Source organism: Sinocyclocheilus rhinocerous, unplaced genomic scaffold (assembly GCF_001515625.1).
Source record: "Sinocyclocheilus rhinocerous isolate Xijiao unplaced genomic scaffold, SAMN03320098_v1.1 scaffold87, whole genome shotgun sequence".
NCBI classification, from domain to species: domain Eukaryota; kingdom Metazoa; phylum Chordata; class Actinopteri; order Cypriniformes; family Cyprinidae; genus Sinocyclocheilus; species Sinocyclocheilus rhinocerous.
In genome coordinates this window covers 801,990-903,787 of record NW_015650709.1, presented here as the reverse complement: position 1 = coordinate 903,787, position 101,798 = coordinate 801,990, and the positions used below count along the sequence as shown (strand labels likewise).

General features: G+C 36.7%; 5 protein-coding genes and 1 pseudogene across 7 annotated transcripts in view; 3 read left to right on the top strand and 3 right to left on the bottom strand.

The window, feature by feature from the left end:
• Window positions 1-5,771: 5,771 nt before the first annotated feature.
• Window positions 5,772-27,500, bottom strand: LOC107712487 (olfactomedin-like protein 2A; annotated as a pseudogene).
• A 5,753-nt stretch (window positions 27,501-33,253) lies between these two features.
• Window positions 33,254-37,555, top strand: pop5 (POP5 homolog, ribonuclease P/MRP subunit). The gene is made up of 5 exons (XM_016517726.1): window positions 33,254-33,326; window positions 33,407-33,549; window positions 33,739-33,888; window positions 33,987-34,070; window positions 37,078-37,555. The coding sequence occupies exons 1-5, from the start codon at window positions 33,307-33,309 to the stop codon at window positions 37,185-37,187; spliced, it is 507 nt and encodes a 168-aa protein (XP_016373212.1). The 5' UTR covers window positions 33,254-33,306; the 3' UTR covers window positions 37,188-37,555.
• A 597-nt stretch (window positions 37,556-38,152) lies between these two features.
• Window positions 38,153-52,898, top strand: rnf10 (ring finger protein 10). Its single transcript, XM_016517707.1, has 17 exons — window positions 38,153-38,159; window positions 39,481-39,671; window positions 39,871-40,076; window positions 40,224-40,314; window positions 40,412-40,596; window positions 40,764-40,900; window positions 40,997-41,154; window positions 42,020-42,154; window positions 42,566-42,764; window positions 42,900-43,033; window positions 43,321-43,438; window positions 49,167-49,268; window positions 49,421-49,558; window positions 49,631-49,722; window positions 49,908-49,965; window positions 51,335-51,502; window positions 51,767-52,898. The coding sequence occupies exons 1-17, from the start codon at window positions 38,153-38,155 to the stop codon at window positions 51,838-51,840; spliced, it is 2,193 nt and encodes a 730-aa protein (XP_016373193.1). The 3' UTR covers window positions 51,841-52,898.
• A 1,423-nt stretch (window positions 52,899-54,321) lies between these two features.
• LOC107712486 (putative aminopeptidase W07G4.4) lies at window positions 54,322-63,724 on the bottom strand. Its single transcript, XM_016517755.1, has 16 exons — window positions 63,678-63,724; window positions 63,558-63,599; window positions 62,220-62,310; window positions 61,983-62,131; window positions 61,691-61,799; window positions 59,691-59,812; window positions 59,479-59,578; window positions 59,332-59,407; window positions 59,129-59,214; window positions 58,945-59,049; window positions 58,787-58,862; window positions 58,581-58,699; window positions 57,037-57,120; window positions 55,409-55,466; window positions 55,150-55,331; window positions 54,322-54,902 (listed from the first exon to the last, which is right to left on the bottom strand). The coding sequence occupies exons 1-16, from the start codon at window positions 63,704-63,706 to the stop codon at window positions 54,774-54,776; spliced, it is 1,557 nt and encodes a 518-aa protein (XP_016373241.1). The 5' UTR covers window positions 63,707-63,724; the 3' UTR covers window positions 54,322-54,773.
• Window positions 63,725-65,096: 1,372 nt separating this feature from the next.
• Window positions 65,097-71,992, top strand: LOC107712485 (fumarylacetoacetate hydrolase domain-containing protein 2-like). Of its 3 annotated transcripts, none has more exons than XM_016517750.1 (8): window positions 65,097-65,223; window positions 66,654-66,855; window positions 67,027-67,243; window positions 67,475-67,534; window positions 69,234-69,396; window positions 69,477-69,585; window positions 70,393-70,480; window positions 71,815-71,992. In XM_016517750.1, exons 2-8 carry the CDS (start codon window positions 66,686-66,688, stop codon window positions 71,875-71,877), a joined length of 870 nt encoding a protein of 289 aa, XP_016373236.1. In that variant the 5' UTR covers window positions 65,097-65,223; window positions 66,654-66,685; the 3' UTR covers window positions 71,878-71,992. The 3 variants fall into 3 exon arrangements, with proteins under 3 accessions (XP_016373236.1, XP_016373240.1, XP_016373237.1); XM_016517754.1 differs by having other exon boundaries at window positions 65,097-65,263; XM_016517751.1 differs by having other exon boundaries at window positions 65,097-65,267.
• A 2,468-nt stretch (window positions 71,993-74,460) lies between these two features.
• The window catches only part of gpat2 (glycerol-3-phosphate acyltransferase 2, mitochondrial), a 50,911-nt gene continuing 23,573 nt past the window's right edge, over window positions 74,461-101,798 (bottom strand). Inside the window, exons 7-22 of the mRNA XM_016517706.1 lie at window positions 101,080-101,179; window positions 97,698-97,816; window positions 95,699-95,798; window positions 93,290-93,475; window positions 90,154-90,252; window positions 88,549-88,631; window positions 87,574-87,692; window positions 87,388-87,458; window positions 85,649-85,913; window positions 83,785-83,918; window positions 83,286-83,363; window positions 79,626-79,751; window positions 77,950-78,070; window positions 77,723-77,791; window positions 75,124-75,179; window positions 74,461-74,897 (exon numbers count right to left, since the gene is read on the bottom strand). Of these exons, the coding sequence (XP_016373192.1) occupies window positions 74,781-74,897; window positions 75,124-75,179; window positions 77,723-77,791; window positions 77,950-78,070; window positions 79,626-79,751; window positions 83,286-83,363; window positions 83,785-83,918; window positions 85,649-85,913; window positions 87,388-87,458; window positions 87,574-87,692; window positions 88,549-88,631; window positions 90,154-90,252; window positions 93,290-93,475; window positions 95,699-95,798; window positions 97,698-97,816; window positions 101,080-101,179 (1,843 nt within the window). The 3' untranslated portion in view covers window positions 74,461-74,780. The remainder of the gene's footprint in view (window positions 74,898-75,123; window positions 75,180-77,722; window positions 77,792-77,949; window positions 78,071-79,625; window positions 79,752-83,285; window positions 83,364-83,784; window positions 83,919-85,648; window positions 85,914-87,387; window positions 87,459-87,573; window positions 87,693-88,548; window positions 88,632-90,153; window positions 90,253-93,289; window positions 93,476-95,698; window positions 95,799-97,697; window positions 97,817-101,079; window positions 101,180-101,798) is intronic.

Here is a 101,798-nt window from a genome sequence, read left to right as displayed (position 1 = left end):
GTCTTCATCCCCACAGCCGATGCAATCCGACTGGACTCGGGCAGAAATCATGTTCATGGATGAGCTAATGTATTAAAGATTTATTAACGTCATAGTATGAAGCAGGGTGAGGCTGAAAGACGTCGAAGCGAAACGAGGCCGCTGAAGCAATTACTAATGAGAGAACACACGGTTCGAAAGCAGCGGAGCTTTTATTACGCCACAGTCGACCGCTTCCGCTCCTTCCGGTCGTGCGTATGTGGGGGAAAAAAAGCAGCGCTGTTTTATCATACTAGATACATTTGAAAGTTATGTTATAATGCTACTCTGTGCGGTCATCACCGGTCTATTAAAACGCACAAAATATTAAAGCGTCTAAAGCGACAAAACAAAAGCGGAAATCGAGGGGTTATGACGTCATTGGCAGGCAACATTCTTCGAAACATTTGAGATAATGTAAGTACACAAGTCAGCAAAATATATAACACTGTTCTAGTGGTTTTTGGATATTTTAATTAAAAAATCTTACATATTGTGCCTTTAAGACGTAATCAACTGTGTTTACATGAATACTCGTCAAAACGGACAATTCAACATAATTTTGTGTGTAATTCTCCGTTCATGAGACGCGAAAGAGTACTCGCGAGCTGTGAGACACACTTTCTGTGTGTGTATGCTTCAGTGTTTGACATCGGTTCCTTATGTTTTCGAAACGCTCTCGAGGTACTTTGAATCAAAGCAATATAGAAATCCTGGCCAGGACTCGTCCGGGAAAAATGGCACGTATGGTCACCCTACCTAAAAACAAATCAGATAAAATATTGCCTCTTAACAAAAGTTAATTTCTGACACGATCAATCTTGACTGATATTGTTTGAATTCCTCCATTGTTTATTCAGGAAACGAGCCAATCGCTGGCCGTGGCTACGTCATCTCGGCAGACACGAACAAAACCATGCCGTAAGCCTCAAACACACACACTTTCCCCGCAAAGTTGACCACGATAAGCGTATGTTTGCGTGTATTGGACGCTGGTTCTCTACCTGTTTTGGCTTTAGAGTCTGCAGGAGACGGGCCTGTAGAGCTGGAGCGGGGCGGGATCTTCGTGCTACTGCTGTTGTTGGCGTTTGGGTTTTTCTCCATATTGAGGCCGAAGTCCGGGGAAAGAGCCTCCGAGCTCTCTAGCATTAAACGGGGAGAACAACGGGTCGTTGCGAATGCGGGTCAGGCGACGAAGGCCTCATTCATTTCTGTCAAACGCGGAGACCCCATTACGGCGATATCTTGACCACAAACAAACCGAGAGAAAAACAGAGACACAATCCAAATGTCTCAGTAAAAACGCTGTGTGCTAACGCAAAAAAACAAGTGCCCAAAAAGCGGGGCCTTGCCCCTTGAAAAGCGCCGTTTTTCCTTGGCGTGGGAAGTGTTGCGCCCCACAAGGCGTTAACCGCTCTCCAAAAGAGGAAAACGGATGAATAAATGGGTTTTAACCCAAATTTTAGTTCAGCTAAATAATGTCAGACATATGGCGACGGGTCGCCAATCGGGAACCGTAAACACCCGGATGAGGGTTATAAGCCTCGCAGGTTTACGAGGTGCGCATGCGTGGATTCAGCCATTCTGATTGGTGCATTTGACTACAAGCTGTGGTGTAATGCATGTGTAATCTTGCACTCGCATACTTTTTATAGACAGATAGTCCTGTTTCTGCTATCGAAGCATTTATTGTTGTTCCCTTTACTATCCCCTTTACTATCAGTACATAAATTATCAGTATATCTCCCTGATTACTGCATGGTTAAACTACTCGTCCAAAGTATTTTCTATGAGGGGATTTATGTCTCTTCATCACCATCATCATCGCTTCCATCTTCATCAGCTTCCTCCTCTCTGACATTACTCAGGGAACAGCTCAGGATCACTCTCCTAACCTCTTGTTTCTCGGCTGTGTTGTGGACGGGAAGAGAAAGAGAAAGTGTGTATACAGTATGTGAAAACTTCTACATCAGTAGTTCTCAAACTTGGTGGATTAAAAGAATAGTTCAAAATGAACATTCTTTTATCATTTACTCAGCCTCAAATTATTCCAAACCTGAATCTTTTTCTGCTGAATCCTCTGTTGTGTTCAGCAGAAGAAAAAATTCAGGTTTGGAATAATTTGAGGCTGAGTAAATATTAACAGAATGTTCATTTTGAACTATTCTTTCAGAAGAAAGAAACCTGCACAGGTTTATAGTATTGCATTTCCAGATATGCATGGCTTGCCAACTGGGGGCGCTCTTTTTCAAAATAAATAAATATACTGTTATATATTGTGCTTAAAATTAAAAGAAATTAAATTAATTAAAAAAATTATTGTGCTTAAACTTCTTTCCTCCTTAAAAAGATGGAGGCAAATGATTCGCTGTGGCGACCCCTGAAGGGAACAGTCGAAAGGAAAAGAAGAATTGTGCTTAAAATTATGGAAGCCCTTAAAGGCCATGCATTATATTTTTTTCTTTATTTGTTATTTTCTTGTGATCTCAACAAAGTTTATTTTCTCTTCACCTCAACATAACAAATAGTTGTTTATTGTGATCTCGACTCGATTTTCTCATGATCTTGACATAACGAATGTTTGTTTTCTTCTGATCTCGACAAAAAAGAAATAGTTTGTCTTGTTATCTTGACATGGAAAGCTGTTTTCTTGTGATCTTAACATAAAATAGTTGTGTTCTCATTATCTCGAGATAAATAATGAACTTGTTTTCTCATGTTCTACAACAAAATAGTTGTATTCTTGTGATCTCAAGTTTTTTTGTGATCAACAACAACAAAAAAAGTTGTTTTCTTGTGATCTCGACCTTAATTTTCTTGCAATCTCGACATAAGTTGTTTTTCCATGATCGTGTCATGTACAAAGAACTTGTCGATCATCTTGACATTTAGTTCTTGTACCTCTGGGAGTGTTCGGTGGCTTCAGAATCTGTTTATTTAATGTTTTTGAAGGAATAGATGACTCGAAGTCCTAGCGTAGTCATTTGGATTAGGGTGTGTGTTGGAAAGGTTGACTAGACTCTCATACACACAAAGCAACTTGTAGGCAAGCCAAGAGGATCTTTAGGGGGTCTGGGACACTGGAGCTGAACAATACTAACCCGCCACGACTCGTTTGCCTTCTCAGTTTAATCATATTAATGACATCCTGCACCAAATATGACAACCTGCAGCTTTTATTAGGGTTACGAGTGAGGTCTTGATATCTTCATGCCCATATTAACAAAGAAGCTCAAGTATCCAAGTGTGGCTTGCACATAAAACAAATCCTTATCCCACTGTGCATTTGAGCATATAGATGTGGTTTATTTGTGCATCATTGATGGAGTACTGATGTTGGCTTGGAATTCTGCTGTGCAAGACTTTGGCTCATGATGAAGTGTGTTGTGGGTTAATTCAGATGCGAACCCTCCACGCATTAAAGCCGAACCTCCACCCTGTTCCTCCAACAATATACTATACCTCTCCTGAGTTCATCCACACACCCTGTCGTGTCAGTCAATCATCACCACACCCAGACCTCCCAAATGCAACAATGACCTCATGAAAACTTTTTATCTGGGTTTCCTCTTTCCTGCTTAGACGGAATGAATGTGACCTCAGACCTGGAAGAGCAGAAATCTGCATGCCATTTGCGCATAAACACCCACTGATTTGCTTACAGGAATAAGTGTTATTAATGTATTTGAGCATGTAACGTTACGGTTACTAGGGTTTTCTAAATGGTTTGTACGGTTTCAGCTGTTTTTGTCCATATACTGAAAGTTAATGGGGTTCATAAAAACTGGAACCCATAGATTTTCATTGTAGATTAAAGACATTTCTCTAAACATTTTCTTTTGTGTTCCACAGAAGAAAGGAAGTCATATTGGGCTGGAATTTGACGGTGAGAAAATAATGATAGAATTAGAACTATCAATTTAATTCTTGGTTTGATTAGTAGTACCCTTGTTAAAAAGAAGTGAGCTTAAATGTGCACATGTAGTGTACTTCAAATCTTAAAAGTATATTCTTAAAGATCCGTACTTGCACAGAATGTTATATTAAAGGGGTCATATGATGCGATTTCAATTTTTCCTTTCTCTTTGGAGTGTTACAAGCTCTTGGTGCATAAAGAAGAACTGTAAAGTTGCAAAGACTAAAGTCTCAAATCCAAAGAGGCGTTTTCATATTTAAAGGATTTGCCATTGACGATTCAAACGCGAGTTTTGAGCAGTGTAGAGTAGTGCTTGTTGTTTGTCGTTTCTCCAATCACAAATGCAGACATGGTTTTATGTTTACGCAGCGCGATACGCAACGCAACGTCATTTTTAGCAACATCATATGACCCCTTTAAATAAAAGGCCACTTAAGTGTACACTTTCACATGAATGTGTTTCAAAGTATTCTTAATGTCAAATTAATAGTTTTGCTTTAAAGTACATGTAAAATCAATAAGAAACAGAGAATAAGACAATAGAAGTAATTATGGAGTTACATATAACAATGTATTAAGTCCTACTTGAGTGGGCAAAAAAGCACATTTAATATAATTTTAAACTGTAATGTTTTTTTATTGCAATTAACATGCGGTTAAGTTCTGAAAATACTACATTTAGTTTGCACTTAAGCATATTCTTTTGAGGTATATTATTTAAGTATACACAAGGGTAAAAGTGCTAATAATAATATTAAATATAAATTTACTGTACATTCTGACCTAGAGTAATTTCCCACTATGTAAAACATGTTTTCAATCATATATTGCAACATAAAAAAAAAAAACATACGCCAGACATCTGGTGAAGGGGAGTTGTATATCAGGTGACAATGATTTATTGTATCTTAACCATTTATGGTTGCATACTGTATTGTATACCACACAGTGAAGTACAGAATGTAAAACATTGCATTGTGAATTAGCAAATCCATGCACAGCAAATTATTTTAGAGCAAGTTTATTTGAACTATTTAACACAAAATGTGAAATTTTACACATAAATGCAACATACAAAACACTGTAACTCATCCAGGAGTAATCATAAGTAAGTGTGACTATAATATTAAATATCTGGGGATGATAAATCTGAGGTTTTATAATAGGAATATTGTAACACAACTTATTCTTGGAAATATTTACAATGAGAATGAAATACTTTACAAAATGAATAGCTAAAATAATGAAATGTACATAACATAACACAAAATTCCATCCCCCTCAAATTGATATTTTGTTGCTGTTAAGAGATTATATTTAGCAAATTTTGTAACAATAAACATTACTACATAACGCTGTGCAAAACCATTCAGGATACACTTTATGTTTGTTGATCCTTAACTGTACCATTTTTTTTGTACTGCGGTAAACATTGGGGCCTGATTATGAGCTACATAAAAATGAGACATGCATCGCCTTAAAGTCCTCAAACTGTTGAGGGTAAAAATATATTCTCAAATCATGTGGACTCGTTTTTATGGAAGCTTATTATGGAAGCCATGCAATAAAAATATAAAAGATAGTTGCGACCTTTCATAATTTTTTTTTTTGCAGTACTGTAGTTTACATCTTGCGCTTTTGACTTTTTTCTTGGAATTCTAAGTTTCATTCTTGCAATTTTGACTTTTACTTGGAATTCTGAGTTTATATCTCACAATTCTGTCTTTTTTCCATAGAATTCGGAATTAACATCTCAACTTTTTTAAGACGCCTGACCGAACGCACATGCACAATTTTCAGAGAATAGTCACAATTTTGTTACATAAACTGTTATATAATCTGTTATATAATCTGTTTCCATAGTTTAACACTTCATGCTTAATCACCATACCAATAAAGAAAGCAATGTGCTCCTATAAATGGTGTATTTCCCTATACATTCAGATTTTAGACAGAACTTCACTGGCCCACAAAGTGAATATTGTAGGTAATCTGATGGCCATTGTCCCAGGCATACAGCAGCTTATCTTTGGGATTGTAGTCCACTTGGGTCACAAAAGCGTACTCATTAGTGAATGGCAAACGTGGAGCGGCCTCCGTGTTCGTGTGCGTATCGTAGGCGTACAAAATCTCACCCTCTTTCTGGTTGTAGACGTCAACGGCGTACAGCACACCACACACAATGAAGCAGTTTCCGTACGAGTTGCGCTTCAGCCCAGTCCTCCATGTCGTCTCCTTCTTCATGGACAGGTCGCTTGGGTCCAGCTTGCTGATGACGATGACTTCGTGTTGCGAGTAGTCATAATCCAGCGCTGGGTAGATCACCCAGAGGCCGCTCTCGTCTACGGCAAAATCGATGTCTGAATGTCCTCGCCATTTCCAGGGTGTGGTGTCCTCATAGACAGCGTCATGAAGCTGAGTCCAAGCTGCCACGAAGCGCATGCGCAAGTCATATTTGATGATGTTTTTGGTGAAGGCTCTGTTGTAATAGAAGGCACCGTTGTAGACCACATGACCGGTTCCTATCCAGTTGTAGGGAAGCTTGTAGAGGTTACTCCAGCGACCTATCATTGAGGAAGATATTCAAAAGATCTTGATTATGATTCAGTTTGTTACACTTTATTAGCTACACAGGCCATCATGGAGCAACATTCTCAACTCCATAGTGGGGGAAATTTACCAAGAATGAAGTGTGTTCACTGTTAGCGTTTTTTATTTGCTATCTGCATTGTTTTAACACCTGATTCACTAAAGACATAATTGTGCAAATTAATAATCAAATTTGCTCTGAATGCCATTTTCGCAGTGCAATTCTCCATATTGCAGGTTAATTTCCAATGCTGAGCTTGATTATAGCACTCGGATTATAGCAGTCTTCTCCATGATTTAATCTTCATTTGAATAAAATTCATAAAATAAATACAATTATTATAATAAATAAAAAATAAAATATAGATTTTAAGATGAAATTTAAATTGTATGTTATATAGGTATAATCTAATTTACATTAAAAACATTAAACATTATACATACTCATGGTACAGTGATTTTTCAGTGCCTTTTGAGCCTTGAACTGGTTTGTGCATGGTTAGTAAACAAGAACCATACAAATGGCAGAAATCTTTAGTAAATGTGCCCCTCTTTGTTTACCTTGTTTGAAATTCTCCAGGTTGCGGAACTCCACCAGGTTATTGCCGTAGTAGTAGTTTGTAACATAGATCTTGTTGTCTTTGGCCACTGGGTCCTTCATCCAGGCTCCTTCATTCCGTCCATAGCTGTGATGCTTCTCTGGCATCTCCACTGACGCCAATGTGCCCTCACAGTCTAAAGATTTACCTATTCAAAGAAATAAATATAGATCTCCATATATTTTCACACGTATACCATAAATAAAATATGGGGGGAAAAATAAAAAGTTTGAATAGATAAATACATACATAAAAATACCTTTTAAATGTTTGGGTCAGTAAGACTTTTTAATGTTTTTGAAAGAAGACTCTAATGTTCACCAATGCTGCATTTATCTGATCAAAAACACAGCAAAACAGTAATACTGTGAAATTTTTATTACAATTTAACATAACTGTTTTTTATTTTAATATATTGTAATTTATTTCTGTGATGCAAAGCTGCAAAGCCACGTAGAAATCATGCCAATATGCTGGTTTTGTGTTCAAGAAAGATTTATTACTATTTTCAATGTTGAAAGTAGTTTTGCTGCTTAATATTTTTGTGGAAACCAAGATACATTTTATTTCAGGATTCAGTGACAAATAGAAAGTTTGGTAGCACTTTACTTAAAGCCTTTATGTATAATGTATCATAAAGAGTTATTAAAGGTGATAATGTATTATAATTATTATATCTTGTGGTAAGTAATTATAAGCAAATGTAAAATGCATGGTGTAACAATAAATTAATAAGTGTTATAATGTATTAACTGTGGTTACAATTATTCATGTGATTGTACAGTGCATTATAAGGTGCATTACAAGGCATAATTAATGCATTTAAACTACATTTATAATGCATTATTCATAAAGGCTTTAAGTTAACTGTTACTGAAAGTTCAAAAGAACAGCATTTATTTAAAATAGTACTCTTTTGTAATATTATATGTTGTTGTTGCTTTTGTTCAATGTAATGCATCCTTGCTGAATAAAATAATATAATAAACTAATACTAAACTAATATAGATATAGATCTGGACACACACACACACACACACACAATATATATATACTTTCCGTACCCACTGTATATATATATATATATATATATATATTAGTGCTGTCAAACGATTAATCGCATCCAAAATTAAAGTTTCTGTTTACATAGTATATGTGTGTACTGTGATTATTTATTATGTATATATAAAAACACACACATGCATGCATGCATATATTTAAGAAAAATATGTTATGTTTATATTTTTAATATATTTATATATGATATAAATTATATGAATATAAATATATACATGTAAATATTTTCGAAATATATATTGTATGTGTGTGTATTTATATATACATAATAAATGTACACAGTTCACACACATATATGTGACCCTGGACCACAAAACCAGCCATAAGGGTCAATTTTTCGAAATTGAGATTTATACATAATCTGAAAGCTGAATAAATACGCTTTCCATTGATGTATAGTTTGTTATGATAGCACAATATTTGACTGAGATACGACTATTTGAAAATCTGGAATCTGAGGGTGCAAAAAAATCTAAATATTGAGAAAATCGCCTTTAAAAATGTCCAAATTAAGTTCTTAGCAGTGCATATTACTAATAAAAAATTAAGTTTTAATATATTTACAGTAGGACATTTACAAAATATCTTCACGGAACATGATCTTTACTTAATATCCTAATGAATCTATCATTTTGACCCATACAATATATTTTTGGCTATTACTACAAATATACCCGTGTGACTTAAGACTGGTTTTGTGGTCCAGGGTCACATATTATGTAAACGAAAACTTTTATTTTGGATGCGATTAATCACGATTAATCATTTGGCAGCATTAATATATATACTGTGTGTATATATATATATATATACAGTATATATATAATAAATCGTACCCGCTTTGTGCAAGTGTGTCTTTCCTCCACTGCCAATTGGTTTCTCTGGCGCTGGTGTGGACAGGGTTGAATTCATGATGGGCACTTCACTGGTGGTTGCTAGTGTGGTGCTTGTTGTTGTCACAGAAACAAGCGTAGTGGTTGTTATTGGCGGTACAGTCAACGTTATTTCAGACTCTTCCAAAACTAGCTCGGAGCCTCTTTTGTCCTCGGTTAGGTGGGTTTTGGCAGAGTTTTCTGAAAAGAGCATAAGGAGAAAGCCAGGGAGGGTTTGAAAGGCAGATTACAACCCTTGGCCTGAAGTTTCACCCCGAGCATTTTAGATTCCTCACATCAAAATAATTATTAATGAGATGTTGCACTCGAAGAAACTTCCTGCATTGTAACCCAGTCTCTGCCTGCAACGCTTGGATTCGACATTCCTTCACTGAGCCCATTTCATCTCATGCCATATACAACAGATCTCCGTAAGACAATGTCAGCGGAGAGACCCTAATCTGAGCATCCTCTTCCTGCACTGTGGGAGCGTCTGGAACATTAAACATGTGGACATGAGCACAGGACATAAGTACATCAGATATTCATACACACTCCATCACTGCTATCTGTCATTCAAGAACACAGGGCCAGTACTGTAATAGTTTTGGACACCTCAGCAAACTTATGATTATTTTCTCTTCCCTGCATGTCACTGCTTTATATTTGGTTCTGGAAAGCAATGGGAATGATTTCATCCCAGAGGAAAGTTCTTGCTGATACTGTTGATGAAATAAGACATACAGAGCAGCATTTCACTAAAATAACTCAAGTTATTGCCTCTCAGGAGATGCATTTATTACCCGAGAGGAACTTATGGATCCACTATACTGTAGATGAGAAGGGAAGGGAACCACCTTTTCCTAACCATGGGCTACTCTGGTGTTCACAATTAAGGATTTTAATGAGAAATAAAATATAAGAGGAAAGGGATTGTGGAGGAATTTTATAGAGGATATGTCGGAGATCCAGTCTCGCTTACGAGAGGCTCGTGAAATATAAACTATAAAATGCTTCTCTTGACTTTCTGCTCTTGTACCTCCTGTAAGGTTTTATAGTCATACGGCGCACTGGAACACTTTAAAGCCTGGGCTCACAAAAAACTACAGGTGCAAACAACCTGTCCTCAAAAACTTAATATAAATAGCAAAAAAAAAAAACAATACAAATTTTAAACTATTTTTTGAAGAAAATGTGAGTGGTGATTTAAAAAAACTGCTGCTACAATAATACATGTTGCTAAACACTGGAATACACTACATTAATTTTTGCCCAGATTTTTGCACTGATTTTCAGTCTAGACAAGTTGATGCTACTTGCTGAAAGTCAGAGCCAGTCTGCAGATTGGAGTTGACAGATTCCATAGAAAATCGTGTAGTTTATGATGGTCATAGGTTACGATTTTTTTTATCTTAAGATCCATTCCAGTCATTGGATTTCAAGCATATTATGATTTCAATGTGAGTTTGTTGTGATCGGAACAACTTTACAGTCTGGTAGTGTGTGATTCTCAGTTGTGTAGTGTATGATGGCCAGTTTTTCCTCTGTGACTGTTTACAAAGTCGACAAGTGTATGATGTCTAGCATTTTAAAATCTGGTCAGGTTGGCGTCAATAGCCTCGTGGTAAGTGCACCGGAATATTGCGCAACTGTGCTTGTGACGACCAAAGTTCGATTCCCGTCTTGAGGTCCTTTGCTGATCCCGCTCCCCTCTCTCCACCCAATGCTTTCCTGTCTGTTCTCTACTGGTCTGTCCATTAAAGGCATAAAAAAGCCCATAAATACAACTTAAAAAAAACCTGATCAGATTTTAAAAGTTGTGTAGTGTATTCCAGCCTTAAGGTATTTTGCTGTGTTCTTGGTGGTTGCTTGGGTGTTACTAGGTGGTAAAAAGGTGTTTTGGATTGTTAATAAGACAATGCAAGGAGGTTGCTAGGGTGTTCTGGGGCCGGTTGCATGAACTTTTTGTAACTTAATTTACTATGTTAAGACAGTGTATGAAGTACGAGTCTAACCAACTAGCAGCTAGCCAAGAGGTAATCAGTCTTATGCTTTGGATTCAACTTGGACTAATAATCATACCGTCATACACTACGTGATTTTCTATGTAATCTGTCAACTCAATCTATAGACTGGCTCTGATATTCAGCAACTAGTGTCAACTTCTCCAGAATGTCAGTTGGAACAAAAAACTGGGCAAAAGTCATCTTAATGTGTTCTGAGTAGTTGCCTCAAGTCTCTATGATGTTCAAGAATATAGAAGTGTTTCACCCATTTTATCACCCACAGTAAACCCAATTGCTTTTGGCTCTACACTGAGGTGGTTTTCAGAAAGCATTAATTGAACACAGATGTGATGTGCACGGTCTCCATACCTCTCTCTCCTCTCCCTGCTGAATGTGACTCAGAGTTGTCTGTCTTGGACGCTTTGTAGTATGTGATCCCCCTAATGACTCCCGCCTGGTGCACTAAGGGCTTGGTTTTGCTGGTGGGATCTGGCTTCGCAGGTTTTGATGCTTTGGCAGGAGCCTCTTTCTTGGGCTTGACGGGTTTCTCTTTAGGCTGTTTGGGTGGAGGTTTGACAGCTGGGGGTTTCTTGTTGGGTGGTTTTATGACCTCCTTGGACTTTTTACTCTCTGTGCCCTGGAATCATACAGTTTTAAATTACAAGACTGATTTTGTGCATTTGTGTGTGTGTGCCATTTTGCTGGAGAAAGTGTGTTTTACCTGTGCTTTACTGTCAGAGGCGGCGTCCTTCTGTAACAGCTGAAGTCCCAGGCTGGAGATCTCTTTCTTGATGCTCACCATGATGTCAGAGTAGTTCTCGTAGCGTTTCAGCTGATTGGACAGATTTACTACGCTGTCCCTCACAAACTCATTCTCCCTGGTAAGGTTTGTCTTGACGGAAATGTTACGCCCCTTACCATACTGATGCCGTGTCCCGCGCAACAAGACAAAAACAATAAACCCCATTACAAACGAGGCATTTGTTGCATCCAGTGGGGACATATTTACGGAATTTAATTACTTATATTGTCTTTTTACACGTTGCGTTGTGAATCGCGCCGCATAAACATAAAACCATGTCTGCATTTGTGATCGGAGAAACGACAAACAACAAGCGCTACTCTACACTGCTCAAAACTCGCGTTTGAATCATCGGTGGCAAATCCTTTAAATATGAAAACGTAATTACAGGTTGTGAGTCAGAACAGCCGGCATTGTAGGTTCAGGAAACAGTCCTTCGTTAAATGCGTTGCACACATATGAATATGTAAAAAGGCCTGAACCTCTTATAAAATGTGTTACACCACAACAGCTTGAGGCTGTGTATAGTAACATGTCAAAGTGAATGTTCCAAATCCACTTGTACTATAAAGTAGTTTTGTCAATAAAGTTAAACTTCATAAAATGGTGATGGCCAACCTCAAGAATTCAAACTAAATATGGGCTGCTTTATGTTAAATTTATTTAAATAATTTAGCAGTTTTTGTAATGGTGTTACTAATGTGTGTCTAAATACAATTGAAAGAAATACTTTTTGGTCTACTACAATAACTACAACGAGTTGTAGTTATACATTTTACAGATCTGTTGATGTGCCGCTATCCAAAATCCCTATTTTAGTGCTTTTATAAAAATTTCAGGACCTCGATTTATATTCCATCGGTGTCACTGGAGCATTCTTTTAAAGGAAAGTTTTCCTCTCAAAGTCCCAAGTTCCTGACCTGAGAAAAATGTCGATTTTTACCTTAAGTAGTTCAGGAGCTTGTTTCCTGAGTTTTTCCGTTCTCCATTCATTCTCACATGGGTTGAGTGAGGAGGGAGGAGCCGTGCAGGAACATTTACAGTCGGAGCCTGAGCTGACCGTCTCCACAGTGTAAAAATCATCCACTCGCAAGCTTCCGTCACGGAGCCTGGTGCAAGCCTCAATGCTCAACGGCCGCATCACACACTTACAGCGGCAGTCTGAACCCTCAGATATCATCCTGACTGGCTCCGGCTCACCGAAAATCTGACAGAGACAGAGAATGTGAGAAGGTCAAAAGAATATATATACTGTATATATGAAAAAATATAAAACATGCTTTTGAAACACATTTGTGGCATATTAGTGATGATATATACACTACCATTCAAAGGTTTGGAGTCGGTAAGTTTTTTAATGTTTTTGAAATAAGTTTCTTATGTTCACCAAGGCATTTATTTAATCAGAAACTAAAACAGTAAAAACAGTAGTATTGTCAAATATTCTTACAATTTAAAATAACTGGTTTCCTATTGTAACACTTTTAAAAATGCAATTTATTCCTGTGATGACAAAGTTGATTTTTTTCCCCCAGAATTTTCACATGAACCTTCGGAAATCAAGAACATTTCTTATTATTATCAATGTTAAAATGTGCTGCTTAATTCATTGTTTTTAGGATTCTTTGATGAATAGAAATATCATTTATTTGTTTAACATTTATTTGATATAGAAATCTTTTGTAACTATGTAAGAGACTTTACTGTCACCTTTGATCAATTTAATTTTTCATTGCTTAATAAAACAATTTATTAAAAAATAAAAAAAAGCAATCTTACTGACCCCACACTTTCAAATTTGAATTAATTCAAGTGCCAGTGGAATGACATGTGGTGCAATTGGGAACAAAACAAGAGTTTAACCCTTTCATGTCCCTCTTAAATCATCAGTTTAAAGCCTTTCTGCACTTTAGTATATGACCAAGCGAAGAGCTGCTAATTTACCTTGAAGAGCGTAACAGACTTTGCCTGTCGGCTTGAGCCCTGATGCTCTGGAAGTGATCAGCCGTTACACTGTGGCCCATGAGGAACCCACTGCAGTGAAACTTTACCAGGCCCTATAACATTTGTCCACAATTTGAACTCCCTACCTTCACACACACATACTTTTGCTTGATGGATCTATGCCATTTTACATCCATTTCAAATCATATCTCTATAGTTCCAAGTTACACAACACACACAAAAATCTATCTAGTTATCTGCATTTTATGAATCAAGACCACCTTTGGAGAAGACACAGAAAAATACTATTTTCTCTCTCTCTCTCACGCACGCATCTGTTGTCAGTTAGCACTAGCTTTTACCATGCCACTGGCTTTGAAGACAGCCTTGGGTTTGAGATTCCCATAAATTCATCCCAGCGATGGGACCTGAGTGGATTTGCACCTTCTCTCATAAACAACTTGTTTTAAACCACATCCTGCAGCACCTCACAGTTTGACAGAACATCTCTCATTTCTCAATAACAGCCTCGCATGACATCCAGTGGGTTACATGTGAATATCATTTACAGAGTATGTACTGTACTTGCGCCATAAAGCAATAATTGGACTGATTTGAGGCATCATAAAAGCCAGGTGTTGTTGAATATGGAGGTTGACCATATATGGTGCCTTACTCTCCAAGATGGCAGCCACATGTACTTCAAAAAGCTGCTTTCGTAATACCTACCTGACACTGACAGCACTAATAAATCCAGCTTCATGAACAGTAGCAGTAAAAGCGAAAAAGACTATGTGGAGCCACAGGGGCAGAACCCGCAGAACGGACAAATGCGCAATGATGGCATACGATTGAGAAACAAGTAGTAAATGATGCACAGATGTGCTGTTTTTTTCTCTGACTGCCAAAACAACTTGCTGCTGTTGAGTATGTAAGACAGGATCGTAGGAACAATCTGAAAAGTTACAAGACATTATTTGCTTGGCTCATGAATAGGAATTAGCTGGCATAAGGCTCTACTACTCTACCAATTGACAGAAGCTCTGTTTAGTTTTAAAGAAACAGTACACCCAAATATGAATAATTCTGTCATTATTTACTCACACTCATGTTGTTGTAAAACTGTATGACTTTATTTCGTCTGTGGAAGAAAATTAAATATTCAGATATGTTTCATCTGTTTTTGAAAGTCAATGGGGTCCAAAATTGGTTTGGAATGACATGAGGGTGAGTAAACCATGGGTGAACTATCCCTTTAAGACCATTACAATCTCAAGGATGGCTTTAGTGTATTTACATTCCTTTCTGGTGCATTAATACATAAAGACAGTATGACCCTGCATAAAAGTTGAAACACTACGACCTACTGTATTTGATTGACATGTGGCTCCGCCTTCATCTAACAGTGGCCCTTTTGCTCTCTGACTGTTTGCCCAAAGAGCTCAGAACTGTCATCTGTCTGTACTGAGATTTAGAGGTCTCTATAAATGCCCAGCCACGGCACACGTGGAACTGCTTACAGGCAGTGAAATATTTCAGCATTTCAGAAATGCTTCATTATAAGATCCGCTCCGTCTTTGAGACATCCATTTGTCTGATCTCGCAACTGCCACGTAGTCGGGTACAGTGAGGCTAAAGGCTCCCCAGGGTAAAAGGACCTTTTGGGTTTTTTCCACTCTCAAAACACTAAATAGCAAATAAAGCCACCACAGTGCTTTCCTAAACACCTGTTTGTTGTTACGTGCTGCAAGATTGTCCTGAACCATAAGGTCATCATGTGCAAAGATTGCTAATGAGGTGATTTTGTTTTTTAAATGTTGTGTTATAAGAATCTCTGGAAGAAATTATAACATTATTTCAAAACAAAACTTGTACATTACGTATGTACTTTATTAGTAATTGTCAAATTAATGAAAATATATCTGAGGTAAAATGGTAAATTATGCTTGTTAAAGGACCTCCCACTGTGGCTAAAAATGGCATCCAAAAAAAAAAGAACCAAAACATCACCAAGAACACTAAAAGGAGGAAGAATACAGAATACCTCTAAAAGGTAAGTAAATTAAAAGAAAAAAAGGTGGTAAATCATTTGCTGACATTGTTATTTTGTGTGTAATAAAATAAAATGAAATAAAATACAATTTAATACAATTGCATAAAATTGAATAAAATAATAAATGCTATATTAACTTATAATTAATTTTAGAATAATTTTAAATATTCACATGAAACCATGAGCTGCAATCACAAAAACAGTCTTCCTTTAACATTTTAAAGAAGGGATGTATATATATATATACATCTGTAAAAATACGGCACAATTTACTGTATTAGTATAACGGTTTTACTAATGTTTTACCTGTAATTTAGCATTGCACTGTGTTTAGAGTTAACAGAAATGTAATTAAGTAGCTGTATATGCTGAAACCATCTGCCAAATGAATAAATGTAGTTCTCAATCTCAACTCTATAGCCTACTCAATGTAGTTCAAATGCAAAGGCAAACCAGTTAATTAACTTAGTGTTTGGATCGAAAATCTTAATAACATGGCTTAAAGTCCAAGTCCTTCTGAAGACTTTAATCATGTAGTTCCATGACAACCACACAATAACGCACACAGGGTGCCACACAAAAACTGAGTGACTGTCAGCTTGAAGTGGAAGGATTTAATAAAGCTCTGCTGTTCTTTTGTGTAAGCTCAGACTGATAGGGGACATTAAAAAGATTTAGTCTGACAGTAATTTGCCCAACTTCTCAAAAACACATTTTATCCTCTGTTGAAATGACCCCAGAATGGCTTCCATTGTTCAAGCGAGTTAATTAGGTGAAAAGTCCTGTAACACTTGCAAACATATTCACACACACACTCAGCGTCTAGAGCATAGTGGCTTTGACAATAAGAGCCCTTGTTAACCATAATGAAAGAGTATGTTATGGTCATTTTGGTGTGTGTGTGCATCAGGCATCAAGGCATACTCAGTTCTTTGTATGCTCCATAAACTATATAATATAAGCTATAAAGTCCTAAATACTCTCTAATACATGCAATACATGTATTATATCTATATATTTGCACCATTCGGTGAGAGAGAGTCTTTAGTGAAGTTTTAGTAATCTCAATGCAAATGCAAAATGGACCACAAAATTAACTGGGCTGAATGAAGGTTGTCATATAGATTTAGATATAATTAACTAAATAAATGGCGTTCCAACAGTTGCAGGTCATACAAACAAACGTTTGTTATCTAAACCTGCCACTTGAACATTTGGTCTGACTGTAGCAGTGTACCTCACAACTGACCAAACAGGGAATGGGCTGCTATCCTGAGATAAGATAGTTGTTTTTCCAAAAATACTTGGCAGGAACAGTTGTCAACATTGGCCGCTTTCCTGAAAAGCCTCTTAACCCATTAACCTCATGCCTGGTGCAGCAGTTCAGGTTATGAGTCTGATCTCTCTTTCAATGAGGTGTTGTTGTCAATGGCTGGCTCATCTTCTTCCTTTAATCTAAGGCTTTGAAACAACACTAAAGCAAGTTTATGGCTAGAATTCAAGATGATCCCACACTAAAAGAAACATGTGAAACTGTCTAGCATTCTGAGATTACAAAGATACATCTCTTTGATGTGCACCAGGGTCACGGTTCATATCAAGTGTGCCTTCATTATTCCGCTAAACATAAAAATAAGAAAGAAAGAAAAATCCAGGGTCAATTTGGGGTCCATAGGTAGGCTACTCGAGGGGGTCTGTGGATTGATGTATAAAACATTGATCAATCAATCAATCTGTCTGTCTGTCTATCAGTAAAAGCAGCAATATTCTGAAATATTATACCAATTTAAAATAACTGCTTTCTGTTTGAATATATATAAAATGTAATTTATTCCTGATGCAAAGCTGAATTTTCAGCTTCATTACTCCAGTCTTCAGTGTCACATGATTCTTAAGAAATCATTCAAATATGCTGATTTGCTGTTTAAGAATTTTTATTATCAATGTTCAAAACCATTTCCCCTCGTCCCTAACGCCCTGGAAAATCTCCGAGGGGCGACCGTTTTCACCAAGTTGGACCTCCGCAGTGCCTACAACCTCATCCGGATACGTGAGGGGGATGAATGGAAGACTGCCTTTGTGACCCCTACTGGCCACTACGAGTATCTGGTCATGCCCTATGGACTCGCTAACGCCCCCTCCGTATTCCAGGATTTCATGCATGAGGTGCTCCGGGAGTATCTCCATCAATTCGTTATTGTCTACATAGATGACATCCTCATATACTCCCGGAGCCAGGCCGAACATCGCCAGCACGTTGCAGAGGTCCTCCAACGCCTGAGAGAGCACCACCTATTCCTCAAGGCTGAAAAGTGCACCTTCCACCAACCCACGGTGCAGTTCCTGGGGTACAACATTGATCGTACCGGTATATAAAATGTAATTTATTCCTGATGCAAAGCTGAATTTTCAGCTTCATTACTCCAGTCTTCAGTGTCACATGATTCTTAAGAAATCATTCAAATATGCTGATTTGCTGTTTAAGAATTTTTATTATCAATGTTCAAAACCATTTTACAGCTTAATATATTAGTTTTTGTAGAAACTGTGATACTTTTTTCCCCAAAATGTTTTTTTGCATTATAAATGACTTTACTACAATTCAATGCATCCTTTCTGATTTAAAGTATTAATTTTTCATTTATATATATATTTATATATATAATATAAGCCATAAAGTCCCAAATACTCTCTAATACATGCATATATGCATTATATCTATATATTTGCACCATTCAGTGAGGGAGAGAGTCTTTAGTAAAGTTCAATCTCAATGCAAAAAAAAAAAGGACAATATTGGCATCTTTTTGTCAACACAATGACGTGATGAATCAAGGATATGTTGATATAAGAACTCAACACAAGCATATTGTAACAGATAGGCCAGGCTCCGCCACCACCCAATCACAACGATCCCTCTCACCTGAGTACTGAGCACCTGCACCTGTCACTAATCAAGCACCTCATTAACCAGCCTGCATAAAAGCACACACCTCAGACACCCTCACTGTCCGGTCTCGTTTACACGTAGAGGACTCAATGACTTTGCTACTGAATTCCTTTGAATACTTCTTGCATTACTTACCTCCTGTGTTCCTCCTAGTGTCTCCTCGTCTCCAAGTGTCTCCTGTATCTCCTAGTTCCCGGATCGCTGAGGTGTGTGCTTCCCCCGTATCCCTTCCAGCCTCCATCAAGCCAAAGACTCGGATTACTCCACTCTCCATATCCTTTGCACTCTCTCACGGACCTTTCCCTCACCATCACTTCCTCCGGACCCGACACCAGAACTCACTGTGGCCTAATAAACACCTTGTATATAAACTAACCTGTTGTGTCAGACTCCCGGATGCCAGTACGTACCACGGACACAGCGCACCCCACTGATTCACTCTGCTCACTCCTTCCGAGGCACTGGCCATCCAGGGGCCAACAACACCCTCTCGCTGCTACGAGATCGCTTCTGGTGGCCCAATATGGCAAGGGACGTGAGAAGGTTCGTGCAAGGATGTCCAGACTGTGCCATGTCCAAGAGCCCGCGCCATTTACCATCTGGCAAACTTCTTCCTCTACCGGTGCCAAATCGCCCCTGGTCACACCTAGGAGTAGACTTTGTCACTGACCTGCCCCCCTCTGAAGGTAACACATGCATCCTGGTTATAGTTGACCGCTTCTCCAAATCATGTCGCCTTCTGCCCATCACTGCCCACTGCACTGGAAACAGCTGAGCTCCTCTTTAACCAGGTCTTCCGCTATTACGGAATTCCCGAAGACATCGTCTCTGACCGGGGCCCTCAGTTTATCTCCAAAGTATGGAATGCCTTCTTCAGACTCCTAGGTGTGACCGTAAGCCTCTCGTCCGGATACCATCCCGGCTATGCCCCCTTCAACGACGTGTTCTGCCCTAAACAAGCCTCCCGCTTACCACCACATCGGCCATGGGACTGCGCCATAGATCTCATTCCGGGTGAGCCAGTGCCTCGGGGAAAAATCTATTCACTATCACTTCCTGAACAGAAGGCCATGGAGAACTACATCCAGGAGGCGCTGGGTCAAGGGTACATCCGTCCATCTAACTCCCCTGCTGCATCCAGTTTCTTCTTTGTGGCCAAGAAGGACGGAGGCTTGCGGCCCTGTATAGATTACCGAGCATTAAACAACATCACCATCAAATTCCGCTATCCTCTTCCCCTCGTCCCTAACGCCCTGGAAAATCTCAGAGGGGAGAGAACTCCTTGCCATCAAGTTAGCCCTAGAGGAGTGGAGGCATTGGCTGGAGGGGGCAGCCCATCCATTCACCGTACTGACCGACCATAAAAACCTCCAATAACTCCGTGAGGCTAAACGTCTAAATCCCCGCCAAGCACGATGGGCATTATTCTTTACCAGGTTCAATTTTACCATTACTTATCGCCCTGGTCCCCGAAACGTCAAGGCCGATGCCTTGTCTCGTATTCACAGTCATGTGGAAGGCCCAGAAGAACCGGAAGGTATCATTCCACCTCAGATGATCGTCAGTCCCATTGAGTGGAATTCCCCTTCAGTGGCCTCCAACACGGCTCCCAACAACACGCTTTTAAGTTTTGATATATTTACGATAGGAAATTTACAAAATATCTTCATAAAACATGATCTTTACTTAATATCCTAATGATTTTTGGCATAAAAGAAAAATCGATAATTTTGTTTTTTTTGGCTATTGCTACAAATATACCCAAGCGATTTAAGACTGGTTTTGTGGTCCAGGGTAACATATATATAATCTATATTATATAATATTTAACAATTTATGTTAGTTGGGTCGCTGAGTTGGTTGAGAGTATGGGGGTTGTTCCCAGGGTCAAAAAAGACTGACAACCTAATTACAGTTGTAAAAAAAATAAATAAATAAAAATCAATGGTGTAATGTGTCCTAACAAAATATATCAGCATACAATTATTGTATTAATTGAACCAAACCAAGCAGTTTATCACAGCCTTGAAGACACTTTCTCATTTAGACTGAGACAAAATAACGGATCTTGATCTGAAGTCACAGCTAGACTCTCCAGCAGGACACACACAGACAGACACATGCCATTAGGACAGACGTGTCAATTAGGCCCAAACTAGCTTAGTGAGCACTTGTTGATTTTGGGGACACACAGCTACATTCCAGCTGAGCCTGTTTATGTGTCACAGCTCTCTCTGAAGCTCTAACTCTTCATTGCTCTCAGCCTCAGCCCAGCCAAGAGATGCGGGACGTTCTGGCTGAGGAAGTCAAACAGATGGTTCACGTTCAACAGAATCAGACTCTGAATCTCAGATAAATGCTACCTGATTCTAAAACAAGCTTTATTTACATCAAACTGATAATAATGATAAAAGTCTTTAAGCGTTTCAGAAGGCGGGGCATACAGGAGAAACAATAATGTACAGTATGTGGAAAATAATGTGTTTTTTTAACTTTAAACCGCATAAACACATTTCATTACACCAAATACACAAAATAATGTTCTTTTTAGCAGCATCATATGACCCCTTTAAGAACATGCAACTTTTGCATGTTTATTTTCTCTTGTGAAAAGGAAGTACACCTGAATGACTGTGTATTATGGAAATAATATACTTTAAAATAATTTACTTTAAAAGAACACATTTTCATACACTTAACTATGTAAATGAAAATGTATTCTAGTGTAAATGTATATTAAATGCAATTTAAGACTTGAGGTAAACTTGAGTGCTTTTTGATCAACTTAAGTAGGACTTAAGTACATTTCATATGCAATTTCATAATTCTGTAGCTTTGAAATATGGTTAAAGTGTACAGTTGAATAAGCATTTACGGTAAACTAAAATATACTTTAACGTAATTTCTAGGCAAACTTGTATGTCATATATATTTAATATATATTTGTAAATGCACATTTGTAATGATGAAGGTACAATGTAGTACATTTAAAATATATTAACTTTAAATGTAATATCAAATAACACACTACAGTTTAAATTATAATCAAGTACTTTACATGTGCTTTAATCTTTTAGTCAATACATCAAAATAAGTCTACTTATTTACAACTCGAGAAAAGATTATTAAAACACATTATTACATTTTTTAAAGCATACTTAAATGTGTTGAGAAACATGAAAGTGTAAACTTAAGTGACATTTTATTAATATGATGTTATTGCATGCATAGTTTTAAATATACTTTTAAGATTGGAAGTACACTACAAGTGCACAGTCAGTAAAACTGAATTCAATTCATCATTCAATAAAAAGAAGTGCACTTCTTTTACACAATGGATTATCTGCAGCTCTCCTCATTTTAAGATACCAAAACATAATCTAATGCATTTATTAATGCATTGTTACCACAGACAAGGGGTGTTTGTAGACATGATGCAAAGCTTTTTGCTTTTATAAGATGAGAGCAACAGCAATTTAATTCAAACCACCAATATTCAATAATGAGTTACATATTTATTACTAATAGTTCAGCATAGCCACCTCTTTTGCAGTAAAATAGTAAAATAGCTGTTTCTCCACTCAGTTCAGTGTGGTGCGGGCACCAGAAAGGGTTTTATACACTAGTCATTGGGACATCGATGACTCAGTTTCCAAAACGAATGTGTTTGTGATGATCATTAAGTTTTCGAAAGCATTATGGAGCGAATGTTTCAGCGAACTGGAACAATTGTGAAAATGGTACTGACCTAGAAATGGCTGACTCCCTGGACAGTGCACTGACTAACTAGGGAGCCGATTGAGACACACCCATAATTCATAAATCTAACTGGATGCTGTTTATGGTCGCCAGACAGCTTGTGACATTAATATAGATTGTATAATGGCTTTGAACATGGCTTACCCAATCAGAATTTAGCATCAAAACTCATTTTATAGCTAAAAAAAGGAATTCAAAATGTCAAAAAACGACGAGAAAGCTTAAGAAAGCACTTGAAAATGAATGCAGAGAAGCCCAATGTTTTACGCAAAGCTGCTGCAAATAGCTCAAGCAGGCAAATAAACATTAACCAAACATAATCTGCTGTGGCAGGCCATGAGTTATTATAGTGCTGGATGGACAGTAGCTGCCAACAGAAGGGCCACTAAAAGTCCAGATTCTGCTCACCACACAACCAGTGTATTTCCTGTTCATTCACTGAACATACTGAGGTCAAAGATCAGGTCTTATGTAAAGGTCTATATAAAAGAAGACTGGCATTGTTGCAGGATTCTGAGGTTCACTGTCTGGTCTGGATTAAAATATGACAGCCCTTCAGCTATGATGGCCTTCATTACTGTGCCGGCTCGGTAAAAGATGTGATGCATTAAATGGGACACAGATGTTCCCGGTTACTCCTAGTTTAAATCTTCTGGTATGAGTGTTACGACACTTTTATAAACAGGAACTGCCTCAGTCTTTGATTAGCATTGTGTGAGGTAATGTCCCATGAAACTACAACCAATAGAGTTTGAAATTAACAAAACACAGCGGCTGACCTTTCTATGCCTCTGTTCTCTTTTAGCATCAACCCTATCATTCCATCATATATATATGCATATCTTTTAATAAAATATCTATAATCTATCTATCTATCTATCTGTATATATATATATATATATATATATATAGGCATATATTTTAATATATTAATATATATTTAAATATATCATTAAATGATTCAGTTATTATTTATTTTTTATTAAAATAATGATTATGATTTGTATACTCCTCTGCTATTTTAGTATATTTTCATATAAAATTATAGTCTCTAAATATTATTTTATATTTTCAGTATTCATTTTAATTTGAGTTTGTTTTAGTAATTTCATTATCTGCTCTTATCACTTTTATTAGATTTTTAAAAAAATATTTTGATTTAGCTTGAATTTCAGTTTTAGTAATGTTTAGTACTTCAGTTAAACTTATTTTTTAGGTTTTAGATTTTCATCAAATTTATATTTTAATTTTAATTTAAAAAAGACAGTATAAGTCCTTATAATCCTTGATTATGTCCCCACTGGATGCAACAAATGCCTCGTTATAATGGGTTTTAATGTCTTTGTCTCAACGCGCCGGGACACGGCATCACAGTATGGTAAGGGGCGTAACATTTCCGTCACACGCTTGAGGAATTTGACCAATCACAACGCACTGGATAGCTGGCCAATCACAGCACATCTCGCTTTTCAGATCGATGAGCTTTGTGAAAATCGACGCGTTACAGTATGTGGAAAATAATGTGTTTTTTTTACCTTAAACCGCATAAACACATTGCATTGCACCAAATACACAAAATAATGTTCTTTTTAGCAACATCATATGACCCCTTTAAAGAGTTTTAAATATTAGTCCGTTTTATTCTAAGAGTATGTAAGATGGTTTTCAAAAAAATATTAATAGTAGGCCTAAACGGTTGGCTTTTTCTGTGGTGATTTGCGTGTGTTTACACTGTGTGCTCCTGAGTGTGACCTAAAACATGGCGGAATCCAACGCGGCGTGACGTAGATTCCCATTCTCAGGGATGCTACAGTTATGGAGGCCCCTCCTCAAAGCACAAGGCCCTAGGCAATCGCCTGCTCTGCCTATAGCTAGCGCCGGCCCTGGGCAGGATTCAGGCAGCAGATGGTAGTTGCTCAAATGTTTTATTTAAAAAAAAAAACGTTGAAAGTGACCGACTGAAAGGGAACTATATAAGAACACTTTGGAACAATCACATTCTGATTAACAGAAAAACCCAAAACAAGACACAGGAAATAGGAACCGCAAACAACAAACATAAAAGTCTAGAGATGACACCGGTGATCTGTAACACCCATTAGAAATTAGAGATTCTTAGTCCCTCTTTGATGTCTATTGCTTACGATGTTAGGGGTTGTATTAAGATGAATAATCGGAGACTTCAAGAAACGTAACACCATAATTCAGCCGTGATTGAATGTCATAAGAATTCACCTTTTGATTGTTAGACTTATTTTTTAGGTTTTAGATTTTCATCAAATTTATATTTTAATTTTAATTTATATTATTATATATTTCATATTTTATATTTAATTTTAGCTTTGAAGATGATTTAGTGTTAGTTAACAATAACACTGTACACACATGTATTCAAGTGTAAAAAAAATATGCGTTTTACTTGATTTTTACACCATATCAGGTATTATATCAAAAACATTTTTGAAATAAACCCTCTACTAGATGGCAAATTAATGCCTAAATAACAAATACATTTGTCACATTGGTTTGTGATTTTTTGGGTTTCACTCAATTTTCAGTTAATTATTCCACATTAGTAACAGGTTTTGTTATCACAGCCCTGTCTATGCTGTTTTAACCTCCTCACCTCTTCACACATTTAACCAAAAACAAAGACATTTAAAAAATTTCACAACAGTATACAATTAGTTAGGGTTACTGAGTTGGTGACTATCATTTACAGAGTCAAGACCTCTCTCTCTCTCTCTCTCTCTCTCTCTCTCTCTCTCACACACACACACACACACACACACACTCACACCCAGTCATAAGAGGGTAGGGCATGCTTCTGTGGGACTGACAGGGCTGTTCTTAAGTGCTACAGCTGTGTAAGCAGACATCTATTGTTTTTAACCCCAGCAGAACTCAACTCCAATTACCATACTAGGCATCGAGCCCAAAACACACTCACGCACCCAATCAGGGTCAGTTTTGAAACAAATGAGGTTTTCTGAGGAAATGACGGTGGTTCTGTCTATCCAAAAACTTTATTGAAGGACATCTGTCTCTGGTTGTATCAGCTGCCCTGTTAACACAGCTGAGGTTTGAAAAACTCACTCATCTGAGTCTAAAACAAGGTCAAACAGAACAAAATCAACAGCGTGTTCGGCTACTTCACAATTCAGTACGGTGTTTTATGGTGTATTGTGCATGTAAACTAAAACATGCTGCTTAGCATTGTGGCCAGTTCTCACAGTGTTAACCCAAAAAAGCTGGACTGGAATTACAGTAAGGTCAGGGGTCTAAAATGGCAATTAAATTTTATTGCCATGCCATCTCAAGGATTAAAGATTGGAATGTTCTGGCAGTGCCATGCAGGAGTCATTTAGCCAGCGCATATGTGCCAAAATATGTTGCCTGCAGCTCTGGGAGGGGAGGTTGTGTGAGAAAGCTGATTTGTTAAGTGTTGTTTGACTTATTCTGAGTGATCTGTCTGTGAAACTGAGTGTGAAAACCCCCATTCTCCCATATGGGCTTTTCTGTCCAGTTGCACCACTCACATACTCCGATCTGGACGCTATGAACATGTACAAGTCCAGTGATGCAAATCCCAGCGCTGTTGGACTAAATATCAGCACTCATGGAAAGGCATTTGGCCAATCAAATTCAAGGACCATAATAAACTGTTGTATTGTCACTATATAATATAATATAATATAATATAATATAATATAATAATATAATATAATATAATATAATAAATCCCTATCATTTTTTTTCTTCTGTTTTTATGTTTTGCTCACCAAGGCTGCATTTATTTGATCAAAATACAGTATTTATTTGATTAAAATAACAGTGGCATTGTTTATTTAACCAAACAACTTTTCTGTTTTCTAGGTTTACTATTTTATTATATTTTAAAAATGTAATTCCTGACATCGGCAGAGCTGTGTCAGATCAATCCTGAAAACAGTCTGCTGTTTTTTTCTTTCAGGATACTTTGATAGAGATCAGAGTAACTGCATTTCTTTAAAATAGATTTTTGCAACATTATAAATATATTTACTGTCATTTTTGCATCAGTTTAATGCGTACTTGCCTAAGAAATGTGTTAAAAAATACATTAATAAATAAAAACTTATTGACCTCAAACTTTTGAACGGAAGTGTACAATGATTTAATGCAGGTTTCGTGTTCCCGGATCCTTTAATAAGACAGATCAACATTATACATTTGACCTCGTAGAATTTCACGTTTCATTAACGCTGATTACAGGATATGTCATTTCACAATCCCCAGATGAACTTCATTTCAAAATCTCACGATTTTCTGCAAATACAGACACTCCCTTTCATTGCTATTACAAAATCAAGAAAATGCTGTCTGCTCTCAATAATTTGGCAGGAGATTTGAAGTCCAGTCTTCAACTCTTCCAGAAACACCATTCGCAACACACGAATGGAATGTCAAATGCTAAAGACAAATGAATCTAGTTATCAGATGATAAATGTACTTGTCAAATAGGTTATTGAAACGAGATCGAACCAAACCGAATGAAATCATACACCAATAATCATGCTAAGCTATTGCAAACCCGCATTTAGTATTCCGAGATGTGCGTAAAATGTAGTAGGCTAAGTGTGTTGTTCAAAATAAAAGAAAATACACATGAAACGCATCTTACCTTGCTCATAGCTCTTGCATCTCTTGCCAAAAGCAGCACATAAGTTAAAATACTTGCGTAGATCCACATTTTTCATGAACTAACCCAAGTCACTTTTTTGCACAGCTTCCACCTGATGATATGATTCGGCGTCTCTGAAAGCACCTGTATCCTCAGCCTGGAATTATGAGTCTAGATCCGCTAGAACACAGGTTTACGGCTCCATGATTACAGGTCGGTGCCATGCAGAGTTGTGTATGTTGTGACGCGCAGCTCCAGCTTTGCTCCGCTGATGAACACGCGCTCACACCCACCCAACCAGCACCATCTCCGACACTCTGTCTGCGCCAATGCGAGGCGGGGAGCCGCTGGCCTGGCTGCACTTCTGTGCCACAACGACACTTATGTTTTATGCGTCTGTGCAACGTTCCAAGAACATTTAAAAGTGACCGCTGACCAGTAATTATATTTCTATGTTAAAAAGTTATGCGTAAGCTATTTCGTGGTAAATAGCCTAGGCTACATAACATCAAAAGGAGATTTTTTTTTATTTTTTACTAATACTGATGTTTCTTATTTATTACTAATAATCGTATCGGTGTTATTAATGTTAGAAATATTAGTGTATAAAATATTAACTATATGCTTTATATTTTCAGTGACAAATAATGGGCAACCTCAAGCAACCTTCAGGTAAAGTTTTCGCTGTTGTATAGCGCCCTCTTTCAGTTAATAGGCTAATGATTATACAGTTTTTTACAGTCTATGGTTGCGACCGGAATGGTCCTATGTCTTATGGGAATACATTAATGGGATAGTTCAGCCAAAAATGAAAATTCCGTCATCATTTACTCACACTCAAATTGTTCCAAGTTTCTTTTTAAGCCAGAAACTCATACAGGTTTGGAACAATTTGAGGTAAAATATATATATATTTTTTTTTTGCATTTTTTAGTTAACTTCAATGAAGTTTTGGGGAAAAAGTGTGCTAAATTGCAATAATAATAATAATAATAATAATAATACATGTATTATTATTATTATTATTATTATACATGAACAGTGCTTAATTCTAAAGCATTATATTTTCAGGGCCTGCAATTTTTGCGGCTGAAATTTAACATGATTCTATAGCTTGTATTGTATTGTATTGTACATACATATTTCAACTGAGGAAAAAAAAGTACACACACATTTTTATTATTCAGAATCAGAAAGGGTTTTATTGCCAAGTGTGTTTATACACACAAGGAATGTGTCTTGGTGACAGGAGCTTCCAGCGCAAAGAAAAGGTACAGACATAGTGCAGACATGCATATAATAGACATGCATATATAATACAATGAAATATAACACTAATAATAAAAAGAATAGACAATAAATTAAAATAATAATAATAACTATGTGGCGTTATGACTGTGCAAATGTACTATTTATAGATTAACAGTTTTGAGAAGTAATGTATAGATGTCTAGTCCTGAGATGTGTTATGTAGGCAGAGGCAATAACATGAAGTTGATTACGTTGATTGAATTTAAATGCAAATTGAGTAGTACACAATACTAATAATAATCTGTTAACTTACTGCAGTAGCCTATATAAAACAAATTCAAACTGATAAGAACATCAAGCTGCCTGACAGGTTTATGTAGTATAGGCCAGTATTTATTAAAGGGGTCATATGATGCTGCTAAAAAGAACATTATTTTGTGTATTTGGTGTAATGAAATGTGTTTATGCGGTTTAAAGTTAAAAAAACACATTATTTTCCACATACTGTACATTATTGTTTCTCCTCTATGCCCCGCCTTTTTGAAACGCGTCGATTTTTACAAAACTCATCGGTCTGAAAAAGCGAGGTGTGCCGTTTTATTCTAAGAGTATGTAAGATGGTTTTCAAAAAAATATTAATAGTAGGCCTAAACGGTTGGCTTTTTCTGTGGTGATTTGTGTGTGTTTACACTGTGTGCTCCTGAGCGTGACCTAAAACATGGCGGAATCCAACGCGGCGAGACGTAGATTCCCATTCTCAGGGATGCTACAGTTATGGAGGCCCCTCCTCAAAGCACAAGGCCCTAGGCAATCGCCTGCTCTGCCTATAGCTAGCGCCGGCCCTGGGCAGGATTCAGGCAGCAGATGGTAGTTGCTCAAATGTTTTATTTAAAAAAAAAAACGTTGAAAGTGACCGACTGAAAGGGAACTATATAAGAACACTTTGGAACAATCACATTCTGATTAACAGAAAAACCCAAAACAAGACACAGGAAATAGGAACCGCAAACAACAAACATAAAAGTCTAGAGATGACACCGGTGATCTGTAACACCCAGATGTCATTCGCTTTAATGAGAAGTGATTGTGATTTGTTTAACAAGGCTAACCAGTTGTTGCTCTGCTGTAACCAGTTGTACACACTCTTACACAATCAATCCTGACAGTGACGATCTAATAGATCCACAGACATCGCTGGATTCAAAGCTAGACAGTAAGTATGAGTAAATGTGTTTTTTTGTCACATGTTTCTATTTAGTAATTAGAGATTCTTAGTCCCTCTTTGACGTCTATTGCTTACGATGTTAGGGGTTGTATTTAGATGAATAATCGGAGACTTCAAGGAACGTAACACCATAATTCAGCCGTGATTGAATGTCATAAGAATTCGCCTTTTGATTGTTAATGTATTTTTTATATACAAGTTTCATTATTAATATTCTAATGTGCAATACAAATGTACATTAAAGCACTGTTACAAATGAAATAAATAAGATTAGACATCAGGCTAGTGTATTCATTTTGCTAAAGCTTTTTTTCCAAGTGACTTACAAATGAGGAACAAAACATAAAATTCAGAAACTGTGCAATCAGAAGAATTTAGAACAGAAAATTTGTGGACGCTTTTCTTGATATATTGCCCAAATCAGCAAGTTTATCTTGGTATCAAACATGAAAACATGTGCTATCTAAGGAACAACATGACATGCCTTTTGAGCATTTTTTTTTCTGGTATATTTTTGTGTTCTGTCTTTCTAATATTTATCGATAACATTTATATAAAGATTAACAGTTAATGTCAACTGAAATGTAATTTAAACAAATTTGAATAATAATTTAATACACTATGTATCCATTACATCATGTTTGTTAGTTATGATGTATTTTAGGAATAGATTATAAAGTGATACCATTTAAAGGCATTTTTTCTAGTTTAAAATACATGTGCCAAATTAGTTTTGAAATGCTTTTTTTTTGCATTCATGTTTTTCATAAATTATTCAAGTTTTTTTTACACATCTTCATGGCTTATATAATTTCAGAAATGACTTTTAATTCAGTAATTGCAAATGTTTGTTCATCAGGTCATGCTTTAATTTGTATGCACTTAGTTCACTTTATTTTTAACATAGCGGTGCGGCCGTTTGCAACTTGAATGTGCTTGATATCCACTCTCTGTAACTTTCAGTTTTTAACCTGTACAAAAAAAAGCTCACTTCCACATTGCAAAGTAAGGTTAATAGCTGTGGATGGAAAACAATTCCTTGAAGCCACAGAAGAATGTTGAAATACAAATCTGGCAGAGCTGCACTTACTTTATTCCAATACATTTCATTAATTATTGCTCTTCATTGTCGTTTGTTGCTCAGGTTTGTGCATCTGATCTCACGCAGAAAGGTGCATGAGGAATCATCTCAAATCTCCTAAACCAGCTCACCATCAGAGAGCCGAAGCCCCTCAGTATTCAAACAGTATTCAAACTCTGGGAACCTTCTAGGATCTTTCTATGGTCCTCTTATAGACAGCCACGATTTTGTAATGAGGTAAACTTTTATTTTCAAAGTAATCAATAAGGTAATTATGATGGGGACTGTAATATTACAATTCTGATTTCCACAGTTGAAGGCAATGAGAAAGACGTGGGAAACAAGACGACCCACTGTATCATGTACCCAGAAACTGTCACCCATCTGGACAACAAAACACACCTGCTGCTCTTGCCCTTCAAATTACTGGATATCCGTGGATCACCAGTGCGCTAACTGATGGATCTATCAAACGGTGAGAGACCGGTTACATTTCATGGAAGGTCACATTGAAAGGTCACATTTCAGCATAAAATGAACATGGAAAAGAAAGGATTTTATTTTTCATATATCATATCATATCATATCATATTCATATCATATATATATATATATATATATACACTGTATTAGCCTATTTTTACAACAATTACATATTTGCACTGACATTTTTTTTTTATCATTGTTTAACATGTTTTCCACTAAATTCTTCACACAATTCATATCTATATATCTGCAAAAAAAAGTGTTTTCACATAATCAAACCATGATGCGTAAATAATTTAGTTTATTTAGTTAATTTAGTTTAGTTCCTTTTTTCTCTTAATGTATTACAGAACTCGGTTTATGGGTATAGACTTGCTACAAGCCAACAAGGACAAAGCAAGATCAGTATTTGGATTTTGTGTTTCAACAATAAACCTTTCAACAAAAAGAGTTAAAGACATTTGATCTGACATAATTGGGCGTAAGAAAGTATGCTTTGTCTCTACAAACTGCACCAAGGAGACATATCTATGGACACTAATACACAGACTGGGCTTGCGATAATTGTATAGGCCTATTACATGTCATGTTGTAGTCATATTATGTGCACCTCAAATTTGCACATAATATACAGTACCTGTACATACAACACTGTCTATTGTAATACACCTGCACATACAATTGTCAATTTATATATTTTTATTCCTTATTTACTTGTTCTATTTTTTTTTTTTTTGTTCTGTCACTGTCATTCTGTTACACTGTGGAAGCTTCTGTCACGAAAACAAATTCCTCGTATGTGTAAACATACCTGGCAATAAAGCTCATTCTGATTCTGATTCTGATGTGAACTATTTAGCATCACCACAATACGTAATAGTGCAAACACTCATGCAAAATGTTTTCTTTTTAATCAGGTTCTGAGTCCCAGATTTTCTCAGCCTCTTAGATTTCATTGTAGTTTCTGAAGTGGCTTATAACTGTCTTCTCGTTCATCCAGGTAATGGTTATGCACCCTGCGTTTATGCATTATGTGCGCTCTACATGGCTGCACATTAGGCGATCTTATCCGTCCACGGGTTTCCTTTTTCTAATGTTCGCCCTGCACATCTGCGATGAGGTAAAGCCTTTAAGAGTCACTGATTGTGTGGCTTCACTGTCTGGGGTTTGTGTGCTGTGCACTAATGTCAGCTACTTTTGCTGGTGTGTTTTCCTGTAGGTCAGCGTGTTTGGCTTTGGCGCGAACAGTAAAGGCACTTGGCACCACTATTTCGAAAACATGCCCAAGAATTTCAAACGCACTGGTCAACACCCTGGAGGGATCGAGTGTGTATCTATAAATTGAGTGTGTTTGTGTCTGCAAGTAAAATAATGTTTACATTAAGCAACATTTTAAAATGTTTAAAGCCGTCCACACTGTGATATACTCAAGGCAATGAGTTTAATGCACTTAAATGTATTTATTTTATTTTATCTTTTCTCAATATGGATATTTTGGTGTTTCACTTGAACATGATAATTCAGATAACTGCACTATTAAACCATATGTATTCACACATTCTTTATTTCTGTTAAATTCTTCAGCTAAATCTGCAACCCTTATCACTTCACAAGTGGCATTATTGTGAAATCTAAAATCGCAAATGTGAGTTAGCCTATGCATAAAGATGTTCTGCACATTAAATATCAAGTCTTGATATTTAAAATCTCTGTCTTCATTGTTCTGTTGTCACTTAACAGTGAAAATTGCAGTTGTTGTCATTCCAAACGTATATTACGTATATGCTCAGTATTCTTCTGTTTCTGTTGTAGTGGTGTTCGGAAGTACGATTTTGTCACTGTGAATATTGTGATACTCATTAAAATGGCGTATTAAAGTAATTAAACAAATCTGTTAGTGATTTTGATGTCAAGCCGTCCCCCCGCCCCCTTTGGCAACGAGGAATATTATTGGCCAAAAGAAACCCGGAAGTAAGCGCAGTGTTTTCAAAGCTAGTTATGCACGTGTTGGAAATATGGTCCGATTCAAATCGAGGTAATGAAGGAAAGGAGTTACTTTGCGCTTTTTAAACTTATAAACAGTTTTAACCTCTCGTTATTCTGTGACCTGTCCAGGTATTTGCTGTGTGAGGTTTGCGTCCCTGATCGGAGCAGTCTTCAGCTGTTGGAGGACAGAACCATCTACAACACACTCAGAGCAGCCGTGAACCGAGCGCACGGCGACTACGGATCAGCGCTCTTTAACATTGGGGTGATAGGTAAACACTGGGCTTGTTATTATTTTGTGCCTATTAAGATCTCAACCAGATAAGAAAGAATCAGACTGCTGCTCGTTTTACGTTACCGTTATTTTGATGCGGTGCAATTACGTAGCTTAAGATTACGTTTATTTAGCTCAGTTTAGTGTCTCATTACAAAAAGATTAAATCTTATCAAATCTCCTGTAGTGAAATACCTGAACGCCCACACTGGAGTGGTCCTGATACGCAGCAGGAAAAAACACTATCGACTCATCTGGTCTGCCCTTTCTTTCATCACCTGCCTTGAGAACAGAGGCCAGAAGGTGCAGTGCTTCCTTAACTGCTTACATGTTGGAGGTAAGAGAGGTTCTGTCTAGTTTAGCCTCCATCTGACACCAAACTCCACACCATGTGCTCTTACAGCCATCCATGCCCTTCCCTGATCTCTTCCACAGGAACGATTAGAACATGTCAGAAGTTCCTTGTTAAATATAACAGACAACAGCTCCACAGAATGCTGCCAGCCTGCAAGACAGACGGTAAGCGTTCTTTCTGTTATATTACAGTCTATCCTTAATTATATACAGAAACTCTTAAAGGCCGTGCTTTACTATTATTATTTTTATTTTCCTTCTGATCGTGACAAAAAAAAAAAATCTTATTATGATGACTTTTTTGTGTTCTCGACAAAATAGTTGTTTTCACTCTGCCAGCTTTTGCTGTAGACTAAAAACATGAAAATTAGAATACACAAATATTAAGTCACTTCTGTTTTGGAATAAATATAGCAGTAATGCTGAGTTCACACTGCACAATTTTTAAAGTCATTGGATCACTGTTGTTTTCACACTGCACGACTATCTGGGGTAGCACTCAGTTGCTGCTGTGTTCACATTGCACGATGGATCGGCGACAGGAGGTTGGCGACACACTGCATGACTTAACAATAGGAAGAATCGCTGACAACTCTGTTTGGTCTGCAAACTACATTTCGCAACCAAACGCATGCCAGAAGTGATAAGGAAATAACACAAGCTCACGCATGAGATTCTTGTATGACACTTGAAATTAGGGCTGTGCGATTAATCGAAATCGCGATTTGAGACGTTGCGATTTCCTAATCGCAAAGCCTGCGATGTGGACGCGATATTACTCTGTTCCAGAGCATATGCATGACTGCCAGCCTTGAGTTGCAATCTTACTTGCCCTGGGCAAGAGTGAGCGCACCTCCGTTCTCCCCAATCAGCACTGCTCTAGCCAACTGCGTAAACACCCACCATTAAAAAAATAAAAATAAAAAACGGACCGTGGGACGGGAGAGAGACAGAGTGGGATTATGGCGTCTACTGGGTCAGATCGATAGTTAGGCAAATTAAAACTAAAGAAAAACGTATGCAACTTAAGCTTCGAAATGACAGACAACGAACAAAAAAGGTACGTAATTTCCAAGAGCTGCGTCACAGCGCATATCAAAAGCTCCCTTATCAGTTCTGTTTTCAGTACTGGAGAATAAAAGATACATTCTTAGATGTTTTTGTTAGTACGTGAACGTTATCTTACACAGTTTCTATTGTTTTTTTCAGCAGGGTAATGATACCCATACTGTGCTGCACATTATTGACAATATTGAGCTGAAGCTTGACTTTGCAAATCAAATCGCAATCGCAATATCTGTCAAAAAAATCGCAATTTTATATTTTCCCCCAAATCGCACAGCCCTACTTGAAATGGTATTTAAAAGTTAGCCCCCAACAAGTTTGCGATACAACTAGTCTGTGTGTCGATTTGCAGTGAAAGGGCGAAAAAGAAAAAAAGATTATGGAGGAGAAAATGGTTGTGATATTGTGGTCTATAACTCCTCCCCAAACTTCCCGCTGTCTTGTATCTTGCGCTCTCATTGGCTGTAAGTCATCGGCGATGTATTTTTCAGTCAGAACTCATTTCACACAGCAGAATTTTGAATCGCCGACAGGTCCAGATATTTAGCATGCCAAATATTTCACAGGCATCAGCGATTCTATCAGATCATGTCTTTGATAATTCACACTGTGTGATTGACACTCGCATGAACGAGCACCGATATGAATAAGTTGTATAAACTAGATTTAGAACTCTGAAACAGAACAAAAATTACTGTTTTTGCTATCTATCTATCTATCTATCTATCTATCTATCTATCTGTCTGTCTGTCTGTCTGCAATTATTATTATTATTATTATGATTATTATTATTGTAAATTTGTTTGTTTTTTGTTTATTTATTATATTATTATTATTCATTTTAATTGTAGTCATGAGAAAACAATTATTTTGTTGACATCACAAGAAAAACTTTTTAAATTTAGAGATGAGAAAATTAAGTAGCGATCATGGAAAAACTTATGTCGAGATCACAAGAATACAACTATTTTGTTGTAGAACATGAGAAAACGAGTTCATTATTTATCTCGAGATAATGAGAACACAACTATTTTGTTATGTTAAGATCACGAGAAAACAGCTTTCCATGTCAAGATAACAAGACAAACTATTTATTTTTTGTCGAGATCACAAGAAAACAAACATTCGTTATGTCAAGATCATGAGAAAATCGAGTCGAGATCACAATAAACAACTATTTTGTTATGTTGAGGTGAAGAGAAAACAAACTTTGTTGAGATCACAAGAAAATAACAAATAAAGATAAAAATATAATGCATGGCCTTTAAGGGCTTCCATAATTTTAAGCACAATATATAACAGTATACAGGTGCATCTCAATAAATTAGAATGTAAATGCAGATGAGCTGAAGGCCACTGTCAAAGAAACCTGGGCTTCCATACCACCTCAGTAGTGCCACAAACTGATCACCTCCATGCCACGCCGAATTGGGGCAGTAATTAAAGCAAAAGGAGCCCCTGCCAAGTATTGAGTACATGTACAGTAAATTAACATACTTTCCAGAAGGCCAACAATTCATTAAAAATGTTTTTTTTTATTGGTCTTATGGAGTATTCTAATTTGTTGAGATAGTGAGTTGGTGGGTTTTTGTTAAATGTGAGCCAAAATCATCACAATTAAAAGAACCAAAGACTTAAACTACTTCAGTCTGTGTGCATTGAATTTATTTAATACACAAGTTTCACAATTTGAGTTGAATTACTGAAATAAATGAACTTTTCCACGACATTCTAATTTATTGAGATGCACCTGTATTTATTTATTTTGAAAAAGAGCGCCCCCAGTTGGCAAGCCATGCATATCTGGAAATGCAATACTATAAACCTGTACAGGTTTCTTTCTTCTGAAAGAATAGATCAAAATGAACATTCTGTTAATATTTACTCAGCCTCAAATTATTCCAAACCTGATTTGTTTTCTTCTGCTGAACACAACAGAGGATTCAGCAGAAAAAATTCAGGTTTGGAATAATTTGAGGCTGAGTAAATGATAACAGAATGTTCATTTTGAACTATTCTTTTAATCCACCAAGTTTGAGAACCACTGATGTAGAAGTTTCACATACTGTATGTACACTTTCTCTTTCTCTTCCTGTCCACAACACAGCCGAGAAACAAGAGGTTAGGAGAGCGATCCTGAGCTGTTCCCTGAGTAATGTCAGAGAGGAGGAAGCTGATGAAGATGGAAGCGATGATGATGGTGATGAAGAGACATAAATCCCCTCATAGAAAATACTTTAGACGAGTAGTTTAACCATGCAGTAATCAGGGAGATATACTGATAATTTATGTACTGATAGTAAAGGGTTCATGTGGAGCCCCAACATTTTTTATACCACAAGACACATTTGCATTTTTGTTTTCTGCAGCATTTTGGGATTTGTAAATGGAGTGTATCATTCAGATTACTGATATTACTGTATGAACTCTGGCCATGTGCTGTGTAGGTCACGTGTATATGTATTTTTTTCTGTACTGATTAAAATATATACTGCTGCTTCTGTTTGTTATGTCTGTAAACGTCTCTTTCGAATAAACCAAATATTAACAACAATAAATGCTTCGATAGCAGAAACAGGACTAGCTGTCTATAAAAAGTATGCGAGTGCAAGATTACACATGCATTACACCACATCTTGCAGTCAAATGCACCAATCAGAATGGCTGAATCCGCGCATGCGCACCTCGTAAACCTGCGAGGCTTATAACCCTCATCCGGGTGTTTACGGTACCCGATCGCCATATGTCTGACATTATTTAGCTGAACTAAAATTTGGGTTAAAACCCATTTATTCATCCGTTTTCCTCTTTTGGAGAGCGGTTAACGCCTTGTGGGGCGCAACACTTCCCACGCCAAGGAAAAACGGCGCTTTTCAAGGGGCGACGAGCCGTTTTAGGGGGGCGTGGCAGAGTCTTAACTTTGATAAAGAATATCTCTTTGGTTTTGAGACTTTAGCCTTTGCAACTTCAGGGATCTTATCTATGCACAATCAGCTTGTAACACTCCAAAGAGAAAGGAAAACTTGAAATCGCATCATATGACCCCTTTAAACAAATCAAACCAATAATAAACTAAATGACCTGTAAAATAATATATATAAATAAGTAGATTCATTATAAATAAATATATTGAATTACATGTATATAAATTCAGGAGATACAATTCAGTTTGTTTTAGGGAAATGTTAGGTTAGTACTTTAGGGAATTTAGTTTGATATTTATTTTTATATATTTAAGAGAGTGAGACACACACACGCACTGGCTGTGTTATCAGAAAATGAGTTTATATTAGGTGGATATGCGCTGACACAGATGAACAGCAGAATAATACACACAAACACACAGGCTGAAAACTGTAAATTCTTGGAAAAAAGGCAGAACTGGTTTCATTGACATTAAATCATGTAATGAGTATTATTAAATGTAATTTAATACCAGGATCACAGATGAAAAGGAACTGGAATCGAATGAAATGTGACATATTTCTGAATGTTAAAATGTGCAGGCAAAGTGAATTCTTCAGGTTAAAATTTTTTTTTTTAAACATTTTAAATTTAAACATTTAATATTCATTAAACTTGTAACCTTTCATGGGTTTTTGCACCTTGTAATTTTGTTTGTTTTATTAAATAGCATTCAAAAATACCAATTAATGCAATTTAATGTCTTTTAAACCAGTTCCTTTTTTCCAACTTGTTCAGACTTGGTTTATAGACATCAGCCTATATCATAATATGTTTATGTAATTTATTCTGGTGTCAGTCTAAGTGCATATGTCCTCCCAATATAAACTCATTTTCTGATAACACAGACATGGGTGGTGTGTGTGTGTCACCCTCCTATACACACAAACTGAATACTGAATATAAACAATACTGAACAATACTGAATTCCCATAAACTAACCTAACAAACTAATTAACTAGCTTCAGTGGTGTATTGCCCTCCAGCTTATAGATGGACCCAGGAAAGCCTCCAGCATATCAGAATGAAATCACTGTAGATAAGAACTAAAACTGTGTCGTATATGTTTTAGTTTTGATGTGGGCTTTTGAACCCATACGGGACGGCGGTCTCTGCTGATGGGTGATAAGCTGTGTGTGTTTACACCCCTCTGCTCTTATCATGTGGTCCTCTCTGAAACACTTTAAGAGCAGCACGTGACTGGATTGATTAGTTAAGACTGTGCGAATGTTGTCAAAAATAATTAATAATGAATTTAAAATGACCCGGGGTTTCGTTCTACAATAGCTCAGCTCGCTGAGGGAAAACGCACTTGAAGTTTACATTTACATGTAGTCATTTAGCAGATGCTTTTATCCAAAGCATCTTACAAATGAGGACAATGGAAGCAATCAAAAAAAAAAGTTGTCGATATTGCATTCAAGAAAATTAAATATTTTTCAGAAGTTGCAGGGACAGTCCCTTGTCTAATAAAATGTTATGCTTAAGAGTAATATATTGATGTTTTTTGACATTTCTCCTCCTACCCCCCCCCACCATTTTTTAGATGTTAAGAATAATGGTGGCTCAAAGCGCTATAATCGCAAGCGTGAGCCCACTTTTGCCAAGGCTGAGAGCTTTCCGGGCCCACGCCGCTCCCAGCCGCATAAAAGCAAGAATTTTGACAAGAGACCCCCTCAGAGAGGTGGCGGAGGGGGGCAACAGTATGGACTCGCTGGTGGTGGTAGAAGAGAAGAGGTGCGTTTAAATAAGCCTTTGGATTATGATTCATTTGAACTTCCATGAACGGCTGTTTTTATGCTTCCTTATTGCATGTTAATGTAAAGGTTGCAGTGATCATGCTGGTTAATTAAACACTAACCTGTAATGCAAAGTAAACAAACAGACCTGTACTTATATGGGTTAACCAGGTTTAACTGTTGGATTCTGTCATTAGGTAGCAGAGAACCGCCGGGCAGAGTTTAGCCCGGCTCAGTTTGCTGGACCCAAAAAGATAAGTCTGAACCACCTGCTCAACTTCACTTTCGAGCCACGAGGAGGCCATTTTGGCTCCGGAGCTGATGGCCACTACTGCTGGGGTCGCCGCAACAAGTGGGGTCACAAACACAAGCCCTTCAACAAGGAGCTTTTCTTGCAGGCTAAGTGAGTACAGCAGAGTATGTTGCAAACATTTATATGAATTGATATTAAATCACGTGCAACAATACTCTGTGTACTGCAGTGTTATCATAAGCTGATAAAATTAGAAAACTGCTTAGCTGATGAGTGTATTTTCTCTTTGTCCACCAGTTGCCAGTTTGTGGTAATTGATGATCAGGACTACCAAGCCCACTTCGCTGATCCGGACACTTTGGTGGACTGGGACTGTGTGCAGCAAGTGGTCAGTTGAGGCTTCACACTTCCTTGTACATCCTGTTAGTGCCTTTTCTACAAATCTCAGTGTGTTCATCATGGCGTTTTTTTCTCATTCCACACAGCGCATCTACAGTCACGAGGTGCCGTCTTGTCCGATCTGCCTGTATCCCCCTGTGGCGGCCCACATCACGCGCTGCGGCCACATCTACTGTTGGCCATGCATGCTGCACTACCTCTCTCTGAGCGAGAAGAGTTGGTCCAAGTGCCCCATTTGCTATGAGGCCGTGCTCAGCGCTGATCTTAAGAGGTTCGTACAGAAAACACCTGTTTATAATACTTGTTTGGTTTTTAAATTAATGTTAACATCATGATGTAGAAATCTGTTATTTTATTTAAATCAACCCCTGGCATATAGAAGTGCCATAATTCAGTCAAGACATTGTTGTCACTGAAGCCTGTCTTGTCATCTTTCAGTGTGGTTGCAATGGAGACGCGTCAGTACGTGTCTGGTAACGTCATCACTATGCGTCTGATGCGGAGAGAGAAAGGATCGCTGGTGGCTCTTCCCAGCTGTCAGTGGGTGAAGGTGGAAGAGCCCATTAATTTTGGAGGTGAGACATTTTGCTGTTTGCGTGAGCCTTTATAGTGTTAATTTGAGTGGGTCTTTTTTGACACTTTTCTTTTTTTGACACTACAATTTGTTGCAGATGTGCATTTGCGCGCATACTCTAAGCTGCTGTTGGCGTCTCAGGAGCAGGTTTTGGGTTTGCTGAGTGAAGAGAGGGTGGCTCTCCAAACCCAGCTCAGCCAAGAGAAAGGCGACCCGCAGGCCTGTTTCATACAGAGCGCGTTGCAGCAGCTGCAGGTACACATGCATTCATGCTGGCATATGAATGTTGGGTTGGACAAGTTACAAACCACTTAAACCTGAAACAAGCTAAACAAGTCACGCTACTGTTTTGAAAAAATGGTTTGTATAGGTTGCTTATAGTTTGGACATGACAATAAGGTGAAATAAACACTGAATTGTGTAACATATGTAATTTATTGTATAATTTATTACAGAAAACAATGAGAATTTGGGTTGACCGCACCAAACTTCATCATTTACATGCAATTATCTTCTGTTTCGTAAACTGTTTTTTGAAACTAAAAACAAACAATGACAGTGACATTTAAAAATAGCTGAAAAAAGAACCGGAAAACTTACGTGACTTTGGATTGTGTTGCATAACTTTCTGAGAATACTTTGGTTAACTTAAAACTGCACAAAAATAAATGAAAACGAAGTTGCGATAAGTTACTTAAATAGCTTAAACTACATTTAAAGCTATTTCAATAACTTGCATCTTGTACCTCAAGTTAATGAATAATCTATTACATATAAATGATGAGAATTTGGGTTGACCGCTTAAACAACTGACTTTAATGTTTTATAAACATTATCTGCTTCATAAACTATTTTATAAATCTGAAAATATATAATGTGACATTTAAAAAAGGCTGAATTTTTACTGGAAGTGCTACATGACATGGAAAAAGCATTGAGCTATGTTACACTATTAGTTTTTTTTTGTGCGCGTGTTATTTATTCCCTAACACTGCACACAAGCTGAATTTTTACTGGAAGTGCTACATGACATGGAAAAAGCATTGAGCTATGTTACACTATTAGTTTTTTTTAGTGAACACATAACCCTCACATTTTATCTCTGACTCTGAACGAACAGGAGCGTGAGGAGCGTCTTTTGAAGGGAGGCTGTAAAAATGGTGGTTCTGTTGATGGGGCGGACATGTGGAAACTGTCTCTGTCTGAGCACTCCTCTCCAGAGGTGACCGTGGTCAAGAACCTCACAAATTCAAAGGTTGGTAGAGGCAGTGCTCCTTTCTTTTAACATAAGGTTAAGTTTTAGTCCAGTGCTGTGTTGCAAGTTTATAGCTTTCAATTTTATGAGACACATATGGTGCGATCTTGTGTTTAGGTCACCTGATTGAGTGAACAATATTCAGTGAATTATTCCACTGCAGTTCACATGTAATTTTAAATATTTTAAATACATTTTAAAGCTTCTCTTTTCTTTACTTCTGATGCATATTATTTACTTTACTATGGGAATGTTTGTAATGTAGAGAAACGGCATGGACCAGATACCTTATTTATCTGCAAATCGAATTAAAGCATTTGAACTTTTCTGTAAATGTTTATAAAATTCAGTAAATCACTGTAAAATTCTGGTAACAAAAGCTCAGTGCATGACTTATGTATTCTAACACAGCCCATCCTGCAGTATGCTTCAGCATTTGATGATGAGCTTCAGAAGGTTCACGAGGAGCCTGTGGAAGAGATGGCTGCTCAGAGTATTCCTGAGGTGGCCGAAGAGATGCCTGAAAGAGCTGTGGAGGACAGACCTTTAGAAGAGACCCCTCAGACCAGTCAGGCCTCTCATCATGGCCCATATTACTACTTCTATCAAGGTGTGTGTGTTTGTTAGTCTATTTGTAATGAGGCTTAAGGTTAATTTTCTGACTTTTTTTTTACACAGTAACTCTGTATAAGCAGTTGAAATGGAGACTAAATATGACACTTATTTCTCTCTTTTGTATCTGTAGCTGAGGATGGTCAGCAGATGTTTCTGCACCCAGTGAACGTGCGCTGTCTGCTGAGAGAGTACGGGAGCCTGGAGAACAGCCCTCAGTCTATCACCGCTACCGTAGTGGAGATTGATGGACAGACTGTCACCGAGGTACACGCTCATCTCTTAATTCTCACATTCATGTCACAGAATAGCAGTAGCTATTGTCAGGACTCAGGATGGCATACTAGTTAACTGAATACTTTATACTGGAGTGAAAGAGCAGTGTGGTATGATGCTGTCATGCCTAGTGTCTGAAGCCACAGCACCACTGAAGCATGACAGATAAATGTACTTTTTGCTGGTGTGCATTTATAACAGTCACACAGGATCGGGTTTTGAACTGATTCTGTAATGCCTAGTGCCTACTATGAAACTAATTGACATTTAATTTGCAGGATATTCGCCGTCGACATCGTTACCTTTCTCACCTGCCGCTCACCTGTGAGTTCAGTCTGTGTGAGCTCAAACTTCAGCCACCAATTCTCTCAAAAGAGACCGTGGACAGCTTTGCAGGTACATAAACAATACACTATTCCACTCCATCATGAAACCCACAGAGATTAACAAAAGACGGGGGTTTAAGAGGCCATCCGCTGAAAGATTTTTCATATTTCAGTGTTTTTGAAAAGTTACTTATGTTTACAAAGGCTGCATTTATTTGATAAAAAATACAGTAAAAGCAGTAATATTGTGAAATATAATTTTTTTTAAAGGGGATATAACACCGTTTCTGCCAATCTCATGTTAATCTTGAGCACCTATAGAGCAGTATTGCATTCTTCATCTCTCCGAAGAGTGTTTAATTTGATCAGATTTGTAAAAGACAGAAACCGCTTTACGCTTCTCTCCGAAAACATCCGAGCTCCTGGAGGCATGCCGTGGGTGGAGCTAAAGAGTCATGAGCAAAGCTTTTGCGTAGCGATTGTCTGCAAGCTGTGACATCGACATAAATTAAAACTTTATTGACTTGAATGTTTAATAAACAAATTAAATAAAATTTGTTACCCAAGTGCTCTTGATCTCACTCTGGTTGACGAGTGTATGCGCACGCTCTTCCTGGAGAAGTGCCTATACAAGGAATTGACAGTTTGCAAAAGACCCGCCCTCCTTACTTACTGTTGCCATCTCCGACAAACAATGCTGCTCACACGACACCTCATGTTCTCCCGCAGTGAAAAATACATCGCAGAGCAAAGAGGAAACTGACAACATGCTGACGGACAAAACGAGCATGTTACTTCTGATATGAAACAAGGTCTTGGGACTCTCAGCTTTCAAATTTTTCAGGGCTCTACGCTTGCTTTTCTTTTTAGGAGCACTTGTGCTCATAACTTAAAAAAATTTAGGAGCACGTTCAAAATTTTAGGAGCACCTTCTAAACAATTATCCAAAATTTTATCAAAAAGTAGCCTTCCCATTACGAGGTGATATTTGACTCCTCTAACTTTATTAAAAGTATGTAATCTTTTGTCAAATTCTTAATTTTTTTTTATTTTATACGCTTTTTCAAAATTGTAATTAAAACGACAGAATAAGAACAAGTAGAGTATGATGATGATCGGGTCAGTCGCACTGGTGCTCCTAGAAAAATGTTCATAGTCGCACGCAGTAGTTTTCAGTCGCACTGTAGAGCCCTGTTTTGTCATTTTTTTTTGGTCAAGAAATTCAAACAAATACCGTTTTGTGACTCTTTAATGTGTTGTGACCAAGCGGCAACCTCCCGCTCTCTCTCGTGAAGCCAACACGGAAGTGACTTAAACTGTAATTCGTCAACTGGCCGCTAGAGGCTGGCTGCAAAAGGGAGTCAGTCCCATAGACTCCCCATGTTAAAATACCCAACTTTACAGCAGAAAAAAAACATGTTTACAGCCTGGTTCAAAAAATGATTTGTCTATATAGCTAATTTTGCCCTTCATGACAACTGTGAGGGGGGTGAATTTTTTTTATAACTAGTTTTTTATAAATAGTTTGATTTAAATACCCTAAAATAAGGTCCGTGGTTCACACAAGCTCGAGATACTTTCACGTTTTATTCTACGACATAAAACACCCCAGTTACCCCCCCCTTGTTAATTTTTTTTTTTAAACTGTTACGTTTCTTTAAAAAGACGGTTGCTAACAAGTTGCTAAATGGGACTACAGACGCTGTAGGAGACATTAAACGTCATCACGCCGAACAGTTTATCAATTTACAGTATTTTTCCAATTGTAGTATAATTTATAGTACAATTAATAGTAGAATAACCAGTTAAGGTTCCCGTGTTTTTTGTTCGACAATGTTTTTTTGTTTTGTCCCGAAATGAAACAAGCCTGCGGATGGAAGATGCTCGTTTTAATGCTGTCCTACTGATGCGGAGATTCTTTTTTCGTACCATAAGGTAAACTCATATGATTATCCAATGTAAACCCCACATTTACTGGCTTAGTCGCGGTGAAAGTGAAACTGATGATGATGCATAGTGCTTAAAGCCACGTTAAAATTAAATGTTTATGGCCACATGAAGCTGTTAGAAAGCATGTAGATTGAGGATTTTCTAGAAGCAAGAATAAAATAACATTTTGTGTACCTACCCTAACAAAATGATAGATGAAATGTGGTACTTTATTTACTAAAATAAGTTTAATCTTACCAAATCCAAAAACTCGCTCACTCTGTTATTTAATAGATTAAGTGCACTAGAATTGTATTGAATAGTACATGGAGACATGTTTTTAATTAAAATATTCATATTAATCAAGGATTTATTGACTTTTAATGCACCTTATTTCGAAATGTACAGAAATACATGCTTTCATTTGTCCTTTAGTTATGATTAGTTTATTTATTCACTATGCTATTTATTACAAATGTCTCATTTCAGCTTTAGTTTGGCTCTAGTTTTGTATTTATTCCAGTTTATATGAAAAGGTTCATACACAGAGTAAATCCTTTTCACTGAACATGTTAAAAATATGTTTGAAAAAGTTGTCGGAAACATGGTGGTGGTGACTTTGAAGATGAACGACCGTAGTGTTGTAGTTCGTTTATAGCCTAAGTTTAGCTTTTAAGTTCTGGCGCTTTTATTTAGGCTTAAATTCATAAAAGTTATATTATTTTGTGAAGATTATCTCAATGGACAAAACGTGTAAGTTTCATGAACTATGGTTGAACACCGAGCTTATTTTTTTAGATAATCCAAAAGCCTATGGAAAAATCCCATTGGCTTTTTGTCGAGGGAACCAGTGTTGATGCTAACAGTCGATCTGCCTACAAAGTGACGTCATAGTTCCCCCACTCTATTGAAAAAGTTTCAATTCAGTTTATCTTTTTTACCCCGGATTTCTATGGAGACTGGCCGTAACGTTAGCTGTCGGGCGAGATGGCAGATAGCAGCGGCGGCACATAATATCCGCGTTCTGATTGGTCAGATCGCCTGTCAATCAAGCTCCCTGCGAACAGTTAATTTATTCCTGTAATGCAAAGCTAAATTTTCAGCATCATTACTCCAGTCTTCAGTGTCACATGATCTATCAGAAATCATTCTAATATGCTGATTTGCTGTGCAAGCAACATTTCTTAGCAATGTTCAAAACTGTTGTGCTGCTTAATATTATAAATTAATATTAAAATTAATATTAACTGCTTAATATTAGACCTCAACATCCACCTAGATAAACCTCAGGCTGCAGACTTCCACACTCTGCTTGCCTCTTTGATCTCAAGAGAGTGTTAACTACGGCTACTTACAAATCAGGCAACTAACTGGACCTTATTTACATACGACACTGCTCCACTGATCATGTGCTGGTTACTCCACAGCACACCTCGGATCACTTCCTCCTCACTCTTAACCTCAACATGGTTCCTAAAACACATACCCCTCCACATTTCATCTTTTGACGTAACCTACGCTCACTCTCACCCTCCTGGCTATCTGCTATGGTTTCATCTTCGCTTCCTCCCCCTAAACAGTTATCATCTCCTGATGCTAACAGTGCTACTGATACTTTCTGCTCCACTCTTACATCTTGTTTAGACACTGTCTGACCCTTGTCTTCCAGGCCAGCCCTTACCATCCCTTCTGCCCCTTGGCTGTCTGATGTTCTCCGCGAACATCGTTCTAAGCTCAGGGTTGCTGAAAGGGTGTGGCGCAAATCAAAAAATCCTACTGACCTTAATGTGTATCAGTCACTCCTCTCTTCTGTCTATGCTAATGTCTCCACTGCTAAAAGGATATACTATCATAACAAAACTAACAATTCGTCTAACTCTCGTATACTCTTTAAAACCTCCATTTTTTGTCCTCCTCCTCCCCATCCTTCATCAACTCTTAACAGCTGACGACTTTGCCACGTTCTTCATTAATAAAACTAAAACCATCAGTGCACAATTTTCCACACCACAATCTGTCAAGCACATCTTACCAGCATACACTCGTTCACATCTCTCTCTTAACTCTCTGAGGCAGAAGTCTCCAAACTCATCCTTTCTAATCATCCTACTACTAGTCTGCTTGATCCTATTCCATCTCATCTCCTTCAAGCAATTTCTCCTTGTTGAACTAGATTTGTTGCGCCAAGTTCACACGTACTCCGTCTGCAGTGCGTATACAGTATGTGTGTATGTGGTGCAGAAGCAGCATGGACTCATTTTGCTTTCTATGGTGTAATTACTAAATTTCCATGTCAATCCATGTTAATTTTTTCCGCGAATAACGTGCCGTCACTTTAATTCAGCGCGTGCAGCACAGCAGAAATAGATTCCGTGCGGAAACGATCGCAGCATGACTGCTGCAGACGCACCGCTCCTGGAGGTCACTGCCGGACCGCAATCGCGTGCAGTGTGAATGCTCCGATCCGTTGACATGGGCGTGGAAAAAATACGCACCACAGACGGAGTGTGTGAACCTGGCGTTACGATTGTATGCCTGCCCGGGCTGTTCTGTTCTCGTGCTCCATTTAGGCGTGCTGCATTCTGATTGGTTCGGATAGCATACTGCGGGAGGTCGGGGGCGTGGAAAATCATGCTATAAAGACTATTTCGATTAATCGCACAACCCATTAGGAAGATCAGGCCCTTTCTTTCGGAACATGCTTCACAACTCCTTGTTCAAGTCCAGGCTGGACTATTGCAATGATCTCTTGGCAGGTCATCCAGCCAGTTCTATCAAACCTTTACAATTAATCAAGAACACTGCAGCAAGATTAATTTTTAATAAGCCGAAAAGAATGCACGTCACACCTCTGTTTATCCATTTGCACTGGCTACCGATAGCTGCTCATGTAAAATTCAAGGCATTGATGTTTGCCTACAAAACCACCACTGGCTCTGCAGCCATTTACCTAAATTCATTACTTTAGACTTATGTGCCCTCTAGAAGCTTGCATTCTGCAAGTGAACATAGCTTTACTGTGCCATCCCAAATAGGCAAAAAATCACTTTCACACTTTATAAATTAAATGTTCCCTCCTGGTGGAATGACCTAATCAACTCAATCCGAGCAGCTGAGTCCTTGGCAATCTTCAAGAATCGGCTAAAAACGCATCTCTTCCATCTTTATTTGACCCTCTAACTCTAGCACTCTTTATTCTAATTCTGTTCTTAAAAAAAAATAAAAAATACCTAACACTTGCTTCTCTAATCTTTTTGTATTCTATTTTTTCTTTTTATTTATTATACAATTAACAAAAGTAAAAAAGGCCTCTAACACTAGCTTGCTCTATTCTTTTTCTAATCTGTCTCTTTTCTTTTTATTTATTATATAATAAAAAAAAAAACCTTGCTACATGTACTGCGTTAAGCTAACTGAGACTTGTTATAGCACTTGTATATCATTGCTCTTTTGTTGATTTTGATTGCTTCCATTGTCCTCATTTGTAAGTCGCTTTGGATAAAACCGTCTGCTAAATGACTAAATGTAAATGTAATATTTTTGTGAAAACAGTGATATGTTTTTCCAGGATTATTTGATGAATAGAAAGTTCAATAGAACTGCATTTATTTGAAGAAATTTTATAAAAATAAATAAATAAATGAAATGTATATAATTTGAAATGATACTTTTTGTATAAATGTCTGCTCACTTGGGATAAATTTAAAGCATTCTTGCTGAAGTATGTATGAATCAATTATGTTTGATGTTTTGATAGCTCTTTTATTAATTGAACTTTGAGACAAAATAATTAAAAATGTATTGGTAAATGGTTATTAGTTCAGTCCTACAAAAGGTTTTTTTATTTTTTATTTGTCACTTTCTGACAGATGATTTGGAGAAACGGAAGCGCCTTAGACAGAAGAAAGCAAGAGATGAAAAGAGAAGGGAGAAGAGGATCGAAATTGAGGAAAACAGGAAACACGGGAAATGTGAGAATTTAATTCCTGCTTTTCTGGGAATATATGGCATATATTTTCCTGAAAATAGACTAAATGTCTGCTTGTAGAACATTTAGCTTAATTCAGGGTGGTGTTATTGATTTGCCAGGGTGTGATTATTGAATTTATCTTTGTGTCTTCAGATCCAGAGGTGCACATTGGGCTGGAGAACCTCCAGCATTTTCCTGCTTTTGGATCTCCACCTCAGAGCGGCTCACAGGTGCAGCTCCCAGAGTTCCTGCTGGGACCTCCGTCTCCTCTGAGCGGCAGCCCTTCATCAGGTAACACTCACCCTCTCTTGCCCTGGCCTCCAGTGGTTAGTCTCCTGTACTTATTGCCTGTTTTTATTTCAGATGGAGTGATGTTTCCTAATCTGAGTGAGCACAGTCCATCTCTGAGCGTAGCCAGTGTGGAAGAGGACTTTCACTGCATGTCCTTCGCTCAGGTTTACTCAGACTGCCTAAAGCACTTTGTTTCATGGTTATAACAAAAAAATTGTCAACTTTGTAGCTTTCATGTGGTGGGAAAATCATTACTAAAATGAAATTGAAACTAATTTTAAATAGAGTAAAAAAACAACGGCATCTTGAGAGTTGTGAGTATCTAAATGTACTATATTTATGTGTGCAGATGCTGAAAGATGGGAAAGCCCGTGTGGATGCCGGGCCTAAAACCACCCCAAAGAAAGGTGAGCATCCTGTCATCTAGGGATGCGCCGATATTTATCGGCCGATTTTTGATTATTTTAAAGCCATCAGCATATCAGAAATGGCATGAAAAGGGCCGATACCGATGGTTTATTAATTAACTGCATGGAGACGAGTTGCATGTCTGTTGCATAATCCAACGTTTTTCTCTGGGCAAAATAATTAAATACTTGCCAAAACAAAATAAAATCTGTCCAAAATATAGTTTGTCAGATGGCATAGTATGGCCATATGCAAAGTGACGCTGACGCATCCGACCAGTGAAATGCCCGCTCTCAGCTGTAAATTCATCATAGGTAAGTCGCAATGGCAATGCACCAGCGTTTCTGTGAACGGAGAAAACGGAATAAAACTATATAGGCTACATAAAAAGGAATATATAGGCCTATACACAAAATATATTTCACTTAAATCATTAACAGATTAACAAAACGAAAGAAAAAAATTGTGCTGAGTTTCGGATAATTGTAACGTGTTCTGAAGTTCACGGGGAAAAAAAACGAGACTGCAGAAAGTAGTTGCCTTTATTTTACAAAAGCTTTACAGTTTTGAATGATGTTTTGCTTCTATCTGTATGACAAACCAGCGTTGGTATGATCTTACCCGTAACAGTTGGGAAAACAATGCAGTGATCACGTCGGTGCCTCGCATGCACATACAACAAATTTTTGCTAATTTGACATCGCAGCCTGTTCATTATCAAAATAAAATACAGTTAAAGAAACGAAAACTTGCACTGCTCAATTTAAATAGTCTGTAGTACAGTCTGTGCCGTTCAGTGTGAGCTGCGCCTCACTGCTGATATAGCCTATATGTGAAGGATGATGTTTTACGTCGATAATGCGAGTGAAGAACAAAGCCTATAGTTTAAATAATAAATAATAGGTTAGCATCCAGATACTGCGCGAATATGGAAACATTTGGATTTGTGCAGAATGAGAGAGGTAGGCTTCAGTTTTGTTTTTAAATTAATTTGTTTTGGCTTGACGCTTATATTTAGCCTAAATACAACTTTAAAGGATTTGTTGTGGAGAGAAGAGAACTAAAATAGCGTAATTGGAACAGTGGAACGCAGGAACCGAAACGTTCATATACCGATTCTACTCGTAGTGAACCAATCCTTTTTTTCCCCTCTCTCTCGTTTTTAAGCCCTGCTTTATGCAATTGACCAATATCGTATCGGTATCGGCCTATAGTTGTTTGTTAAAATCGGTATCGGCCAAAAAAATTCCTATCGGTGCATCCCTACTGTCATCACTTGACTTAACTGTTGGCTCACTGGCTACACTGATTCCTAATAGTGTCATTTAGTAGTGATTTTTAGTGATTTGTATTTTTTTTCCTCTACAGCTGACATGTTCCTGGCCCCTCCTCAGGCAGACAGTGATGGAGAGAGTGACGGCTCTGATCGGGTCCCAGTACCCAGTTTCCAAAACTCCTTCAGTCAGGCCTTTGAGCAGGCTTTGTCACAGCTGGACCATGGAAGTCAAACTCCAGCACAGGCTTTGCCCATCCCTGGTGTGAAAAAGATTCATATTAAAGGAAAACTCCACTATTTTTGAGTTATGTTGGCAGAAGTTAGCCTATTTTCAGGCGCTGCGTAATATCGTTGCCCCCATTGACTTTTTTTCCCATATGGTGGGGTTCATCAGCTCTTTTTTTTTATTATATAAAATTAACACTCTGAAACGGAGCATAAAAGCTGATTTTTAAAAAAAATCACTTTTGTTGTTTGCCATAATGTTTGTTACCCATGTGACCTTTCTTCTCTCTATTTTATAGATGAGAAAGGGGGTAAGAAGAAGAAGAAAAAGCAGAAGCTTCTGTTCAGCACCTCTATGGTTCACACCAAGTAAACGCTGAAGTCCACCCTTCACTCCTGTTTCTACTTTCTGCCTTATTCCTCCCATATGCTTAGGTTTCATTAGGTCCCTCAACAGCAGTTTCCCCTTCTTTTTTTTTGCCCCTGTTGAATGAGACCCTCTCCAGACGTTCAGTGACCTGCAGGAAGTTCAGTAGCTCAGTGATTGTACAAACCATAGACTCAGTATTATAGATCAGACCCACAGTTGTCCAGTGTTTCTTACAGAAGGGACATGTGCTGAAATTAAAGAGCTCTACATCAGGTACATTTGACACGGCGCTGTAGTTTAGAGCTGATGCTCCATTATTATCCAAAATGTGGGTGGAAAAAAATGACATGGTTTTTGGTTATGGGTTGGTTATATATTTTGGGGGGTCCTGAGATAGCAGTCAGCCAGCTGCAGAAATGTCCCTCCATCATATCTAACACATTTGTACTTCAACCATGGTGTTTAAAAATAAATAAAATAAAATTTAGCATTGCTAACAGCAGAAAAAATTGGAAGAACTTGTGGTGAGGATTATATGCATTTGAGTTCTTCCTGTCAAGTACATACACACAGAACTATGCTGATTGTAACACGTTCTTGCTTGGTAATAAGCAGGAAGAAAAACGTGTGGTGGCATTTAAACAAACAAGTTCTGAGCTCTAGTCATGGACTTCAGTCTCTTACCAGCTGTTATCATCTGTCCAGCCTAAGAACTGCCTTTCACAATCAGACACAATAATACGTAAAAAGACATCATTGTTCTGCTGGAAGAGTTTAGTGGGTCTTTTAAGCACTTGACTTTGTTAGAACCTCCAACTCTTAGACAGGATTCAGAGCTGCTCATGTTCAAGTGTTCAGATGTTAGAGGCATCAGAGACCAGCTGACTCCACTGCTTGCTATGTTTTCAGTGAAGAAAATATGTAAAGACAGAGAAAGGCTATGTAAATTGTTGTAGAGGGTTTAATTTTTCTCTTCATTTTCTTTTTTCTGATGAAACCTGCCTGGACAGAACCTGCATATAGACTAAGTTGAATGAATAAAGGATTATTATGCACTGGCATTCTGTTTGTCTTATTTAGAACCGATTTCATTTAACAATTTTAAAGACCATTCACATTTTTGTGAACATTTACATAGAAATATATTATTTTCAGCTTTTTTGATTGTAACCTCATAGATGGCTTTGCAATAAAATGTTAAGTACAGGTTGATATTGATTTGGGTGTTTTCATAGTTTGTGTGATCCCTGTGTTTGCAATTGTTTTGTGGTTTGAGTAAAATCTTTTATAGTAAAATAATTTATAGTTGCTTAATGCTGATTTTGCACGCTCTGACATGTGCGTACAACACTTAAAAAAAAAAAAAAGAGATTAGGTTTTCCATGGCTCATCAGTCTAAATAATTATGGATATAATTAGCTGCCCATTTAACAGAAATTGCATTTAAAGACATAATGGTCATTCTCATTCATCTCAGTGGCTCACTCTTTAAAAATTCTCATCCCTGTGACTTAAGACTTATGTTCTCAATTAACAAAAAAAACAGTTCAAGAGAATTTGCTCATTTAAAATATCACTATTATTCAGTCCTGATTTTTTTGTACTCTTCAGTTCATCCTGCGTTTAAGTGCTATGCAAAACTTAACTCGAACAGTAAAAATGTACACAACTTTTTTTAAACGGACAAATGTACAGACATTTAAAACCGATTCATGTTTTAAAATTGAGTTAAAATAGTAAATCAATACATTTTATTGAAATATATTTAATTTTATAACTTTATTCATCTAAAATTAGTTAAAAACAAAAAGCATTTTAGATGCACATTTTGAATTGAATTTTCAATAATCAACTTTTTTGTTTTTCTTTGTCCTTTTGTCAATGACAAATTACTATGGCATTTCATAAACATTCACACGTATTCTATTCAGTATTCACAGAGACATTTATTCTTAAGGTCAATGATCAACTGGACTTCCAGTTGATAAAGAAAGCATCATGCTCCTTTTGTTTGCCAAAATGCTTTTATTGATTTTTCATTACACATTTCTACAAAATGGGCAGTACACAACTTTTTTTAAACGGACAAATGTACAGACATTTAAAACCGATTCATGGTTTAAAATTGAGTTAAAATAGTAAATCAATACATTTTATTGAAATATATTTAATTTTATAACTTTATTCATCTAAAATTAGTTAAAAACAAAATAAAGCATTTTAGATGCACATTTTGAATTGAATTTTCAATAAATCAACTTTCTTGTTTTTCTTTGTCCTTTTGTCAATGACAAATTACTATGGCATTTCATAAACATTCACACGTATTCTATTCAGTATTCACAGAGACATTTATTCTTAAGGTCAATGATCAACTGGACTTCCAGTTGATAAAGAAAGCATCATGCTCCTTTTGTTTGCCAAAATGCTTTTATTGATTTTTCATTACACATTTCTACAAAATGGGCAGTTATACAATATGCTGTGTTCTCACAGTATTACCAAAGTCACAGATGCAATTCAATATCAATCACTGGCTCGACTTCCCCACCTCCTCTTTCATGTCAGATCAACTGAGAAACTGTAAGGCTACTTTGGTTTGGATAATTCACTTTAAGCTCGTTAAATGCGTATTAGAAACGGGAAACCTGCACAGTACTAAAGAAAAATTGGATAAGATGGTTTTGCGTTGTGAATAAGAGGTGCGTAGCGGTTTTTAAGGACGTGAAGAGATGCATTTATGTAAATCTGGAGCAGCAACAAAAGGATAAAATGGACAGTTCATCATAAAAGGAGCAAAGGTCATGATTTGCCCCAGTTTTACATGAACACACAACGTGTCAGGCGGAGCAGATATGAAAGCCATTAATAGATATATGGCACTAGACGGAAATAATTGAAATAATGAAGGATCAGAAAAATCATTGGACGTGTATTTAAAGCTCCAGGTACTTTGTCGCCATGGCAAGAATTGGGGCGCCTGTTGGGACACCAGGGAAAGGGCCACTGGATCCAGCAATGTCGATGTGGGAGTAAGGCAGAGGTTTGTCCGAGTCCAGTCCATGCTGTGGGACAAACATGCAGATGGTAAATGTATGTATTTTTACAAAAAAAACTTAAGTTTTTAATAAATCCTAAACTAATAATACACCCGCAATGTCGATGTGGGAGTAAGGCAGAGGTTTGTCCGAGTCCAGTCCATGCTGTGGGACAAACATGCAGATGGTAAATGTATGTATTTTTACAAAAAAAAAAACGTACGTTTTTAATAAATCCTAAACTAATAATACACCCAAGTTTGTATTTGTCTACCTTATCCAGTCCAGAAGCCATGATGAGGAAGGCGGCGGGCGTCTGGTGTCCACGTGGTGTGGCGGATGAGGGCAGGTTATTGGACTGCAGGATCTCCTCATACTCAGACTTCCCTTTGTGGAACTCGTAATCCTCCCGACGAATGGTGGACACCTCGAAAAGATCTCCCAGCACCTCTCCCGCTGCCATACAAACCGATTTCACACAAATAAAGCTACATTTATGGAAGGAAAAACAAAGGCTTCTTAGCTCTTCTTACCTTTCTGCCACTGCAGAGCGTTTCCTGAGCGGTGAGCAGCACCGTTATCCATTATGATCTACAGGGACAGATAATAATTATATGTTTGATTTATATAGTGCCTTTCCCAAGCTCAAGGACACCTCACAATGACAATAGCAAATAAACAATCATTTCGTACATAATCACTTAGGTGGACAATTGGCCAAGTCATGCGCGATTGCAGTTGCGTATCGTAATAGTAGTGGAAACAATCACATACTAACAGAGAACCATAACAGTTTAAGAAGAAACACATTATGACCGGTAGTATTGGTTGTACAGATACTTGAGTTTAGACTTAAATTCATGCAGTGTGGTTATTGTCTTAAGAGACAGGGGCAATGAGTTCCAAAGTTTAGGAGCAGTAACAGAGAAAGATCTGCCTCCCATAGATGATAGGCAAAGTCTCGGTATACAAAGAAGGTCACCTCCAGATGATCGAAGTGGTCGAGAGGGAATATAAGGAGAAAGTAAGTCAGAGAGATAAGTAGGAGCAAGACCATAGATTCACTTAAAGATAAGCAGAAGAATTTTGTAAATAATATGAGAGGACACGGGTAGCCAGTGAAGGTTAAATAGAATAGGAGTGATATGAGCAGACCGTTTAGTGCAAGTTAACATTCTCGCAGCAGCATTTTGAATGTATTGCAAAAGGGAGATGGAGCGCACTGGTAGTCCAGAAAAAAAAAAAAAGAGCGTTGCAGTAATCGAGGCAAGATGTGATAAATGCATGTACTAATGATTCAGCATCTTTTGGGCTGACGAAGGAATGGAGTTTGGCAATACGGTAAAGTTGAAAAAAATGCAGCTTTAGAGAGTTTACTAATATAAGCACCTAGGTTTAATGAAGAGTCGAGAATGATACCTAAGTTTTTGACAGTGGCAGACAGAGTACTTGATGTAGCTTCAAAGTCAAGTCTGGGGGCATTAATTATTTTGTTAGAGCTGGGGGACCGAGAAGTACGATTTGAGAAACTGAGAAAATTGGAGTTTAGCCAGGTCTTTTACTCGTTGATGCATGACGATAGAGATGCAGTCTGGTGAATAGAGTCAGGTCGGCAAACTGTATATATCTGAATATCGTCGGCATAGCAATGGTACTGAAAACCATGGCAGGGAATAATTTGTCCGAGGGGCATAATGTACATAATAAATAATAATGGCTCGATAACTGAGCCCTGTTGAACACCCTGTTTGAGTAAGACAGTGGGAGATTTATAGTTCGGCATGGTGATGTAGTACTGTCTGTCTGTCAAATAGGAGGGAAACCAGAATAACGCAGCTCCTGAGATGCAAATCACTGAGAGGTGCAGGAGTAATAATTTATGACAGACAGTCTCAAAAGCTGAGCTGAGATCGAGTAATAAGAGAAAGGAAAGATTGCCAGAATCACCAGAAAGTAGGAGGCCATTAATAACTCTTACTAAAACAGTTTTAGTACTGTGATGCGAGTGAAAACCTGACTGTAATATATCAAACTGATCGTTGATATGAAGATGGAGATGGTCATAATGGAAATGGTTAAAGTACCACTGAAGTGTAATAAACACTGTTTTTTTTCTCAGCCCTCAGAAGAGATGTAGGAGTAAGTTGTTGGAAGTACTTACAGAGTAATGCGGTCCCATGGCTCTGACAGCATGTCCTGTCAGAGTGGCTATAGTGAAGAGATGAGGAGACACTTCCTGCAATGCCTGGAGAAACACACAAGAGCTCTAGATCACCAAAAAGGATAATGTCATATTTAAAATAACTTGTTTTTCATTCCTGTAGCAGATCTAGACAGGTGGAGCTGGGGGAGGTAGAGGGTTTTTGAGGAACTCTGATAGCACACTGCAGGGCCAGCTTACAGCGAACACACAACCAGACTATTTAAATGTTGAGCAAGCAATCTCACTAGTCTGATGTTAGCAGATTGCATGTAATGGACCTAATTGCCAGCATTATCTGGAATTTCATTACTGAAATGATTATTATAATATATAAAATCATTACTAAACTAAACAGACATTTTAAAATTGTTTTCATTAATTGAAACAAAGATAAAATTAAATATACATTTTTGATAAAGCAACACAAATTAATAACTGAAAAATAACAGATAAACAAATAAAAGCAAATTCAAAGTTGAAATTCAAATCAAAATTCCCAATTCTCACAATGAGCAAGTTGCTTATTATCATGCCGATCATTAAAGGGGTCATATGATGTTTCTAAAAAGAACATTATTTTGTGTATTTGGTGTAATGAAATGTGTTTATGCGGTTTAAAGGTTAAAAAAAACATTATTTTCCAGATACTGTACATTATTGTTTCTCCTTTATGCCCCGCCTTTCTGAAACGCGTCGATTTTTACAAAGCTCATCGGTCTGAAAAGCGAGGTGTGCTCTGATTGGCCAGCTATCCAGTGCGTTGTGATTGGCTGAATACCTCAAGCGTGTGACGGAAATGTTACACCCCTCATACTGTGATGCAGTGTCCCGGCCGGAGCGATAAGGAGGGCGTGGACGAGTTTTTATAAAGAATATCTCTTTGGGTTTGAGACTTTAGTCTTTGCAACTTTAGGGATCTTATCTATTCACAAACAGCTTGTAACACTCCAAAGAGAAAGGAAAACTTGAAATGGCATCATATGACCCCCTTTTAACATATCGGCTGTTTATTAGTACTTATAATGCATTTATTCTACATGACCATATTCTACAGCCCTAATCCTGCCCAATACCTAAACTTAACAACTACCTTACTAACTATTAATAAGCAGTAAATTAGGAGTTTACCAAGGCAAAAGTCGTAGTTAATGGTTTGTTAATAGCGAGAATTGGACTTTAAAATAAAGTGTGACCATGTATATGAAGATGTGCTGTTAGGTCCAACATAAGCATCTATGCAAAGCCAACATTATATTTTTACTTATTCATAAAAGTAATGAAATGTGCTGCTCAAACTCAGATGGTCTTTTAAAATGATATTCTGAGCAGGTGCTACACACAAGCAAATGAGATTTTCCTTCATTTCAATGTTTTGGAATCTTAGTTTTTTTTTTTGGGTTCTGTTAAGAGTATATTTTTATATAACAATTTGATTCTGATCTCATGATAGGGCCCATTTAAATCTTGAAATAGTAATGCAGGCTATTTTAGAGTGTATATACCTGCTCCTTCATCTCACACAGCAAGTCCACCATGACCATTCTTCCTTCAGCATCAGTGTTTCCAACTCGGATTCTACGACCAGCACGAGACACTACTAACTCGTCCGCTACATAGCAATCTGCCAAAAAAGTTCAAAATTAAAAAGTGACCCATATTTAGCAAAAGACGCCCAAACTGGTCACCATATGCACACAAAACTGCTTACCAGATCCGACACTGTTTCGCACCATTGCCATTGCACCCACAACCTTCACGTGTTTGGGCTTTAGTTTGGCTAAGATCTAAAAACAAACAAATATACATGGATATTAGACTCTAACATTCTCGTCAGTAAAAAAAAGCAGGTGCATATGTGATCGGTACCTGGAAGAAGCCAGCAACCGCCGCAGATCCACATTTATCTCTGTGCATTCCAGCCATGACTCCTCCGGCCTTGATGTCAGCTCCACCGGTGTCATATGTGATGCCCTGCCACAACATACAATGTTCATATGTACTGGAAACTCTTCTATCCCTGGTGTCCAAGTATAGTTAACCTAAAACCCACCTTGCCAACCACCATGAGGGTCTGTTGAATGGGTCCTTCCCCACAGTACAGCAGCTTGATCACTCGGGCCTGGTGGCGTGGCACAGCTGAAGCACAAACATAATGGATTAGCTATTTTATTTGCAATATATATTATTTATTTCTGTTTTTGGAAAAGTGGCAGCACTGAAAATAAGTTTAGTGTTTGAAATAAAATATCTTACTGTTAGCACAGCGGTTGACCGCAGCCAAACAGGGATACTCCTTCTCCAGAATATTTAAATGACTCACTACCGTCACCTAAGAAAGACATGGAGATGAATGAAGTATGTTGACTCTTACTGAGATGAGATGCTCACGTAGAGACTCACCGTTACAGGAGTATCCTTGAAAACTGCTTGCACATACTCAGCTACACGAGGGGCAGCCATTCGCTCCGGGTCAGAGCCACCGATGTCACGACAGACAAACCTATACCATTCACAAATGATCCCTTTTACCGATTTTTGTACACAATGGATCATAGCAGACACCTGGTTAATCCAAAATCTTTGACCATATGAAATTCCACACAGACTCATACCTGCCGCTCTCCAGAGCAGTGGCCAGCTCAGTAATGGCTTCTCCCTGCGCCCGGTTCTTCGCCCAGACGCCCAGCACAGCCACCTTATGAGGGGACGACTTGTGCTCCCTCACCTCTAAAGGCTGATGACACAGAGAAATAACTAGGTTTTGTGTGTGTTAATTAATTAATATATCCACTTTATTTCAATTAACAAAAATATTTTCTTAATTACATTTTTGGTTTAAAATAACAACACTGAGGAATCATTTTTGTTAAATGGAATAAAGTATATATTAGAGCCGGGCAACAATTAATCGCAATTAATCGCATCCATAAATATTTTCAAAATATATGCTGTATGTGTGTGTATTTATATATACATAATAAATATACACAGTACACATACATATATTAAATAAACAAACTTTTATTTTGGATGCAATTAATCGCTGCCCAGCACTAATATACATATACACACTTCCGTTCAAATGTTTGGGATCAGATTTTTCATATTTTTACCGAAGTTTCTTGTGCTCATCAAGGCTGTATTTATTTGTCCAAAAATACAGAAAAAAACCCTGTTATTTTGTGAAATATTATTGCAATTTAAAATAACAGTTTCTATTTTAATATACTTTAAAATATAATTTATTCCCATGATGCAAAGCTGAATTTTCAGCATTATTACTCCAGTCTTCAGTATCACATGATCCTTCAGAAATCATTCTAATATGCCGATTTATTATCAATGTTGGAAACCGTTGTGCTGCTTAATATTTTTTGGGACCTGTGATACTTTTTTTCAGAATTCTTTGATAAAAAAATTAAAATAAAAAAATAAAGTAAAAAAAAAACAGGGTTTATTCAAAATAGAAATTTTGTGTTACAACATACACTAGTATTTAAAAGTAAAAGTTTGGGGTCAGTAAAGTTTTTCTCTCTCTTTTTTTTTAAAGAAATTAATACTTTTATTCAGCAAGGATGTGTTAAATGGATTAAAAGTGATAGTAAAGACTTATTTTGTTAGAAAAGATTTGTTTCGAATAAATGCTGCTCTTTTTATTCAAAGAAAAAAGTATCACAGGTTCCAAAAAAAATATTAAGCAGCACAACAGTTTCAACACTGAGAATAAATCAGCATATTAGAATGATTTCTGAAGGATCATGTGACACTGAAGACTGGAGTAATGGCTGTTGTAAATTTATCACTGCGTCACAGAAATAAGTTATATTTTAAAGTATATTAAAATAGGAAACCAATATTAGAAATTGCAATAATATTTTAAAATATTACAGTTTTTTCTGTATTTTTGATCAAATAAATACAGCCTTGATGAGCAAAAGAGACTGCATTAAAAACATTAAAAATCTTACTGATCCCAAACTTTTGAACGGTTGTGTATATATATATATATATAAACAGGAATTAAATAAAAAAATGCTTAAGTACAATTTTTAACAGTTTCAGTTTTAGGTATCAATAACAACAAAATAGAAATTATAATAAACATTAAAAATCTTACTGATCCCAAACTTTTGAACGGTTGTGTATATATATATATATATAAACAGGAATTAAATAAAAAAATGCTTAAGTACAATTTTTAACAGTTTCAGTTTTAGGTATCAATAACAACAAAATAGAAATTATAATTAAAAAATGATAATTAAAATATAAAATATATTATATATAATATCATACTATATATAATACCAGCTTTATTTCAATTAACAAAAATATTAAAATGATTTAAAGTATGTAATGAAAAATATAATAAAAAAAATAACCAGATGTGAAATAAAAAGTACTTAAATGCAATTTTCATTTAATTTTAGGTAACAATAACAGCTATATATATATATATATATATATAGAGAGAGAGAGAGAGAGAGAGAGAGAGATTTATATATGGAATTTTGAAGGAAACTGAATTTATATGTAATCATTTGGATGAATGAATGAAATAAAGTGATAATTAAAAATGTACATTACAAAAAAATTATACAAAATTTCTCACCGTGTAGAGAACATGCAGGGCTCCTAGAACAGCCACTAAGGTGCTCTTTGCATAGCTGCTGTGTGGAGGACAAACCAGCAGAGGGTGCAGCATGCCAGCTTTCAGAGCCCTATAACCAAAAAATATATATATATTCAGATCAACATAATAAAACCTCTGGATGAGGAAAAAAAATCCTCTTTAAAGAGAGAAATGTGTCCTAGAAGAACGTGAAGATAGGAAAAGATAATGTTGTTTTGACAGGATGTACATTTATCACTACACATCACACACATCATGCTTGCATAAGCACCTCTTAATGCCTTTAGCAGCAGCGTCACTGAAGCGCCGGACATCATCATAGTCCCGATTCACCGGACCGGTGCAGGCAAACACCAGTCTGTTTCCAGAGAGACCAGGAACCTTGACCACCACCACCTCCTCAGCAACGCAACAGTCCACCTGAATGTGAAAGAGTACAGATGTGTGCAATAAAAAGAAATACATATCAGCAGCAGGGCTGGTCAGGTGTGTGTGGTGTTGAACTCACTGCGCTGTAGTCCTGTAATGGTGCTTTCAAACACTCCAGCTCATCAGGAAGCTGCTCATAACTTTGGCATATCAAGATTATGCCATCAAAACTGTAGAAGATAAGAATAAACAAAATAGCAATATACACTTTTGCTCTAATATACAAACTGTAGAAAAGCTGCAGTAAATCCAAACAGTACTGTAGTGCTTAACAAAAAATAAATAAATCATTTACTGGATCTGTGCTGTTGTTTTTTTAATATAAAATATGCAAACATGGTTAAAACCATATACATTTACTTGTGAAGCAAAATTGGGGAAGATATTAATACTTGTTTTCAGACAATATACTCATATGGCCAGTGTTGTTGTTAACTAGATTTGTTAACTAAAAATAATTACAAATAATTTTCATTAATTTAAATAAAGCTGAAATATAATAAAATATACATATGAGATGAAACAACAACAACAACAACAAAAAGATTAATAATTGTAATTATCTATCAGTTATTTATACATGGCATCAAAATTAAATGTTATAGGTATTATTTACAGAAGTTGTTCCATGTTTTGTGGCATTTTAAAATATTTTCAAAATGTATGTCAAGCCTTAAAGCAGTTGAAAAAAGAAATGGAACAGAAATGTTGCCTTGGCAGCTAACTGAAATAAAATAAGGACTAAACTACATTTGCTAAAATTTAAATGCATATTAATGCAAGTTAAATAGACAAAAAACATATATATAAAGAAACTAATAAAATGGCAAAAGCAAATACCAAAATTAATAAAACTTTAAATTGAAATGAAAAATACATAAAATTAAAGCTAATTCAAAATATTAATAAACACCAAATCAGTATATAAATGGTACTAAAATAAATATAAAAATAAAAGCTAATTCAAAATATTAATTAACATTATAACAGTACATAAATAATACTAAAATAACACTGCCACGGGCAAACTGTTGCTTTTTTATTTTATGTAAATAATATATTAAATGTGTTAGTTTTATGCTTAAAACAGGACAAATGTGTATAAATGTATGTAAATTTACTGGAATATTGGAACAAATTCACATCTAATTGTGAGTTCAGTTTACACAGGGCCACGCTTGAGACAATAAACTCTACTTTTACACATCAGTCATCAGAAAGCAGGCTAAAGTCTAAAGTCTGTGTATTGTTGATTGTAAAGCAGGCAGTTCAGATAACAGAAGTGATGGCTGATTCATAAATAGTCACAGTTCCTGTGATGGTAACGTAATGCTGCCAAGTAGTCCATCATGCTTGAGAGCAGCCATGCACAAGTGAAGCACATCAAGTTCAGAGTTTGAGACAGCGATCTACTAACTTCTGGTCCTTGCAGTCAGTGGTGCACTGGAGAGGCTGGACACTGGAATGAAGGAAAGACAGAGAGAAGATTAAAACCTTTACAAAGCTTATCATGTGTACAGACATGAAAAGCTCTTACAAAATAAGTTGATGTTTAGCTTGACTCATTGCAGCTGCTCTCACTATATCTGATAATGTTTGATTAACATTTGAGTGTCATTTGGCATCTATGAGTAGTGGGGTCCAAAGGACTGAAACTGCGACAAAGAACCACGAATACACTTGTTTCTGAAACATCTAGGAAGAATAAATCACTTGCAGCTTCAGCAACTACAGTTCCTTGTTGCTGACATGGCAAACTGAAATCCTTCTCATGTTTAAAATATTTATTTGTCGTTGTCATATCAGCAAAGAGGAACTGTTTTGCTGAAACTGTTATTTAATTCTACTTCATGAATTTAGAACTCTGGAATGGGTTAATAATAATAATAATAAACCAGTTAAAATTGAACTTTAAGGTTTAATTCTGCTTTCTAAACACTGATAAGAAATCACGAGATTAATCACAAACGATTTGTATAATCGTAGGAAGAAACAAATTTCCACAGAACAACATTTTAATTATCTATTTTAACAGTGACCCTATTGGCCAGTACTGCATAATCTAGCTTTCAGCAATTATTACTTAAAATTACTGCAGTCGCACACACTTAATGCGGTGAGCGCAGAAAACTCAACATAACCACACAAAAATAGCAGCAACAATAAAACTCATTTGAAACTTAACAAATTCTAAATAATCCTCCTACCTTACAGACATCCTCACGCTTCCTTCTGTCGTCTTGCAGAAGCGAAGTCGTGATGTCAGCTGACAGATTTCAAAGACACATCACATGACCACTGGAGTCACGTGATTAATGAAACCGTAGTGTTTTTTCCTCCCCGAACTTTGTAGTGAAATAAAATGCACAGAAATCGTGGAACTAATATATTGATCTATTTCAAATGTGCAATTTTTAAACGTATTTCAATATTTTAACTCACGCGTGTATTTCCTTAAATTACGTCTTTGTCAACAAACAACAAAAAAATTATTTTGTCGTCCCACTAGACTAGACAGTAGACACTTATCACACACGACTGTTTATTACGTTTATATTAGGTTTTATAACAAAAGAAGAGTGTTTATTATATTTCCATGTGTCCCAGTTCATTTTGTCGCAGCTATTAAGTCGTTTAGAACACAAATATATTTCTTTTTAGTAGATAATACAATTAATTTACATCACCCAGCTTTAAAACTATGTATTATAACCATATTTGTTTTGTATGCCATTTGATGAATGGTCGTAAATTATACATTTTTAAATAGTTTTCCCCTAAACAATATTTCTGAACACTTCATCACCGTTAAATCCTCATGAATCCGTGAACAGGTTCAACTCATGCAACAAAAAGATCCGACTCAAAATAACAAATCCGGACGTCAAGTCACATGACAGCGACGACAGAGAGTGCGAACTGTCTCGTATCAAAGTACAAAGATTGTGTCATTTTACTCAGATAACAGTGAGATGTTGCCGCGTGTAACACGTTAAACCTCAGACATATCATTTGTGTAATCTTTATTTGATTTTTTTGTACTGTGCATGATCAAACCTGCTGTTTTTTTGCATCAAGATCAGGTTGGACTGCCACACAGCACTGCAAGACACTGAAAGCAGGGAAAGTAACCTCTTTTCTGCACTGTCTTGCATGATATCTTATTTCTAGCGATAAACATGTTGTCTTAAGCAATCAGTAATTTTATTTTTGTTGAAGTTCTGTTACATAATCAAAAAACCTGCTGAAGCTGGGGTTGGGCTGCTTTGATGCTTTTATCTGAAATAATGCTGCTGCCTTCAGGTGCGATCATGTCAGAAACACACGGAAGGAGCCCAATTAAAAATAAAGAAAATAAAATAAAGAAAATTATTAATATCTATCACATGGTTTGTGTTACACAAAACAAACTATGAATGTCCAGCGATTAACAAGTGTTTTTATGCAAAACAAAGAGGTTGAGATTTGTGTAAAAATATTTTTATTGTAATAGCCTTCGTATAATTACACGTAGGCTACGTCTTATTTACACAGTGCAGATTTGTTAAAGTTGCTCCATGTTTTGTGGCTTTTAAAAGTGTTTTAAGTTCAACTTAAAAAGCTTAAGTCAAATTTAATTTGCTTTTATATATTTCCGCGTTTATTATTTTATTAATAATTCGTTTTTGTTTCAATATTTATTTTTTCTTTCAATGCATGTTTGCTTAGATTTATTGTGTTTAACAATGATAATGCCTGTGTGTTATTTAAAGAGATTTAATAAAGGTTAAAAAACTATGGAGGACCAACCCTGCAGAAAATAAATAAATAAACGTAATAATAGGAAAATAAATGACTTGATAAATCAAATATAGTTTATTGGTAATAAAATTGAATCCTGAATTTATTCATTACCTTTTTTCTTTATTATTTTCTATTACTTTCTCGGTTTTATTTTAAAATTGATTTGAATTCTTTTAAACTTTTATTTACTTATTCTATCTTTTTTTTAAATTATTATATATATATTATTTATTTCTGCAGGTTTGGTCCTCCATAAAAAATAAAAAAACAGTCTATAAGCTGTATTGTACATCACACCTTTCAAAAATACAGTATGCAATTTAAATACAGCAAAATTTAAATATCTTGCACAATCATTCGATATAATTCACTACAGACTTGCTCATTTCTATATAGAGATTATTGATGTATTATTTTATCCATATTATAGATTAGTGCTTCCGCAATGTTTTAAATCAACACATCCCTTCCAGTGTCACGATTCGGCAACTCATGTTCATCTGATTTTCTCTCTCTTAAATATGATTTCACTTCGTCAATGTGCTTGGAATTTGCAAATATGATATTTCCGACTCCACTTGAAGGGCATGTTATTTCTCCTATCGTCTTGCACCTATTGGTCTGTTTGTCCATTTCTCTCTTTCACTGCTGCATGTCGTTTACTAATAGTAGAGAATTCTGGTTAACTCTCAGCTCAGTCTGAGGAGACTCAATGCCGTATTCTCTGCAGGCACCGTCAGAGGCACCGCAAGCTCAGCCGCTATGAGACTCGTCCAGTTCTGCCACAGAGGAGGCGAGGGGGTCGTCAGAGTAGGGGTGGAGCAGGCAGAAGGTCAGGGGGTCATTGATCTGAAAGCCTTCGACCCCTCCATGCCTTCCACTATGAGACAGTTCCTTGAAATGGGGCAAAAGGGAATGGACTGTGCTAAGAGGTGTTAAGAATGCACACTGTAACACAAACCACACAATTGGCCTACAAAAAGGCCTACATACATTTACATGTTATTAGTTAATTATTTAGGCATTCAAGAGTTGTTTTCAAAGATATATTATGGGTAGAACGTGTTATGTTATTGAAAACAGCATTTATTCATCTTTCTCAGGGCTTTGTCCAGTGGTCAGCATGTGGTGGAGCGGTCAGATATCAGGCTGCTGTCCCCAGTGACCGGCCCAGAGAAGGTGGTGTGTGTTGGTATGAATTATAAAGACCACTGCCTAGAGCAAAATGCCCCCATTCCTGAAGAGCCCATCATATTCAGCAAGTTCCCCTCCACCATCACTGGCCCTTCGGATGATATCATTCTACCAGAGGAGAGTCAGGTGAGTTTCAAACTGACAGCTGGTCATCCATCAATGACTCTCCATACTACAGGATAACTACTCTCTATGAGACTGACTCTTGTAGCGCCTGCTGGAATCTGTCACATGCAGATTTCTGTTCAACATGTAGACGTGTCCAACTTTAAAATAATCCCATTTTATTCCAAATTGAATATTGAAAATGGAACAAATGTAATGCATATGTTCACATTGTTTTGGCTCAATTTTCAGGAAGTGGATTGGGAGGTGGAACTTGCCTTTGTGATTGGACGGAAAGGGAAGCACATTAAGGTTGTAAAAGAGTCATTTATATCTCCATCTGTTGACATGTATATTAAAATCAAAATGTTCTGTTAATTGATTGATCAGATTTACTGTATTACACATTACGTGTGTAATTTCAGCAGCAATAGCAGGACAATCATATTTAAGCATGTGAATGAGATGAAATTATAGACAAATGGGAGCAGTCAAAATATGCAATATAACACATTTAACCCTATAAAGCCTACTATACACAAATTTCTAAGGCCTCTGAATTATCAACATGATCAAATCTTGAAAATCTGTTGTACACAATCTGCTACATGCCTTCTGTCATATGATTGACAGTTTATAGTTTTTTTTTCAGCAAGCAAAAGGCCTTTTAGTACAATTGAAAAAACCATCCACTTTCAGGTCGTGGTTCACATGTCTTTTAGCAGTGAAATATTTACTGATTTTTATAAGGTAAACTTAAGAATAACTTTTATATTGTAAGTAATATTTCAAGGTGAACATTTAATGAACTGAAGCAGTTTTATTTGGTGATCCATACATAATTTGTTGGGAAAATCATGTTTAAAATGTATCAAATGATACATCAGGCTTTCAGGAAATGTTTATTTGTACATCTCTCAGTCATCATTGCATTGCATGATATGTTTTGCCCCCCACAATAAAAACTACAAAGCTTTGATTATAAACTAAGCATTTAAATATAATCTTACCTAGACATATTATTGGAAGATATAGAGTGACAACTGATATTTATATGCATTTATGGAATGTCTGCTATACTGTTATGTTACAAGCTATCAGAATTTCTGCAATATAAATATAAGCATCTGCACCAAATTGCATATTGTTACTCAGTTTGGGCCTCTTTCACACTAGCACTTTTGGTGCGCACCCGGGTTCGATTGACGTCAGAGTTCGGTTCTTTGGATGATGTGAACGCTGTCTTCCGAACTCGGTGCGCATCCGCGAACCGTACCCGGGTCCGCTTAAAAAGGTGGTCTGGGGTACGGTTCATGTGAACTCTGGTACGGTTCGCTGCTGATGTGAACGCAATCGTACCAAATCACGGAAGTGAACCGCTATTAATGATGTATTATTTGATAAAAATGTGTGTTTGTGTGTGTTTCACTCACTTTCCTGTCGAGCGTGACTGACGCACTGCAAACAGAGAGCTGTATATCTCATTTCTGTTCGCCTTCAGCCTTCTTTAGAGCATTTGCAAGACAGAAGTAAGTGCCGTTATATACCGAAGCTTTGTAAACAAAACGAACGGTTCACAGACGTAAATATATAAAAGTGCAGAGAGCAATGTTTAGCGGACCCGGGTACGGTTCGTGGGTGCGCACCCGAGTTCGGAAGACCGCGTTCACATCATCCAAACGAACTGAACTCTGACGTCAATCGAACCCGGGTGCGCACCAAAAGTGCTAGTGTGAAAGCACCCTAATAAAACGTGTGGTGGTGTTTGAGCTCCATATTGTCCAATATCATATTATATGACACATATGCAACCTTTTTTTGATTTTGTTTGAAGGCTCAGTAAGCTGCTCCATTTCAAAAGATTTTTCTGACTATTATTTATGCCAGTCAATAAAGACTTGCGTATAATTCAGCGTCCTATTAGCAAAACATTTCTTATGCCATTCCTGTTGGCATTCCCACAAAAACCCGAACTTAATTTATGTCAAATACATTTGTCTATTTGTCTTAGGAAGAGGAGGCCCTTTCCTATGTCGCAGGTTTCACTGTAGCAAACGACGTGAGTGCTCGTGAGTGGCAGATGAAGCGCAATGGAAAGCAGTGGTTGCTGGGGAAAACTTTTGACACGTTTTGTCCACTCGGGCCAGCACTGGTTACCACTGCAGCACTCAAAGGTAAAGTGGAAAATACAAAAAAGTAAGACAGATGTTGTATTTGATAATTAATACTAGCAATAATATTTCTGATCAAACAGATGTTCATAACCTGGGTATCCGCTGTCTGGTGAATGGGGCCGCAGTTCAGGACAGTAACACCAATCAAATGATCTTTCGAACCGAGAAGCTGATTGCCTGGGTTTCACAGTAAGCAAACTCACTCTGGTTTCATTTAGAAAATCATTATGCTCTTCAAGGCTGCATTAATTTGATCAAAAATACAGTAAAAACTGTAATATTGTGAAATATTATTAGAATTTAAAATAACCGTTTTCTATTTTAATATATTGTAAAACTGTATTTTATTCCTGTGATGTAAAGCTGAATTTTCAGCATCATTACTCCAGTCACATGATCCTTCAGAAATCATTCTAATATTCATATTTGCTGGAAAAAAAAAATATAAAAAAAAAATATATATATATTATAGTGACTCCGAGCTTTTGAATGGTATAGTGTATAATGTTACAAAAGCTTTTTATTTCAGATAAATGTTGATCTTTGGATCTTTCTATTCATCAAAGAATCCTAAAAAAATGTACTCAACTGTTTTAAATATTTATAATACTAATACAAATGTTTCTTGAGCAGCAAATCAGCATATTAGAATGATTTCTGAAAGATCATGTGACACTGAAGACTGGAGTAATGATGCTGAAAATTCAGCTTTGATCACAGGAATAAATTACATTTTAAAATCTATTCAAAAAAAAAGCAGTTATTTTAAATAGTAAACATATTTCACAATATTACTGATTTTGCTGTATTGAGGATCAAATAAATGCAGGCTTGGTGAGCAGAAGAAAAAGCACCTTGGTGAGCAGAAGAGAAAGAAAATTCTAAAAAAAAAAAAAAACATGAAAAATCTTACTGTTCAAAAACTTTTGACTGGTAGTGTATGTAATATGTATTAAATTTGATACATTTTCTTCTTAAATTGGTGTTTTTGTGCAGGTTTGTGACTATTTGTCCTGGTGATGTGTTTTTGACTGGAACGCCTCCAGGTGTGGGGGTGTTCAGAAATCCACCTGTGTATCTAAAGGTGAGCTCTTCTATAGGAAAATCAATGTATATTTCAACATGGCGGGGTTAGCGTCACAACCCACAATCACTGCACCTGGCAGGCTGTTAACACCCGCTTAAAGCCTTTCCTGAAACAGTCAGAACAGTGTCACTGACACTGGCACAATGAGAACAGCTGAAATGCAGAACAACACAAGACCAACTGGAATGGTCTTATTGACGCCAGTTTTCACACGAAACTGAAGTTTCAAAAGAAAAGAGGCACATTTAACAGCCACTGGCATCAGTATTTAAGCTTTCTAATTGGCATCGACAGGACTGACAGCAATTCAAGCTGATTTACAGAGGGAATCACAGGGCCGAACAAATCAGTGCAAAGATGCAATTACTGACTTCTTCCAGGTTTTGCCAGTTACCCAGAGTGATCCAATGAGATATAATGAACTACAAACAAATAAGAAAACACAATCAGTCTTTGCAGTGACTATTTCAAATATCAAAAAAGTAATTGCTGAGAGAAAATAATTGCATTTGTAAAATAATTTGTATCAAATATTTAAAGATTATATTGTTTATGTAAGATGTTATATCATTATTAAAGCTACTCTATATAACTATTACTTAAGTGGTTAAAGAAATAATCAAATTAAAATTCCATGCATATCACCAAAGAACCTTGTTTTGCTTGTGGCTTTGGCTCTTCGTTTTTGGTCACATAACATAACTTTTCTCTGTGTACGAATGACGTGATATGCACAAGGAACGACATATTAAATTTCCTGCAAAATCCTTCCTAATAGCTCTAAAATATATATAAAAAAACAAAAACCTTCATTCTTTATTCAGTCAAACAGTGATCCGCCACGCCACGTCATTTACACCAAATATGAGCTTGTTAGAAAATAACTGACTTTAATCCTGGGTGATTAAAAATGCAATTTACACAACAGAAAAGTGTTAGTTCCTTTAGAACACTGTTGCATTTTGAGACTTATGAGTGGCTAAAAATATGTACCATCACATTTAAATTGATCTAGTCCGCTGAGATTTACAAGCAAACGTGCCCCACTGGGTAAAAGCATGTCTTTAAAATGTTAGAGGATCCGTTAACAGAAACTCCACTTCCTCAAATATGATATTAATGTATAACATGTATATTAAATCTGTGTCCCAGTAGATGTAATTGGTTCATTTTCTGTGTAAAAAAAGCAGCCAATTTCCTATCAAATAGTTCTCAAGAGTAGAGTAGTAAAATGTTTTATCCTTTTCATAATGCAGCAGATATTATTTCAACATGTTTGATATTACTGTTGTTTTTACCGAAGGTCAGCATATTGTTTTAATGTGTTTCAGAGGGGAGATGTTGTGGAGTGTCAGACTGACGAGATCGGGTCGATACGGAACGCAGTCGTGTAACAGGAAGATCCTACATTGATTGAAGTGCCACTACTGCATTTATAATTATTTCATACTGACATCATAAAACATGGATTCTTTTTTTAACTGAAGAAAATAAAATAAACATTATGCTCTGGGCCAATTTGAAAAGAAAAACGTTTAGAATGCAGCCTTTTATTCTCATTAGCACTGTGCTTTTCACCATTTAGTTTCAAACTGGGGTTTTCATGCCCAGGGTTCCAGTAGAGGGCATTACTGACCTGTTTATGTTAGCTTTCATTATTTCTTGTCCATTTTATCTGTTCTCAGCTTCAGATAAATAGGTTTGATTCCCAGAAACAAATTTATTTTTGTGCTAAATTACACTGCCATTCAAAATAAGGCGACTATTCAATAAGCAGGATTCGGATTCTTATATTTGGAAAAATCATTCAAATGAATAAAAATCATAAAAAGTCTTAAAAGTTGGACAAAAGGTATGGGACCCCTGAGTTTAATACTAAATCTAATACAATAAAAGCAGGAATTGTAGCCTTTTTTCAAAGTATCTTAAAGTTGTGATGAAAACAACTAGCGACAGATGTTTTCTATCATACTGTGACATACATAAGTATAAGTATGTAACAGATCCATTGGAAGATCCATAAAACTTGGATCCATTGGTCATTGATTGGATCAGTGACCCCTCAAAAACTAATGTAAGCTTTCAGTCAAATGCAAGAAAAGAGCAGGGTTTAAGCAGACTAAATGATTGGAGAAGTCTGGCGTATATCACCAGAGAGAAGTCTGGCGGATCGAGTTTTTGATGAAATTAAGAAATAAAAAACATGGGTGACTCGGTCACAACAAGATCTATAACATACGTTCACAAAATAGATAGGGCGAATTTCCATTTCATGCCAACCTTAAAACAAAGTGATTTTTAAAGGAAAGTGTTAATCAAGTGAATCCCTGAGTGCAGCGGCCAACTGTTATTTCTCAGCCCATCTTGTTTCTTGTAAATCACCCTATTCTTTTCCCATCTCCAGCTTTCACGCTCATCTAGCGGTGTGTGTGTGGCGAGTCTGTGGGTCGATTGTCTGGGTGTCTTTAAAGAGCTTATTCGGCACTTTTGCGCTACAAGCAGCAGCCGTCCGTTAGTCTTTGTGTTTCAGACGAACACGCAAGGCCACTCACTCAAGAATGATGGTTGTGTGTAAATGCACATTTACTCAGGAACTGTTCTCATGTTGCATGGATGGGTGTTTATATATGGGACTGTCAATAGATATATAACAAAGAGTGAAAAATTTAAGGGGGTCTGAATACTTTCCGTACCCACTGTATATATAGAGCCAAAGTCATTTTCAGGGAGTGATAGTGCAGGGCCCGTGTCTCTGTAGCATCCGTCATGATTATTACCCATCAATACTCCATTTAGAGAAAGCCTCCTGAAACTCAACTGGACCACTGGAATCACTGATTCTTGAGACAGAGGAACTGTTTTGGATTGAGGTGATCATTTACATTTTGGGGTAAACATTTTTCTTTTATTTTCCTGGATATTTTTAATAACCAAATGCCAACATATCAAAAGTATTGCATACTCTAATGTATATCTATAATATAGCATTGAAACACTTATGAATTTAGATTACAGGATGGTTTTCAAAAGCTAATTTTTTAGCTCTTTCTGTTGAATTCAGGAAATTGTCAGAAAGTCTTGCAGTGTTAAAAAAATGGCCATCCTCTTTATCACGTGATTAGTGGCAAAGTATAAGAAAATCCAAAACAATTTCTTTGTAATTGAGCAGTATTGATGGAGTTGACATTTCCTCTCACCAGTTACCTAAAATGTAAAAAAAAATACATACATATAAATCTCACTTGAGCATGTGATGACGACGAACTTACAGCAGAGGAAATAAACTGGTAAAGAATGAAGGTGAATTTGACATTGCTTTTTAGATGTTTTTGATTAAAAGGCTGATTTTTTTTCATAAACATCTTAGTGCAGACAAAGTATGAATGTGGCTGTAAAACCTTGAAAATGACATTGATTTTTAATTAGCATTTCCCTCTCGGGAGATGGCACTTCTGTATTGTCATATATTTTGAATGTATATTAAGTATTTTAAAATGTTCTATTATAGATTTTTTCAGAATTTTATAATGTACATTAAGTATTCATCTATGAGTTTTACTTGTAAATAATTATTTAATTTACAGTAAATAATATGCACATTTTAGTGATTATCTTAGATTCATTTTAAAGTGCAACTGTTACTATTTTTAAAACTAAGGACAAGTAAAAGCAAGACCTCTTTTGTTCCATGTCTCAAGAATCAGTTAAATGGTACTTTGGTGTTCAGTGTTTGTGCTAATGGAAGCAGAATATGCATAGTAAGGAAATGTATGTGATAATTCATCTTAATGTTTTAGGTAATGCAGAATGTTTGCATATATATGAACATTCATATGCAGTGATGTGTGGCTAAACTATAAATCAAACCATGACAGAAACACTGCAACTGAGTCAATTATCAGAAACTTGTGTACTGAACCAAGCCCATTACATATTCATTATAGTTAAACAAAAGAATAATGATAAACAACACAAATGAACAAAAAAACTTTTAGCAGCAATTTATCTGCTCTTCATAAACAGAGAACATTATCTAACCATCTGAATAGTCATTATCCAAACAATAACTAAACCAATTCTGGGCTCTCAACAACAAAATCTAACAAAAAAGCAGCCTCAGCATCACGTATATTACAAAAAGCAAGTGCTCTCAGCAAAACAGACGTATAAACACAAAAAAGCATTCATAATTAATGATTTACACTACACTGAAGAACTGAACAGGAATTTGAGAAGTGCTTACTGTTATCATTCCCAGCTGAGACCGACTTCTCTTCCAAACATTTACTTTTCTCTTTCAGTTATACATGAACTGTTTGAAAAACTGCAAGAGTTTCTCTTTGTGAGCACACTGAGAGAAGAGAGGACTGACATCTAGATACACATCTTCTCTCTGCCCGTCCTCAATCAACACCTAAAGCACAGAAACAGAGAAATGCTGTTTAGTCTCCAGAGGCCAAATTAATCTTCCTTTATTACAACACCTGCTACATATTGTTACACTTTACTGTCCTCCGTTTATCTGGCCTTGCACTTTTATTTACAGCTTCTGTATATATATATATATATGTGGGTATGCGTGCATGTATATATATATATATATATATAAATAATAAATCAGGATGTACAGAATCACTTACCCCAAGATCAATGAAGGTACGAAGCACCATTCTCACCAAGTCAATAGATGAGCTCTCTACAGAAGATTCACAGAAACACATCAAAAATATACATTTACATTTAGTCATTTAGCAGACGCTTTTATCCAAAGCGACTTACAAATGAGGACAATGGAAGCAATATACAGGGCTGGAGCGATCACGACACCAGGACTTCAGTACTGAAGTATTATTTAATAATGCTGGAACACAATTTGGTGTGCAGCAACTCTTATAAAACATCAAGGCTCTAGTCTTCAGCAGAGTAAGATTACTCAGTAACTCATAGAAATCCAGCGGGATTAATAATACATTAAAGATAAAGCATCAGCAGCTGAAGTGAAGCTGTCAGCATCTATGAAGGACGTTTAATGGTTAAAACTACTTCATTTATGCTCAAAGATCTTAAGAACCCTTAACATTGCAATCCGATTCACATATTCATGTACATATGTGAATATACACTGTCAATGTTTAATGGGATGTGTTTAACCCTCATCCGTCCCTCCCGAACCTATAACAAAAGTGTCCCTCGCGGGTCAAAATGACCCGAAGGCCAAAAATGACACTAATTTTATTTTTGGTCCAGAAAGTTTATATTGGTCCATTTTTCTGTTTTTTTTATGTAGGTTTTATTTTATTTTTTTTGGTGATTTTTATTTTATTCACATTAAATTCTGGATATCTTTATGAAAATTAGCATATTTCTATAAATTTTTTCACCAAAAAAACAAAAAACAAAGAAAGACACAATTTCTGCATATTTATACTTTAAACATGATAATCTAGTGGTTCTGTGTGTGTGGGTATGTGAGTTTTTTGTGCATTGGGGACATTCTACAGTCTCAGCCCTTTGTTTGGGTATGCATCATTTCTGGATTGTGTCAGATTTTATACAGTAAAAAAAAAAATCTAATAAATAAAAAAAATGCAGTTTTTTCGGACATTATATTCATTCCTATGGCCGGGTCAAAATGACCCCCGAGGGACACTTTTGTACACTCGAATTTTTTTCATGTATTCCCGGTTCAAGTGTGACAAATGTAACAAAGTCTCATACCATAACGATCAACGCTCGATTTTTAAAAAATCTTTAAACATGAGTTTTGGGTCAAAATGACCCGAGGGACGGATGAGTTAATAAAGACATGAAAGATTATAATTGTTGGTGAGTTGTTAGCTAAAGCACATTGTGTTTGTCTATATTTGCGGTTTTGATGAACATCAGATGACATTTTATGGCCAATTAATGGAGAAAACCAACTAATTCCAAAGGTTTCACATTTTTCTTAACCTGTGTGTCAAAAGAATATTTTTGAAGAAATATTTAGTAATTATTTAGTTGCGTTCTAATTGGTTTATTCAATAAACCAACTCATTACCAATAAACCTTTATAATCAGGACGTATTCAATGAATGCTATGTCTGCGTGCTATGCGTGTCCTCATCTTAGCCTACCACCTCCCCAGCACCACCTGTCTATATCTGCTACGGGGATCTTCCTCTCTCTAGCAGCAGCGTAGCAGATGTAATCCGCCAAGACAAAACCTATGCACATTCTATTTACATTAATAAATGTTTTACAATCTATCCCGAGAGTTGTCATGGCCTAAATAAATATGTGCATTCGTACAATGTAAAATATATGTAAACATAAGCATTACGGCAATAATTTTTTAATCCGATTGAGAAAATTCAAGCATTTACATGGTTCATTATTTCCTGTTGACTGTGGTCTACACACCACCCCTTTTAACCTGGTCGAAATTTTATTCAAATGGAGCTCAATCAGATCAATTCAGGTGTTGACATGAAGGCTTTTAGTCAGACGAGCCGTCAATCCAGTTACTAGATTATTTGTATACATATAAAAGTAGCTACTGGGGATCTGTTTGGTGATCCGATCACAAGTGCTTTACACAAAGTGGTAACGTGTCTCAAATGCATTTTCTGTGACCATTTCTGATAGGATTTCTAGGTAGGGATGGGAATCTTAAAGAATTAAAAAATTCCTCTTTGCTAATTTGGTTTGGTCTTTTAGCAGTTTAGCTTAAAACAAGCAACAACAAAAAAACAACTAAATTATTTCTGTTACTATGTCATCATTGCATAGTCCTTTCTTTTCTATTTAATAAAAGGCATATTTTGATTATATGCACTGGTGAAATGTGACAATGACATAATAAAATGTGAAACCCTTACAGTGAAAGCTGAGTCTGTTGATGAAATCAAGTGTTTTGGCAAAGAAAACAAAACAGCATCTGCTTCCATGGTGTATTCCAACCACTTCCCTTAAAGAATGCCATGTTGCAAAAGCAAAGAGGAAAACATCTTTACTTGATTCAGTTTTAAGGTTGAGAGGCATTCTTGGGGGACTGGATGTACTCATCTGCCAACTGCCTGTCAGGTTTTTGTCTGATCTGTTTTTATTGCCTATGCTGACCACTTGTGATTGGATCAGTCAAGATGGATGTTCTCTGTTTAAAACAGATCTCAATGTGGATCTAAGATGTAAACTCTGGCAAATCCTTCAGCCTTATGGTGGTGAGTGGAAAATGAAAAATGTGTTTTTATCTCCTACCATAGTGTGCTTTGTCCAGTTGAGCTCGGTTCTTCAAGTGTGCATGTAGTTGGCTCAAACAGTCTCTCTCTAACATAAACAATTTTTAGGTTATAAACACTTAGTTGTTCACATTCAGTGTGAATAGTGACAGCGATGCTGCCAAAGCTCACTTACTCATCACACATGGCAACAGCATTGTTTGGCCAGAGGCCAGAGTTTGTTTGTGTGTGTGTGTGTGTACTAACCTGTGATAGGTGAGGGGAGGTAATGGAGGCTTTCTAGCGCCCAGCACAGAGCTCTCAGCCGGACACTCAGTAAACTACAGAGAAAGAACAGCAGCTGCGGGCACTGAGACGGCTGACTCAACTAGAAAGCAGAAAGAGAGAGAAAAGACAGCAGAAGGTTAGAGGACAGTGGAAAGGTGCAAAGGTTATTATTAGTTAGGTAACAGATGTTGTTTGGGTGTATTTATAGACTTTAAGAAAGAAATAAAAAATGGACTTCAATTATTCTATTCAATCATCAAATATTCCTCAAAAAATAACACGTTTCTAAGAAACATTTTGATTGCTTCAATTGTCATCATTTGTAAAATATTCTGATAATAACACTGATAATAATACATGTGCCTTGAGCAGTAAATCATCATATTAGAATGATTTCTGAAGAATCATGTGGCACTGAAGACTGGAGTAATGATGCTGAAAATTCAGCTTTGCATTACAGGAATAAATTATAATTATAGTAAAATAGAAAACATTTATTGTACATTTTAATATTTTACAACATTCTGATTTTGATAAAAATGAATGCAGCCTCGGTGAGCATAAAACATTAATCAAAAACATAAATAAATCTTACCGACCCCAAAGTTTTGAATGGTATATATTTAGTCATTATACTACGGCACTGTTGAATGCTTGAATCTGATTGGCTGTTGAACGTTCTAAGGTGTGCAATTATTTTCAGGGCGATACATAGCGAAATGCAGGTCTTTACAGCATTACATGTCTATATCACTTCGCCAAACGATTTCAGTTATTTCAAAGGTTCTTACAGCCTTATTAGCAGCAAAAACCAAAACCCACAGCAACACTGACCAAGCAAACACATATAGTAAACAACAAGATAAAAATGACAAATTATTTCCATGTTTTTGCCACAAAATTACATTTTATTACTCTTTCTCCTGCTCACTCTCCCATACAAATGCACACACGCAACAGTAAGGACACACACAGAAACATACACGTGCACAGAAACGTGTTGTCAGCGCTGCTCTGACCATTTCATCAGTGAAATAGTTTACCAACTTAAAAGCTACATTATATTACATGATTTTCTGTTCTTAATATGTATTATTTTAAAGTTTGTATATCTATTATTTGTTTAATTAATAATTATTTAGATTTTCCATACATGTAATAAAAATATAAAATTCATACATATTATCAACAAATAAATTAATTGTAATAAAGTGTTCCAATCCAGAAGAAAAAAATCCATTCTACATGTTTGCTTGAGGTTCTGATGCAAGGGAAGACACAATCCACAGCAGTTTCTCTCCTGCAAACTCATGCCATTGACATTCCCTTCCTGTTCTCTTTGTGCTGAATTCATCGCACAGATACTGAGATACTGCGCAACACGCAGACAGACACCAGACTTCAAGAGCAGCATCTCTGAACTGTGTCTTAATTTTAAGTCTTTTCTTCTGTCTGTGTCTGAGGTTTGCATGTTAGTGTTTGTGCGTGTTTCTCAACACGCTGGAACTCTGTATCCAAAGTGTTCAAAGATTGTGAGTACTCTGAATATGAATATATAATTATAAACAAATCCAACAACACTCTGGATGTATAAACAAAACTTTCTGGATGATAACTGTCTATATTTTATTAAAGCTGTCTGTGAGTTTGTGTACCTTATAAGAGCGTACGTCTGGTTCCTCACAGTCTGAATCGCTGCTCTGGTCAGGATTGTCTGAAGCAGCCCATGACAACACACCTTGCCTCTTCATGAAGTCACAAACCGGTGTATCCTTCTGAACCTATGTACACACACAAACAACGAGTTCACATCTCTAAAGACGCATACAAACAAGCTGCAAAATGATCAGTTTAGGGTTGAAATGACCCTTAACCACAGACAAACAAAAATAGCTTTCATGTCTGTGGGTGTTTGTGAATCAGTCCGCTGAAAACTGTGGCGGCACTTGAAAATAAATGGACACAGACCGAACGGTCAGCATGTCAGAGATTAGATTGAGTCTGAGAGCTTGCTAGATGTCTGGGCAGTGGAGTGAAAACTGTATTTTTGGCTACGTCTCTGTGAATTCTCTGTTTGTTGTTTTGATCTTGACATTGAAAACTTTAGAAAATCTACATTTGTGAGGGTGTGATACTGTATATTGTCCAGGCTAAAAAAAGTGTCTCTGCATTTATGTATCTACAGACCTGCCAACCGTGGAAAAAATTTTTTTGAGTACCATCAGCGTGGCGGGCGGGGGGTGGAGTGGGGGTAAACAGTTTACTGTTTTTTACTGTTTACCGTAACTGTTTAGTTAATTTTTGCTATTTAGATTTTTTGTAATGCTATTTAAAAAAGGAAAGAAAAAAAACTCCAGTACACTTTAATTAAAACTCCAGTACACTTCTGTATAGGGCATATGAGCAAAAATTCATATAGTCAGAAAAAATTTTTTGGCTGATTTGCGGTATACGGTAGCCTATATATCTCGGTATTTTGTATTTGGATTAAACAAATAAAGTGAATGTAAGCATGTAGGCATATATTATGTGCAAAAAGGGTTAAAATCACATTACACTGTAACATTGCAATCTAAAAACAAAAATAATCCTTTTAAAGCAGAAGTTAAAGTTACTAAACTAAAAATGAAAATAATAAAAAGCACAGACTAATTGAGTATAAAGGCTATTCTGATTACCCCATTGCACTTTACAGTTAGTGCTATCATACAAATACACTTACTTGTAGGTTTAAAATTCTACATACTGTATGTCACATTTATTGTCCAACTACAAATATTTCAGCAAAATGTGTATTTTAGTCAGAGTTATTGCACTCCTATTTCATTGAGCTCTGTCTGACGCTCGTTCTAAATGAAGTCTGTGGAGTTTAGCGGAGAATCGCAAAGCAAAAGCTCATGCACTTCTGACAGCAAAATGGAAATATTTCCATGGCTTTTTTAACATTTACAGATGGAGAATATACCTGTGAAATGTAAGTTATGCATAAAGGAAAACAGCACATCTCAAACACATTAAACAGAGCGTCTCTGTCAGCCTCACACACAGCCTTTCTGTCAGAGCATCTGACGGGGCGAGCGTGAGTCGCATTGAACTGAAACTATAAACTATAGGCTACTAGGAGAAAAATAAAACGCAGAAATTATTTAAATGCAAAACCCCCCCCAAAAAACACTCTGATTGGTTGAACTCTTCATCTTTTTCTGTTGCTTGTTTTGGATACTGCGCGTGGACAGAGGCGTCACTAGATTTGTGCGTAGTTTAAGTGACAAATCGTACCAGCGTACTTTGAGGTCAAAATGCGTAGCCGCTACGCAAAATGTGTACAGGTTGGCAGGTCTGTATCCATCTCAAGTTTTTATTCATATCTCTATTTTAAGATTACTGGTATCCGCTGATAAGTGTGCTGCTTTGGCCGAGTGGCACAGAAGCTGTAGTTTCCCTTGTGTCAGTGCCAAAAAACTACCAACAGCCTTATCAATGATGCTAAAAATAATCATTGTCTGACATTTTATGTCATGCTCTATTTCAATCTGTAATAATATAAAACCTGGTCCTTTAAATCCTGACATCACTCATCTTTCAAAGAATCCCTTATAAACTTAATTTTCACCCATTTTTTTACTTTTAATTTCTATTACCATATTTTAAAGTGAGAGTATCAAAATAAAAGTTTTTATTTTGTCAGCTCTTTTTTAATTGAGTCTTTTTAGTTTTGTTAAATGTCCTTTTTAGGTTTTATCATATTTAGTCATCTTATCTTGTTTTTTGTTTAGTCAAATTTTAGTCGACATAGTCTGTGAATTTCAGTCTATTAAAACAGTCACATTTTAGTCCTGTGATAAATGTCCTTTTTGAGATTTATCACATTTAGTCATCTTATCCTTTTTTTTTGTTTAGACAAGTTTTAGTTGACTAAAAGTCTGTGAATTTCAGTCTATTTTTAGTCTATTAAAACTAGTGTTGTCAAACAATTAATCGCGATTAATCGCATACAAAATAAAAGTTTTTGTTTACATAATGTGTGTATATACTGTGTGTGTATATTTATTATGTATATATAAATACAAACACATGCATGTATATATTTAAGAATAATATGTTGTTTATATATTAAATATATTTATATATAATATATAATATAAAATATAAGAATATGCATATATAAATGTATAAACATGTAAATAATTGTAAAATATATACTGTATGTGTGTGTCTTTATATATACATAATAAATATACACCGTACACATACATATATAATGTAAACAAAAACTTTTATTTTGGATGCAATTAATCGCGATTAAACGTTTGACAGCACTAATTAAAATATAGTCAGTCAGTCATAGTTTTAGTCATGCTGTATAATGGTTAAACTGATAATCAATTATTTTGCTCAAAATTATACTGTTCATGATTGTGGAGAATTATTGCACTTTCACCTATAAGCATACTGTACACACGGTTTATTTTATCTCATCTTGTGTCCTGATTTATTATAATACCAGAAATATAAACACTCCTACATTTTGAAAAATGATAACTCAAAAGTTTCTTTCTCTAATTTTTTATTTATTTTGTTTACTACATTTTTGTGTTTTTTATCTACAATACTGCATTTTGATATAGTCACAGTTAATATTTAATGATGTCAGTGACGTCTCGTCTTCATTTTATTCTTATTGGAAAAAAGGTTGAATTTTTGTCATAGTTTTCGTTAACGAGTTTAACACTTATAAAGCAGAGAAACAAGATACCAGTTATCTTTTTTATCTGATTGAAAGTATTCATCATCTGTCCATGTTTCTTCAAATATAAATGCAAATATGTAATTTTATAAAAATGCAAATATCTTATAAAGCATCATTCCCAAAATAATATAGTAATACATTTGTATGATGACGTGCTGAAATGGCGTTTGGTGTTGTACTGTATCGCGTACCTTGTCAGTGTCGTGCGCTTTGCTTGGCCATTTGTTGGGATAAACAGGAAAGTGTGTCCAGCTGAATTCAATTTGAGTTTTGTTATTTTCTTAAATGTGTGTATATATATAGTATTTATAGAGTTTTAGCTTTTAGTTTTAATTACTTTTTCTTATTTGTAAGTCGCTTTGGATACAAGCGTCTGCTAAATGACTAAAATTAAAAGTAAAAGTAAGAAGTATTAAATACGCTGTTGTATATGATAACTACTCTATTCTCTAGAATATTAGGATCAGCCATTGAAAAACCATTTCGATGACCAGGGATTTTGAAAATGCTACATGTGCGAGGACGCATGTGTGTGTTTGTTTGTTTGTTAATGCAGGTGTCTTACCTCCTCCATAACTAGAACCCCGCAGCGCACCATGCTGTCCACCACATCAAGAGCAAAGCCATGAGCGGTTTGACACGGCTAAGAGAAAGAGACAGACATATAATGGATGGACAGACAGACAGATATGAGCAAATAGACAGGAGGAGAGATAATTAGTTGTGTAGTGTTTTTGTTCTTGTTGACATTTCACAGGCTTTACAAGTGTTTATTTGCTGATGCAAGTGTAAAATATGCCGGCAATAATTACACATGCTATTCCCGTCACTGAAGAACCTTTGAACAGGAAACTAGACATCAAGAGAGAATAATAAAGGGAACAGATGGGGAGCAACTGATCGATTGGAAGCGTGAGATAGAAATGTGGAGAATGTATGAAAAATAAATGAGTTTTTTTACTGACTGACGGACAAGCAAGACGACTGTATGAATCACTACTAGCGTCAAGGTGATTATAGACGTCATGGTGAGATGTCCTTGTGTGTGTTTGAGTGAGACTCACCGGTATGAAGCCAGGTGACAGTAGATGTGTGAGTTGGAGGCTTTTCTCTGTCAGCTCCTCCTGGCCCAGAACAACATTAAACTCCAGGTCTCCACAGCCTACAACCTCACTCAGCATGGCTGAGACGGCACACGCTATACACACACACACACACACACACACACACACACACCTTCAGGATTAGCACTGTCAATAAACCCTGCTGTGGTGCAAACGTGACTCAACCCAAACACATCAACACCCTGATGTGCAGGCCCATTCAAACCGGGCACGTGCCCCCTCAGATTATTGAGCCAAGTGGAGTTTTTGTTTACAAAAGTTACTTTTATCTTGTATTATTAAAGGATAAGTTCCACAATTATTGTTGGTAAAATACGTGTTTGTGTAAAATAATCACTGATTGATGTAAATTTGGTTGAGTCAAATCAATCTGAATCTTCTGCAGATCTTTAAACTAAAAAAATTAGTCAAATTTTATTAGAAAAGTTATAACAATTGACTGGGTAATATTAAATACTGGGTAAAAATATAAAGTTTCTTATTTTGTGCTATCTTTATTTGAATTATCTCAATATTGATTTTTATAATCCCAAAATTATTTGAAGATTATTTTAAAAGAAATCAATTTTAACCAGCAAGGAAGCATTAAACTGATGCAAAATAACAGTAAAGACACCTGTAATATTACAAAAGACTTCTATTTCAAATAAATGCTGTTTAAAGAAAGAAATTATCATGGTTTCCACAAAAAATATTAAGCAGCACAACATGTTTTCAACTGTGAAAATTGTAAGAAATGTTTCTTGAGCAGAAAATCAGCATATTAGAAGGATTTCTAATCATGTGACGCTGAAGACTAGAGTAATGATGCTGAAAATTCAGCTTGCATCACAGTAATAAATTAAATTTTTAAACATTAAAATAGAAAACAGTTCATTTTAATTGCAATAATATTTAATACAATTATTATATATTATACATAAAATAAATTTTAAAAAGTATTATTATTATTACTGTTTTTGTCACTATATTACTGTATTTTTTATCAAATAAATGCAGCCTTGGTGAGCATAAAAGACTTTCAAAAATATTCAAACATCTTTCTTATTCCAAACTTTTCTACAGTAGTATACAGTATATACGAATTAGACATTATAACTGAAACTTATCCAAAAGAATCAGATTCAAATCAGAAAATCTCTATCAATACCAAGCCTTAAAGGGATAGTTCACCCAAAAATGAAAATTCTGTCATTACAGTTTTTTACAGTCGTTAGGACACATTTCTCAATACCTAAGTCATTTTTTCGAAACTCTTCACACAGTTCTCCTAACCAAATTTCAGCTTGGCACAGCAGTTAATTTTACATTCAAAATGCACTAAAACTACCAGAACATTTCATACATGTCTCTAATCAACTCATTCTTCCATAACACTAGCAAAGGCTTTCAAACTAATTTTGTCACTCATAAAACACTGACCTAAAACACTAACAACAGGTAGCATTATGCAATGTTTGCTTTTGAAAATGTTTGCTTTTGTAAAATTTCTTTACAAAACAAGATCTACTGCTTATAATTCACTGCAGTATGTTACATAGTTCATGTTTGCATTACAGTGCAAACTAATTCCTACTGTAGGTTTTCCCCTTTTGTATAGGTGCTAATGACTTGAAAAACTAACACATTTAGGTTTTTAACTATATGAAATTGCTTTGATTGTTTTGTTTTTAAATTCAGAATATATTTCAATATGGTATTACTGTAGAAATGTAGCAAATTTATGTCTTATTCATTTTTGTATTATTGAACTTAGGCTTAACAGTTTTGTAATCTTCAACAATCTTCAACACACTCTGCCTACCTCCTACAGCCTCGTGTATGAAGACGTGAGTGAGCAAATCGCAGTGCTGGCTCAGTATGAGCAGAGAGTCTAGATCGGGCCGGGGTGCGATGATGGGTTCTCCTGTGGGCGGAGCTGCAGCCAGAAGCAGATACGGGTGGAGCAGAGAGAGCGCGTGATGCACCAGCCCGACCAGAGAGCCACCATAACCCACGTCTGTGTTTCTAAACAACACCTCCTCCAGCAGCCAACAGATGTCCCTGCACAGCACGGATACACGCACACCCTGAGAAAGAGGGAGAAGATCGTTACAATCATTAGCAGTGTCATTAAAGCAAGCAGAACCATGTTTGATGCTTGTATGAATCATCTACAACCAGTGGAGGATTAATAAACCAATTAATGTACTATTATAAAAGGGTTCCAGTCATTTTTATTGGTTAATAGAGCTGGTATTAAATTATTTTTAATTTAACATAGTGGTCAATATACAGTATATTTAGGCTTTTATTAATACACAGTGTAGACACTTTAATGCAACATTGTTTAATACATAAAGCACATAAACACTTGTGTTGAAATTCTTTAAAAAAGCATCATATGACCCCTTTAAAGCTGCAGTCCGTAAATTTTGCATCTTTGTCGCCATCTCTGTTTGAAACCTGCAATTGCAGTAATTTGCGGAATTATTTTCTTCACAGATTCTAGCCTACGTCTTGGAAATATGACCCAAATAAGAATTTTCACCAGATATTGTCATCTTAGCAAGTAAGTAACAATTCTGCCACTTTTGTTCTGACCAACTGAGAAAAAAAGCATTACAATACATCACACTACCAATGGCGATTAAGTCTAACGATTGCTTAGCTCATATCACATCAAACCATGCAAATTATTATTATTGTTATACTTTGTTCTCAAAATGTTAATGTTAACAACATTAGCATTGCGTGACGATGTTTATGTAGTGTGTATTAGCATTTACATGTACATTTCAATTTCTGTACAGTCTAATCTCTAATTGTCATACCATTTGACACATGAAAACACACTTGGAATTTGCAAAAAAGCACCTAAAGGACCCTCAGACTGTGAGAAACAATATTCTCTGGTCTGATTAATCTCAATTCCAAACATCATGTTTGAAGGAAACCATCTCTGCTCATCACATGCAGAGTACCATCCCAAAAGTAAAGTGTGCTGGTAGCAGCCTCATGCTGTGGGGCTGTTTTTCAGGGACTGAGAGACTCGTCAGAGTAGAAGAAAAGCTCAATGCACCAAAATATTGAGATAGCCTTAATGAAAACCCAGTCCAGAGCATTCAGAACCTCAGGCTCAAAATGTGTGTCTGCCTCCATCCAACCTGACAGAGCTTGAGAGGTGAAGAGGTGAGGAGAAGAATGGCAGTTAATTGCCAAATGCTGATGTGGAAATCTTGTCGCATCATACTCAAAAAGACTTGAGGTTGTAAAGGTGCTTCAACTAAGTAAATTTTAATATTGTGACAATTCTGTTTTTGCTTTGTCATTATGGTGTATGGAGTGTAGATTAATGTGGGAAAAAAGTAATTTAACATAAGGCAGCAACAAAACGTGAAAAAAAAAATGCAAGGCACTGTATATCACTGCACAGCACCAATAGAGGCCAACTATTAACCTTAGTTTTCATGGATACTACTTAATTTGCTTAATAAAAAAGTTTTTAAAAAAGTGATATATGAATATGTGATTTAAAGCCCCAAAGGAGTTTTTTTTTTAAACCTTGCGATGTTTGTGGAGCAGCAAACAGGACACCAGACTGGTAGACATGACGGCCATACTTGTAGTTGAAGCTAAAATAAAACAAACACACACACATACACAAAGCTTAGCCTCATACATAGAGTAACGATTATTAAAGTGCAAGAGTTTGATCTTTGGGAGCTTGCGTGTGTCGAACAGACTCACAGTACATCAAATGAAGAGTCAGTGCGATAGTCTGCTGTCTATCAGCAGGAGACAGTTCAGGCATGACAGCGGGAGGGAGGAGCCAGGAAACATCCTTCTGGCTGAAGATAGTGTCCATCCTGATGAAATAAATCACATTTCGTTTTATTACAATATATTTTGTCCAATATATATATACATATAGGGGTTTCATTCCCTGAAACAGCCCCACTGCCTTGATCTCAGCATTAAATTTACATTACAGTCCTCTGCAAACCTTCTGTGACTGTGTAACCTGACTGTTCATTGTTCTCGCTCCCTAACGTGTACAACAAAAGGCTTTACAACAATACATTATTACCAGCTGTCAAAATGCAAATGCCGAGCCCGCAGGGCTGAGTCTTCATGATAAGGCCTCCCGCTGTGGATTTGCCGCTTTAAAACATATAACACCCCCTGAGGCTCTCGGAAGAGACTGTACAGCAGATGAGAAGCTCTTGGTAGATTTTCCAGGATATCCCAGCTCATTATGAGTCGGAGTTGGAATAACTGACTTCTCCCGAGAACCTGAGCTGCTTAAAATGAGTGCACGTGGGTCTGGAGGTCTGATTCAGCAGACTGGAGTCTCAGTTAGACAGGAAGTTGAACTGGCTGAAGTGGACTGAAAGGTATCATCCATCATTCTCAAACAGCATCCTTCTGTCAATGTTTATTCTTCCTGTTGTTTTTCTTGTTTTTTAGTCTTAACAATTTGGCATGTCAGATAAAAACCCAAAGGTGAAGAAGAATTGGAGGTCCAAACCTCCAGGGACCTTCATGACTGACAAGAAAATCTGCAATGAAGGTTGCAGGAAGAATGAATGGCTTGAAGTGAAATGTGTGAACTCTTTCGTCTTTGACCATATGGGCCAAAGATGCTATGGGGGCAAATAAGAAGAAATGGATGGAGAGAGGAATGCTGCAGATAGGATACAGGAACAGAGGGATTGAAGAGACCTGTCGTGCAGTATGGCGGTCAACAGCAGGTCCTGTAGGGGGCGCCCTCCATCCACACGACACTTTCCACTCTCGCACATCTCCTGAGAGAGAGAGAGAAGGAGAGAATGAGAGAGTGTAAAACTTTTCCACAGTGCTCATACATAAGCTTCAAAAACTGAGATGTTGCATTAAGGAGGTGGTTCTCCGCTGGTTTCGATTCAAGACTCTGAATTTGGACGTCAAATGGCAGTACTAGATTTATTTACTACAGCAAGTAAACAAATTTATACTTAAAATTATACATGAAATTGACTAATATTACCACAAACTGCATAGATCCAACAATGTAGTTTTCTCAACAAAGATTTGTGCCTCTTATACTTTAGAAACAGAGTTTAGTAACAAAATTGTGAATCTGTGTTTTAGGCCTTGCAGTGTAAATAGTTGTCATTTACATCAAACAAAACTATAATATAAAACAAAATGTCTCACTTGGATGGATGGATAACTTTAGTAGCTTTAATAAACCATCAATAAAGAGAAAAGCCATGATTCTACAGAATCAGTATTATATCTAGGGAAATGACTATGCCAATAATAAGTTTTCTTTTGCATATTTGTCCTATTGCTTGTAATTTGTTTCCAGATTCTTTATTTTATCACTTCCTGTTCACTTGTTTTAAACAGCTACTTGAGAAAATGAAGAAATCTTTACTTGCATTACCATTCAAAAGTTTGGGGTCGGTGAATTTTTTTAGTGTTACTGAAATAAGTCTTTTATTCAGACCAAGGCTACATTTATTTGATCAAAATACAGTAAAACAGTAATATTGTAAGTTATTAATACAATTAAAAAAATGTTTTCTATCAGTATATTTTAAAATTTTATTTATTCCTGTAATGCAAAGATTAATTTTCAGCATCATTACTCCAGTCTTCAGTGTCACATGATCCTTCAGAAATCATTCTAATATGCTGATTTCCTGCTCAAAAATGTCTTATTATCATCAGTGTTGAAAACAATTGTGCTTTTGTTTCAGGATTATTTGATGAACAAAGCAAAAAAAAAAAAAATCAGCATTAATTTTAGATTATTTGTATTAATTGTATTAATAAAAAGTACCAACCCCAAATTTTTGAACAGTAGTCCATGTATATGAAAAGTCTATCGAAGTATTAAAAGCTAGAATCCATTGTTTTATGTAATTTATTAATAATTATATTGATGTTTAACTTTTTTAAAGTAGTGTTCAATAGCATATTTTCAATTTTATAGCATATTTTGAAGTGGTATACAAAATGAAATCATGAAAGTATTTTTTTTTTAAATTCAAGGTATTGATATCAACTACTCAAATTGTGGTAATTGCAAAAACCCAAATATTACCAAACACTGGATCAATCTGCAAGTTTATGAATTATTCTCCTCCTTTTAATGTTAATTAGCCCATTTGTTTCACTATACTTACTCTATGCATAATTACATGGCAAGATGCATTGTATTATTTGCATTTATTATTCCCCTGCTATCTGTGACCCTATCAGAACAGTCCGGCAGGGCCTGCATTTGTATGAAACTATAATTGTTATGTGTGTATGGATGAGTGAGTGTGTGAGTCCTACCTTCAGAGAGAAAGCCTGAGCAAAATGTATCCTAACACTTCCTCTGTGATCACCTTTCAGCAGGGAGACAGCAAACCGCAGAGCAGACATCAGGCCGGCCTCCAGACCACACAAACAAATGAAAACACACTGACTCAAACGCTGCCACTCACACAGGCTGATCAAATGACTTGGATCTAATTCGAGAAAACTTCACAGAGCTCTAATGGTGAAGAGCCATTAGAGGAGAAATTAGTGGCTGTAATCACTATAATAACTGGCGTCTATTTGAGATGGATGCACACAATAATATAGATTTCTCTTTATCTCTCTCTGAGTCGACACATTCTAGTCTGTACCACTGCAGAGTTAGAAAACACATCTCACAAGCTGCATATTAAAAATCATCAAATCAAAATGAAAAAACACACCATCTGATTTTAATTATCTGAATATTGCTGCTTATTACCATGTAATGAATCAGTTCACCTCAGGAATTACAAATACAAAACTACACGTGCAATTCCTATGCAAGACTTTTGAGTGGTTTATTGTGCACTGCTGTATGGTTGCTAGGGTGTTCTAGGCTGTTGCTAGGGTGTTCCTTAATGACCTACACATGGGCTGGACGCCCTACACACTGCTCCTGACCCGACTCAAAAGCTTGCTTTGGGTGGCTGCCAGGGTGTTGCTATGCTGTTGATTGAAATTCTGTGAATTTGCCAGGACAATGCTGGATATTTGGTAGGACACTGCTAGGCGGTGGTTGTTATGGTGTTTTGGTAAGTTGCTAGGATAATGATAGATGGTTCCTAAGGAGTTCTGGTGGTGGCTAAAGTGTTCTGTGAGGTTGCTAGGATAAAGTTGTTTTCTAGGATGTTGCTGGGTGGTTGCTAGGACACTGATAGGTGGTTGCTAGAGTGTTCTGTGTGGTTGCTAAGACATTGCTCTTTGTTTGGTTTCTGTGGTGTTCTGTGTGGTTGCTAGAACAATGCTGGATGTTTGGGAGAGGACATTGCTAGGTGGATGCTAGGGTGTTTTGGGTAGTTGCTAGGATAATGTTGCTTTCTAGGATGTTGCTAAGTGGTTGCTAGAGTGTTTTGGGTGTTTGCTAAAAAGTTCTGGGTGGTTGTTAAGACATTGCTAGGTGGTCACTTGGGTGTTCTGGGCAGTTGCTAGGATAATGTTGCTTTCTAGAACATTGATAGGTGGTCGCTAGGGTGTTCTGTGTGGTTGCTAGGATAATGTTGCTTTCTAAAACATTGCTAGGTGGGTCACTAGGGTGTTATGTGTGGTTGCTAAGGTGTTCTGGGTGGTTGCTGGGTGTTTGGTGTGGTTGCTAAAACAATGCTAGGAGGTTGCTGGGGTGTTCTGTGTGGTTGCTAGAATAATGTTATTTGTGTTGTTTGCTAGGTGGTCAATAGGGTGGGCCACTTTTGGATGGTTGCTAAGATAATGCTAGGTAGTAGTTGTTACAGTACTCTGGGTGGTTACTAGGATAATGCAAGGTTGTTGCTAACGAGTTTTGGGTGGTCGCTAAGTTGTTTTGGTATTCTGTGGTTGTCATGATATTCTGTGGTTGACAATGACAATGCTAAGTGGTTGCTAGGACATTGATAGATGGTCATTAGAATGTCCAGGGTGGTTGCTAAGACACTGCTATTTGGTTGGTTGCTGAGGTGTTCTGTGTGGTTGCTAGGACAATACTGGATATTTGGTAGGACATTGCTAGGTGGTCGTTTGGGTGTTTTAAGGATAGATGGTTGCTAACCAAGAACCGAGTTCTTGCTGGGGTGTTCTGTAAGGTTGCTAAGATAAAGTTGTCTTCTAGGATGTTGCTAAAAAAAGTTGGTTGTTAATGGCTGCTAAACGCTGGTTGCTAAAATTTTCTGGAGTGTTGTTAAGACATTGCTAGGCAGTTGCTATGAAGTTCTGAGTGGTTGCCTAGACATTTCTAGGTGGTCACTAGGGTGTTCTAGGCGGGTGCTAGGATAATGTTGCTTACTTGGACATTGCTAGGTGGTTGCTAAGGTGTTCTGGGAGGTTTCTGGGTGTTTGGTGTGGTTGCTAAAACAATGCTAGATGTTTGCTGTGGTGTTCTGTATAGTTGCTAGGATAAAGCTGGGTGTTTGTTAAGGAGTTCTGGGTGGTCGCTAAGGTGTCCTGTGTGGTTGCTAGTACAATATCGTTTTTCTAGGACATTGCTAGGTTGTTTCTGGGGTGTTCTGGGTGGTTACTAAAACATTGCTAGTGTTCACTAGGGTGTTTTAGGTGGTTGCTAGAGTTCTGGGTGGTCACTAGGGTATTATGTATAGTTGCTACGATAATGTTGTTTGCTAGGTAGTCACTAGGGTGTTCTGGGCAGTTGCTAGGGTGTTTTGGATGGTTGCTAGGATAATGCTAGGTTGCTGCTAATGAGTTCTGGGTGGTTGCTAAGTTGTTTTGGGTGGTTGTCATTGTGTTCTGTGGTTGTTAAGACAATGATAAGGTTGCTGAAGTGTTCTGTGTGGTTGCTACCGTGTTTTGGTCTGTAGAGTGTTCTGTGTGGTTGCTAGGGTGTTCTGGGTGGTTAATAGGACCCATAAGGGCATTGCACACTGGACGAGAAGCGCAGAGCAGCACTGCACGGCATCGCGCTGAGTTGTTGCTGGGTGCCGCTGGTGTGCGCACACTCATAGAAAACAATGTGTTAGAATTTTAAAGATGTGGCGCAACGCGCTTCTCGTCCGGTGTGCGACCCTCTTTAGTGACAAGTACTTATAATTATAACTAATTACTTTCTATGGGGTTTGTTGCAACTATGATGAGGCAGGGTTTTTTTTTATCGTTTCATTGTTTGGCAGGTGAAAATAGTCAGATCGCTTCAATAAGCAATAGCACACCTTTCCAAAACAAGCTGCATGTTTTTAGGCATCACTCATGTCTGTAGCACTGGGTTACATGACAAAGTTTAATACTGAGTTAAGAGTTTGGCAAAGTCTATGATCATTGTGTTTATGAGCACCATTATCGTGTTTGCCTTTGTCAGGTAAATGTGAATCTACTTGTGTTTGTAATTTGTTTATTGGTTTGTTTAATAGCCCCATGCGCTAATGGTGATGGTCTGATAGAGGTCATTATGGAATGGAGTGTGTGTTGTTAATACCAAGGTCGTCACCTGTGGACATGTAAAATAGCGTGGCAGGCAATCGTAGGAAATGCCCACTGGCACGACGCTAACATCAGGCACTAGACCGTCACTGATGGCCTGATGTACACGCGCTAGCCACTGCCCGCTGTGACCTCCGGACGCACAGATGACCACGCTGACTGCGGCCCCCTCTCGTAACAGCTCACCAATAAACTGTGGAGTGGAACAAAAGAGGAGAAATGATGGATAAAAATGTTTGTTGGAAAACAGAGAGGCTGGACAGCTTTATGATGAGGAAGAGATATAAAGCAGAAAAAATGAACTGCAATATCTGCAAAATCAGTCCAATAAAAATCTAATTGAAAGCCTGTATGTTCGAAGCAAGCATCTGTGTGTCAGAGGAGAGACATAAAATGTGCTATAGCAAGAGAGAAGTGGCAAGTTGACACTTCTATAGAATCAAATGGTACTTTTCTCATGCTTGAACAAAGCATTATGACAATTCTGTCTTCATTTACTCACCCTCGCGTCCTTCTAAACCCATACGGCCCGAAATGGACAAGAAAGCACCACAGAAATGGCTCATGTGACTCATGCGCTATATTTCAAGTAGTGTTATGTGTGCGAGGAACAGATTGAACTGTAAGTCATTATTAAAACCTAGCTCTCAAATTTTAAACATGATTGTGCGTATTCAAACCAGTGTTATTTTAGTATTATTTACTATTAAATTATTAATTTTGAATTAGCTTTTAATTTTATATTTAAATGTTTCACTTTAATTTAGTTGTGGTATTAGATAATAGGTTTGTGTTTGTCATGATTAGTTTTCCATTTCTTATTTATTTCAATTTTAGTAATTTATTAACAGCTTCATTTCAATTAATGAATAGGATTTTGGTCCTTGTGTGCTTCGAATCTGTATTAAGTGAAACACCATACAAGTGTGAGGAAAATGCATTAGTGGGATATGATTTATTTCTACATGTGAAAGAGTCCATGATGAATTTTTGGTCACACTCGTGTTCATCTAGCTATTATTCATTTTCACTAAATACTTTTTGTTGTTGTTGTCTCCGTAATAATATATAAATTGACTGCTGCTAGACTATTACAGGGATAGTTCAACCAAATATGGAAATTCTGTCATTACTTACTACATCTTCACATTGATAACCTTCAAAACACACATGAAAATATTTGTAATGAAACCAAAATTTTATGTCCAAATGTGCTCGACTCACAAGAAACAATGAGATGGGAAGTACAGCTGAGCTTCGGTTTTCCATATTTGATGTGCTCTATGTATATGCGTTGATTAATGTATATATGTGAATAAAAGCCATCATAATTCTTCAGAGGATTTGGATTAAACGGTTTAAATCATATGGATTACTTTTGCAATAACTTTATGACCTTTTAGATGTATCAAAGTTGTGGTGGAAAAGACTTTGACTAGAGAGACAGTAATCTCTCAGGTCTCATTTAAATTCTTAAAGTCTTATGGTTTTGGAACGACATAAGGGTGAGTAATTAATGACACAATTTTCATTTTCGGGTGAACTACCCCTTTAACAGTCCCTGCTCATGGTCCATTTCAAATATGAGAAAGAACAGCATCAATGCTCTGCAAAAATTTCTCCTTTTGTGATTCATGCAAGAAAGTATGTCATATGAGTTTTGAATTATATAAGGGTGCGTAAATGACAAACTTGTAATTTTGAGTGAACTATCTCTTTAACTGTCTCTCTCTGTCACACACACACTGAGCCAGATATCTCCCAAATCCATCTTGAGAAGCCTGATAAGCTCATATGCTATTCCAGGCATGACAGATTATTTCCTCTGTTCATTTAGGCCAGTCAGAAGCCGTACATATGCACATATCTAATCAAAGCCCTTCATATTAATACTAATATCAGCTCTTATTGCAATCAAGATCCTAAAGCAGATTATGCCAAATCCTCTGACAGTCACAACGTCCAAATTCTTGTAAATATTTCTTGTAAACGGCTAATAAAACATTCCTTCAAGAAACTCCGATAACAGTATGATTCTGACAGTAAATCTGGAGGCTGAGGAGATTTATTATCCACCTCCAGGCATCAGTGAGGCAGAGTAATGGGTTCAGCGACTCATGCAACCTCCCAATGAAACATCTGCAGACCGCAGGTGCCCCATCGTCATGGGAACCGCTGCGCCCATCAAGAGCAGGTTACTAATGCAGCCTCACCTACCCCGAAAACGTGGGTGACTGTCCGTCTCGAGACTAAAACCGGTATCGATGGGATTCAAAAGCAGTGTGTCTGCGCAAACGTCTTAAGTACGGTCCAGCAGCTCAGCGCCTGAAGCGACAGTCTGTTTCACTTGTTTTATCGCATGCTGAATCTTGGCAATTCAAGCAGAACAGCACACTCAGCCTTTGTGGGGGCTTACAGAGGTCATGACTGGAGAATAGAGGCTGTCCATCTCAGCGTCTCGCTCTGAGCCACTGCCTTCTGGGAGCAAAACGACACCCAGCCTCTGAAGGATGGACCTAGGAAGACAAAACGGCCTCAATTAACAGTGACTAATGGGACATTCCTTTAGGTTATTCATCCAACAAATAACAACATAGAGGAGACTTAAAGGGGCCATATACTGCACTTTCACAGCACTTTATTTCTTCCCTGATGTCTATTTGGAGACAAGGTCAGAATTTGTGTGTTTCAATCTGTCCCTTAGTTCAGTAGTAAGTGCACTGCCCAGGGATTCAGCCAATTCTGGTAAAATGTACTATCAAAATAGCTCCAGAACTGCAATTTTTTTCTTGCCGAGAAATTACCAGAATGCACCGTTAAAACCTGCAAGGCTACTGACTATATTCCCTTTCTGGAAATGTCATCATCATAAAGTCTTTTAAGTCACAGGACGAGCAAGCCTTACTTTTATGTTTCGAATTACACTACCGTTCAAAGCTTATGGGTCAAAGTAAAAACTGTAATATTGTGAAATATTAATGTAATCATAAGTAACTTTTTTCTATTTGAATATATTTTAAAATGTAATAGTCCTGTCATGCCAAGCTGAATTTTCAGCATCGTTACTCCAGTCTTTAGTGTCACATGATACTTCAGAAATCATTCTAATATGCTGATTTGCTGCTCAGGAAATGTTGAAAACAGTGATGTTGCCTAATTGTTTTTTTTTTGATGAATAGAAAGTCGAAAAGAATAGCAGGAATATTTAGTGACATTATTAATGTCTTTATTTCCAACTTTGATCAAATTGTTACATCCATGCTAAAGAAAAATGTTAATTTTTTTTCTTTCAGAAAAACCCAAACTTTCGAAAGATAGTTTTCATCTATGTAAGGGAACTAATCCTGCAAACTAAAAATATTATTTGTTGAAATATTTGTTAAAATCTTGATAAAATAGTTCAAAAATAGTTTCATTCATTTTAAATTAATAAGTTATTATTCATATATTAAAATAATCTAACTATAACATACCCACGACCCTACATAGGATGAGGTTTGGAGAATGGATGGATGAATCACTTATATTCAATTTAAACAATAAAAAAAAAAAAGGAAACTGAAATTAGGTGAAAAATCATCTAAAATCAGTTGTATTTCTTCTTGCTGATAAATTAATGATTCACAAAATTAAATCACAAATTACTTTTAGCAATACTCCCACTTTCTGTTAATAAATAAGTAAACTACTGTACGTATCTATTGAAATGCTGAAAATATCTCCTGTTGTTTAGGATAACTGTCGAGTAAACCACATGTCTACATAATATATTTAACTCTTCTTTCAAAAGTTTCAACTCTTATTTTTTCTAGTGTATTCATGGTACACTTGAAACTTGGATCAAAACATACTGCTAATTTTGTTCCAGAAAATGAAGGAACTGTGAATTAAGCTGATCTACACTATACATTTTGTATTCATATGTGCGCCACATCCAGTGACAATCAATCAAGCATTGCACCATAAGTTTGATGCATATCATAAATACAGTACATTAACAATTACTGACACAGCAATCTGTATAAACAGCTATAAAGTAATTATTGATGTAGCCTTGTAAACAAAGCACAAACCTCCCCGCGGCCTGGAGTCTAAGTCTTCCGTTACCTGCAGGAGGAAACTATTTACCCCCACCAATCCCTCGCTGCGGTCGACTGCCGTTTCCAGCACACTGTGCCATGATTCTTGAAGAATTGTACGTTTTATTACTTACCAAACCATTATGCCTTGTTAAACGTGTACAGGTGCTTCTGCTGGCTGAATAAGTGCACTGCGCTTTAGAAACTGCTGTGTTTGCACCAAACTAGAACGAAATTAATGAACAAGACCTTTCTTTTTAACAAAACCAGCGCTACTGACACAAACAGAGCTGTGATGTAAATTTACACTGGTAGAGGGCAGGGAATGATGTGAACTGTGGGGGTACTGGGTAAATGGTGTAGGGAACCCTCAAGTTGTGGCAGAAAAGAGTCAGACAAATGAGAGCATGATCGATGCCGCTCTGCCGAACACACACATAGACCAGTGGATATTTCTGCAACACACACACACACAGACAAAATGAGAGGACACTTCAGCGCAGTCAGAAATACAGTTGAGCGGTAAGTACATACTTGAAAATGAACCTGTAAATGAACAGTTTTTGTACTTCAGAAAATGGCACTGAGATTGTTTCCAGACCCTTTGTACAAACTGTGCTAATACCCCCGAACTTCTGGTGCCTCCTTATTTAATATAAACATTGAGACCCAAGAGCAGGTTAAAGATTACAATAACCCTATTATAGCAAACACAACATTGTTCATCATAACTCTAATCAAGTACTCTACCCATAATAATCTACTTATAAAACAATCATAAATTATGTATACCTAGAGTCCACACAGCAAAAACTTCAGTTGCAAAACAGAAGTTTTTTTTATACAGACACAACGAATATGGCAAATATGACAAAATGTGACATTAGACGGTGTATAAATTATTATTTTTTTTCTTAAAGGAACCGTTCTCCCAAAAATTCTGTCATTATTTCTTCACCCTCAAGTTGTTCTCTTTTGTGTTCAGCATGTCTTCTGCTAAACACAAAAGAAGATATGTTGAAAAATGTTGGTAACCTAACAGTTGCTGGTAGCCATTGACTTCCATAGTATGGAAAAAATACTATGGAAGTCAATGGCTACCGGCAACTGTTTGGAACAACTTGGGGCTGAGTAAATGATGACAGAATTTTCATTTTTGGGTGAACCATCCCTTTAAGTGACACTATCCAACAGTGACACCAGTGGTTACAAGTGACAGCAGGAGGTGGTGTCTCTCTTGCCTACCGTTTCTATGGTTTCAAGGGGTCATGGACTTCCTTTATTTTTTTATTTTGTACTGTTCTGAGGTCCACTTATAATGTTATCAAGACTTCTACATCAAAAAACATCAAACATCACAATTTAGAAGTAACAGGCTATTTTCTGTTCTGTTTTAAGCCCCCTCATCAGAATGCTCTGCTTGAATAGGTGTGGCAGATTGTAGACTCGGAAGTAAATTCTCACTGCTATGATTGGCTAATAGTTGTGTATGTGTGTTTGACAGCCTGCATCCTTCATAGATGGACGCTGCTGTGATTTAGGGTAAAAACGCATAAATACTTGATACATAATAAATGATCTGTAATAACACAGCAATAGTGACCACATAATAAAAACAGTTACTCACACTTGTGTGGTGCGACATCGGATCCAATATTGTCACATAGCATCGTCTTTTAGTTTCAATCTTTCAAAAAAATGTATGTCAAATTTAGCCTTGTTTGTAAACGAATCCGCAGTAAAATTAAATGAACAATAGCCAAGTTCTTACTGACGCGGTCTGGAACTTCATTAAAAATAAAGTTTATCGTTTGGTTTCTGTGTAAACCTGTGTTTTCCTCTCTTGTTATTGACCTACTATGTGCGCGAATCGGTGGGCGGGGCTAAATAGGCAGTGATGTAGAAGCAGGCGTTTATCTTCTTCGGAGGCGGTGTTTAGCCACATTATTACAGCATAGAGTGGTACATTCCACAAACTGTAATTTTGGCAGATTGGCCTCAATATAACCAGATTTTAGACTAAACGGATCCAATATTGTCACATAGCATCGTCTTTTAGTTTCAATCTTTCAAAAAAATGTATGTCAAATTTAGCCTTGTTTGTAAACGAATCCGCAGTAAAATTAAATGAACAATAGCCAAGTTCTTACTGACGCGGTCTGGAACTTCATTAAAAATAAAGTTTATCGTTTGGTTTCTGTGTAAACCTGTGTTTTCCTCTCTTGTTATTGACCTACTATGTGCGCGAATCGGTGGGCGGGGCTAAATAGGCAGTGATGTAGAAGCAGGCGTTTATCTTCTTCGGAGGCGGTGTTTAGCCACATTATTACATCATAGAGTGGTACATTCCACAAACTGTAATTTTGGCAGATTGGCCTCAATATAACCAGATTTTAGACTAACTAGAAAGAACTACTGAGTTCTAAAACTTACAGAATGTTTTTATAGTACAATGACTTCTTGTATGTCAAAAGATCGAGGGAATTTTGGTTTCTCAGTTCATGACCTCTTTAAAGCAACAAGTCAAAGCAACAGAGCTATACACAAGCGCTCAGGAACGTTTATGTAATTCGGCACGTACGTTTATGTTTATACGTTTATGTAATTTAGGTAATTCGGCACTATATTCGCTAATATTTTTATCTATAGCCAAACATGATTCATTCTTTTCCTCTATGTGGACGTTGCTTCTTTCCCCTGGTAAAGACGTATTGTAAAGCTCTAGCTGTAGATGTGGTTATTTTAACTACAATAGCAGAAACATGGTGAGCAGCAAAATAGATTGATACTTTCGCTAAAACACTGCAAAAAACGAGAATGCCGCAAATATAGTTATTTTTATCTATAAAAGTAACCATCTACACTCATGAGATCAGAACAAAAACATCTAGAAATTGAAGTATATAGCTTGTTTTAAGGATGCTTTAATATTTTTTACTGGAAAACAAGGAAACAATGTTGATAATAAATAGGATTTTTGCATTATACATTCTGAATTCTTTCAAATTGTCTTTTTGTGGAGTTAGACTGAGTGGTGCAAAAATGTATCTGTGCTACTCAGGTGGGCGGTGAGTATCTGATCTGCAGGTGAGCTCAATATTTTCAGGAGTGACGCACATGGACTGAGGCCAAAGAGATGATTTCTGGTGGTGTTGCGGGATGGATGTTTAATTGGTTATAAAATCAGACAGCAGATGAGGTCTAATCAGTTCTGTGATGTTTGTTTCATATTGCACTTGCACCAATTGAATGGTACAAAAAAGCTTTTCAAAGTGTGCTTTTACTTCCATATAAAGAGTTATGTGTGACCAAAAGCCTGAGGTGGAAAACCTGACTGCAATAAAAATAAATGTGTAAACCGGATAAATGGAGCAATAGGCTGAGAGAAGGAGAAAGAAAGAGGCACACACAAAAAGAGCATTTTGATATAGAGAGCAGCCTTCAGCTTCATATATTTAAATCGCAATATCATACAGCAAAATCGAGAATAATTGAGTTTGGTATAGAAAAACACTACAAATGTGGGGAAAATAACTAAATAAAAAAGGAGAAACTTGAAGAAAATTTGTGGTGAAAGAAGAAAAGCAGTAAAGGCTAACGAGATACAGGAAGAATGAAAGCATGCATTGTCATGTATGAATCACAGGATGCCTACAGGGAGGAAAACAGGTTATATAAGAGAATAGGGTGAAGGAATAAAGCCTAGTTGTGTGGTTACCAGTTGTGTGGCGCGATGTAAAGCTGCCATCTGGTTGAGGTTGACCTGTACACTGCAGAAGATCAAACTGAAGAACTTCAGCAGCATCCAGCTCACCAGCCTGAAAGAGAGTTCAGTGAGAAATCAGTTGAAAAAGTTAAAATATCTATATGCAGATGCACAGCTGGCATGATGTGGCAAGCTGCACTGACATTCTGCCCTTAATAAGCGCTCTGTAATTATCTAGTGCAGTTATGCAGCTTTCGTGACCTCATATGAAGTCAACCTCAAACAAACAGCAAAAAAGCAGTTAAATGGTGAAAAATACTTGTGACACTGAGCATCTGCACTCATTTGTACAAGTTTTCTTATTTGATTAGTGACCAAGAAATACATGAGGTGAAATATTTCTTAATTTGATATTTCCTTGAACTTCAATTTCAGGTTTAAATTGGATTTTAAATCTCAGATTTTCAATGTGGGTCATTTTTTAAACTTAAAGAAGTGTGACTATTTAAAGGTGACATATCATGAAAATCTGACTTTTCCAGGTTTTAAGTGCTATAATCAGGTCCCCGGTGCATCTACCAACCAATGTGAAAAAGATTAACCCAGTAACTTTGTTTTGGTAAGCCTTTTTCTGCAAGCATCTGAAAAAACGAGCGCGTCAGATTTCGCTCCCTTGGTGACGTGGCAAAAGGATCTCATTATAATATTACCGCCCCTTAATCTGTAAGTTT

Excerpts from the sequence above, each read along its gene's own strand:
- pop5 (XM_016517726.1), top strand. The coding sequence starts at position 33,307 with ATGGTCCGATTCAAATCGAG. Across the intron at positions 33,327-33,406 it reads ATGGTCCGATTCAAATCGAG|GTATTTGCTGTGTGAGGTTT; the intron begins GTAATGAAGGAA and ends TGACCTGTCCAG. Across the intron at positions 34,071-37,077 it reads GCCAGCCTGCAAGACAGACG|CCGAGAAACAAGAGGTTAGG; the intron begins GTAAGCGTTCTT and ends TCCACAACACAG.
- rnf10 (XM_016517707.1), top strand. Across the intron at positions 40,597-40,763 it reads CTCAGCGCTGATCTTAAGAG|TGTGGTTGCAATGGAGACGC; the intron begins GTTCGTACAGAA and ends GTCATCTTTCAG. Across the intron at positions 49,559-49,630 it reads GAGCGGCAGCCCTTCATCAG|ATGGAGTGATGTTTCCTAAT; the intron begins GTAACACTCACC and ends TTTTTATTTCAG.
- LOC107712486 (XM_016517755.1), bottom strand. The coding sequence starts at position 63,706 with ATGAGTCAAGCTAAACATCAACTTATTTT. Across the intron at positions 58,863-58,944 it reads CGGTTGCTGGCTTCTTCCAG|ATCTTAGCCAAACTAAAGCC; the intron begins GTACCGATCACA and ends GTTTGTTTTTAG. Across the intron at positions 55,332-55,408 it reads CGCTCTGCAGTGGCAGAAAG|CGGGAGAGGTGCTGGGAGAT; the intron begins GTAAGAAGAGCT and ends TTTGTATGGCAG.
- LOC107712485 (XM_016517750.1), top strand. The coding sequence starts at position 66,686 with ATGAGACTCGTCCAGTTCTGCCACAGAGGAGGCGAGGGGGTCGTCAGA. Across the intron at positions 67,244-67,474 it reads TTCTACCAGAGGAGAGTCAG|GAAGTGGATTGGGAGGTGGA; the intron begins GTGAGTTTCAAA and ends CTCAATTTTCAG. Across the intron at positions 67,535-69,233 it reads GGAAAGGGAAGCACATTAAG|GAAGAGGAGGCCCTTTCCTA; the intron begins GTTGTAAAAGAG and ends TATTTGTCTTAG.